We start from the raw sequence: 144,179 nt of genomic DNA on the forward strand, positions 1-144,179 counted from the left end.
GTAAATAAGTTAACAGATTCTAGCAAAATAAACAACATCTCGTTCCTCTGTCATCCTATCCCCAATAAAACCAATTAAAGCAGTTGCAAAATCAAAATGAGTTTGATTGATAATTGCATACCCGATGTGCTGACTCATAATTGGAATAGCATCAAAATTCGAACATTTGTTCCCAAAAGCTTTGGTGATGCAATCAAAGAAGAAACTCCATTCTCTTCTGATATTAGCCCGTTTCAACTGTCCAAGTTTCGTCAGACTCTTTTCATATCCCAATTCAGCCATTAACTCCCGAAGGGCTGAGTCCTCTGGAATTGAGAAAGTACAATCTTCTGGAAGATGTAAAGCCCTGCGTACTGTACCAGAAGTGACTACAAAGGATGAATCACCCACTTGGAAGATAATACTGGGAGTTCCACGTTGACCACCATCATCAAAAAGTCCAGTCCTCCAAAACCTCAGAACTTGTTGGCTTGAAAAGAATTCAGGCTGTGTTAATGCATACCCAACCTCACTATGTGCAAGAATATCTTGCACAAAGTGCAATTCAGATGGAGCTTCAGTGTGATCAAGAACTGTAGCATAGTTGTTGGGGACAAACTTAGCTCCATCAATGATTAAATCCTTTGGTGCCATGTGAAAAAAAATGAGATTCAAGTATGCCTGTTAGGTGTTTGAGATAATGTCTGTATGAAAAACCAACGTGAGAAATAAAGAGAAAGAGAGTAAAAGTAAGGAGAGAGATAAAATATGAAGAAAATAAAAGATTAAAGAAATCTTATCTCTATTGTACTTATACTCTGAACAAAAATGTTACCGTTGGACACCTATCAGACATGCAGTAATAACGGACAGTTACTGGGCTCGAGAAAACAGGAATCATTACTTACCCATTTGCCTAGTTTCAAGGAAAAACCGTTCCATTTATCAAGAGAAACAGTTTTAATTCAAAATTTAAACCGTTAGCACTGATTGAATTATTTTTCACTGCATCATTAATATTCTGAAAATACATCACATGAAAATGACCAAGATAAATTAGATAGGTAAGTGCTGAAAATGAATCAGAACTTAATATAAAACAAAATTTATATGGTCATCAGAATATCAATCAGGATTTATCAACACAAGATAAAATAACTCAGAGACAAAATCTTGAAGTAAAAACAACTTTCATTAATATATCAAGACAATACATTTATGAAATGAAAATTACATCAATACTTATACAAGATTTTCCCTAAGCTTCTAAACCTAACATCAACAGCCTTAGTCCTAGCTAAGAAGCCTGACAAAGCTGATGATGAAGAAAAACAGGAAGAAGACGAGATTAAGTCATCTTCTTCTTCCTACTCTCGACAAACAGAATGGCGAGTCGGATGATTCGCTCTTGCTGGCGGAGACGATGAAGATGAAGTTCTCTTTGAACGGCCACCAGATCACGTTTGATAACCTCTGGAAATTGAATCCAGAGATTGTGAGGAATGTTGGTGATAGGGTATGGAGTTGGAATTCCATTCAAAAAGACATGAACAGTCTCATCACCATAATTGTAGAACCAGCCAAATTCAGCCATTTGTGATGATAAATGAAAAACGAGAGTGAGTTAGCGATAAAAGTGTGATGGGAAGGCTGATGTGAAGTGGTTGCTTATATAGGCAAGAGAATGCCAGGAGACGCAAAGAAATTGAATGCTGACAGGTAGAATTAATTCTACCTCGTCTCCCTAGACTTTGAAAAAGAATAACATTCATTGGAAAGAGGAATCATGGTTTAAAACGCACAAGAAACAAGAAACAAGAAACAGTGGACTGTTCAAGGACGAATACCATTAATTCTAATCATAGTGACTATTAATCTTCCACTTCAACATATTCTAGTTCGAACTGAGACTGTTATCAAATTTTATTCACAGATAAGCCAAGTAAAGGATTAGACTGAGAAATCAGAACTTAGACCTATACCAGAACTTAACAGTCATCAGAACATAATTTCTTAACTCGAAAAAGGAATGCCCATCTTAGTAAATCCTCATACAAGTTCTGAGTTATAGACTTCAGAACTTAATCATCAGAACGTGTAACTAGAACTTGTCCTCAGAATTTGTGCAATAATGACACAATGACTGTTTATCTAAAATAACATAGACCACCACAGGAATTTTCATCATTCAGATGGAGTGATTAGTGTGTGCATTAAGCTAAATAACAGACAAAGAGTAAAGTCTGATTCACTTCAGTACATCTTAGAAATAAGGCATAACTAAAATTTTGCTAAAGAGCTGTCATTGTCCTGAAACCTACTGATGAATGAGTTCATGCTTGAGTCCACCTCAACTGTTTTGTGCTAATTTTATGCATCTTTTGAAATTCTATTTTACAGTGGCTTCTCAGTGTAAGTGAGTCATGACTGTTTATCAGAATTTATGCTATTATCAGAGTATTTCTCCAGTAATCATAGAGTGTGAAAAGTCACCAAGAAAATATTTTGCTTTTCTAATGCATATCTACTTAATACCAGCAATGCACTTGGGTCGTCCCTTCCACATTTTTACTCTAGATCTCAAAGGAGTACCTGATTTTATTCTTTGATCTTTTTGCTTTTTCTTTTGATAAGTGAGGTTTATCAGCACTTAGTACATTCAGCAGTTTTACTAGTATCAGAACTTAACAGATGAGTAGCATTATTCTAATTTGTGACTTAGTAATAAGATATACAAAGTAAACTTAACTAAGCTCAATTATCAGAATTTGCTAGTGTCAATAAAAATTCAACTCCTGTCTAGAGGTTTGTCAGTCAATAAAAATGGATCTCTAGTAAGTACTTCAACTCCTGTCTTGATTTTGGCTTCTTCAGAACCTAATCCAGCTCTGTCTCTTGCTTCTCTGGCTTTCAATCCAACAGTCATGAAATCAGATAACAGTTGACTTTTCTTAGGATCTGATGGATTAACATTCTTCCATAGGAGTTTTCTCTTATTAGTAACTGTCAATTTGTTCAAATCAACTTGAGTACTGTCAGAGGTTGATGTCTTGATGACTTGATCAGAATTTGCTATTTCTTCTGTAGATTGTTGTTCTTCACTCTGAACAACTTGAGTTATGTCAGAGGTTGTCTTATATTCTTCTGTTATCTTCCTTCTTTTCATAGTTTCAACAGTTCCATCTTCAACAGTTGTATCTCAAAAACTTGAACCAGTTTGCATACAGGTTTCATCAAGATTTGAGGAATCTTCATCTCCTCTATCTTTATTGGTTCATCAATCTTTCCTTTCCCTTTTGCCTTGGGATCAATCTCAACTTGTGATCTTGTCTTGAGCTTTGAAGCCTCAGAGGTTGACCTTTCCTTGATTACAATGCCTTTTGCCTTAGGCCTTGGAGGTTTCTTTGCATTAGAAGCTTTAGACTTAAGATTTATCTTCTCAACTGCAAATATAGCTTCTTCCTCCTTGAGAGTCTCTAAATTCATTCCAGGATTATGCTTGAGAAATAATCTTCTAGCAATTTCTTCATCAAGTGTCTGAATCTTAGGATCTTTATAATAGACTGTAGTCTCTCTTCCCTTAAACTTCAGAGTTTGCAAAAACTTTTGAGAGTCTTTACTTCGTCCTTGAATGAGAATATCAGACTTTGATCATCAGAACTTGCTTTCAGAGTTTGAGCATCTACAGCTACAGAACTTATCTTCTTCTGTGTAGAAGATTTGCTAGAATCAGAAATTAGTTTCCTTGAAAAAACTTTGCTGCTTTGCCCTTGACCTTGACCTTTTCCCTTGCTAGAGTTTCCCTGGTCATCTTCTTTATCATCCTTCTTCTTCAGTACTTGACTAGTAGAGCATTTGGACTTCACTACCTTCTCCCCCTTTTTGGCATCATCTGGTAGTAGTAGAGAGAGAAGAAGTTCTACTGAAGATTGAATTTCATTCAGTTGAGTCTGTTGAGAGGCTTGATTCTGCAGGACCTCAGTCAGTTGAGCCTGTTGCTTTTCTTGAACTTTCTCAATAGCCTCTACTTTCTCATGAATAGGTCTGATAAACATGTTCTTGTCTAGCTTTAGCATCAGGTCCAGCTTATCAGCATTTTCTTGTAGCTTATCAACCTTAGCATGAGTAATTGAGTGTTGACCTTGAAGACTTTTAGTACTAAGAGCTGTGACTTTAACTTGAGCTTTAAAGTCAGAGTTTGTCAACAATTCATTAGCTTTTGTAATATGTTCTGACAGAACTTTGGAGCTGGGAATGAAATCGGATTCATTCCACTTCTTGGTCCACTCAACTCCTCTGTGAGTTTCTTCCCATGGAACATGAGCTTCTTGTTCAACAAACTTTTTAAGCAATGCCTCCTTTCCAAGAATTTGAGCTGGTGTATTTACTGGAGCCGACTCTCCAGAACTTGCAAGAAACTCATCATCTTCTAACAACACAAGTATGTGTGTGGCTGTTGGAGATTCTGGTACAACTTCATCTGTTTCCACATCCAGAATTGGAGTGTGAGGAACTTCAGCATTTAGTGGAGAAACAGGTGGAGTTGTCACTTGTCCTTGTGGTGCTTCCAGATACAGGACAGATGGAATGATCAGCCTATGAAGGTCAATTTCAGGATTTAATCCTGAATCTTCAACTTGAACATTTTCTTTGATAGGAGAGACAGAAGGTGTGATCACTGTGTCTGGAACAGTATCTTTAGCTTGAGGTGGAGGTGGCAAAGCTTCAATCACTATTAGTCCTGATGAGATCAGAGATTCCTGATACCCTTCCTCAGCTTCTTGAGCATCCTCAGAGTGAGGTTGTGCCATATGCCTTCCTGCTCTCATTTTCTTTGATCTCCTGGATGGTGGAGGAGTTGCTTGAGCAACATCAGAACTTGAAGTTCTTTTCCTCTTTAAAATACCAGAACCCTCAGTTTCAGTTTCTTTCTGAGAAGTTACTTTTTCAGCTGCTATCTCCTTCTGAAAAATTACATTTTTAGATTCTGCTGTCACAGGCATGGTTGTCACGTCGATGAGTCGAGGCGAGTCGACGGACCTCCCGCTAGTCGACTAGTCGACTAGTCGTTGACTAGTCGACAAAAAATTAATATATTATTATAAATTACAAATAAAATATACATATATATATACACAAAAATGTATATATATTATGTATTTTAGATTTCTAAGTTCTAGGTTTTAAGTTCCAACTCATTCCACAATGTTTTATTTCAGATTCTAAGAAATTAAGAATCTAACACTTGGAGAAAATGATGAAAAAGCTAGAAGATCTAACAAATGACAACAAAGAAAAGTACTTGCAATCATCTAACAATTTAGTACAACAAAGATAATACTTGCAATCATGTGAAATATGTAACAATTAATCAATAACAATTGTCTGATACAACTGTGATGTGATGTGGTAGTGCATCATGTAAAAAAAATTATGCAGAAAAAATATATACACTGAACAGCTCGACTAGTCGACCGCTTAGTCGACTAGTCGACCAGGCGACCGAAATGTCGACGGCGACTAGTCGACCGACATGACAACCATGGTCACAGGTTCTGATGCATGAACCTGGACTTGCTCCTCTTCATCTGATTCATCCCTAAGAATCATCCTTCTTCTCCTTGGTGGAGATTTAGGTACAGATTTTGCTCTTGAAGGTTTGGGTCTAGATGTTGTAGTAGATGGTTGTGGTTGAGAAGATTGAGCAGGTTGGAAATAAGTTCTGATGGTAGGCTGTGGTTGTGGTTGAGAGGATTAAGCTGGTTGAGTATTGGTAGGTTGTGTAGGTGGAGGTTGTGCTGGTGCTACATCAGGATATATGGTATTGTATGTGAGAGGTTCAGAATTTACTAAGAACTGTTTGACTGATTGAGGAATTTGGAGGGGTCTTAGTACAGTCTTCTTATTATCAGTAGATAATAAGTTAATGAAAGCCCTTTTGTGTAGCTTAAAGGGTTCAATCAACTCACTAAAGGTGTGTGGTGTATCAGGACAATATAAATTATAAATAAGTTGACAAAATATAGCAAAATAGACTATATTGCTATCTTCTTTCATTCTATCACCAATAAACCCTAAAACAACACTTGCATAATCAAAATGTGTTTGATTCAAAAGGGCATACCCAATTTGTTGACTCATTATGGGTATAGCATCAAAGTTTGAGCACTTGTTGGCAAAAGCTTTTGTAATATAGTCAAAGAAAAAACTCCACTCCCTCCTGATGTGGGGTCTCTTCAATTGTCCCAGCTTTGCCAAAGACTTTTCATAGCCTAGATTTGCCATCATTTGTTGACGAGCTGGCTCCTCAACTGGTGAATTGAAGGTGCAATCTTATGGAAAATGTAGTGCTTGTCGAACAGTTGACAAGGTCACCACATGCTCATCCTCCCCTTTTGTTAAGATAATACTTGGGGACCCAGCTTTTCCACCATCATCATAAACACCAGACCGCCAAAACTACAGAATCTGCTTGCCTGAGAGATCCTGGGGTTGGGTCAGTGCATAGCCTATTTCACTTCGAGCAAGAAAGTCTTGGATGAAATATAGTTCTGAAGGAGCCTCGTCCTTAGAAAAAATAACCATGTATTTATTGGGAACAAACTTGGCTCCATCATAGATTAGATCTTTGGGTGCCATTTTTGTAAAGAAATAAGTGAGAAAATGTGTGTTCACGAGGTGTTTGTTAAAATTCCTGTAAGAAAGTCCGTCAGAAAATAGAGAGTAAGAGAGAGAGAAAGAGAGAGTAAAAGAAATTAGAGAGAAAGTAAAAGATTTGTGTAATCTTTTGTCTCTAATATTGATACTCTTTCCACTTAACGGCTCTTTTTGGAAGTAAAACAGACCTTTTACACCTGTCAACATGGAAACAGTCAAAAAAATAATGAGTGGGCACGGTAAACGTGCAGTAATTATTGCTCACATGCTGTTACCAAAACAAACACGCAACCCATAAACCAAATGATTATCACTATTTTTATCTCACTTAATTATTTTCTGACAAAATATAACCGTTACGGTAAATACTAAAAATAAGCCAAGCAATTAAATAATGCCACGTAAGCATCAGAGTTTCTATCAGGATTTGCATCAGAACTTGACTATTATCATAATTTAACGGTCATCAGAACATGGCTTCTGTACCCAAAAAATGAATGTCTGTTTCTGTGATTCTTCACACAAATACTGACTAGTTTCTTCGAGGTTTAATCATCAGAACTTTCATCAGAACTTGTCCTCGGAATTTCTACAAATAAGGGTTAACTGTTTATCTGAAACAACTTAATCACCACAATAATTTTCATCATTCATATGGAGTGAGAGTGTGTGCATTTGCAAATTATCAGAGAAAGATTAAAGTCTGATAAACTTCAGATATATTAGAAATAAGGCATAACTAAGAAAAGTGCTTAAAATCTGTCTTTAATATTAAGTCTACTATAGAACAAATTTATGCAAGAGTCCACCTCAACTGTTTGTATTCATTTTATGCATCTTTTGATATTCTTTTTACAGTGGCTTCTCAGTGTAAATGAGTCACAACTGCTATCAGAATTTATGCTATTATCAGAGTATTTCTCCAGTAATCAGAGAATGTGAAAAATCACCAATAAAAATTTATTTGCTTTTCAATTCATATAACTTAATACCAGCAATGCACTTGGGTCTTCCCTTTCACATATTTACTCTAGATCTCAAAGGAGTACCTGACTTCTATTTTTCTTTTGTTTTGTTTTCTTCAGATAAGTGAGGCTTATCAAGCATGTGAAGTTCATCCTTAAGATTTACTGACATCAGAATTTGACAGATAAGAAGCAATAATCTAGTTTGTGACTTAGTAATAAGATACACAAAGTAAATTTGACTAAGATCAAAATCAGAGTTTGCTTGTGTTATGGATTTCTACATAAACAACTAATTCAAATATAGGATACACGGTTTGTTAAAGACTACTAAGTCAGCATCTAACAAATAATCCTCATTGGAGTGAATAGTCACAGAACATTCAAAACACTATCAGAGTATATAGAAACATATCAGATAACGATCAGTATTTAATATATTACAATTTAAACACATATTGCATGGAGATAAGACCATCTGTAAACACTGATCATAAAGTCTGATGCATGAGGATAAAAACTAAACAGATTTTGAGAAAGAACCTGAAACCATTCCAAGTTCATTTACCAGTCTTGTAAAAGTAGTTTCACATAGTGGTTTTGTGAAGATATTTGCTAGTTGTTGATCTGTTGGGACAAAATGCAATTCCAATGTACCTTCCATCACAAGTTCCCTTATGAAATGGTACCTAATGCTGATGTGCTTTGTCATTGAATGTTGAACTGGATTATTTGTCATAGCAATCGCACTTTGATTATCACAGTAAATGGGTATTTTAGAAAATTCTAACCCATAGTCCAGTAACTGATTCTTCATCCAAAGAATCTGTGCACAACAGCTTCCTGCAGTAATATATTATGCTTCTGCAGTTGATGTGGAAATTGATTTCTGTTTCTTGCTAAACCAAGAAACCAATTTGCCTCCAAGAAATTGGTAGCTTCCACTAGTGTTTTTCCTGTCTATTTTGCATCCTGCAAAATCTGCATATGAATAACCTATTAGATTAAAATCTGATTCCCTAGGATACCACAATCTTAGATCAGTTGTACCCTTAAGGTACTTGAAAATTCTTTTCACAGCTATTAGATGAGGTTCTCTTGGATCAGCCTGAAATCTTGCACAAAGACAGGTAGCATACATAATATCAGGTCTACTTGCAGTTAAATAGAGGAAAAAGCCAATCATACCTCTGTAGTTAGTAATATCTACTGATGCTCCACTATTCTTATCTAACTTGGTTGCAGTGGCCATGGGAGCGGATGCAGTTGAACAGTCTTGCATTTTAAATTTCTTAAGTAAATTTCTGGTGTACTTGGATTGATTTATAAAAGTACCTTCTTCATTTTGCTTGACTTGAAGTCCCAGAAAATAGCTAAATTCTCCCATCATACTCATTTGATATCTTGACTGCATTAGCTTTACAAACCTTTCACAAAGTTTGGCATTTGTAGAACCAAAGATGATATCATCAACATATATCCGTACCAAAAGTAAGTAATTTACATGGTTGAGGTAGAACAAAGTTTTATCAATTGTGCCTCTGGTAAACCCACTTTCCAAAAGAAATTGAGCTAAAGTCTCATACCATGCTATTGGAGCTTGCTTAAGGCCATAAAGTGTTTTGTCAAGCCTGGAGACATGATTTGGAAATTTTGGATCTACAAAGCCTGGAAGTTGTTCAACATATACCCCTTCTTCCAATTCTCCATTGAGAAAAGCACTTTTCACATCCATTTCAAAGACTTTAAACTTCTTGTGAGCAACATAAGCCAAAAATATTTTTATGGCTTCCAATCTAGCAACTGGAGCAAATGTTTCATCATAGTCAATACCCTCCTGTTGAGAGTAACCTTTAGCAACCAGCCTTGTTTTGTTTCTTGTAATTGCCATCACTTTCAGTTTTGTTTCTGAACACCCATTTTGTGCCAACAATGGATTTGTTATTTGGTCTTGGCACTAGGGTCCGGACTTTATTTCTTTCAAATTCATTTAACTCTTCCTGCATTGCTTGTACCCAATCAACATCTTGAAGAGCTTCTTCCACTTTCTTTGGTTCAGTCTGAGATAGAAATGAATGATAGAGACATTCATTTGATATTGTTGTTCTAGTTCTGACACCTGCTTCAGGATCTCCAATTATTAAGTCAGGTGTATGTGAATTAGTCCACTTCCTTACAGATGGAAGTTGATCTCTAAAACTGGATCCTCCTCCATGATCCATGCTGTCTCCATCAGCATTTTCTGATGCTCCCCCTGAAGTTATGCACTCTAAAATTTCAGAATTTGAGTTGGATCCTTCAGGAATTGAAGAATCAGAGTTTCCAGAATTATCGGAATTTGGCTCATCAGCACTTGATGAATCAGAACTTGAAGAGTCAGTGACATGTTCTGATGCTTCTTGAGAGTCTTGAGATGTGGTAGGATCATTAGCTTGCTCCCCCTGAACAGATACATTTTCCTTTGGAACAGTTACCACAGTTTCAATGACATCAGAATTTAACCTGTCAGAACTTACAGGATCAGAATTTAGGTCATCAGAATTTACAGAATCAGAATTTACATCTTCATTTTCAAATCTCAGCTGATCATGATCATTGAAATCTTCAAGTCCAGTAATCTTTTTATCATCAAAAGATACATTTATAGATTCCATTACAACCTTTGTTCTTAAATTATAGACTCTGAAGGCTTTTGTGGAAAGTGGATATCCAACAAAAAATCCTTCATTAGCTTTTAGATCAAATTTTGACAGCTGTTCAGGATGAGTCTTAAGAACAAAATACTTGCATCCAAATACATGAAAGTATTTCAAATTTGGCTTCTTTTTCTTCACCATCTCATATGGTATTTTTCCATGCTTGTTTATGAGTGTAGCATTCTGTGTAAAATAAGCAGTCTACACAGCTTCAGCCCAAAAATAGGTTGGTAGCTTTGCTTCATCAAGCATAGTTCGTGCAACTTCAATGAGAGTCATGTTCTTACTTTCTACAACTCCATTTTGTTGTGGAGTTCCAGGTGTAGAAAATTCCTGCTTTATTCCATGTTCTTTGCAGTACTCTTCCATGATTGAATTCTTGAAATCAGTGTCATTATCACTTCTTATTATTTTAACAGAATCTTTGACCAACTTATCCAGCTGTCTGACATGATCAGTTAGAGTAGATGCAGTTTCATTCTTCTTGTGCAAGAAATACACCCAAGTGTATCTTGTGAACTCATCCACTATAACCGTATCATATTTCTTCTTTGTAATAAACATGACATTGACTGGACCAAATAGATCAACATGTAGTAAGTGATAAGGCTCAAGAATTGAGGATTCGGTTTTTCTCTTGAATGAAGAATTTCTTTGTTTTGCCTTTTGACATGAGTCACATAGACCATCAGGAGCGAATACTGATTTTGACAGTCCACTCATAAGATCTTTCTTTACTAGCTCATTTATGTTGTTGAAATTTAAATGAGAGAGTCTCTTGTGCCAATTTCAGCTTTCTTCAATTGATGCTCTGCTTAACAGATAGATTGCAGAACCATCGGAGTTTGTTGAAAGTCTAGCTTCATATATGTTACCATGTCTGTAACCTTTCAGAACCACCTTGCCTGTAGAATGACTTACAACTTCACAGTGTTATTCAAAGAAATTCACATGATAACCTCTGTCACAGATTTGACTCACACTTAGCAGATTGTGTTTAAGTCCTGAGACAAGAGCTACTGATTCAATTATGACATTCCCAAGATTGATATTTTCATATCCCTGAGTCTTTTCCATGTTGCCATCTCCATAAGAAACTCCTGGGCTAACTTTCTCCACAAAGTCTGATAACTGGCTTTATTTCCAGTCATATGTCCTGAACATCCACTGTCCAGAACTATGATGTTTTTCCTGTTACCCTGCAATCACAAAGAACACTATTGATTAGTTTTAAGGACCCAGACTTGCTTGGATCCTTTAATCTTTTTAAGTTTGTTAGCATTTGCAGCGGATTTAGTTTCAGAGTTTATGCTAACATGCTTCTTATCAGACTTTATATCAGACTTTGCATCAGAATTTACACTAGAAGGAATTACATTAACTTTCTTCAAAGAAGGTTTTATTTGATAATAATCATAGTACAAACTATGATATTCCTTACAAGTATAAATAGAATACCATAAACTACCACAATGAAAATAAGGATTTTGTTGTTTAAACCTAATAGACTGACTGTTAACTCCTAATTTAGGAGATAAAGAGTTTATATCTTTATTTTTCCTGCAAAAATAAGCAAGATGGTTAGAGTTTCCACAGTTATATCATTTCCGTAATAACCCCAATTTTTGGAAAATTTTTGAAACCCTTATGAATAATGTTTTTTCTGAATGAGAAAATTTTTCATGCCACACTAGGTAGGGGTTCTTTTATGGATATTCTGAGATTTTATTGGCACTCTATATGGTATATAAGTGTATGTAAAGATCGTCAGAATCTAAATTCCGAACACTTTGATTTTCCCGAAAATCCACTAGATACGGAAAGATTTGAGTATAAGGTAACAGGATAAAAAAGATTTAAAGTAAAGGATTATAAGAGAGGATCATAAAAGGAATATGATATATTGAGAAAGGTTAAGGGAACCTAAGTAATAAGTTCCCGGGTATGATCCCTCAAACGATAAATGATAAACGAAAATGAAAGTTAAGCGAACCGTATAACATATCAGCGGTCATTAGGCAAACAATTAGGAAGTTAATCAAAGAGATTAGTGGGGATGAGGTCACCCAACCAATGAGAAGAGGACAAGGAGGGAAAGATGACATCATAGCATGACACAAGCATGACATGGGAATGAAGGAGGTCTGGTTGAATGAGAACCACACAAAATCAAGGTTAAATTGGTAATTAACCAAAACAAAAACAAAACTACAACCAACCAAGCCAAATAATTCATTCTTCATCAAAAAAAAAGAAACCAAGGCATTATTTCTTCATTTGCTCTCGGCTTTTTCACTTTTTAAAGGCAAGAATTTTCAAAATCCAAGATCCAAGCTTCCTAAATTGGTGAGTTAATTCCCTAATCATCCTTATGCATAGTTATGGCTATATCATGAGTTTAAGCCTTCAATTCTTTCTTAATCTTCTTCAATAAATCAATGAAGAAGACAATGAATAGTGTTTTCAAGGTTTTAACTTGAATTTTTTCTTGTTTTCCTTTAAGATCCAAGCATCCATAAGACTTCTCAAAGCTTCTTAAGGCTTCCTAGCTACTCCCACCACTTCAAGGAAGGTATACCATCTCCAAACCCTAGCTTTAATTTGTATATTAGGTTGATTATGGTTGTGAGGGTAAAGGGTAGCTTGAAACTTGTTTGTTTAAGAGTTTGGGTTGGAATGGTGGTGATTGATTTGTTGAAATCTTAAGATTTGGTTAAAGAATGTAGTATAGTTTAAATTCAAGTTTTAGGAGTAAGTAAATGGATTATAATGAGTTGGTTTGGGGCTGTTGTAATGTATTTTGGATGGAGGTTTGATTGGGTTGTGAATTGGGGTTGAATTGTGATGGAATTGAATGGTATAAAATTTGGGAAATCGCGTAAACATAGCCGTCGTAATGTCCAATTTACTTTAGACTGCTTTTGTTCATAACATTAGGACCCGAGAACCCCCTGCTAGATTATGACCATTGCCATGTTTAGATAGTTCATGTTACGAGCTTCGTTTTGATATGTAGTTCGTTTGATTCCGATGTACGGTTTAGGAGAAACGACCGTTTTAAGTAACGGCGTTTCGCGAACGAAACTTTTCCCCTCGCCTTACTTTGAAACATTGGTTAAGGACCCTAAAGGACTAATTGGAGTATGAATCATTTATGTAAGGTGTAATAGGCAGTTGGTAAGACACTTGCGAAAGAATCGCCTCAAAACTCGTAATGGTTAATTTATTAAAAATGGTGGAGCCGAGGGTACTCGAGTGACTTAAGAGAATCAGTAAGCGCAAAATGAGCGTTAGAGTCTGAGTTGGTTAGAGTATAGATTTACAAGTGACTTTGGTTTAATTCCAACTTACTTGTTGCTTATAGGTTACCAGACTCGTCCCGAGCCATTCGTAACCCCCAGTCGCTCAGGCAAGTTTTCTACCCGTTATACTGTTGTTGTGATGTATATGTGTATATGCATGATCTTGCGATAAATGCATATTTGTTATTAGCAAATTCTTGCTATATATTGTAGCATGTGATATGGTATATATGCATGCCTATTTCATATTCTTGGATTATATATCTGTTGGTTAAAATGCTTACAGTTGCATAATACCTATGCTAGAGATAAGCGGTATTGAGTTTACCCTTAGTATAGGGGATCAAAAGGTGAACATATTTCTAAACCGGGAGTCGATGTTCCCGAGTATAATATATATATTTTTATATATATATATGGTTATATTTTTCAAAACTATTAATCGAATAAGGTTTATTCGATAACTTTAACTTTATTTTATTATTGAATATTATTTCGAATATTCATCTGAGGACTTATGACTCCTTTATTTTATTATTGAATATTATTTCGAATATTCATTCGAGGGCTTATGACTCAGTTATATTATTAATGATTATTAATTGAATATTCATTTGAGGATGTATGACTCCTTTATTTATTTAATGAATATTATTTATAATATTCATTCGAGTTATTATGACTCCGCTTATTATTTAATAATATTCTTTATTTTATTAAAGAATAATGTTCGATAATCAAACTTACTTTTGATTATTCAAATAAAGATAGTACCTTCGTATAAGTATATCTTTGGTTATTTAATACTCATTTCAAGTATAAGTCTTACAACTTCTACTTCAATTATTTGTATAAAGATTATTCTTTATGGGAATATTATTTAAATAATAATATTCAGATATTTTCTAAATACATTGGGACTGATTTATCTTATTAAATCAGCATTACTCCAAACACTCTTTAAAGTGTTTTCGAGTCTTCAAAATGATTTTTAAAAGTTAGAGCGGATCCCAAAACTCATTTTTATATTTAAGATCTTCCTTTTAAAAAGGGGATTTAAATACTCGCTCAAAATCTGAGGGATCCGGCTCTACGGTGTATTTTATATTCGCAACAAGGTTGCAGTTTTGGTAAATGAATTGATTACTTACCCCACGTTCGGGAAGTAAGTCCATCTATCGAGTCGGCATAAGCAACATGGGCTCAATGGGCATCCATGATAGTGTAAGTGGCTCAGTGGGAGTCCATCAAATGCATAAGTGGCTGAGTGGCAGTCCAGCATAAGGTCCTATTGCGACCAGGGTGATGACCAGTGGGGAATTCGTCCATCTACTAGTAGAAAAGGTTACTTATTGGTATCTTTGCCTGATCAGCAAGATATCAGGTTTATGCCAAAATTCTTTCCTTTCCAAATTTATTGGATATTGCAATTCTGATCATACTTTACATGACAGAGGTTTTCAGGAAACGTATGTCTATATATAGGTGTATATATATATCGGGACTTAATGAAGTATATCATAACTTCATTTCCTTCAAAATATTTCAAAGATTGAATCTATTCAAGTCTTATCTTGTAGTCTCATCAGTGTGATGAACTTTTGAAACTAATTATAACTTGAACGGTGGTAGTTCAAGTAGTATTTGGAAAAGATATAAGTATATTGGAGTATCTTGTAACTTCATCTTTTAAACTTATATCTAGTAAATGATTATCTTATGCATGACAAAGATTTTCAGAAAAATGTTGAGACAAGGTTAGATATATGAGATCACCTTGCAACGATATTTTTATACAGTTATACACCGGAACTCTGTGTGTATTATGCATGGAAGAGGACTTCCCATATTTTGAAAAGTATATATGTATATATACTGAATATTTTGCGACTTCATCGCATTAAGATATTAAACTTGGTTCATTTCTTTTGACCAAGACTTTCATGAGTACTATGAGAAGGCTCATATATTGTTAATCATTATACATATTATTTTGGTGGGCTTGTTGCTCACCCTTGCTTTCTTCATTCATCACACAACAACAGATAGAAAAGATGAACAAGACCAAGCTCCTGCTTCGCAAGCGATTAGGAAACATTCCGCAGTTTCCTATAGGCGTTGATGTCGCTGTAGCTGAGGTAGGAACTACCAATAGGCTAGGCTTTCAACTTTTGATGTACTAGACTTATGTATCTTTATCAATTGTAATAATGGCAAAGAAAATGTAAATTTATTCAGAAACCTTTTAAGGTGTATTGACATATAATTGTGGAATAAAATGACTTGTGATTATTTTTGGATATTCATCTCTGAGACTATAACTTGTGGTGTGTGTGTTTATTGTGGGGTCACAGTACAGAGTAGTTGATTGTGTATTAAGATTGGGTGTTGTTAAGGGAAATGGAACTCGTGACAACCCGGATCCCCGACCCCGGATTTGGGGGTGTTACAGAAGTGGTATCAGAGCTAAGCGTTATAAACCTCAGAGATGATGTGGCGTTAAGATAATAACTAAGATAATAAGAACTCTTGCCAAGTTCATAGTCGGGCTACCTAACGTAGTACTGACAGTTAAAACCCTTATGGGAACCCTTATAAATATCGTGATAGAAAAGTAGTTCATTATCGTATATGGTAGCGGGACTCCGAACCCTGAGGTTGAGGAGCAACAACGCGATGATGTTTTATTACTAATTGGAGATCGGATTGTGGATCCGATAGAGCGTCCTAACGCAGGACCGGATGATGTTCATATTGAGGATGTAGCGGTTGAGGATGTTGTCCTAGAAGGGATTGTGGCTGAGGAGGATTCCGTGGAGGATCCTGACAAGAATGAATAAAGGACCACTGAGGAATTGATGACCATGGTTAGGGAAACTACCAGAGGTAGGATTGGTCGGTCACTACCGGAGGTTCGTTCAAGTTTGTAAAGATAGTAGCCCCTTTAACGCGGCTTACTCGTAACACTGAGAAGTTCGAATGGACAGAGAAATGCGAGAACAACTTTTAAGAACCGAAGCAAAGGTTGGTGACGTTCCCTATGTTGGCGTTGCCGGATGGAAAATGAGATTTTGTGAAGTGTAGTGACGCTTCGCATAAGGAATTAGGGTGCTTCTTATACAGCACAGCAAGGTAATCGCATATGCGTCAAGATAATTAAGGGAATATAAAATTCGATATCCCCACCTATGAGCTTGGGCTCATGGCAATAGTTTTGCCCTAAAGATTGGAGGCACTACTTGTATGGATAGAAGTGCGAGATTTACACAAACCATAGGAGCTCTAGTATATTTTTACGTGGAAAGAGCTCAACATACGCCAGAGGAGGCAGTTAGAGCTAATCAAGAATTATGATTGGGAGATTCTTTATCATTCGGGGAAAGCCAATGTGGTGGCTAATTCCCTTAGTAAAAAGGAGAGACTCAAGATGAAAATGTCTTTGGGAGAGTTTATAAGAGATTTTGGAGATAGAAGTGAAGGTAACCGGAGCCGGTACCGAAAAGCTGTTTGAGATTGCAATACAGACCGAATTATTGGAAAAGAGCATATTGTGCCAGAAAAAGGTGATGAATGAAGGCAAAGAGCCAACAAATAAATATGAGATTAATACTGAGAAAGATGATAAGGGAATAATGAGGTATTCCTATAGAATTTGGGTTCCGAATGTTCAAGAGCTTAAAGATGAGATCTTAGATGAAAGCTAGTTTGAGGAATAAGATTTAGAGCAAACCCTGAACGTGATAGTCAGGGAGGTCGCCATCAAGATAGAAGGAACCCATAACATAATGAAGTGGAAAATGAGGATTTTAACGTATAAGATAACCCCAAGTATGGGAGAAGGATGAAACATTTAATACTAAGGAAACAGAAAGTCGAGTAAGGAAAGGAGACCCGAGACGGTACTCCTATACGGCAATTCATGGACCTTTCTAAAAAGGACTTAGACTATTATCCCCAACCACCACCCTGAGGAAACAATGCGGTGAGAAATTCTTTCAGGACCTTTAAGTCGCTAAGCTCTCCGAGTTCTAAGGAACAAGCTGACCCAGTCGAGGTAAGAGCCTGGCTAAAGGAAATATAGGAATCATTTGAAATTCTAAATGATTGACGAATCACAAAAGACTGTTTTGTCACTTACCCTCCTAAGAGAAGGGCCACCACTGGTGAAAGACCAAGAAAGGCACGGAGCCAGAGGTTAGAATAAACTGATTAAAGTTCAGTCAATTGTTTCGGGAAAGTAATTCTCGAGGTTATGGAGATAGTGTAAAAGCTTTAGAGTCAGAACAAAGGTGGACGAGTATGATGAAATATGAAGCTAAGTTGTAAAATTTGTCAAGATTCGTTCTGATGACAAGAATCCCAGAACGATGTGATGCTTGAAGTCAATGATTAGTGGGTTCATGAAATAATGATTGTAAGAGAAAGGAAAATAAAGGGAGACTGAAGTGGAAAGAAATAAAAAGGCAATAGAGTTTGAGGTATGATAAGGGAGTTAGGTATGAGGAAGTCTTAAAGACTTGTAGCAATAGAAATAGAAAGCATGCATTCGTCAGGATGAGGATGATTCACCATGAGTTAAAATTGATGGTTGAGGGCATAAGAGATACATATATTTTATCCCCTGTAAGTTGGGAGGATTTGAGGAAACCTTGAGATAGTTCGAAGGATAAATATTGAGACGCGGATAGACTGAGGAGACAAGGAAGTAAGAAATTAGGAAAATTGGATGAAGGAAGTGACCTTCAAGAATGTGAAGTGTAAGACCGGTGGCTTGATACCCAGGAAGGGAGACGTCAGGTATAAAAGATATCCCAACATTGAGATGACTGTTGAGATAAACAACAAAAGTAAATAAGGATTTATTAAGAAGAAGTTCACGTTGAACACGACCAATATCTTCCAGATCATCCATGTGATCATTACCAAATCAGGAAAGAAAAGCGGATAACCATTTTTATCTTTTGGAGGCCATGTGGATTGACCTTAACTTGAATAAGGATGCTATTGTGAAATTCGGTATAGACTATCGAGGTGGAAATGATTGAATAAGATACCCTTATCAGGGATATATGACTTTATTTATCCATGGAAGGATGCTTGTACCTTTTTAAAGGTGGAATTAAGGATAGAATTTCGGTAACTTAAAACGAATCCTAGGGGAATGCATAAAGGTTGGCATTTCACCCTTAATAGGGATAGTATGAGTTTTGACAGTATGAATTGGAAAGGATTAAGGTAATAATAACCTTTAAGAATCAGTGGAGAAATTTTTTCAGAAGTATATAGGCAATGATTCTGGTATTAATAAATGGTATCTTGATATGCCCTGTATCTAGGGAATACAGGAGGAGCGATTCAAGGATAACCTTAGAGGTTTTACAAGGAGAAAAGTAATATTCAAAATTCTCAAGAATAGAAATGTTGATAAAGGAAATGTGACGTAATTATAATGATGCCAAGTGGGGCACGTGTTACACCACGAGAAAGTATGGATCGAACCAGTAATGGTCGAAATTGTTCAGGGCAATTAGGACTTAAGATAAAAGATGTTCTAAGTATGATTGAGAGTCATTCGTGACAGTGATTAACCTCTAAAGACTGAGGCAATAACTTATGGAAAAATGGTGATATTTTTTTTTCTCATCTGATTTTAAGGAAAACATCTTCACATAAGCAGTGATTGAAATAAGGTAGAAAATTTATTTGGAGGTGGTTAAAATAACATTGACTGTAAGAAAATTTTACTATCAGGAAAAGCCAAAGAGGTGGCCGATACTTTAAGGGTAAGAGGATAATTATAGGCTCTTGTGCCAAAGGAATACAGTGATGATGGTTAAAGCTGTGATGGTTGTATTATGGTTTGGAAGATTGACATTCCTTCTGATGACTGTGCAATACCCAACCGTAATAGTAGTTGGTAAAGGTTTAATTCGTGTAATCGCCATGAGCGGGCTATCTATCTTAGAAGGTCCTATCTTGAGAATAATCCAGGACCATATTTCAAAAAGGACTAAACGAACCTTGAGTTAAGTCTTCTATTTAAGGCATACGATTAAGAATGGTATTCACCTGCTATCGTTGCTTTGACTGAAACTCTTCTGCAATTTTATCTGCTTCATGTCATGTATGTATGTCAGGATCAGGAGTGTTCTTCATGAATCATGAATGGTGATTATGTTAACTCCTTAGAATAATTTGATACGACAGGTATGGACTCCGTATGGTTAGATATTAAGATTTCATAGAAAGTGAATGATGACAGTAGGTCAGTGGTGGACCATAGTAAGGCAGCAATGATTCTGCGAGTAACGAGCTGATTACAACCGTGAGAGTTGTATTGGAATGGATGTTGAGATTGAGTACCACTAATCGGGTCGTGGTAGTGTATAAGTTATCATTGATAGACTAATTAAGTAAAGTATCTACCTATTGAATATTTATTCCCTCTTATCAATAAAGAGTCGTATTACTATACGAGGAAGGTTGCGGTGCAAGCATAGAATTCTATTAACGATGATGTATAAAATGAGATTCCAGATTCGATTTTCGATGTCGAGGGAGTTTCAAAGGTGATTGAGTATAAGCTCGAGGAAGAGCATGGGTCCATAGAATGATGGACGGAATAGCAAAAATATTTAGGCACGTGAAATGCGATGCTATAATACTTGATGTTGATATAAATACATATATGTTTTGTTCTTCTATGACAAACCTCTATAGTTCAGAGGTAGGTTCCAAGCCAGATATTTTGTGGCAGTATATTTTTTTTCATATATACAATTCTCTTTAATTCGTTCTTTTCTCTTCTTTTCATTTTGTATAAGCTGAGAAGAACAACCCTTCCAGAAGGGGAGGTATTGCCGAATGACTATCTATCTGTGTGATAGAAGCCTAGTAGGATACCAGCTATTGTTTAATTGTTTGTCAAGTACTAAAGGCTGGCCACCTTCTGTGCTAACTATGCGATATAACAAGTGTTCATGATCATAGTGATCTCTTAATAAATTCTTTTACTTCTATATGAAGGATTAAGCTTTCGAAGATAGAAGCAGCTGAAAAAGGAGTAGTAAAGTTGTGGTGGTATTCGGAATGGAAACACATTCATGATACTAAGGTTGACGAGGTTATTAAAAGGTTATAGAACCCTAGCGAGCAAAAGTATAACCAGTATAATATTAGGAACGGAAGGTAGTAGCGATTACGAACTGGAAAAGAATGGGTATTGAGAAGCAAAAGCTCTAATGCTAAAAGCTATAATGAGAGTCTGTGCAATAGACTTGAAAGAAATTGGAATGATCACTTAACACGGATTGAGTTTTCTTACGACAATAGATCATATGTCAGTATTGAGATATCGCCTTATGAGATCCTTGAGGAAAGACAATATCGATCTCCCTTATGTTAGGATGGAGTTGTAGAGCGCAAGATGCTCGGACCAGCAGTGGTCCAAAGGACCAAGGATATGATAGATCTAATCAGAGGACGGCTGGTAGTAGCCCAAGATGGACATGATAAGTATGTTGATTTGACACGAAAGGATAAAGAGTATGAAATAGGGGACCTAGTAATGTTATAGGTATCCCTTGGAAAGAATTGATGAGGTTCGGAAAGAAAGGAAAGCTAAGTCTACAATTTGTTGGACCCTTGCATATATTAAGACGTTTGGGAAGTTAGCATATGAGCTAGCCCTACCCCCGAACAGGTAGCAAGTCATAACGTGTTTCACGTATCAATGTTAAGGAAGTGTAATTCGGATGCCAGATAAATAGGGGCATATGAGCGCATAGGCATGCGACCAGACATAACCTATAGGGAGCAACCAGAAAGGGTTATAGATCGAAAAGGAACAAGTGCTTAGGAGAAGGGTTATCAAACTATTCAGAGTTTGATGGAAGGACCACAATGTGGGAAAATTTACTCGAGAGTTAGAAAGTGCAATGCTAAGAGAGTATCCCTATTCATTTTCTATCTGATTCCGGGACGGAATCCTTTTAATGAGGGGAGACTGTAATAACCCCAATTTTTGGAAAATTTTTGAAACCCTTATGAATAGTGTTTTTGCTGAATGAGAAAACTTTTCATGCCACACTAGGTAGGGGTTCTTTTATGGATATTCTGAGATTTTATTGGCACTCTATATGGTATATAAGTGTATGTAAAGATCGTCAGAATCCAAATTCCGAACACTTTGATTTTCCCGGAAATCCACTAGATACGGAAAGATTTGAGTATAAGGTAACAGGATAAAAAGGATTTAAATTAAAGGATTATAAGAGAGGATCATAAAAGGAATATGATATATTGAGAAAGGTTAAGGGAACCTAAGTAATAAGTTCCCGGGTATGATCCCTCAAACGATAAACGATAAACGAAAACGAAAGTTAAGCGAACCGTATAACAGATCAGCTGTCATTAGGCAAACAATTAGGAAGTTAATCAAAGAGATTAGTGGGGATGAGGTCACCCAACCAATGAGAAGAGGACAAGGAGGGAAAGATGACATCATAGCATGACACAAGCATGACATGGGAATGAAGGAGGTGTGGTTGAATGAGAACCACACAAAATCAAGGTTAAATTGGTAATTAACAATAACAAAAACAAAACTACAACCAACCAAGCCAAATAATTCATTCTTCATCAAAACAAAAAGAAACCAAGGCATTATTTCTTCATTTGCTCTCGGCTTTTTCACTTTTTAAAGGCAAGAATTTTCAAAATCCAAGATCCAAGCTTCCTAAATTGGTGAGTTAATTCCCTAATCATCCTTATGCATAGTTATGGCTATATCATGAGTTTAAGCCTTCAATTCTTTCTCAATCTTCTTCAATAAATCAATGAAGAAGACAATGAATAGTGTTTTCAAGGTTTTAACTTGAATTTTTTCTTGTTTTCCTTTAAGATCCAAGCATCCATAAGACTTCTCAAAGCTTCTTAAGGCATCCTAGCTACTCCCACCACTTCAAGGAAGGTATACCATCTCCAAACCCTAGCTTTAATTTGTATATTAGGTTGATTATAGTTGTGAGGGTAAAGGGTAGCTTGAAACTTGTTTGTTTAAGAGTTTGGGTTGGAATGGCGGTGATTGATTTGTTGAAATCTTAAGATTTGGTTAAAGAATGTAGTATAGTTTAAATTCAAGTTTTAGGAGTAAGTAAATGGATTATAATGAGTTGGTTTGGGGCTGTTGTAATGTATTTTGGATGGAGGTTTGATTGGGTTGTGAATTGGGGTTGAATTGTGATGGAATTGAATGGTATAAAATTTGGGAAATCGCGTAAACATAGGCGTCGTAATGTCCAATTTACTTTAGACTGCTTTTGTTCATAACATTAGGACCCGAGAACCCCCTGCTAGATTATGACCATTGCCATGTTTAGATAGTTCATGTTACGAGCTTCGTTTTGATATGTAGTTCGTTTGATTCCGATGTACGGTTTAGGAGAAACGACCGTTTTAAGTAACGGCGTTTCGCGAACGAAACTTTTCCCCTCGCCTTACTTTGAAACATTGGTTAAGGACCCTAAAGGACTAATTGGAGTATGAATCATTTATGTAAGGTGTAATAGGCAGTTGGTAAGACACTTGCAAAAGAATCGCCTCAAAACTCGTAATGGTTAATTTATTAAAAATAGTGGAGCCGAGGGTACTCGAGTGACTTAAGAGAATCGGTAAGCGCAAAACGTTAGAGTTTGAGTTGGTTAGAGTATAGATTTACAAGTGACTTTGGTTTAATTCCAACTTACTTGTTGCTTATAGGTTACCAGACTCGTCCCGAGCCATTCGTAACCCCCAGTCGCTCAGGCAAGTTTTCTACCCGTTATACTGTTGTTGTGATGTATATGTGTATATGCATGATCTTACGATAAATGCATATTTGTTATTAGCAAATTCTTGCTATATATTGTAGCATGTGATATGGTATATATGCATGCATGTTTCATATTCTTGGATTATATATCTGTTGGTTAAAATGCTTACAGTTGCATAATACCTATGCTAGAGATAAGCGGTATTGAGTTTACCCTTAGTATAGGGGATCAAAAGGTGAACATATTTCTAAATCGGGAGTCGATGTTCCCGAGTATAATATATATATTTTTATATATATATGGTTATAGTTTTCAAAACTATTAATCGAATAAGGTTTATTCTATAACTTTAACTTTATTTTATTATTGAATATTATTTCGAATATTCATCCGAGGACTTATGACTCCTTTATTTTATTATTGAATATTATTTCGAATATTCATTCGAGGGCTTATGACTCAGTTATATTATTAATGATTATTAATTGAATATTCATTTGAGGATGTATGACTCCTTTATTTATTTAATGAATATTATTTATAATATTCATTCGAGTTATTATGACTCCACTTATTATTTAATAATATTCTTTATTTTATTAAAGAATAATGTTCGATAATCAAACTTACTTTTGATTATTCAAATAAAGATAGTACCTTCGTATAAGTATATCTTTGGTTATTTAATACTCATTTCAAGTATAAGTCTTACAACTTCTACTTCAATTATTTGTATAAAGATTATTCTTTATGGGAATATTATTTAAATAATAATATTCAGATATTTTCTAAATACATTGGGACTGATTTATCTTATTAAATCAGCATTACTCCAAACACTCTTTAAAGTGTTTTCGAGTCTTCAAAACGATTTTTAAAAGTTAGAGCGGATCCCAAAACTCATTTTTATATTTAAGATCTTCCTTTTAAAAAGGAGATTTAAATACTCGCTCAAAACCTGAGGGATCCGGCTCTATGGTGTATTTTATATTCGCAACAAGGTTGCAGTTTTGGTAAATGAATTGATTACTTACCCAACGTTCGGGAAGTAAGTCCATCTATCGAGTCGGTATAAGCAACATGGGCTCAGTGGGCGTCCATGATAGTGTAAGTGGCTCAGTGGGAGTCCATCAAATGCATAAGTGGCTGAGTGGCAGTCCAGCATAAGGTCCTATTGCGACCAGGGTGATGACCAGTGGGGAATTCGTCCATCTACTAGTAGAAAAGGTTACTTATTGGTATCTTTGCCTGATCAGCAAGATATCAGATTTATGCCAAAATTCTTTCCTTTCCAAATTTATTGGATATTGCAATTCTGTTCATACTTTACATGACAGAGGTTTTCAGGAAACGTATGTATATATATAGGTGTATATATATATCGGGACTTAATGAAGTATATCATAACTTCATTTCCTTCAAAATATTTTAAAGATTGAATCTATTCAAGTCTTATCTTGTAGTCTCATCAGTGTGATGAACTTTTGAAACTAATTATAACTTGAACGGTGGTAGTTCAAGTAGTATTTGAAAAAGATATAAGTATATTGGAGTATCTTGTAACTTCATCTTTTAAACTTATATCTAGTAAATGATTATCTTATGCATGACAAAGATTTTCAGAAAAACGTTGAGACAAGGTTAGATATATGAGATCACCTTGTAACGATATTTTTATACAGTTATACACCGGAACTATGTGTGTATTATGCATGGAAGAGGATTTCCATATTTTGAAAAGTATATATGTATATATACTGAATATTTTGCGACTTCATCACATTAAGATATCAAACTTGGTTAATTTCTTTTGACCAAGACTTTCATGAGTACTATGAGAAGGCTCATATATTGTTAATCATTATACATATTATTTTGGTGGGCTTGCTGTTCACCCTTGCTTTCTTCTTTCATCACACAACAACAGATAGAAAAGATGAACATGACCAAGCTCCCGATTCGCAAGCGATTAGGAAACGTTCCGCAGTTTCCTATAGGCGTTGATGTCGCTGTAGCTGAGGTAGGAACTACCAATAGGCTAGGCTTTCAACTTTTGATGTACCAGACTTATGTATCTTTATCAATTGTAATAATGGCAAAGAAAATGTAAATTTATTCAGAAACCTTTTAAGGTGTATTGACATATAATTGTGGAATAAAACGACTTGTGATTATTTTTGGATATTCATCTCTGAGACTATAACTTGTGGTGTGTGTGTTTATTGTGGGGTCACAGTACAGAGTAGTTGATTGTGTATTAAGATTGGGTGTTGTTAAGGGAAATGGAACTCGTGACAATCCGGATCCCCGACCCCGGATTTGGGGGTGTTACAATTTCTTTCTAGGAGCAGGAACAAGCATATAATTATTGCTTTTATTCACACCATCCTTTCCATTCCTCTTTTTCCTAACTTCCTCTACCTTGTTCACATTTCTAATCTCTTTCATCTTATGCTTAAGCTGCTTCTTTGTCATTAAACCTATATTTATTGAAGCATGTTTGTCCTGTTTTAATTTGTCAGAAGTTGACTTCTCTTTGACTTCTGTCTTAGAGTCTTTCATCTTTTCAGAATCAGATACAACAGTTTTTGCTACAAATTTAACAGGATTAACTTTAGGCTTTTCAGCTTTCTTGGTAAAGTTTGATTTAGATGACTCAGTTTCCTTTTCTTCTTTATCATCTAGGTAACCTAGACCTTCTTTCCAATTTCCATTTTCTAAGATTTTCTGAGTTGTTCTTCCAGAGTTAGTCCAAGTTTTGATTATCTCCTTTTCCTTTTCAAGTTCAAATTTAAGAGATTTATTCAATTTTAGCACTTCATCTCTAACATACAAAGCCTCATCTCTTTCTTTCTGAGTTTGATGAAGTATAACTAACTCCTTTCTTAAGTTGTCATTTCTATTTCTAAGAGCAAGACTTTCAGAAGTTAATCTTTCATTTGTTAAAGTCTGATCTCTAAAACTAATGAACATGGTCTTAATATATAATCTTAGCTCAGAAATATCATCAGTATGAAAAGCAAGAGTTGATTGAGGTATCTTCAATTCGGCAGCATCAGAACTTCTATCAGCATTTGTCACTAAGGCATAGTTGACCTCTTCTTCAGAATCTGAATTGTCTACCCAGTTTTTCTTCTTTGTGATAAGTGTCTGGCCTTTTATCACTTTTTCCTTTCTTGCAGTCAGGAGAGATGTGGCCTCTTTCACCACAATTGTAATATTTGACATTTGAGTTGTCTCCTCTGTCAGACTTTCCTCTTTTGCCTTCAGACTTTTTGAACCCTTTCTTTTCAGAACTTCCACCATTCCTGGAAAACTTCTTGCCCTTTCTGAATTTCTTGTAAGCTATCTTTGTGATACCCTTCACCATAAGAGCACACAGTTGCATCATCTCTGCATCAACATCCACTTCAGATAAATTTTCAGATTCTGAATCATCATCATCAGAATATGATGACTCTGAATTAGACTGTATGATGAGAGCTTTTCCTTTGCCCCTCTTTGAGACAACCACTTTAGGAGATTCCTCCTCAGCTTTAAGAGCAACTGTCTTTGACTTTCTTCCATGCCTTTTGCTCCTTTGATCCATCTCAAGTTCACGAGTCTTGAGCATACAATAAATTTCATCCAGAGTAGTTTCAGCAAGGTCATAGTTGTCTCTTATGGTAGTAGACTTCAAATCCCAATTTTCAGGAAGAGCTAAAAGGAATTTTAGATTTGAATCTTCAAGATCATACTCCTTATCCACCAGTGACAGATCATTGAAGAGTTTGGCAAACCTGTCATATAAATCAGTTAATGACTCAATAACTTTTGAGTCAAAGTGCTCATACTCTTGTGTGAGTATAGTCTTCCTGTTCTTTTTAATTGCATCAATTTCATGGCATCTTGTCTCCAAAGCATCCCCTTGCAGTCTTGCATCTTATTATCCTGTTTGACATGACATTGTCAATTGCACTATACAGTAGATGTCTTACCCTTGCATCCTTGGAAATAGATGAGATGTCTTTAGTTGTGTAATCACCTTTCTCCTTTGGTATCATCTTTGATGGTTGACCAGCAACTGCAACAGAAAGCTTGGTAGGCTTATATGGTCCATCATTAATTCTATCAAGATATTCTGGATTTGTGGCTTCCGGAAACATAGCCATATATACCTTCCATATAGGATACTCAGATGCTCTCAGTATGGGAACCCTAATTAATGGTTTCATATCGATTGTGGGTTTGATTGTTTTGAGTATCTTGAGTTTCGGTGGGCTTAGTTGGAGATTGTGTTTCTTCAGACATGATTGTAAACTGGATCTCACTGTTTGTATATCAACAGAGAAGTTCAGATACTACTTGTTAGGTCACAAAACACTATAGAAGGGGGTTGAATATAATATTTATACAATCAAATCGATTTCGAAGACAAGTATGCAACATTAATCAAGTTTATTCAATATAATAAGTTCTGTTACAAAGTAGGTTAAACTACTCTCTTAGTGATGAACAATATCACTAAGAGCTGCTAGGTTACAATGTATAATGTTCTCGTGAATGATAACACATATAGTGTAAACCCTAAGCTGTGTTTATATAGTACACAGTTACAAGATATCTTCTAATTGATATTGAATATAATTATGTCTCCTAAAATATATCAATCAAATATTATCTTCTACAAGTCTTCTAGCTATCCAACTCTTCATGCATATCTTCTATTATTTTAGTCACGATCATTTCCTATAAATCAGCTGCATTCCTTATCTGAAGTATTCGCACTTAAATCCTGATATAAATCATGACGACCTTAAGTTCTGATATAAGTTATGACTTCAGTAAGTTCTGATTTCTAGTAAGTCCTGATATTAAATTCTGAAACTAAACACAACAGATTAGACATGACATCACAAATATATCTAACATATCATATTATATATAATAGTATTGGATTGGAGTGAATTCCCTTTCCATTAGTTAAAAATTTACATAATCATTATTTTATTATTTTTTAGCTAACATATTTTGCGATCACCGTGAAAATCCATGAAGATGCTCTTCTATACTATACTATTATAAGCAGAACACCCTCTATTTGGTAGTTGCTCGGTACAGTTGTTTGGTAGTTGCTCGGTACAGTTGTTTGGTACGACAAATAACAACCGTCGGATCTAAAGTCAGAAAAATGAGAACCATTGGATACAATAATAAAATATTATTATATTGATATTTAAACTGCTTAAATAATATATTATATTATATTATTTATTTTCAGTCCAGTCTCAAATTATTATAAAACATATATTGTTATAATTTATTATATTCTTCAATTTATTTTTCAAATATTGAAAATTATATTATAAAATATATTATTAAAAACTATCAAATGTTAAAAACAATTCGTACATCGCACGTGTTATAAGCTAGTAATAGTAATGAGTATTACGGGCAGTCCTAACTCATTAGTGTGCTTTTCATGGTAATGAGTATTACATGCAGTCCCAACTCATTAGCGGGCTTTTCACCGTATTAACTATATGCTTTATTCACTCTATCAAATTTTTACTTTATAAAATTTTTGTTTCTATAGAATGTAGAATAACAATGTGGATGAGAATTAATTTCTAAATATTATATTATACTTTTTCTATTTGTCAGGTATATTGTATAACACATTTTTTTGGAAATAAATGTCATAAGACGTTTATAAGCAATATTATTAGAAATATAATTTAAAATATAAAATAAAATAAAATAAAATAATTTTAGAAATCATTATGTATTTCATTATAATTTAAATACATCCTATTTGAACATTCTCACATTTATATTAAATTACCAATTAAAATATTGTACAACATCACGTCATGAACATCAATATCCGAATTGGATACCTTGATACAAAGATAATCAATTTTTAAACATATATTTGGGAATGTGCATTACTCTTCTTTCCTATTTTCTAATTAAAAAAATATTTTAATTTAACGAGATCTAACAGCTCAGTTTGTTACCCGTTCAACTCACATTTGTAACAATTCCAAGAAATAGTGAAAAAGCATTTAAATTTACATTTTAAATGCAGTAGTGTAGTTGACGGAAACACCCCTACATCCTCATGACGACAAATCCACGTCGGCTGCCAGCTATAAAGCAGACCACTTGTAGTATATGCTCACTACATACATACACAGCTGTAAATCATACAATACACACACACAACCGTTACGTATATCTCAATTTCTGCAACTCCACATTAAAATTTAATTTAACATTTCTTCTACATCTCAAATGTATACCCCATTTTAATTTAAAATCTCTCTCTCTCTAATCATCTCTCTCGCTGTTAAATTTGATACTTAAATACAGTCACTTCTCTCTCTCTCTCTCTCTCTCACACACACACATACATTATGTCGGCGAATTACAGTCCTAATCGGAGCCCCGGAAGCGCGAGATTACAGTTAGGGAACATCTCTCGATTGAGATCGTCGTCGGTGAAGAAACCGCCGGAGCCTCTCCGCCGCGCCGTCGCTGATTCATTGTCGCTTTCTCATCCCGGCAATCCCTCCGCCGTTACTTCCGAAGCCTTTCGGATTCTTAGGGTCCGATTTCGCCCTCATTCTGTTTCTGTTTTTTCTGAGTCTTAAAATTGTTTTGTGAAGCTTAATTGTGTGTATATATGTGCCAGGTCACTTGATCATGCTATTGTTGCTTTTATCATTTTGACTGATTGATGTATTTGATAGTAGTGTATCAGAAAATGTGGTTAGTGTTGAAAGATTGCGACTTTGTACACGTATTACATTTCATTTAATTTTACGTAATTAGGTCATCGAAGAGGACAAATTGAACAACTACTATTGTAGATCGTATTTAGGTTGAGGAGGACAATTGTGAACTAATACTACAATTGACTGTAAATAGGTCATTGAAGAGGACAATTTTGTATGAAAACTATGGTACATGCTTTGTTATGTATAACGACACCTATTATGTGCTTTTTATATCTTGTGTTTGGAAATTATTTCGAATCTTTCCTTTATATGTTATGGTGTAACTAGGTACTTGCATTGGATGCTTGTTTCCGCGTATGGAAAATGTATTGAAATCATGTTTCGTCTGGTTTGCATTATCGGTCATGTATTCGGATTGCTTGTCGACTAGATTATGCTTCTCACTGGTGTTTAAAGCTTTCTTTATATATTTAAGATTCTTTTAATGGCAGGATTATTTGGCAGCACAAACAACAACTGACTTGGCTTATAGTGTAATCATAGAACATACACTTGCAGAGAGGGAGAGAAGGTATCTTTCAATGACTGTTTCTAGTGGTTTGTACTTGATAACCATTTGTGCTGTTCAACGGTGTATGCTATATATTATCTTGGTTTGTTTTATGAGATTCTCCTCTGAATGGAAATACAATATGAGTTATGTACTTTCTAGCCTTAAATATAAAATCTTTTCTGACAAGTTATGAGCAAGGGTTAATGACTGACAAGTTATGAGCAAGGGTTAATGACAAGCCATAGCATTAAAAGAAATGGTAATTTATTGTTTAAGATAGTGCTAAAAGAGGAAATAATCTATTTTAGTATCTTTTATTATCCTATACTACTCAAGTAGCTCTAAATGAGCCCGTGATGATTTATTTCAGATATAGAGAAGACTGAAATAAATTTTGGATTAAGAGTAGATATATAAAGAAAATTGCCACTTTCTTTTTAATGTCAAGTGCTGACCAAATTTTTGTTCAATTCAGATCACGGTGAACAAATGTCCTAATAGTTGTTGACCAACTAATAAAAGAAGCTACCTATCTATAATAAAGTATAATAACTGGAATGTGGTATAATTTGGTTCAACGGTTATCCCCCTATTTTGGTTATTAAAAATAAAATAAATAGTGTTATACACCTATTGAACTACTAAATTGCTAAACAATTAGGCACAATCTCCTTATTCTCCTAAAATGCGACCACAACTTGTCCTAAACTATAAACACAGCTTTTTCCTAATTATTTTATTATTTTTATTATAAATCTATAATTATTATATATTTATATAAATATATTAAAGTTAAAATCAATTACATGATTGGATAAATGTAATTTTAAAAGTATTAAATATTAACGGCAACCTGCGCATCGCACATGGTTTAAGCTAGTTTCTACTAATAAGAGTCGTGCTTGGGAGGGACAAGAAGATGCTTTGAAGCTCTACAGTTACAGTTATTTGGCTTCTAGGACATTGTCCTCGTTTTAGTTGGTTATTGTAATTTATAGTAGTTCTTATAACTTACAGTAATATGTTTCTTTGTGATCATAATTTTGACTTAATGAAACACCTCTTTTCATGATTAAATAAGTGTGGTGATATTATCACTACAAAAATACATGCCGTAAATTAGTCCTAAATTATAAGACATATCCTAACCACAAGAAATCATATCCTTCCTTGTATTTATAATAAAACTTTAAATGATGAAGTTGGTCATTATGAAAAATTATATTTTTTTTGTGTGCGCGCTTAGTAACCTTTGGGGCTGAGCTCTAAAGAACCATTGTGCGCCGAAAAATTACATGGATTTACATTCAAACATATTTCTAAATTACCAACTTGCTTAATATATTAGATACCTAGAGAATATTGAAAAACTTTTGTTTTTGTCTGACATAAGCAGCAGGTGTAGGATTTCACGTCATTTGCTATCTAAAAAATGATCTTTTGGAGCATCACTGATTGCAAATTTATTCATGAAATCTGTGCCTCTTGCCAAGTTATTACTTTTGATGCTTGTTTCTTTTCCTGTGGATATCTTAGTTGATTCATAATCCGCAGGGATTGAAGCATGGAAGCTGAGAAGCTTTGGGATTTATTTTATATTAGGTTCTATTATGTGGATATTTTTCTTCTCCTTTTCTTAAATGTGCTACATAAATATCAGATATATATTATGCAAATGTTTTTTTCTTGGCAGTAAAACATTGTTTATAATTTTTTGCGTTATTTCCTATTGGCCTTTTACTATGTAGTTGCTGTAGTGTCTGTGTAAATTTTCTAGCACTAAAACTGCTTTCTGTTGCATCAGCCCTGCTGTAGTAACAAGGTGTGTGGCACTTCTAAAACGGTATCTTCTACGGTAAGTTCGCATTTCAATCTATAGCTTTCTATCTTTGTTTATTTTAGAATATAGATATCCATTGCTTAAAAGCATGCCTAGAATTTGACGCTTTATGCATCTATATACTTTTCTTTAACTAATTAATTCGTCAATATAATGTTAATTGTGCTTTGTTATTTGAAATTTATCTTGTTCATGTAGTTTTCTATGAGCATGTTTGGACTTTGGATTAAAGAACATTTATTCCCTGTGATTTCGAATTTTTAAGACAAATTTGGATCTTAAATATCTTAAGATATTTATGCATCACTTGGCTTCGATGTTATTATGGTGCTGACATGCCCTCCTGAGGCTAAAAGGAGGTCATAGAGTCCTTCTGCCCATGTTCAACACCCCCCCCCCCCCCAAAGATCTATTCTACTTCGCTTAATTATGTTTGGACCCCTGTCCTATTTAAGATGGGCCAAGATAATAAAGCCTACTACTTCAGCATTTATACCGAACGGCATAGCTTTCTATGTTTCTTCTCTCCCAATTTAAGATGGGTCATGATAATAAACCCTACTTCAGTATTTATTATTTGCTTAAGTTTCTATTTTTGCTTTGCTTTTCTTTGCTTTTTTTTTTTTTATATTTACAACACACGCATACCCCGAGGTTCGAACTTGTGACCTCACTTAGGGAACCCATGAGCTCAAACCACTACACCAACACTTTTTTCCCCTCTTCTTTCTTCACATTTTATGGTAGTGATATGTAATATATTATTTTTTTTGTAATTGTAACATATAATAGCAAATATAAATAAATAATTTGGCATTTATATATTTTCCATTAGTCAACCAGCCATATATGTGTAATGATCGATAACAAGTAAAACTTTCTGAAATTTTTATTATTTTTTTAAGGGTGAACATATATTTGTATAGCTATTTTGAAAATGCGTGTAATCACCATGACTTCAGGCATACCGTACGGATGTCGCATAGCCTTATCAACAATGCTCATGTCATATGTTGAATTTCCATTTTGAGATTCAAACATGTTACTTTAGTAGTTTTACATAATAAATTAGTAATGCAACATTGCTCTTCTCCACCTTCAACTGGCTTCACTCCTAAATAGTATCAAGATCGTCATTCGCTTAGACCCTATATAAATTTTTTCGTCTCAGAGTTACCTAATAAGGGATGGTGATATAAACAAAGCCATGTATTTAAATATATAAAAATAAAGTTATGTACGCTGGCATGCATTTGAACGTTCATTTGTTTGTTACAGATATAAACCAAGTGAGGAGACATTACTACAGATCGACCGGTTTTGTGTAAGCATAATTTGCGAGTGTAATATTAGTCCAAATAGGAAGTTGTCAGCATGGTCGAGATCTTCAAGTAAAGCTGGAGCTTCAGCAACGTCTTCAAATACATCTCCGTTACCCGTGTCAAGTTTTGCATCAGGAGCACTTGTTAAATCTCTAAATTATGTTCGTTCTTTAGTGGCTCAACATGTCCCAAAACGATCATTTGAACCTGCAGCTTTTACTGGCGTACCTTCAACATCAAGACAATCACTTCCATCGTTGTCATCTATGTTGAGCAAGTCTTTTAATTCCCACCTGAACCCTGCAAATGCTAAAGAATCTTCAGATCTCAAAGAAGGATCTGCTACTTCTGTTTCGAACTCACAAATCACCGAGACATTTGATGGAATAGAAGATCTTGAGTTCATAGCCTTTGATATTTTTAAATGGCGCTGGCATGGAGATCAGCGATTATCATTGCTTTCTTCTGATAGGTAGATTTTAAGTGCAACTGCATTAACAAAATTTGTTAATTGTCTTTTTATTCAAGTTTTTCTTATTACAATGTGTTCGCTAACTTTTCTTTGCAGTGATCATGTTATGAATTCCCAAGAAGTAAGCAAACACAGTTTTCTTGAAATAGGAGCGGCTGCACTCCTTGTCGGAGACGTGGAAGCCAAAATGAAGGGTGAACTTTGGAGAAGTTTTGGGGCAGTTGATATGCCTTTCTTTGATAAATTGCTCCAAACTTCACTGCTTTCAACTGTCACGAACACTGCCTCTGCCCGTTCCCATATGAGAGCAATAACAGCATCTAAACGCTCCAAGACTGGCTCTCTACAAATATGGTATGTATGTTATACTCAACCTGCTACTCTGATAATTTACTATTTAGTACTGTCATTCTTAAATATAATAGTTGCCTCTTTATCCTATTTTTTGTATACGTTCAGCTTTACAACCAACAAATAATCATCTTACAAGTCACTAACATGGGTAAGATGACGTAAATTCAGTCAAGATAATTCAGGGTAAGCAAAAATTTGGTAAATCTTCTTGTTGGAAGATTTATATATTTTGAATTCTGAGCATGCCTAATAGTAAGTATAATAGTAAGTAGAGATTAAAGGAAATCTAGAATCGATTTGTTTATGAGAGAGAACGGGAGAGAGGAGAGTAATAATATTAGGAAGAAATCCGGTAGGGGGGGGGGTAAAGAAACATCCTGTGGGGGCACTACTCCCAGGTCATCAAAATTTTGGAAAACTTTCCACATTATTTACCTGTGTTTTTATAGGATCTTTAATGGCTTTAAGAACTCTTAGCCGAAAACAAATCGTCGTACTTGCACTACTGCAACTGTTGCCTTGTTAACAATACATTCACCACAGTGAGTTAAAAGCAACTGCACATAAAATTACTACCTATTTGCACTTTTCTATATTAAGAAAATCGTCTCTTATGATTATAATCTTAAATGAATTCGAAAGAAATTAGACTGTACAACCTTTAGCAAATGGTGCCTTCTTTATATGTTAAACATAATACTATTAGTCCTTGTTTTTATACAACATGTTTCCGCAGTTTAATTATGGCACCTTACTGATTATTAAGGCAGAATTAGACATCTACTCCTTCCACTATATTATGAAGTATGAAAGATGAAAGAATGTATCTCTGGACATGGTAATAAATTTTTTTAAAAGAACTAGCGAAGCAATATATCCTGAAGTAGTCGCGTGTTCTCATTAAACCCGCGCGAATCTTCAAAACCCTACTTCAGCATTAATACTGGCATTACTACTGAGTATTAATGCCGAAGTAGGGATTTTGGAGTTGCTAGACTTTTCTGACTATTATGCATTAACATAATTTCAAAACCAAAAATTATCACCACACGCGGAAGTGTGGCAATTGTTTAATACATTGTTAAAAATACCGAAACTTGAAAATTATATGTACTACTCTCAACAATTTATATCCAATTAAGGATGTCTCAAAAGGCCAGAAGTTAATATACTTCATACAAAAGCTCCTCGAACTGCAATCTACTCAACTCGCATTAACACAATCTGAAAAAGTAAGTAATGAGCGCATAGCCCAGCAAAAAATTTACGCACTAGTCGGATTTAGTAAGTTTGAATAACAATTTTTGAAATAACTGTAAGAATTGGTTAGAAACTTACATGCTTACGGTATGGACTTGAAAATTAATCCGAAAGCATAACGATTGCTTCCTCTGCTTCAAAATTCCTTACTGACCTTTATATCTAAACTATAGATTCTATTTCTATCCCTCCTACTCTAAAGGCACTCGGCATATTCCTCTTCGACAGTTTTATATTAGAGCTTTTCAAATTGTTGTTTAAACAGTCTTTGAATCATGTTATCTGTTTACAGGGAAGATTCAAATGTGAGCACCTATAGACCGCGGCCTCGACCACTTTTCCAATACCGTCATTACAGGTATACTAAACTTCAATCATCTATTATCCCCCATTGTTAATTTTTTTTTTCTGTCATATTTAAGGAAGTTCTGCCAGTCTTTGCATTTTTGTCAGTTTTCACTGCTGTTTTGATGCCTAATTGTATGTTCCTGCCGAAATTAGTTGGGCAGCTTTATTTAAAAGAAATATTTCCAGGGGAATGTACTGCATCTGACTATATCTATTTACTTTTTATTTTTTTGTATGTTTATTTCAGTGAACAGCAACCATTGAAACTGAATTCTGTGGAGGTATGTGAAGTCATTGCCGCTGTATGCTCGGAAACACCTTCTCCAAACACAAACCTGATGACCGTGTCTTCTAAATTAAGTAGCAGCAGTGGAAAGCCGTCAATGGATGTTGCTGTTAGCGTCCTTATAAAACTTGTTATTGACATGTATGTTTTCTATTCCATTCGTTTACTTGTAGTGCTTCATTCATTTTTCCGTTAACAAATCTTATCATGTGTTTCCGGATTTCCGCACTATCCTCTGTACAATATACATTCCAACATCTTAAGCAAAAATCTTAGAAAGCAAGAGTTACAGAAGCCAATTTTGTGATTTTCAAATTAATTGGCTGTCACCTTAACAATCATGTCCAGACACTAGATGGCAAGCTCCTGCCATCATTTAAAAGGGTATATGTCGAAATTCCCGTCTGCTCGTCTGCTATGTACTATGGCATGTACCAATATTAATAGTAGAAATGTAGTTAGCTGACATTCCCTGGTTGAAAAGTTGGGGCATAGAAGCTTACTAATGCGTCTAGTTTATGACGATGTTAGACTTTGTCTCCGTTTGGCATTGCTGTTGTAGACTGTAAAAGCAACTTATTTTTTTTTGGAAAAACAGGTAAAATACTGTTTGGTAAATTTGAAAAGCAGCTTTTTTGAAAAGAGCTTTAACCATAAAGCTGCTTTAACAAAAAGTAGGTCCCCGTGTTTTTTTTGAAAATTTGCTTTTTAGTGTATGCGGGAAGCAGCTACCGATTTCAACATCAAACCTCATCAAAACCCTTATTTTTCTATGTTAGACCCCAAAACATGCACATATAAAAAATATAACCAAACAGTTATCTGACTTTTGTAACACTTCTTTTACCGACACTTTTTTTAACAGCAGAACAATCCCAAAGAGAGCCATCCTAAAAAATGACATTTTTCAATTTCCTGAGCTACTTCAATCTTTTAGCAGAAGCTAAGAATTGTTCATCCTTTAAAATATTATGGACATCTTTGAAAATAAACAATCTATCAAATATAACACTAATTTGTCCAAAATTGTCACAGTAAACTATGGGTTTATCAGATTATTATAATGAATTTTGAAGTCATATTGCACATCTGTTTCCTTATTCTTTGTACTTTCCACTCCAATATTCACTTCATAGTTATTGTGCAAAACACTGGTTCTGTAGGTACGTTATGGATTCTGCAACAGCTGCTCCTCTCACTCTATCAATGCTAGAGGTCTTGAAACTTTCTCAACTTCATATCTTTATTATAAATGAAAATAGTACTGCTTATATAGCGTTTATATGTTATTAACAGTTATCTGACTATGTTAATATAATGAATTTGATCTTCAGGAAATGCTTAATGCTCCTCGTCTAGCCTCAAAGTCTCGTGCTTTTGATTTGATTTTAAATCTTGGAGTTCACGCTCAGTTGTTGGAGCCTTTGGTAGCAGATGATGTTTCCACTATTGAAGAAGAATATTCCCAGGAACCATATCTTGACAGTGAAACACAACTTGCAAATCAAGGAACAGTAAAGCCAGACTATCATAAGACAGGAAATTCCTCTGCCATTGATAAGTTTGAGTCTTGGATTTTGGGTATATTATATGAGATTCTACTTCATCTTGTTCAGGTACCTGATTCAAAATCTCTATTACAGTTCATCATATAGCATGGATCTGGAGCACTGTGGCAGAACCTATCTATTTAATTATCTTAACTAGCGAATCATATATCAGAAAGGCAGACATCCATGCACATGTATCGTGTAAAACCAGAAAGAGAACTAAAATGACAACGTAATCCAATCAAGAAGAATCACTCCTTTACAATCTCCTCTTGTTTTTCAATGATTGTCTTCAGTGCTGGTTACCCGTTAAATGAAATAACGACATACTTCATGTGGATAACTTATCTACTTTTAAGAGGGAAAATATAGCGTACCTTCGAGATATTAATATTTTAGGGAATTATACGTACTGTGATATATAATCTGATCCTTGTACACAGAAAACTTTATATCCTTTTAGAAGTGCTAGACTGCCCTTTGTTTGGTTTAATATCATCTTCTATAGAAGAGGTCATAGTTGTCTCTTGAAGACAATTTATTATTAATCTATTTTTTTCGCTTGTGTTGTTATGTTACAAGTAGTCTGGATTATGGCAGTTTTTTCCCTTGTAATCCAAATCACTGAAGAAGATGATATTCTTCTGGACACGTTCGAGAAGAGAACACAGTAGATCACGTCATGGTTCAGTCATGAACTATTAAATAGTATGTGCATATAAAAGGCTGTTAAATATCTTCTAAAGACCACTCTAACATGACATGCAATTTGGTCCATTTTAAGCATATAATTTATAACAGGTGTCTATATCTATGTAACATAGTATCTATGGTTTCTGCTGTAATATTTGATAATTGAATTCTATGCTTCCTGATCTTAAAAAATCCATTTGTCCTTATCAGTTGTTTTTATCGAAAAACTTATCTAATGAGGTATTTATATGATGTGTGAATTGTGTAAAGGTAATTAGTCTTTAATCAAGGGGGCAAAGAACTTTTCAAAATTATAGATACCTTAATATATAATGGACTTCTCTTCTTAAGAGTGCTTATAAAGTTATTGAATGACTTGTCATTTTATTTGTTTATCTTGAACTTACAGAGGTGCTAGATAAAGGTAGTTATCTTTAATCATTTTGTCCAAATAGGCATTGTTCACAAATTATTGTCTGAAAGGAATGTACCTACTTATCTCAGATAGAAGAGAAGGAAGAATCTATTTGGGCTTCTGCTCTTAGCTGCTTACTTTATTTCATCTGTCATAGGGGAAAAATCCGCAGGAGCAGATTAGAGGGTCTTGACGTAAGAGTAAGTCAATTTTTTTTATTGTTTTATCATTTATACAAGTTTTTTCCTTTTAATTGATGTAGTAACCTTATTTTCTTGGTGGTCACATAATAAAAAGTCCTCTGATAGATGTTTGGTTTATGGTGATTAACTATATTGAAGATGTTGGTCACATAATAAAAAGTCCTCTGATAGATGTTTGGTTTATGGTGTTTAATTATATTGAAGATGTTGTGTTCACTTGCTATCAAATTCGTGGTTCTGAAAAGGTCTTTCAGAAAGCAGTATCAGCTTCCGAATATAAGGGTTAAATAAGAAGAAGAGATACTGTGATTGGGTATTTTGAATCTGGAGTAAAGGCAACTAAAATGGGAGCTCAAAAATTATATTGATTGGAAAGAGGGATAGATATATCGATAGCTTAGTTGGAGAACTATTGTCATTGTTTCTTTTCACTTCATTTTCCTGCAGAAGAGTCTTTGTGTACTTGTTACAGGTTTAAAGTACATCTGTTCTTTTAGCAATTTTTTAAGCGAAAATATGATTTTATTTTTCGGTTAAATCATTGCAAATTTCCAAATTCAATCTAAGATGGGAAGTATGTAGGGTAATTTGTGCCCTTGTACCTTATGCATATGCATTGCATGTTGTGTAGTGATGGTTGTGCATTGAAGACTCATTTCTGTTAAATGATGAGCATAATCATGGCCTAATGGTCACAAACCGGACAAGCCTGAAACTATTTATATAGTCAATAAATATTATGAATTGTCTACTTGCAGGTAGTTAAGGTTCTTATACAAGTTAGCCGAAGGAACTCCTGGGCAGAAATTGTGCATTGCAAGCTTATATGCATGTTGACAAATATGTTTTATGAAGTTCCTGATGGATCTCCGATGTCCAGTTTGACTACTCCTAGATTTCTTGTCGAGCAGATTGATCTGATTGGAGGAATTGAGTTTGTTTACATTGAGGTATGGTGCTAGTCTCTCTTTTTGTAGGATGATGATTATATACAAATTCCCTGTGATCCTAGAATATAATCTTAGCTGAATATCTTTTTGACCCTTTTGACTTTTAAAGGTCAATTCAACTTGTTCAAAGTTTACAGTTAGTCAGTTACTATTATTGAAAATAATTTTCATGTGGTAAGTCACTCGTACAGGCGTTCTAGTTTTATAACATATATGTATATACCCGGGTTTCTTTTAACTTTTAATATCTGTCTTTTAACATTTGATATTTCTAATTTATACTTTTTACTATTTTTTCGTAAATATTTTCAGTGTTATATAATATCATATAAATACTATTATTATATTACTAATCATATTTGATTAGTTGTATTTCCCTAATTATATTGCTAATCGTATACGATTATTTGCTAATATCGTTATTTCCATACGACACCAAAAACGCCAAAAACGGGATCGAACGTCCGCCCGCCTCCATATAACAATATCGTGGCAACGTAGACCTAAGTTGTCATATTGAACAATCACAAGGGTCGACCTTCATTTATTTGAAGGAGGATGCCGTGTCATCCAACGGAGCCTAGAAGGTGACTCGCGGAGACAACTAACTTCTTCTCAATATAAAAGAAAAGCCAAACCAACCCTGCTGGATGATCAATCTCTGAAATATTCTCGGATTACGAGGCATGGAAGCTTTTTGCTATGCTATTAAATGAGAGTTACTGTAAACACACAACTTCCGCTCCACCCCATTGGCTGTAGTTTTGGTTTAGCTCGCACAGTGTGAGAATTGTAGTTTTGCTTTAGCTCTCATAATGTGAGAAATTAACAAGAATAAAAAGAATTCGGCACGAAACAAGAAAAGAAAATGAACTAAAGCGAAGCATATTTCTTTAAAGCAAGTTTTTTTACATAAGAGTACATCCAATAGGAAGCTTATACCCACATGGACTAGCCACACAACTAAATACAACATAAGCATCGGAGTAGATCTCTACTAAAAAAAGTCAAAGCATACCATACATTAAAACACACTACTTTGCGTATACTGACACTTATTTAAAGTTTCTAATTCTAAAAACTAATAATAAAAGAGTCAACGGACTCCTCTAATCTCCCCCACAATTGGCCCAATCAATAGCAGTTTGCACAATTAGTGCTTGCTGCTAGACTAGGTCGTTGTTCTGGGCCTCTAGATTGTGAATCCGGTCCCAAGCTTCCAGCATTGCTCGTGCTATTATCGTAGGATCGAGAGGAAGCAGATGCTCCCAAAAAAGCACTAGCCTTCACTCCTAGCGGAGCTTCGCTTCCTCGACATGCATTATTTCATTGTAAATTTCAGACAATTCAAGGTTGGGGGTTCATGGCTACTCACTTTCTTTACGACTTATACTAAGTGTCCTTTGTGCCAAATAGAAACTGAAATAAGTTTTTATTTATAAGTGTTGGAGGCAATTAACCCTTTTTTCTTCTTATTATTAACCACCTTCTTTATTATATTCGTATTATTAATGTAATTGGGCGTCTTGGTTTCGTAACATGGATCATTTCATAACATAATGGTTTTTCATGAATATTTAACCCCATACACACTATCTTTGAGTGCGCTGAAAATGTTTCCTTTCCCTGTACGGATTTGAGTACGAAGGGCCCCAACTAAAATTATCTCGAAGTTCCTATGTTTTGCTTTTTGCGATAGCGCCACGCGTTTTAACCCCGACCCCGGCCCTAAATCGTGGTATCGCCACGAGTCTGAACCCCGTCCTCAGTCCTAAAAAATGTAAAGAAAAGGGTTCAATAATTGAGCGTAATTGGACATTAATCAACGGAATAGGATAATAATCGAGCGAAGTGTCAAATAGTACTCCACTTTCTTTAATAATAAGACACCATGACCCCTTTCACAAGAGATAGAACAATCCCTCACTCGACTCCTCATATAGTACAAAAATATTGTGATCCATCCTCATTTACGTATTCCCAATTGCTTCTAGTTATCTTTTACTGTCTTATTTTCAGCTATATGATGGGATAAAAGAAGGAACCGATAGAGAAGTGGGTAAAAAGAGTAGTGAGATGCAAGATAAGGATGTTTTGAGATCTTCACCTTAGTTGATAAAGATAATATGGCTATTACATATAATCTAGGTCAAACAATACCATCAACTCCACTAGATGGTAGCTCGTTCTTTCCTCACGTGCGAAATTATTGAAGATCCCCTTTGAGATTAAACAATTCCATCGAATTGAGTATGATTATATGTGTGACAACATCTACTACACCAGGAATACCTCATTGAACCCAAATTGCAATTGCTTAGGATACCTTTTTAAGCTTCTAGGGTCTATTTCTTAGTTCAACCTATCTCTTACTAACTGGATTCAAAGAATTAGTAGATCTGTTCGGCCTAAAATGGGAATGGATTGGGAGTTGTAGAAATGCTATTGAGAAGTTGAAATTAATTGTGGAGACTGAACTGATTCTTGTCCTTCTGGATTTTGATAAGCCATTGGAAGTCCATAAAAATGCCGCAATCAAAGCTTTTGGGGGTGTATTGGTACAAGAGGGTCATCCAGTTGCATATGAAATTGGGAGGTTAAAAGATGTTGAACAAAGGTATAGTACTCATGAGAAAGAAAGAAATGCAGTGGTGCATAAAGAAATGCAGTGGTGCATTGATTGGAAGTATGGATACATTATTTGCTGTTTGGTTTCTTTATCATAAAGCTGCTTTAAAATTGGCTTGGTTTCAAGATGTAGAATCTATGTTGAATCACCATTGGGGGGGTACTAGGATTGGTGTCTCTCTCTTGGGCGAGGCATCAAGTACATGTATCTTTATTAGATTAACCAATTTCTAAAAACTAGAGTATATCCTAAAGAGATACCACTTTCTTGTGAACTTATCTTGAATCGGGATCTTTTGGCTCAACTTTATCCCAGTTTTACTGACGGGGCAATTCCCTTTTGCACCTTAAATTGGTCAAAATATTCGGACTTTCTTACTTTCATGGAGGATAGATCCAGTAACTGGGGGTCTATCGCTGACCGATATCGCACACCTATCAGGTCATATGTATAAGACCATGGGGGCATTGGTCATGGCCCAGAAGATATTTTAGAAGCTCATAAAGGTCCATTTATGGGTCAAGACCATAAAGGCCTACATGAGATCCTAACAACATCATGGCATGCTCAACTATCTTTTAACCTAATTATGTTAGGCTCTTTAACCATTATTGTAGCTCATCATATGTATTCTATGTCCCTTTATCCGCATCTAGCTACTTACTATGATACACAATTGTCATTGTTCATACATCACATTCACATGTGGATTGGTGGATTTCTCATAGTTGGCGATGCTGTGCAACCATTTTTATGGTAGGAGATTATGATCGTACTACTCGATACAATGATCTATTAGATTGTGTCCTTAGGCATCGCAATGCAATTATATCATATCTCAATTGGGCATGTATATTTCTAGACTTTCACAGTTTTGGTTTGTATGTTCATAATGATACTATGAGCGCTTTGGGGCGTACTCGAGATATGTTTTCAGATACCGCTATCCAATTACAACCTATTTTTGTTTAGGGGATACATACCACCCATAATTTAGTACTCAGTGCAAAGGATTGCTATCCAATTACAACTTATCTTTGTTCAATGGATACAAAACACCCATGCTTTAGCCCCCACTGCAACGACCCTGGGTGCAATAACAAACACCGGTTAGTGGGTGGTAAAGTGGCTTTGTTACCTATTCCATTAGGAACTGCAGATTTTTTGGTACATCGCATTTACGATTTATGTGACGGTATTAATACTTTTGAAGGGTGTTCTATTTGCTCGTAGCTCTCGTTTGATACCGGATAAAGCAAAACTTGCTTTTCGTTTTCATTGTGATGGGTCTAAAATGGTTTGAAAATTATCCAACACATTTAGAATACTTAAAACCTTATCAGTTAGACCCATTTTCTTCTGCCTTAATAATTTTTCGTTGTAATCTTACTTATTAAGTATCTAGCCATTGCTGGATCAATTTCAAAAGCCTTAGCCTCTTTTACTTCAAACTTTTTTGTTAACTTTCGATTTGAATATGCAATTCATATAAATTGAATCTTTATCAGTTTAACAATCATAATAACCATCTTTTTGTTGTAATATACTAGTAATAATGGTAACTATAAGAGAGCTACTAAATTAGAGAGCAAGAGTGGAGGGAAATATGAGCATAGAAAGAATTGCTCGGTGCAAAATTTTCATTCACAGATGCAATCTATTTATAGTAAAACAAAGGGAGCAGGTATTAAATGCAAGGTAACAATTTCTACAATTCTATGCATAGCCTAACTATTGCAATATTGACTAACTATATGACAATCAATTTACAACACTCCCCTTTGATTGTTATGATAGTATGGATCATAGATTGCCTCGTTAAAACCTTGTCAAAGAAAAACCCAGTGGGATAAAAACTTTGGCGAAGGAAAAAGAGTACAATCTATCTTTTGAAAACTAATCATTCTCTGAATTTTGTTGCAACAAATCCTTGAGTCGACACATTCCAATGTTATGTCGTAATTTACCAAATGTTGAATTCGGTAATGATTTCGTGAATAAATCTGCAAGGTTGTCACATGATCGGATTTGTTGTATATCTACTTCTCCATTCTTTTGAAGCTCGTGAGTGTAAAAGAATTTTGGTGAAATGTGCTTCGTCCTGTCTCCTTTGATATATCCTTCCTTAAGTTGATCAATGCATGCAGTGTTGTCCTCAAACAAGACAGTAGGATTTCTTGTGATGTCCGGTAATCCACATGATTCTTGAATATTCTTGATGATAGACCGCAACCAAACACATTCTCTACTAGCTTCATGAATTGCAATGAGTTCCGAGTGATTTGTTGAGGTTGCCACTGTAGTTTGCTTCGTGGATTTCCAGGAAATGGCTGCACCGTAATATGTAAATACATATCCAGTTTGTGATTTTCCAAAGTGAGGATCTGACAAATATCCAGCGTCTGCATATCCAATCAGCTGAGATGTTGAGTTTTTCGGGAAGAATAACCCAAAATCAATTGTTCCACGAAGATAACGAAACATATGCTTGATCCCATTCCAATGCCTGTCCATCGGAGCAGAGCTAAATCTAGCCAATAAATTCACAGCAAATGCAATATCTGGCCTTGTATTATTTGCAAGATACATAAGTGCACCAATTGCTCCAAGATATGGGATTTCAGGGCCGAGAATTTCTTCATCATCTTCTCGTGGTCGAAATATATCTTTATCAGGCTCTAAAGATCTAAACACCATTGGAGTAGTCAATGGATGAGATTTATCCATGTAAAATCTGTTCAAAACCTTTTCTGTATATGTAGATTGGTGGAGGAAAATTCCCGATGACAAGTGCTCGACTTGTATACCAAGGCAATATTTTGTCCTTCCAAGATCTTTCATTTCAAATTCTGTCTTTAGGTATATGACAGCTTCATCAACCTCTGTAGCTGTTCCTACAAGGTTTAAATCATCCACATATACAGCAATAATCACAAAATCAGATTGTGATTTTTTGATAAAAACACATGGAGAAATTTGATTACTAATATACCCATTCTTTTGTAAATAACGACTAAGTCTGTTATACCACATACGACCAGACTATTTCAGTCCATACAATGATCGTTGAAGTTTAATGGAGTATATATGACGAGGTTTCTTGAACTCGTCCATTTTTAACCCTTCTGGGATTTTCATAAAAATTTCACTATCAAGTGAACCGTACAGGTATGCAGTAACGACGTCCATAAGTCGTGTTTCCAATTTTTCTTTAGATGTCATACCTAATATAAAACGAAAAGTAATTCCATCCATCACTGGCGAGTATGTCTCTTGATAATCAATGCCCGGCCTTTGAGAAAACCCCTGTGCTACAAGTCGGGCTTTATATCTCATAATTTCATTTTTTTCATTTCGTTTTCTTATGAATATACCCATTTATTTCCAACAGGGTTCACACCGATTGGTGTTTGGACAACAGGTCCAAATACTTCTCTTTTACGCAGTGAATTTAATTCTGTTTGGATTGCGTCTTTCCATTTTGGCCAGTCTTTTCTTCGACGGCATTCATCCACACTTTGTGGTTCAGGATCAGAATTTATGTCTACATCCAATGTTGCGGAATACCCAAATACATCATCGATTATGGCTTTACTTCGATCCCATAATTTCATATCATGCACATAATTTATTGAAATTTCATGATTGTTTAATCCCGTATCTTCAGGGACTGGAATCTCTTCAGGAGATAATAGCAATTCAGGGTTATTTACTTCTTCTGGAGCATGTGCCACTTCAGGGGCAATTTTCTTTATTTTTCTTTTTCGTGGTGCAACATCTTTTGCACCGACCGGTTTACCACGCTTCAGGCGTGGCTTTGATTCTATGACCAATTCTTTTGTATCTGATTTTTGAATTGGTATATCTATTCTAGCTGGAGTATTTACTGCAGGTATATGAGATTTAGTTATATTTCTAGAATCGTTAAATGCGTCAGGCATTTGGTTTGCGATATTTTGCATATGAATAATTCTTTTAACTTCAAGTTCGCATTGACCGGTACGTGGATTTAGAAAATATAATCCTGATGCATTCCATGTTATGTCAGGATTAACTTTATTTGAATGTTTATCTCCCCCTAAGGGAGGAAACATAGACTCGTCAAAATGACAATCTGCATATCTTGCGGTAAATAAGTCTCCTCTCCGGTTAGAGGCTCCAGATATCTAATTATAAATGTGGAATCAAAACCAACGTAGATACCTATTCTTCTTTGAGCTCCCATCTTCGATCTTTGTGGTGGAGCAATCGGTACATATACAGCACATCCAAAAATTTTGAAGTGAGAAATATTAGGAACTTGACCAAGTACCAGTTGTAGCGGAGAATGTTGGTTGTAGGAAGTTGGTCTAATCCTAATAATATTAGCAGCATGAAGTATTGCGTGACCCCAAATAGACGTAGGTAATTTTGCTTTTAACAACAGCGGTCTTGCAATAAGTTGGAGTCTTTTGATAAAGGACTCGGCTAACCCATTTTGTGTATATACATGAGGAACTGGGTGTTCAACTGAGATTCCTACAGACATGCAATAATCGACAAAAGTTGCAGATGTGAATTCGCCGACATTATCTAAACGAATTGACTTAATGCAATGATCTGGGAATTGAGCTCGTAATTTGATTATTTGGGCAAGTAATTTTGCAAAAGCATCATTACGAGTTGAGAGAAGACAAACATGAGACCATCTAGTTGAGGCATCGATTAATACCATGAAGTACCTAAATGGGCCAGATGATGGGTGTATAGGTCCACATATGTCCCCTTAGATCCTTTCTAAAAAAATTGGGCTTTCAAGCTGAACTTTAGTAGGGGATGGTCGAGTAATCAATTTTCCTAAAGAACATGCTGAACATGGAAGGTCATTGTTGGAAAGAACTTTAAAATCTTTAAGAGGATGACTAGTAGAATTCTCTATAATACGACGCATCATAGAGACGCCAGGATGACCTAATATTTCATGCCAAAGTGTAAAAGATTTTGGATCTATGAGTTTGGAAGCAACGACATTGTGTGACTCAATAGTTGTAATTTTCATTATATATAATCCTGAAGAAAGTGAGTGAAACTTTTCTAAGATTTTCTTGTTGCTAGGATTAGCGGAAGTAATAAGAAGATATTCTCTATCAGCCTCAGAGGTAGTTTCGATGTGAAAATTATTGAGTCGGATATCTTTAAAACTAAGAAGATTTCTAGTAGACTTACTAGAATATAATGCATTTGAAATGTGTATGTGGGTACCGTTAGGTAGGACGAAACTAGCTTTTCCAAAACCTTCGATTATATTAGATACGCCGGAAATCGTTCCGACTTGAGCTTTGGTTTTGGTTATTTGGGTAAAATACTTTTGGTTCTGTAGAATCGTATGAGTTGTACCACAATCAGCAATGCATATATCTTCAGAATCCATTCTGTATATAATTAAGAAACATAATTTATTTGATAAGAACATAACACACTACATAGTTCAAACAAAATAAAGCACACAATACACACTACTATAATAATTATATGAAACTAATGTTCAGCCTCCCATATGGGAGTTTCGTTAGGTTCATTCGGACCATTAATGCTTATTCCTTCAGTTGTGATTCTCGGAAAATCATCTATGTTATTGTTGGCGAAATTTTTTTCTACCATTTTCTCTTTTGATTTTTGAGAAGATTGGTATAACTTAACAAGATGATCTGGGGTATGACAATTACGTGTCCAGTGCCCATTCATGCCGCACCTATAGCAAACATTTTCAGTTTTTCCTCCTCGTGATGCCTTTCTTTTACTCTGTGATTCAGATTGCCACTTCCGGTGACCAGAGTTGTTATATGGACGAAAATGCCCGTGGCTCCGACCTCATCCACGGCACCGCCCTTGGCCCCGTCCACCTCTATACCCTTTTCCACGTACATTCGGCTGGAATTACATGTTATTTACTTCAGGTAATGGGGCAGATCCTGTTGGACGGGATTGATGATTCTTAATCACCAATTCATGATTCTGTTCAACAACGAGGAGAGTTGATAGAAGATCCCCGAACTTGGTAAATTTGCGCTCCCTGTACATCTCTGCTAAATTGATATTGTTGGGGTGAAAAGTTGATAGTGTTTTATCGATTTTTCTTTTCTCCGTAACTTTCTCACCACACATAATAAGCCTAGAACTTATTTTGAACGAAGCAGAGCTATATGCTCGGACACTCTTAAAATCCTGAAGTCTTAAATTAGCCCAATCATTTTCAGCTGCAGGTAGATAAACTAGTTTCTGGTGATCGAACCTATCCTTTAGATTTTTCCATAATATAAAAGGATCCTCGACTTCTAAGTACTTAGATTTTAAATCTTCATGCATGTGGTGTCGGAGAAAAATTATGGAGGTAAAGTTTTCTTCAGCCGTGGATTTATTTTCTGCCTTTATTGTATCGCTTAATTTTTTTGAACCCAAGTGCAACTTTACATCTTGTACCCATGATAAATAATTATCGCCAGAAATGTCCAAGGAAACGAACGACAAGCTTGTAATATTTGTCATACTAAATCTGAATTAACACGAAAATTATTAAATTTTAATCATCAATGTAAATATTACATAAAATCCTACTTAATCGGGTGCGTTAACAAGTATGCAATAATCAATGTATATATCATTATTATCATTGATATTATAAACAGATCTATATATAAAATAACAAATGGATTTTCACCCGCCATACGGACGTCTGCGTATGCAGATTATCTCCGACCAATAATAAATTAAAGTGGACAATCCCTCTCAGTTTCGGCAGGGCTTCGTGCTGATAACGTGTTGTAATATACTAGTAATAATGGTAACCATAAAAGAGCTACTAAATTAGAGAGCAAGAGTGGAGGGAAATACGAGCATAGAAAGAATTGCTCGGTGCAAAATTTTCATTCACAGATGCAATCTATTTATAGTAAAACAAAGGGAGCAAGTATTAAATGCAAGGTAACAATTTCTACAAATCTATGCATAGCCTAACTATTGCAATATTGACTAACTATATGACAATCAATTTACAACACTTTTAACATTTTAAAAAAAATCTTATTATGAGCCTTAGTTTTCCATTTTTTAGATTTCATATTCATCTCAGGAATATATTCATGAACTTGTCATACATTAAACGTCTTACAACATCCTTCTTGTTACCCACTTCTATGTCGATCCCTTCTTTTATCCCATCATGTAACTGGAAATAAGCCAGTAAAAGACAATTAGAAGCAAGTGGTGCTACATAAACGAAGACGGATCTTAGTGTTTTTGTACTTGTCAACTTTGAGGTGTCGAGTGAGGGATTGTTCCATCTTTTATGAAAGGGTGCCCTAATACCTTACTATTAGAGAAAAGGGAGTACTATCTGATGCTTCGCTCGATTATTGTCCTATTCCGCTCGATTATTATCCTATTACGCTCGATTATTATCCTATTACGCTTGATTATTGCGACATTTTCTTTACTATTCTTTAGGGCCAGGGACGGGGTTAAAACGCGTGACGATACCATGATTTAGGGTCGGGGTTAAAACGCGTAGAGATATCCGCGAAAAGCAAAACATAGAATCGTAACTATTGATATAATTTTAGTTGGGGCCGTTTCGTACTCAAATCCGAACCGGGGAGAGGAATTTTTTCAGTGCACAAAAAGATAGTGTGTATGGGGTTAAATATTTATGAAAAATTATTATGTTATGAAATGATCCATGTTACGAAATCAAGACCCCCAAGTCCATGCAAGAAGGCCCACTAATCTATCCAAATTAAAAGCCCATCAAAGGTAGCTCCTCACATGAAATCATGCAAAGGATCCGAGCCCTTCACATCAAAATGATGTTCCAGCGGTCTCTACCCAAGTAGCTTTTTGGTCCATGATAAAATGCGTCAGGGTTCAACAGTTGTGGGGTCTTATTTTACATCCCACCCCCGATGCATGGTATCTTCGTATTGTAAGGATATGAGATTAGAATCATACTTCCGGAGTCACAACAAGAGCGATTGGCATTATTGGTATAACATATACTGGAGGGCTAAACTAGGGATTATTGGTATAACATACACTGGAGGGCTAAACGCTATGTAGAGGAGACCAATCAAAGATCATTTCATTGCATATTGGCTTCTAATGATGTTCTTCTTTCTTGAATACCTGGCTAAAGGAGATATGTTCTTCGTAGGTTGCTAGAGAATCGATAGTGCATAGTGCACGAATGAATGCATAGTGAAAGTAAGTCTGGGGTAATATCCTCTTTCCTGCCCTAGGTCATAAGTGTTAAGTTACGCTACATCAAGGCTAAATTACAAATGTCAGCTAAAAAAAGCAGTCATTGGTAGTTAAAGAAAGCAAGTGATTATACGAAGGATAAAAGAAATAGCATATAGAATGCAATGTTGTTAGGTAGTTTCCTATTTAGTTTCGGTTTATTTACCTCTGGAACTAAAGTCGTAGGATGCTAACTAAATTAATTGGTAGATTAGAGGTCTTCCGCCGAGCATCTTGCTTTGGCACTGTTTTAATCAAGAATTGAGAAGCAGCAGGGTGTATTTAGTTGATGGAACACTTCACAGATTCCTATTTTAACATAGGCCAAGACTTGACAACAACAATAAGATTTGGGCATCAGATCCCTAAAGTTGGAAGTACCTACCTATGATTTCAGAATTGAGTTAATAGGACGTGAGTTGCTTAACCTGGATCTAGCTGCGACTGCATTTACTAGAATTCTAATATGAGTTGCTAGCGCTTCATCGGCTTCCCTTGTATCGTAACCGTCATTATCATTCCTCGGATCATTGTAGCTTAAAGGCCCATGATACCTTATAGCTTCACAGTTACAAGTCATTTTCTCATTACTTTGGCCTCTCATTTTCACTTTTATTGGCATTACTCTCGTGGGATTTCAAAGAAATGGGCTTCAGGTGGAAAAACCCTTTATCTCCCATGTTCGCTGTATAAGGGAGAAAAGATATAAAAGCCGCATCCGGCTCCGGCTCAGTGTGCGGCTGGACTCCATATTATATATAGAAATACAACTAATCAAATATGATTAGCAATATAATAATAGTATATAGCTCTCTTGAAACGAGAGAACTCTCTTGAAAACAAGTGTAAATGTGTTTTTATTTTCATAGGGCTTTCATAAAGTTAATTGAAATCAACAATTTGTTGAAAATTTTAAAAAAATCATGAAAAAATGTTTAGACTATTTTTGAATCTCATTAATTTAAAGAATATGTGTTTGAATCTCATAAATGTTGATTCAAATCTTGATTTTAAAAATTAAGTGATGACTATTATAATGTTAATTGAATTATTATTTCTTAAAATATGCTAAAATATATTTAGAATCTCGTTTTAAATATTAGGTTCTCTCGTTCCCTTTTATGTGTATGTATACACACACATATATATATATATTCACACACACATATATATAGAGAGTATGGTTCTAGAGAGAACCCTCTTAAAAAGAGAACGAGAGAACCTTTTATCTAAAACAAGATTCTAATTTATTTATTTTAGCTTGTTTAAGACATAATTGTTCATTAATATTATAATAGTCATTACATAAATTTTAAAGTCAAATTTGAATCAAAATTCATGAGATTCAAAAACACTTTCTTATAATTTATGAGATTCAAAAGTAGATTCTAAATTTTTTTTTCAGGACTTTTTGAATTTTTTAAACAATTGTAGGTTGTAATTAACTTCATGGAAACACTACGAAAATGAAAAAAACATTTACACCGTTTTTGAATTATAAAATTAATTTTAAAAAGGTTCTCTAGTTCCCTTTTTAAGGGGGTTCTCTTTTGAGCGCTGACCTATATATATATACACACATATATATAATACATATATATATAATGCAATATTACTTTTAAATGTTTTTTTGCGTCGTAGTTGTATAAAAATAATATAATTTCTATATATTGTATTTATATGTAGTACTGTATATGTATCATGTACGTATACATGATTATTAATATTGATATCATTGCCATTTTTAATAGTTGTACATTTACTAACTATATATTAACCTTTGTTAAGTATTTTAAGTAGATACTACGCTGTTGGGAAGAGCTTATCAAACAACTAGGCCAACATAACGACCGTAGCAGACGGATACGTCTTTGCAATACATGTATAAAGTCACAATGAAGGAACGAATACGCCTCCCTTGTAGTAGCATTAACCACATGCGTTACACAATGAAACATATCTGGGTACTTACATTTCGATTACAGTGTATCAAGCTGTTACACTTTAACAACAGCTTATAGACGAACCACTACCAGATTTATGTAATACGGACATACTCATCTATCAAATTTCCTCGTTTCTGCTTCTGAAACACACACGCGCACACACATACATACAATCATACATACATATATATATACATACATATATATATATATATGTATGACACCTTCAGTTGGAATCAGCAAATTAAGATGCATACTCTTACACAAACATGATATACACTTGGGTATATATAAGCATCGAATGTTTTAGATGCAACTAATGTCACATATAAGATTGAAGATTTTTTTGACAAAGGTATGGATATGCTCATATGCTTAAGTGTCAGATTGGGGGGGGGGGTGATAGATTTAAAATACGCCCTATGCAGTGATGTTTCTGGTGGGTAAAATTGTCAAGTTCACTGTTGGGTAAATTCGGTATGTTGCCACGTTAAATCGGGTATTTTGGGTCATGTTTCATTTTAAGTATCTCCGAAGATAAATAATATAATAATATATATTTAATATGTTCTTAATGGTACTTGAACCATAAAACTCTGGTAGCTAGTATGTGTAGAGCTAATAGTATAAATATTAATTTTATAGTGTAATTGTTGGGATTCGAACTCTAAATATTTGTGTCTATCATTTAGAGCTCTATAGATAATAAATTGTAATATGTTATTAATACTACCGACACACTAAGAATTATACCCATGTTCGATTATATAATTTAGTATAGATATAATGAGTTACTAAAATAGGGGAATGGACATAGTTAAAGTAAAATGAAATACAGAAAAGGGCTATGAGATTTTGGGTCATTGCAAGAATTGTATGCGATTTTATAATTACAGCACCATACATTTCTATGGCTGGACCTATATTATATGCTATATTGTAGATACTCATCGAATTACCTTCTCTATGCAGTTCGTGCTTGCAAATCTGAGGGATGACAGGAGAAATCTTTACATGATTCTGTTTGACTATGTTTTGCATCAAATAAATGAGGCATGTTTGGCTTCTGGAGTTTCTGAGTATAGCGATGATGAGAGTCAAGTTATTGCAACATTGCTCACTCTCGCAGACGCGCCCGAAGCTTTACATATTTCTGTCAGGCTTGGGGTGGATGGCGTTGGGGACCTCTTAAAAAGATCAGTAGCTGCTGCTTTGTCCAGATATGCCAACTGTGACAGACTGAATATGGTAATCTGGTTATGCATTAGTTTAATTTCAAGACCTTGAGAAATGTAGCAATTTATAAACTACCGCACATGTGAATTGTTTAACATAAGAAAATTTAGCATTTGTTTTCGAGAAAATACAAGGGAACAGAGTTATTGTTTACTTAATATGTCATAGCCTTTGTCGTATAAAGTTAGGATACTTTGTTTTCTAGGCTGTTCTATTTGTCTAAGTATTTGTATATAATAAACCTTGTGGTGCTGGGTCTTATTGGTTTCATTGAAGTTTTGATTGGTAGATGTTATAGATGCAATACCTACTGATGATTTGTTTGTACGTCCTGGGTCACTTGATTTTGTTTTCTTATATTTCTATCTGAACTTCTCTTTGCAGCTCCAAGAAAAGATTATTGAGAGATTTGATACAATCGTTCGTTCATTTTCTAATTTAGACACAGAGTTTTCCCACTTGAGACATATATCTAAATCGCATACCTATCTGGAAAGTATAGAGGACGGAGTTCTTAGGAATGATGTCTGCATGAAAGCAAAACTTGCATGGGCCACTTTACATTCTCTCCTTCATTCAGAAAGAATCCCTTATCGTCAAAATGGGTATCTGTGGTTGGGTGATTTGCTCATGGCAGAAATTAATGATAAAAAAGACACAATATGGTCAAATGTTAAGTACTTGCAGCAAAAGATCGCTCTTGCCGGAGTCAATGATTATTCAGAGGATTTAGATGTTCCCTTATCAATTTGGCTTTTATGTGGTCTTCTGAAGTCAAAAAATAGCCTTATCAGATGGGGCTTTCTGTTTGTTCTCGATAGACTTCTTGTACGATGCAAATTTTTGTTGGATGAGAAAAAAATCCATCATTTGAACAATGACGCGCCTGAACATTTACAGGAAAAGAGTCGTCTTGAAAAAGCAAGTGCAGTAATAGATGTTATGAGTACTGCGTTGTCCTTGGTGGCTCAGATAAACGAAACAGACCGCCTAAATATATTGAAGGTAAATTTTGAAAGACGGTAGACTTGTGTTGTTAAATTTGATTGGGAGTAAATATTGATGTATGCCATCTTATTCAAAGAAGATTTGTAGCTTACAAATTGAGCAGGACATTATAACTACTAAAGTAATATAATAGCATGGAATATAGATAAATATAATTGGTTTTGTTGCACCACTTCTTCCTACTTCTTGCAGAGAAATTAAAACATGGTATACTCTTCAGTTTGATCCAGTGTTTATCAACTGTTAATTGTTATATTAGATTTCATTGGACAAGTATATATATTGGGTAGTCCTTGAGAAACAATTCATGATAAGAATACTTGACATATGCAAGTAGTAAATTTATTGGAAATACTTTAGAGAATTATTGCAATACAATTCAAGATATCTTATTCTATAATCTTTGTTTGCCATTTGTTAACAGATGTGCTATATTCTATTTTCCCAACTGTGCCTGAAAGTACTCCCATCAAATTCAGTTTCAAGTGGAGATGCACTTCATGATGATGCTAAATCAGGAACTTCATGTGGGGAGGATCTCATGGAGGACACGAAGAGCAAATTTAGTAGCAAGAATGATACTTTAACAAGTGAGACGGCATCAATGGCTGCGCTACTACTCCGAGGACAAGCCGTTGTACCCATGCAATTGGTTGCACGAGTCCCTGCTGCTTTGTTTTACTGGCCTTTGATTCAACTTGCTAGTGCAGCTACAGACAACATTGCATTAGGTGTTTCGGTTGGTAGTAAAGGTAGAGGAAACATTCCTGGTGCCACATCAGATATAAGAGCCACGCTTCTTTTACTTTTAGTTGGCAAGTGCACTTCTGAACCTGCTGCTTTCCTAGAAGTTGGCGGTGACGATTTCTTTAGGTATCTTTGCAGTTGGATGCTTTAGACAAAGGGTCTAATGTGTATAATGACCTAATATAAACTCTCTGTTTTTGGTAGGGAGCTCTTGGATGATACAGACTCTAGGGTGGCATATTACTCGTCAACTTTCCTTCTGAAGGCAAGATTATTATAAATTTTTCACAGCCTTCTATTAGTTTCACATTCTGTTTCCTGGTTAGTGTGAACTAACACATGAGATTAATTTTACAGAGAATGATGACAGAGGAACCGGAAAGTTACCAACATATGCTTTCAAGCCTTGTTTATAGAGCTCAGCAGGTTGGAACTATTTCTAGTTTGATGTCATTTTAAACTTCTGACAATATTGGAACATGTGCTTAATATTCCGTTCTCTTATGATGCATATGCTTTATGATGTGACTTCTTGACTGCTGCTCTTTTTACAACCTTTTCAAGTTGTTGAATTTCCTGTTTAGGAAAAACCTTTTGTCATACACTAAATGTTAGGACCATGGAATAAGGTTCCCCAAATGTCACTCTAAAGCCTTATCAATTTAAGAGATGGATGCTTGATTTAGCAATTAATTTCTGTATTTGTCTTGTGATTTCTGATATAGTTAAAAACTTAAAATGCATACTTAATATTATTACGGAGGTACGCCCACTATCTGGTAGCTTGGCAGTAGTGTAGTATGTAGTAGAGATGCACAAAAGGCTACCGGGCCGGGTTTTGACCGGGCCTTAAAAAGCCCGGGTTTTGACCGGGCCTTAAAAAGCCCGGGCTTTTCAGGCTTAGACCTGGCAACGTTCCGTGTCGTGTACAAATATTCTGTGTACTTTCGTGTACCAAATCTTAAACCCGGACCCGACCCGGATTTGCATTCGTGTACCAATTTGGTGACACTAACCTGGAACTAATATATTCGTGTTTACCCGCTTTAGTACACTAAAATACACGGATTATATACGAAAATTATTAATTGTTAAAAAATTCAATAGATAATTAAATGGTGAAGTGTTCATTCACGTAGTCAAGGAATAATAAAATATATTTTAATATTTACAATTATATATATTATTTAGAATAGGTAAAATTCATATTTGGTATTTAGTATATATATATATATTATATTTTTTTAATTAATTATTTATTTATTCCGTGTACTTTCGTTCCGTGTCGTGTACGTGTATTGGAAACCCAAACCCGACACTAATTACATTTTTGTTTTTGTCATGTTCGTGTACTTTTGTGTTCGTGTACCAAATTTTCGAACCCAAACACTAATTATTCGTGTCTTTTCGTACCGTGTTCACGTGTCGTATACCAGTATTGTCAGGTCTAGTAGTATGGTAACAATGCCTTCTTTACTTGCCATATGCTTTGTTTTGCTTGTCCTGCTACTAGATAGTTTTTTTTCCCTATAAGCAGCACTCTATAGGTCTGACTTCTGAGTATCTGACGTGCCTGTAATTTCTTTCTATTCCTTTGCAGAGTAACAATGAAAAGCTGTTAGAGAATCCGTATCTTCAGATGCGAGGGATACTTCAGTTACTGAATGAATGAATTTTCGATTTGGATTATAGTGATATTTTACTCATCTTGGAGATTGCTTCTTTGACTGTACAACCAATACTGCTGACACTTGTTGTGGTGGTTCTAATACGGAGTCATGAAGTTGAGCAGGCACAAGTTGAGATCTTGTCTATATATAGATGCATGTGCAGCTAATTTGAGCCAGGGATGTTGATGATAAAAAGACAATCTATTACTGAACCTCGAAGGAAATCACATAGATACTTCTTTATGTTTGGATGGAACATCACTTTACTGGAGAAATGGTAAAAAAAAACCTAAAAGTGATCTGTAAACATATTTGGACGGGTAGAATATTATTCCAGAGGCATGTACAGATTTCCCAATTTTTCTACTGGAAGCATCAGACTTTTGGACCATCATCAGGTACTAATATAAAGTTTTGGCCACTTGGTTTTTAAATTCTTTTTGTTTCTTCTGTATCCTTTGCCCTTGTCATTGAAGTGTCAGTTAAGGATAACAAGGGTTAAGAATAAATTCTTTTCATTACAAAATATTAAAAAAAAATGTGTTTTTACTGCTTGTTCTGCCAGCTTTTGAATAGAATACATGTTTTCATGTTGTTGGGCGAACTCCTGCAGGCAGTGTGGATATAAACAAGGTTGTTGTCACTTGAAGGGAACTGAAGGCTGATGCAGCAGTTAAATTGTTAGACATGGGTAAAATGACGTGGCATGTGAATCGGTAGTTGAGGGTGTAGAACTGTATAGTTCTTATTTATTTATTCTAGTTTTTGGTCTCAGCCATTTATTGTAATTCGATCTATTTATTTTTTTCCCGATGTTGTAGAATAGTTGATAGGAAATATGTTTGTGAAGATGGAGATGCAATATAATTAACTTTTTTTTGCTAATATTTCTCCCTCGGTCCTTTCCCATCTCCCTTCAACTAGGGGTGTACGCCGTTCGGATCAGATCGATTTTAGTGTAAAAGTCGAACCAACCCGCGAAGAGCGGTTTTAAAAAATTGTCATCCGCAACCGCAATACGGTTGCGGTTAACCGCGTCATTTGCGGTTATTGCGGATCGGTTTGCGGTTCAACCACTTATTTTAAAATAATTAATAATTTGCAAAAAAATAAATTCGGAATATCAATAAATTGAAGTTTAGGTTACGTGATAAATTACATTCAAAAATAAAATATAAACAAATGATCCGTGTGGAATAAGGATATTAAAAACATATAAAAATGTGGAGGTGAGAGAAAAGAAAAAAGAAAAGGATAAAAAAATTTACGTTGATAAATGTGTATATTTATTAATGTATATGATATCAACTACATTTTGAAAATATATTTTATTATAAATATATATTGCAAGTTGCGGTAGCGATTTTGCGATTTACAAAAATTTAAAACCGCGTCCAAACCGCGAATGAGCGGTTTTTAAAATTTAAATCCACAACCAACCCGCGTTTCGCGATTATCCTCAAATACGGTTCGGATGAGCGGCGGGATGCGGTTGAGTACACCCCTGCCTTCAACTATGTTTCATTGGTTGCTTTACTGTTTGTACTTGTGTAGTTTACTCTGTGAACGAAAACAAATAGTAATTGCCAGAAGTATGTAAAACACATGATACGCCAATTATCAGGGCCGCACTAGTTGCCTGCCGCCTTGCCCGTGTATAAAGTGATGCATCAGTATAAAGAAGAATTAAAAGTACGTTCATACATTTTAGAACCAAACACTATTTAACTACACATAATGTCTTGTTTGATTCTTTTATATTCAATCCCTTTTTTTAAAAAAAAAAATTGTAATTAAAATTTTACATATTTGTTTTATTACAAATGATTGCTACTTGTAACAAATGTTAAATATCCTTGTGTTTGTAGCTTCTCTGTTATTTAAGAAAAAATTATTAGATAATAATCCATCACAATTTATCTTATAAGCTACTGTAATTTACGTTTTAAAATTTGACGATTAATCGGATTGAATGTTTTTCTTGAGAACGATCCGATTAATTGTTAGAAGTATTTGCAGGTGCCTGCTTTAAAATTCATTTCCCCATCTAAAATTAGGGAGGAACCTTAGCGAAAAAACTGATGTAATTTATCGATTGTAAATGTAAAAATCAGGTTTAAACTTCTTTTTACAAAAATCATCTAGTCGATTAAATCGGTTTGATTGGTAACAATTAGTAAAATATTAAAAAAAATTAATAAAAAATTAGAAAAAAGTAGAAACTTGAATAAAAACTTAGAAAAAGATATTATTATCCTATATGTAATTCGTATTTTAGACGGCAAAATCATAATTGTTTAAATTTTTCCCCTTAAGCTGACTAGAATTCAAAAGTTATATCTTAACTTTTTATTCCACCTCGTCGAATATTTTTAAATATATTTGTACAAATATTCGATATAGGTGCATAATTAAATAATAAAACAATTACATTTGATATATAATTAAGGAGCTAATAATAATAGGTGGACACCCCTTCATTTTCATTTATAGGTACACACTCTTCTCCTTCTATATATTATTGAGTACATGCCACTACCATTATCTGTATATCTCATTGAGTTTTATGTGAAAATCTTATTACATAAACCACATCGACTCTTTCTATCATAATAATTTTCTATTATTTTAACTTTTGAGTAATTTTGCATTATATTATTTATCTAACTCTCTTTTTTAGTTTTCATAGTTTAATTTATAATTATATCTCCTTCTATATATTAAAATAGAATATGTGGCAAATTGAACCATTTTAATGGCTGTAAAATTACAATTTTGCACTTTTATAATGAAAAATTATAAAAATGCGATTTCTCGCACAATTTTTGTTTTGCTAAAATTAGGTATATTGTTGTATCCACTAAGAATCAAACTCCAAATCTCCTAATCAAATATTCACATCATGTGCTACATAACATCCTTACTTATTTTAAAATTCTTATTAAAAAAACCACATCCTCTCTTTTTATCAAATTCTTCTTTTATTACTTTAATTTTTGAGTAAATAAAATATTGGTTTATATTATTTATGTGTCTCCTTTTTATTTAGTTTTTGTAGTTTCATTATAAAATTTTAAGAATGCAACCACCTCATATTTGTTTCACCCGATTCATATACATTTCCAATTTGTTTCACTCGGTTCACATTTATAAATTCTCTTAGTCTATATATATAATTATATATTTTAATATATTTTATTAAATAATTTTTTATAAAAGCAGTAATTAAAAAATTATAATAATTTTAAAATAATCTATAATTTTTTGATCAATTTTTTACATCATAATATAATATATACTTTTAATTTGTCATTCATTTACATTATAAATCAATTTTAATATGATTTGATATTAAAAATATGAGATATTATCAATGCTTTTATATATTACGAATTATTAGACAATTTTTTATTTAAAAAATATACTAAAAATATAAAATTAATGTTTTTATTTCTTCCCCGCATCCCCGTGGAAATCTTCATTCCGACGGGGATCAGTAATGAAAAGAATTCCCGTTTAAGATTCAAGGTGTGTTCGGAATCGAAGCTGGAGATTGTACTCCCCGACCCCGAAATGACACAATACATATCCCTACAAACAAACTTCAAATATTTTTGTTATATTGATATAGTTTTTAATTTTTTTTATTAACATATAACTTACAATAAATATCCAATCTCAAAATTCTGGGGTAAGTTAAAATCGAACTCTACGATAAAAAATAAGCTTTAACCACTTAAGTTATCCAATACCACTTTTATAGTATGTATGGAAAGAAAAGAAGTAAAACAATCCCGTAAAAAGTTAAAATAATCATTTATCGTATTAAAAAATTATTTTTGTATAAATACAAATTCCTTCTAGATAATATTTCAATATATATGAAGGCCCGTTCCTCGCACGGGATTTTACGCTAGTTCTCATTTATAAGTGGACAACCTTATTGATATTGTGACTAAAACACCCATATATATATACAGGGTCTCTATCCACGGCCATAGTTGGATACAGACCCCTTACAACCAATAAATCAGGACCGTTGAAGAAGTAAACGGAAAGCTGGGATCCGCTACAGCCGCTATGTTTCATACTCCATACTCCATTTCCCTTTTTGCCCTTTTTCTATATTAATTCATTTATCAATGTATTTTTATCTACATAAATATTAACTTAATAAGATATTATTCTTAATATTTCTGATTAAAGATTGTATATTAAAAAAATACTATAAAATAATTTTATAATATTATTAAATATTATATTAAATATTTAATATTTAATATTTTAAAAGTATTGAAACATTAAAATGAAATTAAAATATTAAAATATTTAATAATAAATATTAAAATAATTAATGAGAATATTTTGATATTTAAATATTTTAATTATTCAATATTTTTAATAATAAATGAAAATATTAGAATATTTGAAAATATTAATAATGTTAAATATTATATCGAATATCAAATAAACATGAATCTACCACCGCAATGTTTCATTGCGGCAGCCGCAATGAAGCATTGCGGTAGTCGTTTTTCTTTACACGCAGAAACTAACCAAAAACTCAAAAACACACATAACAGAGACGTTTTTTTGGCGATTCTTGGCGATTGAACATTCTCATATATACATACACTCTGCTCCGTCCTATATATACACACGCTCCTGTTCTCTTTAATCTCAATTGCAAAACAGGTAATTTTACTTCTTCTTTTTTATATTTTAGTCTTCTCAATTGCTTATGAATTATCAAATGAAATTGCTCCTGTTCTTGTACATTACCTTAATGAAAATGTATGCCATGAACGAAATTTGGGCTTCTCGGTGTAAAAATTACTTTAATTTTTTATTGCAGTTATGAATGTGTATTAAAATATTTGGCAAAGAGGCGTTAAGATGATATGTATTAGCATAAATTGTGGTTTTGAGATGCAGTTTGTTGGTTGTTTCTTATTTGATCCCTCTGTTTTCAAGAATCTACAGCCATTGGGCAACATAAGACTACAATGCCATATAGGTGCATTTTTAACGTTACGGTATCACAGTGCCAATCTAGGCTTGATTAATGACTGGCCGTGGATGTTCATTTGAAAGGTGCCTTACCCCCGCAATGCTTCATTGCGGCCCCCGCAATGCTTCATTGCGGCTGCCGCAATGAAACACTGCGGGGGTAATTCCAGTTTTTCAGAATTTTGCAGATTGGTCACTGCACTTGCAAATGTTTTATTTGTTATATAATACTTTTTCTGTTTTACAGAAAACTTTCTGCCCAACTTTAAAAAAAAATCTTTAAAAATAACTTTTTTAAATTTTTTTTTTGGAGTTACTTCTTTTTTTGGGATTATTAATAATGCCAACAAATACTAACATTAACAATATTGAAAATATTTAATTAAAATTCATTAATATTTCAAAGTACATGATAAGAAATTAAAATCAAATTCCGTTGGTGACAATGACTTGTAGATACATGCATTAAAATCCGTCTTGAACTCCGAGTATTGAGTATACAAAGTAGATAGTTTCTCGGGAAACTTGCTACTAATATGCCACGTACAATATGTATGGTTGGTGTTAGGCATAACCTCGGCAATGACATTACTTAAAACGATGTCTTGATCCGTAATTATGGTAATATGTGGCTTGTTATCGACCGCTTCCAACCAAGTCTTCAAAACCCATCTATAAGAAGTCTCTTTCTCGTCCCTTACAAGTGCAAATTCAAACAAAATATTTTGGTAGTGGTGATTCACTCCCGTAATTGGAATAAAAGGCATGTCATACCTATTAGTCCGATATGTCGAGTCAAAATTTACCACATCTCCAAAATTCTTGTACGCGTTAAGCGAACGAGGATCAATCCACACCAAACCCCTAACCCGATTCTCCTCATCCACATCCACTCGGTAGAAAAAATTTCCATCACTTTGTTTTTGCAAGTCTCGTAACAAAACCAATCCACACTCTGCATCACCGGAATCAAAAACCCGTCTTCGAATGTCACGTATTACATTTCGTACGTCTTGAGCGGAAAAACCAACTTTTTCAATACCACCACATGTCTCACTAAGTAAATTCATCACTTTCAGGGTCTCGATACCCGATTTGTTGAATAACTCAATCAAACATCGGATAAACGGATCTATATTGCTTGATCTTTGCATGAATTGTACCTTATCCGATGTAACCATAGCATGATTGTGCTCTAGGTTAACCTTGGTTACTTCCCATTTGTTTGAGCTTACTTTGTGAGCAACAGACATACGAGCACCACAACAAGTTCGAGGAATGACATCTCGAGGTCGTTTCCATTTAACCCTATCTTCAACTTCCAAGGATTTTGGGCCCAATCTTCCACCCTTTCGACACATATACAAACGTGACGGTATACCACCATTTCTTGAATGCCTATAAGGCTATGACTACTTCGAATAATTATCTTGAACCCTATACTTCGACCATAACCTCGATAAAAACTTTCCGCTTCATCCAACGAATCAAATATCATACCAACACAAGGAACTACATCATTCATATTTCCAACAAAATTTTCATCATTAGTTTTATCATCATCATCGCCATTAAAAGAATCATTACTATCATCGGAATCACCGTGAACGTCGTGATTCTTCCAACCGAAACCAACATCATCATCACTGTCTATTAAAACATGTGTTTTTTCCCTTCCCCGGATCATTAACTTTATCTTCAATACTATCAACATCTATTACTTCATCATCATTAAAAAATTTACGATAAATCCTATTTTTTTGTGGGGGGGGGGGTAACATAATTAAAATCGTTATGATCACTAGATGAATTTGAATAACCAAATAAATAAGAAGCCGTGAATTTTGAATACTAACCTTGATTTTCAGAAGAACAAATTTGAGCAGAATATTAAGTAGCGGTAAAAATAGCAGTATAAGATCAAAAATATAAACAAATTAAGGTAGGTGTGTGCATTTACTGCACTACAGCATTGTTTCATTACGGGGGCCGCAATGAAACATTGCGCCCAAGTCAACAGATATAAGTATTTCCAGTTTTAAAAAAAATGTACAACACACCCTCGCAATGTTTCATTGCGGTGGATACTTCACCCCGCAATGACTCATTGCGGCGGGGTCTTTTTTGTTTATTTTTATTTTTTTCTTTAAAATTAGAAAATTAATCAAAAAATATTAAAAAATAGTTTCTAGACTTATTATATTTCATTTAATATGTTAAATTTTAATTTCAAAATATAAATATTTATAAGAGTAATTTAACTATAATATGCAACTATTTTACATAGTTTTGTGAATATTTGGCACAATAGTTGTGTCAGATGATATTTCTTGACATATAAGTTATAAAATATTAATTTCAAATATCCAATTATACGGATGTTAAAATTTAATTATTCTAATCATATCAAAAAAATACAATATTTTTTAAATTTCAACCTTTATATTAATAATGAAATACGTATTTGTTTTTTTCTTTAAAATTAGAAAATTTATCCAAAAAAATAGTTTCAAGACTTTTATATTTCATTTAATATGTGAAATTTTAATTTCAAAATTTAAATGTTCACAAGAATAACTTAATTAAAAAATGTAACTATTTTACATAAATTTGTGAATATTTGGCAAAATAGTTGAGTCAAATGATATTTCTTGACATGTAAGTTATAAACTACAATTTTTGACGATCCAACTATACGGATATTAAAATATAATGATTATAATCATATCAAAAAATTATGATAATAATACATATTAAAGACACCGCTCTTTCACACAACATTAAAATATGTAAATAATATTAAAATTTTATTAATATATGTTAGTATTAAATTATTAATAAAAATAACTATTTACTAATTTAAATTATTTTTTTTCTGTAGTTTTCAAATATTAAATATTAATAATAATATTAAATATGAATATCTTAAGGTATTAATATTAAATAGTAATTTAATATTAATTCATACTGACCATATAATAATTCAATATAATAATATAAAATATGAATATTTTAAAATATTAATATTAAATTCTAGTTTGGGATGTTCCAAATCCCAAACTATTATTTAATATTAATATTTTTAAATATTAATATTTTTAAATATTAATATTTTATATCATTATATTGAATTATTATCTGATGAGTATGATTTATTATTAAATTAGTATTTAATTTTAAAATATAAGATATTCATATTTAATATTATTAAAAATATTTAATATTTAAAAACTACAGAAAATGTAAAATAAAAAGAATAATTTAAAGTATTAAACACTTATTAATATTAATAAAGTAAATGAGCTATATTATAATATTTTAAAATATTACTTTTACTTATATTTTAATGTTAACATATTTTAATAAATTAATTACTGTTGAATATTAATATTATTTTTATACTTTTAATAAATAATATTAATATTTCCTATTAAAAATATTAATATTATTTTTGAATAAAGTAATTAAGCTATATATTAATATTGAATATTAATAATTATTGCATATTATTAAAAAAATTAAGTGGAATATTAATATTAGCTATTTATAATAGTAAGTTTTATTTAATTATAAAAAGAGTGGAATTTAAAGCTAAAAAGGGCATTAAAAGCTAAAGAAAGAGGCAGTTGGGGCATTAAAATCTGTGGGTCGGCCCAACAATGTAACATTGCGGAGGCCGCAATGTTCCCTGTGCATGGGGCAACTGCCGCAATGTTTCATTGCGGTGGTCCAGGCCCGCATTGGAACATTGTCTCCTGCCGCAATGAAACATTGCGGTGGGTTGGCTGCCCCCACCCAACCCACGTTGGCTCCTGATTGAACACCATATATATATATAGGAGGCTACTCCTAGAAACCAATTTAGAATAGAAACTAGAAACCAAATATTTTTTTTTAAAATTAATTTGAAATATAACACATATGGTATGCAAATCGATTGTTGAGAGATGTAGAAAAATACAGTGAAATCGGATTTTAAAAAAAAATTACGGTTTGACGGGAAATATCAAATTAAAAATAGAGGGAAAAAACTGAAATTGGGTGTGTGAGGGTGCAGGGTAGTTGGGTGGTGTGATTTAGGGGGGGGCCATTAGATTGGATAGATCTAATGGCTTTGATTAGTTCTAAGTTTCTATTTTAATTTTAGTTTGTATTTGATCATTCCCCTATATATATATATATATAATCACCTGCCGCATTGTTATATTGCGGGAGTATAACAACTTTGCTTCAATGCGGGCAGCGCAATGTTACATTGCGGGAATATAACAATTTTGACTCAATGCGGCCTAAGCAATGTTTCATTGCTGTAAATAATTTAGTTTTATTTTTAAATAATTGTAAAATAATAGATAATAAATATATAAATATTTTTAATTGATGTTTAAATTCCTAATTTATTTATTATTTGGTTGTTATATTTTTATTTTGTATTTATATATTTCTATTAATAAATTCTTTATTTTAACAAACTATTACTTCAAATTCGCGAAATTACAGAACAGCCCCCGCTGCCGCAATGACCCATTGCAACTCCCGGCGGCAGACGAGACCCGGGTTTAACCCGTTTCTTCCTGAAATCCCTAATTTCATAATAACATAAACCTAATTCTCCCACTCTAGGCGATTTCAGGAGATTTCAAAGGATTTCAACCCATTACTCAGGCGATTCAGCTACTCAGGTATGATACACGCATATACACACACGTATACACACACACAATTACATACTACCGCAATGGGTCATTATTACTTTCGCAATGAGCCCTAGATATAGTTTGTATTTTTTACATCAAGACTGCAGTCAACACAAACCCTAATCAAACACCACGAGCTTTGATTTTTCAGTTGAAAAAGGTATCAAATTTTGTGATAATATAATCAACTGACTATTGGGCGTGTGTTAGATTTGTGTATCTATTTCAGAGATTGTGTTATTGATTTGTGTATCTATTTTAAGGATCAGTTATTTTGTTCAAGAATCAAGAATGGTGATTTGTTGTTTCTAAGTTTTTGTGATTGTAAGTGTTGACTTTTGTTGACTTTGATCATTTGTGCTATATTAGATGTTTTTTTGTGGTTTATAATGTACTATTAATTATCCTTGTTTATATTAGATATGTTGTTGTGATTAGACATCTGCTTGTTGACTGATTGATTGGTTGTGGCTAGCTTATAAACGAATGAGTCATGCCGAATTTTCGGTAGGACTTAAAATAGAAAATAACGGTTCTATAAATGTTTCGTGTTTAAGTTGGGTATAAGTAACTTCCCGATTATATAACATTTTTTATTGTGCACTTTGCAGTTACTATGGAGAATGATTGTGGGCCTATTGTTAGATCACTCCTGACGATGCAGGATGATCATATTAGTACTGTCATATGGGCGGGAGGTGTGCAGGATAAGCTGGATGTACGGTAGTACACATCTAATCATCAGCAATGGATACTTTTTGATCCCCGGCGTGAGTTGCTGAGGCAATGGGGTTTCTCGGCTTTCACGAACAATCGTTCAGTTCCTCAGAACGATATTCGTTTGATAACAGCCTTAGTGGAAAGGTACTAATTTGTTTTCTCATTTATTTGAATCGTCATTGGAAATGTTTGTGATGTTTGTGTATGAATGCAATTGCAGGTGGAGGCCAGAGACTAACACCTTTCACTTTTCATTTGGTGAGTTGACCATCACCCTCGAGGATGTATACATGATTATGGGCCTCCCTGTTAAGGGTCGTCCAGTTACTCATAGGGAGCTTGACGCTCCGAAGGCTTATTGGATGAGGGAATGGCAGGATGCAAGATTGGATGAGGTGGGGCGTAAAGATATGTATAAGGACGAGGTCAAGCTTTACAAATTAAAGGAACGATATGCGGAGTTACCAGAGGGGGGGGGCTAGAACAGGATCTTGTGGTTTACACACGAGCTTATCTTTTATACATCATTGGGGGCATATTATTTCATTCATCGAGTCGATATACCGTGCATCCGAGGTATTTACTTGTATTTGTTGCATTTCAGTTTTTAAATTGTAGTTTATAGCATCTTAGTCCTTCACTTGTCCTTTTTTCTTGATTTTGCATATGAAGCCCTGTATTCTCATTTATTTCCAATTTGACACTATAATTCTTGTAATTGATGCATTTTAGTTCTTAAATTGTAGTTTATAGCATCTTAGTTCTAATTTGACATTAATGCCACATTGTTTTTGCATATCATGCCCTGTATTCTTACTTACTCTGTATTTCCTTTGTCGCAGGTACTTACAGCTCATCCAGGATTCACCTCGGATTAAATCGTATGCATGGGGAGCTGCTGTATTGAGCTATTTGTTTAGAGGTTTGACCAAGACTGCTCATAAGAGTGCAACAACACTTAATGGATGCACGATGCTACTGATGTTGTGGGCACACGAGAGGTTGTTACCTGGTGCTCCTAAGATTGCACCTGGGGTGGAGCTTGTTTGGTCGAGGGCTTTGGCATGGGCTGAGCCGAACCCTGATCGGAGGGAGAACCCTCACCATCATACATGTACTGTTCTTTTTTGCATATTTACTATTTGAACTCTCATTCGACCAAACATTTGCATGCTTTTGAACTATCCAGTTTCATATGTTCCCTTATTGTTTTGCTTATAGGTCAGTACCGGGGGGATTTTGACCGATTTGAGATGAGTTGGCTGACATGGGATCCTTATCGATTATTCTTTGATGCGGTGGACTATTCTGAGGAGCAGTATGATGTCGAGCTGATGGATGCTTCGTATATGAGTCTCGACCGTATTCCACTTATATGCTTCGAGATTGTCGAGTATGTCATGCCGGACGGAGTCTTGAGACAGTTCGGTATGCTGCAGCATATTCCAGATGTTCCTATTGACATGTCTGCTCTGCGGAGGGACAGGTTATCTCGTTGGCAGAGGGACCAGCATATGACTACTCTGAGACAGTATCGGGATGAGTGGTATACTTATCTTGATGGCCAGATAGAGCCCGTTGGAGAGGGGCAGTACGTGAGCATTGACCGGTATATGTACTGGTATAGGACCCATAGTAAACTGAGGATTGCTCGTTTTGTGGGTGGGGATCCACGTAAGATAGTGCCGCGTGACTGACATTCTCAGCAGGACATGGTTGATGCGGTATGCTTTAGAGTTTAGTTTAATATTTGAATCCTTTATTCATTTATTTCATTATTGCATTTTTATAGGGTGTTTAGGTAGATGATTAATAGTTAATGATTTGTGCAGCTTGACTGTGGGATGAGGACATTGCATGCTATTCACATCCATGATCCCCCAGACTGGATCTATGAGTGCATTCCTGAGTTTCTGATTCGTTATGATCGAGTCAACACTGAGTGAAGGGGTCCTGCATTCAGTAGACCCAGTTTTGATAGACCCTCACGTGCACAGGATATGCATATTGATCCAAGTGCTCCTCATTCACCTCAGAAACGTACACGTGAGGTGCGTTTCATTTATGTCATTCCAAAATCCAGTCTACTATATTGAATGTGAATGTGTGTATGATCGTTATCTTATCGTGTTATTGCAGGAGTTTGCTTCTGATTCTCATGATTCACCTACACAGGCAGCCAGTAAACGTCCTCGTCGGGTACTTACTCGAGTAAGTTATTCGAGTAGTCTACTACACCGAATTATATGTAGTTTGATCGAGTTATTGACATCTAATGTAGGATGAGACTGTAGTCCCTACACAGGCAGCCAGTAAACGTCTTCGAAAGACGACACCTTTCGATAAATAAACAAACATAACAATACTTCATTCATACATTTCAGTTATCATCTGCGGTTTTTTATGTTTTTCATTAAAACTAATATTTAATTATTTTTCCGATTATATATCTAATTTAATTTTAAATTTTTAACTCATTATATAATTGATAATAAATGAGAAGTAGTAATAAAATTAGAAAATATAGAACAAGTGGTTGTTAAAATTTATTATATACTTTTTAACTCTGTTATTATCGGAAACAAATTAATTCATTAAAATATAATTTTTTGTTATTTAAGAAATTAAATCACTTCTACATTGTTTCATTGCTGCAGGGACTACCCGCAATGTCTCATTGTGCATGGTCCTCCGCAATGTTTTAATGCTCCTGTTGCGGTGGGTGCGATGAAACAATGTTGTAGGTACTATCGCAATATCTCAATGTGGAAGGTGGTTACTACAACCACCCGGAGTTGTGGACCAAAACCATATATATATATATATATTCAATTTCAAACTATTTTGACAAGCATTTGGATAATTTGGTCTATTAATTTCAAAAATCGATGTACATCTATAAATTAAGGTATGAGCATATCAACTATAATTTTAGAGTAATCATTTTAATAATTTTTTTGACTATTCGATTAATCTTGGACAGTACATCCACCTACTAAATTTAATTCCCTTTTGTTACAACACTCTGTAGTAAGCCCATTGCTATCCGGAAGTAATGCTCCTAATCTATTTCTACCAAAAATCTGGAACAAGCATCTAGTTGGGAGTTAAACGATCTCCAGCAATCCGATGCTTGTAAGTAGAGCCGGCCAAATGTGCGGATTTGAACCGCACATTCGGGACCGGTTCGTACGGAAACCGTAAAAAATTCGGACCAAACCGGGTCGGTTTAAACCCGCCCAACTCGCTAAATTATCAAGTCAACTTCAACCAAAAACAGTTCTACATAAACATGCTACTTGTGTATTTACTGGTTAGGCATTTAGTTGGGGTTCACCTTCTCCGTGCAATTTCCAGTGTTTCGTGGACACTTGGTACTACCCAACCCTGAAAATTGCTGTAGAATTGAGAAAGCAAGACTACATATTGCACAGATTTTATCTTTACTGCTTTCACTCGTTTCAGCTAAAAACCTTTTACAACAATGAAAAGTGAAAACATGGCAGAAAACTTGTGCCCAAGGACCTGATACATGAATCTATAATTCTAACCACGGAACCAATATACAAAGCTCTTTAAAATAAGAGTACAAACATACATCACCCTGGGTGAAATCAACAATTTCAAAGTATCTTGCGGTAAATAAGTCTCCGGTTAGAGGCTCCAGATATCTAATTATAGATGTGGAATCAAAACCAACGTAGATACCTATTCTTCTTTGAGCTCCCATCTTCGATCTTTGTGGTGGAGCAATCGGTACATATACAGCACATCCAAAAATTTTGAAGTGAGAAATATTAGGAACTTGACCAAGTACCAGTTGTAGCGGAGAATGTTGGTTGTAGGAAGTTGGTCTAATCCTAATAATATTAGCAGCATGAAGTATTGCGTGACCCCAAATAGACGTAGGTAATTTTGCTTTCAACAACAGCGGTCTTGCAATAAGTTGGAGTCTTTTGATAAAGGACTCGGCTAACCCATTTTGTGTATATACATGAGGAACTGGGTGTTCAACTGAGATTCCTACAGACATGCAATAATCGACAAAAGTTGCAGATGTGAATTCGCCGGCATTATCTAAACGAATTGACTTAATGCAATGATCTGGGAATTGAGCTCGTAATTTGATTATTTGGGCAAGTAATTTTGCAAAAGCATCATTACGAGTTGAGAGAAGACAAACATGAGACCATCTAGTTGAGGCATCGATTAATACCATGAAGTACCTAAATGGGTCAGATGATGGGTGTATAGGTCCACATATGTCCCCTTGGATCCTTTCTAAAAAAATTGGGCTTTCAAGCTGAACTTTAGTAGGGGATGGTCGAGTAATCAATTTTCCTAAAGAACATGCTGAACATGGAAGGTCATTGTTGGAAAGAACTTTAAAATCTTTAAGAGGATGACCAGTAGAATTCTCTATAATACGACGCATCATATAGACGCCAGGATGACCTAATCTTTCATGCCAAAGTGTAAAAGATTTTGGATCTATGAGTTTGGAAGCAACGACATTGTGTGACTCAATAGTTGTAATTTTCATTATATATAATCCTGAAGAAAGTGAGTGAAACTTTTCTAAGATTTTCTTGTTGCTAGGATTAGCGGAAGTAATAAGAAGATATTCTCTATCAGCCTCAAAGGTAGTTTCGATGTGAAAATTATTGAGTCGGATATCTTTAAAACTAAGAAGATTTGTAGTAGACTTACTAGAATATAATGCATTTGAAATGTGTATGTGGGTACCGTTAGGTAGGACGAAACTAGCTTTTCCAAAACCTTCGATTATATTAGATACGCCGGAAATCGTTCCGACTTGAGCTTTGGTTTTGGTTATTTGGGTAAAATACTTTTGGTTCTGTAGAATCGTATGAGTTGTACCACAATCAGCAATGCATATATCTTCAGAATCCATTCTGTATATGTTATTCCTAGAGGACTAACAATGAGATTTACAGAAGGGGGGTTGAATGTAAATCTCAAAACTTTTTCAGGTTTTGAGAAGTTTATTAAAGCAGTGTGTTCTAGATGAACAAGTGTATGAATTGCTTTGAGCTAATGCAGACAGATATATATTCAAACACAAAATGTAAAGAACACAACAAACTTTAAAAACTTTTCTGGTGGATTTGTTGTTCCACCAGAGATGGTATATTAGAAAATCTGTGTTCAACAATGTTGATCACAGCTGCATCCTAGTACAAACTAGATGAATTTTCTCTCAAGATATTTCTTAACAGCTCTGGAAAATCTCACACTAATTACTAGCTTCTTCTTGGTTTATATATTACCAAGTGTACAAGTGAAAAACAATATAAAATTACAATAGTAAAATAAGTTCTTCACTTGCTTCTTTTCCTGTTCCCTCAAGTACTTTGTTGACTATTGCATCTTTGTACTAAAGAAGAACGGCTGCTTTTTCTGTTGATCCTGAAATTCGGCTACCACATCTCACTTTTCTCTGTCAACCCATGTGCCTCTGTTTGTAGGTACAACTACCACTTATCAACGGCTAATTAGCAGAACATCCGTTGAAGCTTTCATCCGTTGATGACTTCATCCGTTGAAGGATGTTATCCGTTGAAGCTTTCATCCGTTGATGCTCTCATCCGTTGAAGGATGTTATCCGTTGAAGCTTTAGAGACATCCGTTGAAGCTTAGCTTCTCATCCGTTGAAGGTCTTTAAGTCATCCGTTGATACCACTTCATTTATACAAAATTACAAGGCATGAAATATTTACAATTGGCCTTCCTATCTGCATATCATCTAGTAGTCAACATGACTTATAGTTTCTCTCAACTTCTAAGAATTACATTTTAAATACAGAGACTGAAATATGCTACAATACTAGACTTATTTCTAAGTAAAGCTACACCATCAACGGATAGCCAAAGTGGTCTTATCCGTTGAGGCTACAGACACTAAATTTCTACTTAAGTGTTTTGTTAAACATATCATCAAACTAATGCACATATATTCCTAACAATCTCCCCCTATTTATGTCTATAAGAATTGTAGGCATAAATTCAGGGTTAACTTGATGATAACAAAACACTTAACAAATATTTGAATTGAAACTAAGTAGAAATATAAAAAGTGCTGCAAAAGTGTATGTACTAGGAGGTAATTGAAGATTTACAGTATTTCCAAGGGTGCTCCTCTAGCCTGAGCAAATCATCATTTTCTTCTTTGTTCCCTGGTTTTCTTTCCTAGCCCTTTGTCATTTTCCTCAATTTGGAGTTGGAGTTTTCTGAAGAATTCAGCTTCATCTTCATCACTGATATCCAACTTAGATTGCATTTCCTTGAGAGTTTCATTGCTGGCAATCTTGAGTTGGTCTTCAAGTCTGAAAAATCTTCTGACTCCTTTGTCATCTCTAAATTCCATCAACCAATGAGGTGATTTGTGAATTTTAGTTCCCCTTTCTTGTATGAGTAAGGTTCTGGGCAAAGCATTTGGTTCCCTCCAAGTCTTCCTTATGTTGGCAATCTTGTTGAGAATTTCAGTCTTGGCTGTTCTGGTAAAGCCAGAATCCTTTTTGATGGCTGAAAAGACTCTGATCAAGGTAGAGTAGCCTTCATTTAGAATCCTGTAGAGAGGCCATGTTCTTTCCCCAGCTCCCTTATATCTGAAAACCAATCTCTCTGGTAGCTGTCTGTAGGCAGCTATTCCCCTTACTTCCTCCAGCTCATCCAGATAGAGATTAATGTCTGAAGCTTCTTTTATGTCACAGATGTGAACATAATCATCTTTAGAAATGGGTGGCTTAGGGTTAGGTTTTTGTTTTTGAGTGAATTTCTTAGAGGTTAGGGGAGGTGTAGATTTAGATTTTCTTTTCTGTTTCTTTGGTAGTGGTAGAGTGGTTAAAAAGGTAGGCAATGTGATGTTGTCCCAATCAATAGGTTCCTCTTTTGGAATGATTGGTTCACCATGGATATTTATAGAGGGATCAGCAACAAAAGGTTCAGGTATGGAAGGTAGTGGTTTAGATATAGATTTGGTATCTTCAGGGTTATCTTCACTCCTTCTGTATGCCTTGGCTTTTCTTCTGTTTCCCTTCTGCCATTCCTCTATTTCTTCCACACTCTCACCAAATATACTCCCTAAAACCTCATCTAGGTTTGTAGTCTTGTCTTCACCCCTGACTTCAATCCCTTCTTCTTTTTCAACTAGACTTGACTTTAGCTGTTGTTCAAGCTTTGCTTGTGCTCTTTTGTCAGCCTTTAATTGCTTGTCTTCTTCCTTCTTGGCTATTGAGAATTTGGGATGTCCTTGCATCACACATATGCTCTTTCCCTCTCTAATGATAATAGCTCTATTTCTCCTTACAGCCTCATCCATGGTCTTTTTGAGATAAGCAATACTCCTGCCTAAAATCTTGTTCTCATCAGCTTTTGGAGGAGGAAAGTCCACTTCTTTTAAAGGATTCTTTGTTGAGTCCTTATTGGATCTTTCATTGGGCTTGAGAATTATAGCTTGTAGTTCTTTGGAAGAAGCTTCTCCATCCTTATGACTCCCTACTGGCATGAGCTCCATGTTGATTGGTTCAATTTTTGTGCTGTATTTCACAGATGTTGATTTGTCTTGTGTAGAACCAAACAACAGTTGCAACCTTTCATCAATTCTCCTCCTTTGTTCTTTCACTTGAATTTCAGCTGCTGCTAGCTGAATCAAATCAATTCCATCAGGCTTGCCCTTGATTTGAATGATTGGAGAAGTATTGATGGCAGGAACTAGCACTTTAGATATGTTAACTTTTGTAGAGGGCTCTCCTTCCCCTTCCCTTTTACTCTCCCCCTTTTTGTTATCATCAAGGAGAGGGGTCAAGCCTTGTGCTTTTGCCAGCTGCATTAGGAGATTGGTTTGAGATTGTTGGTTGAGAAGAAGGGTGGCCACAGAGTCTTCAATTCCTTGAACTCTGTCTTCCAACTTGGCCAGCCTTTGTTCAGTAACTGATTCCTTTTTCAATCTCGAAACCAAGTCCTGCAAAGTACCATAGGGCATGACTGAATCCAATTTTTCTGAAGTGAAGGATTTCAAGTCAGCAATATCTTTCCTGAGATCATCTAGACTCATATTTTGCTTTACTTTCTGCAACTTCATGAGATGCAGTGAGTCCAGGTGAGCTTGGAGGATAGCCTTGATATTTGCATTTGAAGTGTTCTGAATGGCCTGTTGAATAGTGATGATTTGTTTGACCAAGTGGACATTGAATTCACCTGTTCTATGCTCCTTAGTCAGGGCCCATTCAGGTAGATTAGGAATGGAACTAGGGTCTTCATCTCCCCCTATGTTCATGCTTCCATCAGAAGAAATAGAGTCATCATCATCAGAATTTACTCCAAATTCCTCAGATGGCTCACCAGCTGTAGAAGGCATCCTGTTAATAGCAGCTTTATCCCTTTGAAGAGATTTTGTTGAGTGCACCAGATGTAGTGTCCTTTCTGCCTTCTCATTGCCCTGAGCAGCCAACAGTTGATAGGCTGTCACAGGATGAGTAAAAGTGTCAGCATCCAAGGAAATGTTATCAATTACAGCTTTGTAATGTTGCTGAAATTGTCTTTCCTTTTCAGCATCATCCACAATCATTGACTCATGAGCAATGGCTGGTTCCACCCTTGTATCAACTGTACCTGCTTTTCTCTCTTTTTCTCTATGTTCTTGCATCAGGGGCTCCCCCTGGCTCACACATCTCACTCTCTCACCTTCACCTTCTAAGGTGGTACTCCACTCACTGACTTTTGCCATGCTGGAAGAAATAGCATGCATTTTTGTGCTCTAAATCTCTCCTTCTGCCTGGGAGCAACCCAGCCTCTCACTCAAATTTTCACTCCCTGCCCTCAATCCTAAAAGTGATTGCACAGTATTCATGTCTTCTACACTTGGAATCATTTCAGTTATTTGTGTAGAGACTATCAACGGATGTGGAATATCCGTTGAAGTTGAAACTGTTGTTATCAACGGATAACTGCTGTTAAGCTTATCCGTTGAAGAGCAACCACTTGTCAACGGATGAGTGATATCCGTTGAAGAAGGAAAAGAAGATGAAATTGAAAGTGATATAACTGTTGAATCTGTATAGATTGATTTGATATGTGTTGATACAGATCCTTCAATTATATCTGAAAGAATTTGCGGGTGATCCAACAAATCATCTAAAAGATGATGATCACCTGTATTTGAGTGGGGCTCCTCCCTGAGTTGTAAAGAGGGAGAATCAGGAATTGATGGGAATAACATATCCACATCCAGAGATGGTGATGAAGTGTTTGGTGATTGATGTGTGATTATTGTGAGAGAATGGGGCTGTGACTCCACATTTATTGGAGTCACATCAAACTGAGTTTGAGAAGGCACAGAGACAGATGGATGTATATGTGCAGTGTGTGCACCCTGTGTAGAAGATTGGGTTCTAGCCTTCTTTCTTCTAATAAAAGCTTTTGTAGGTGAGTGTTTGGCTTTAGTGTCCCTCCCTCTTTTGTTCTGTGTTCCTGGTTGGGAACTCTTTTCAATAGTAACATCCTTTTGGGAGGATGCTACTAGGGATGTGCTAGAAACCTTTTCAACCACCACAGCTTTTTGAGAAACTGGGGCTTGGCTAGCTTGGGAAGCACTCAACTCTCCTTCCTTATCCTGGGGGTTTCTTTGATGTTCACCCCTCCCCTCACCACTCACACCCTGTTCACTTCCCTCAGGGTTAATGGTTGTTGTTACAACTGTTGTCTTTTGAGAAACAACAGAGGTGGTTTTCTTTGTCTTGGATTTTGAAAGTTTAGATTTGGTGACCTTGGTAGAAATCTGTTGGGGCATTGACACAGATTTCATGGCCACACTAGAAGATAAAGAAATAGAGGGGTTGGAAGAAGTAGGAGTTGTAGAAGCAATTACCTCACCTACCTGGGGTGCATTCATGATTGGTAAATATACCAATTGCACACTGCTGTTAAGATCCATTCTCTTCAAGTCTGCAAGAACTCTTTTCTCTTGTGCCCAGCACTTGAGTTTATTATTCTCATTGATTATGACTAAACCTTCAGCAACATGGTTAGCCAATAACATAAAGAATCTAGCATAATAGATGTTATTAGGTCTATTAGCTTTGTTACCCAATCTAGTACCTAATTCTAGCATCACATAGTTGCTAAAGTTAAAGTACCTATCAGAAACAAGCATATAGAACATATTAACAAGAGATGAAGTTATGGCATCAAAATTACTAATTTTCCCAGAGAAAACCTTTATGAAGGCATCCCCAAGAAAACTCCATTCTTTCCTAAGGCCTTTTCGTCTAATACCCCCTAAATTAGCAGAGTTAAGAGAGTAACCTATGGAATCTAACATGCTGGATACATCACTATCAGTGTGTGGTGTCATGGCATTGTTCTCAGGTAATTTAAAACATGCTTGTAAGTCATCACAGTTAATACAGTGATTTTTACCTTTGAGAGTGAAGGAGATAGTCATATCCATGGAGTTGAACTCAGCAGTTGTCCAAATCTCCTCAACTACTTCACAGAAAATCGTTGGGGCTTCCAGCATTGCATAGCTAAGTTTACAGTTTTTGATGAAGTCCATCATTTTGTGATAATCTGAGTGGGCTTCATTCTTTTCTACCAGAGCTATGAAATTGTTCTTCTCGTAGATGAACCCAGATTGAGACATAATCTTCACGACTGGTGCCATTGTTGTGAGTAGAAATTGCAGAGAATAACTTGAAGGTTTTGCAGAGAGAAAATGGTAAATGCTTGAAATTCTAAGAAAGCGTAAAGTAATAATGAACAATCAGAAGGGCTTATATGCTTTCAAAGAAAAAGAAATAAATAAAGGATTAATCAATAAATAGGTGTTAGTGAATTTCAGCCGTTTAAGAATAAACTGTAAGTATTCTAATAACTACCTTTAAAACCAATACATACAGATGTATGTATGGTATCAACGGTTAAGAAAATAGAATCAACGGCTGTGAAACACCTCAAACGTCTGATGTGACATTTCAACGGATAATGTAAATTGTCATCCGTTGAAAGGTACTTCAGCTTTATCCGTTGACGGATAAAAGTTCCAGAGATATAATTGTCTTTCAACGGATAATGAATATCCGTTGATAGAGCAATTTTGACTTTCAACGGATAGGGAACATCCGTTGATGGAATAAACTTTGTTAAAAGTCAAATTTGTTCTAGCAACTAATATATTTCAGGCTTCTCATCAAATTGCAAAGAAGACATGAATTTTAAGAGTAATTAAGCATACCTAGCTCACTTACCAATCTTGTGAATGTTGATTCATCAAGTGGCTTGGTAAATATGTCAGCAATTTGTTGTTCACTTGGAACAAAATGTAGTTCCACTGTACCATTCATGACATGCTCCCTGATGAAGTGGTACTTAATATCAATGTGCTTGGTCCTTGAGTGCTGCACAGGATTCTCTGTTATGGCTATGGCACTTGTGTTGTCACAAAAGATAGGTATTCTATCAACATGAAGTCCATAATCAAGGAGTTGATTCCTCATCCATAACATTTGAGAACAGCAACTTCCAGCAGCAATGTATTCAGCCTCAGCTGTAGAAGTAGAGACTGAATTTTGCTTTTTGCTAAACCATGATACAAGCTTGTTTCCCAGGAATTGGCAGGAGCCTGTTGTACTTTTCCTGTCTATTTTGCAACCTGCATAGTCTGCATCTGAATAACCAATTAGATCAAAGCCAGATTCTCTAGGATACCAAATTCCTAAATTTGGTGTACCCTTGAGATATCTGAAAATTCTCTTGATAGCAATTAAGTGAGACTCCCTAGGATCAGCTTGAAATCTAGCACACAGACATGTAGCAAACATTATATCTGGTCTGCTAGCAGTTAAATATAAAAGAGAACCAACCATGCCTCTATAACTTGTAATGTCCACAGACCTTTCAGTCTTATTTAATTCAAGTTTGGTGGCAGTGGCCATGGGAGTTTTTGCAGATGAGCATTCCATTAAGTCAAACTTCTTTAAAAGATCATAAATATATTTAGTTTGACTAATGAAAATTCCATCACTAACTTGTTTAACTTGTAAACCAAGAAAATAGGTTAGTTCTCCCATTAGGCTCATTTCATATTTACTTTGCATTAGCTTAGCAAACTTTTTGCAAAGTTTATCATCTATAGAGCCAAATATTATGTCATCTACATAAATTTGAACAAGTATACTAGAGCCATTAACATCCCTAAAGAAGAGAGTTTTATCAACAGTACCTCTAGTGAAGTGATTCTCCAAAAGAAATTTTGATAAGGTTTCATACCAGGCTCTAGGTGCTTGCTTCAGTCCATAGAGTGCTTTCAACAGATAATACACATAGTCTGGAAAATTTGGATCTTCAAATCCTGGAGGTTGACTTACATAGACTTCTTCCTCTAATTTCCCATTTAGAAATGCACTCTTGACATCCATTTGATAGACTTTGAAATTGGCATGGGCTAGAAATATTCTGATGGCTTCAAGTCTTGCAACAGGAGCATATGTTTCATCAAAATCTATTCCCTCTTGCTGAGAATAGCCTTTAGCAACCAGTCTGGCTTTATTCTTTATGATAATGCCATTTTCATCCATCTTGTTTCTGAATACCCACTTTGTGTCAATAGGACTCTTGTTCTTTGGTTTGGGTACCAGCTTCCAAACTTGGTTTCTCTCAAATTGGTTTAGCTCTTCCTGCATAGCTAATATCCAATCTGGATCCAATAGAGCTTCTTCCACTTTCTTAGGTTCCTCCTGAGATAGAAAACTACTGTACAGACATTCATCTTGAGTAGCTCTTCTTGTTTGCACTTTAGATGATGCATCACCAATGATCAGTTCAAAGGGATGATTCTTGGTCCATTTCCTTTGTGGTGGAAGATGTGCTCTAGATGAGGTGGCCTCAGTATTGTCATGATGTGAGACAGAGTGTTGACTAGTTGAAACTCCCCCTGAGTTGTTGGTCCTTTGCAGGGAACTTGGAGTTCTATCAACTGATGATGTAAATCGATTATCCGTTGATGAACTATGATCAACGGATGCTTCATTTTGTACTTCAACGGATGATGCACTATGTCTTTCAACGGATACTGCATTGCTTCTATCAATGGATGCAGTATTTTGTGCATTATCCAGGGGCATGTTTTGAATCCCTTTTGAAGTGTCATCTCCATCAGTCTCCTCTTCACTATCATCACAATATATCTCAATGTTGTCAAATTTGAGTCTCTCATTATGTCCCTCATCTGTTAGTCCATCAATCTTTTTATCATCAAACACAACATGCACAGATTCCATAACAATGTTGGTTCTTAGATTGTAGACCCTATAAGATTTTCCAGCTGAATAACCAACAAATATTCCTTCATCAGCCTTTGCATCAAACTTCCCTTTATGGTCAGATTGATTCCTCAGTATAAAGCATTTACATCCAAAGACATGAAGAAAGTTTAGAGTTGGTTTTCTTCTCTTGAACAACTGATAAGGAGTCATGCCTTTAGCTTGATTGATCAAAGAAATATTCTGAGTGAAGCAGGCACAATTAACAGCTTCAGCCCAGAAATATGTTGGTAACTTTGATTCTTCAAGCATTGTTCTGGCAGCTTCAATTAAAGATCTGTTCTTTCTTTCAACAACCCCATTTTGCTGAGGTGTTCTTGGAGCTGAGAACTCATGCATGATTCCATTTTCTTCACAGAACAGCCTTAATGTCAAATTCTTGAACTCAGTTCCATTGTCACTCCTGATATTTCTAACCTTCAAGTCAGGATGATTGTTGACTTGCCTGATGTGATTGATAATGATTACACTTGCTTCATCCTTTGATCCAAGAAAACAGACCCATGAGAACTTTGAGAAATCATCTACAATCACTAAGCAATATCTTTTTCTTGCTATTGACAATACATTGACTGGTCCAAACAAATCCATATGTAGCAGCTGTAATGGTTCATCAATTGTTGTTTCAAGCTTCTTCTGAAATGATGCTTTCCTTTGTTTGCCTTTCTGACAAGCATCACACAGACCATCCCTTGAGAATTCAACAAGAGGAATTCCTCTTACTAAGTCCTTTTTGACTAGATCATTCATTGTTTTGAAATTCAAATGGGATAGCTTCTTGTGCCATAGCCAACTCTCAACTGAACTTGCTTTGCTGAAGAGACAAGTAATAGATTCTGCATCTGTAGAGTTGAAGTCAGCTAAGTACACATTTCCTTTTCTAACTCCAGTTAGAACCACTTTGTTGTCTTCCTTACTAGTGACAACACAGGCTTCAGAATTGAAGGAAACTGTATTCCCTCTATCACATAGTTGACTGATACTCAGTAAGTTGTGCTTGAGACCATCAACTAATGCAACTTCTTCAATGATGACATTCCTTGTTGAAATCAAGCCATATCCCATAGTAAACCCTTTGCTGTCATCTCCAAAGGTTATGCTGGGGCCAGCTCTCTCTTTAAACTCTGTGAGCAGGGAGAAATCTCCAGTCATGTGTCTTGAACAGCCACTGTCCAAGTACCATAGATTTCTTCTATTTTCCTGCACACCACAAAATCAATCAATTTGATTTTGGTACCCAAGTTTCCTTGGGTCCATTCTTGTTAGCCTTTCTCCTAGACTTCATTCCTCCTGCATCTTTAGACTTAGGTGATTTTGAGTCAACCTTGGTCTTAGATGTGGTTGGTTGAGGTGTAGGGTTAGTCACAACATTATCCAGCACATTTATAGAATTATTAGGCATGGATTGTGCATACATGTTATTCCACATTGGCATATTGTATGGCATTTGAGGCATACTGAATGCAGCAAGATAAGGATTGTTAAAATATGGCATGTTTGCAAAATGTGCATAAGGATTTTGTTGAGACATAACAGGCATAGCATGTAGAGGTGATACAGACATGTTAGGCATGGAAGAGGGTACAGTTATGGGAGATTTCTTAATAGATTTACAATTAGCAGATAGATGATTAACACTACTACAATGCACACAGCTTTTTCTAGGAGCATACTTGTCAGGTGTGTAATTGTTATGTTTGTTAACTCCTACCTTCCCATTTCTGTTGGATTTCCTTTTGGATTCCTTTTTATCCTCAACCATCTTGAGCCTATTGTTTAACTGTTCTAAGGTCATGTGCCCTACATTCACCTTTCTGACATCTTTGGATGTGCTTGCTCCTTCTTTGACAAAGTTCTTTGAAGTTGAACCAAACTTTTTGTTGAGTTTCTTTAGATTTTCTCTTTTAGAAACATCTGCCTGTTTTAATTGAGGAACCTTCAACGGATGTTCCTTTTCTTCCTTCAACGGATAACTTTCATCATCCGTTGATTCCACATCCGTTGACAGTCCATCAATTAATTCCAGTTTCTTTTTATTTTTATCCCAGGCAGTTTCACAGAATGATTCAATTCCTTGGACTTTGGCAATTTGAGCACTTACATCCCTAGATGTTTTCCAGGCTTTAATCACCTCTTGCTCTTTCTCTAATTGATTGGAAAGTATTTCTACTTTCTTAACAGATTCAGCTAGTTCATTTTCAACAGATATACAATGCAATTTGGTTTTCTCTAGGTCAATCAACTTATTTTCTAACACAGTATTTCTATTACTTAAAAACAGATTGTTCTCTTTGATCCTACTATTTTCTTTAGCAAGAGATTTAAGAGACACACGCAAATGATACAATTCAGTAGACATGTCATTGAAAGCATCATTGCACTCTTCTTTAGTAAGCTGTGTTAAATCAGTAGTGATTACCTGATTGCTTGATGAACTAACTTCGTTTTCTTCAGAATCAGCCATGAGAGCAAGGTTGACATAATCCACATCTTCATCCTCTTCATCTCCATCAGCTGCCCAGTCCTTTTCTTGAGTAATGAAAGCCCTTTCCTTCTGTTTGAGTAGATCAAAATATTTCTTTTTGTAATCTACTTGTTCAAATTTCTTCTTTTCAGAGGTTGGCTTTCTGCACTCACTTGCAAAGTGTCCACTTATACCACAATTAAAACACTTGAACTTGGATTTGTCCACCATGTTCTTATAGGGTTTAGTGGCTCTAGTGTTTTTCCTGAACTTCATCTTTGCAAATCTCCTGGACAGAAATGCAAGATGCTCATCAATACCATCAGAGTCATCTTGACTGGAGTTGTCTTCATTTTCAGCAACTTGCTCTTTACCCTTGTCTGATTCTGGATTTCTTACACCATCTTTGGAGCTTGATGTAGATCTCACAGTTTCTTTTCTGCATTCTTTCTCATTTTCAGCTACCAATGCAACTGAACCTCCTTTCTTTCTCCCCCTCTCCAATACCTCATCCTGTTCCAACTCTAGTTCATAAGTCTTCAAGATTCCATATAATCTTTCAAGAGTAAAGTCCTTATAATCCTGAGAGTTTCTTAAGGAAACAGTCATGGGTTTCCATTCCTTTGGTAAGGATCTCAAAAATTTAAGATTTGAATCCTTCACCTGGTACACTCTACCATACAGCTTCAGTCCATTCAACAGCTTTTGGAATCTATTAAATGTGTCATTTAAAGATTCATTCTCTTCAAAATGAAAGTACTCATACTGTTGAATGAGAAGCTGCATTTTGTTCTCTTTTACTTGTTCTGTACCTTCACACAGCAACTGAACTGTGTCCCAAACCTCTTTGGCAGTTGAACAATTTATCACATTATCAAACATATCCTTGTCAAGACCATTAAACAAAATGTTCATAGCCTTCTTATCCTTGTGGACTTCTTCTGTGTCTTCCATTGTCCATTCTGCTCTAGGTTTTGGAATGGATTGACCAACAGCAATTGTGGCCGTAGCAACTGTGGCTACTTTGTGGGGAATGTGAGGACCATTCTCAATGCAGTTTACATAACCTTCATCTTGGGAGAGTAGATGAAGGTGCATTTTCACCTTCCAGTGGTGATAACTGTCTTTGTCAAGAACTGGGATCTTTACTCCAATATCCTTCTTACTCATCTTTGTTAGATTCCAAGATCTTTAAACTCTTTGTATGTCAAGAGCCTGCTCTGATACCAATTGTTATTCCTAGAGGACTAACAATGAGATTTACAGAAGGGGGGTTGAATGTAAATCTCAAAACTTTTTCAGGTTTTGAGAAGTTTATTAAAGCAGTGTGTTCTAGATGAACAAGTGTATGAATTGCTTTGAGCTAATGCAGACAGATATATATTCAAACACAAAATGTAAAGAACACAACAAACTTTAAAAACTTTTCTGGTGGATTTGTTGTTCCACCAGAGATGGTATATTAGAAAATCTGTGTTCAACAATGTTGATCACAGCTGCATCCTAGTACAAACTAGATGAATTTTCTCTCAAGATATTTCTTAACAGCTCTGGAAAATCTCACACTAATTACTAGCTTCTTCTTGGTTTATATATTACCAAGTGTACAAGTGAAAAACAATATAAAATTACAATAGTAAAATAAGTTCTTCACTTGCTTCTTTTCCTGTTCCCTCAAGTACTTTGTTGACTATTGCATCTTTGTACTAAAGAAGAACGGCTGCTTTTTCTGTTGATCCTGAAATTCGGCTACCACATCTCACTTTTCTCTGTCAACCCATGTGCCTCTGTTTGTAGGTACAACTACCACTTATCAACGGCTAATTAGCAGAACATCCGTTGAAGCTTTCATCCGTTGATGACTTCATCCGTTGAAGGATGTTATCCGTTGAAGCTTTCATCCGTTGATGCTCTCATCCGTTGAAGGATGTTATCCGTTGAAGCTTTAGAGACATCCGTTGAAGCTTAGCTTCTCATCCGTTGAAGGTCTTTAAGTCATCCGTTGATACCACTTCATTTATACAAAATTACAAGGCATGAAATATTTACAATTGGCCTTCCTATCTGCATATCATCTAGTAGTCAACATGACTTATAGTTTCTCTCAACTTCTAAGAATTACATTTTAAATACAGAGACTGAAATATGCTACAATACTAGACTTATTTCTAAGTAAAGCTACACCATCAACGGATAGCCAAAGTGGTCTTATCCGTTGAGGCTACAGACACTAAATTTCTACTTAAGTGTTTTGTTAAACATATCATCAAACTAATGCACATATATTCCTAACAGTATATAATTAAGAAACATAATTTATTTGATAAGAACATAACACACTACATAGTTCAAACAAAATAAAGCACACAATACACACTACTATAATAATTATATGAAACTAATCTTCAGCCTCCCATATGGGAGTTTCGTTAGGTTCATTCGGACCATTAATGCTTATTCCTTCAGTTGTGATTCTCGGAAAATCATCTATGTTATTGTTGGCGAAATTTTTTTCTACCATTTTCTCTTTTGATTTTTGAGAAGATTGGTATAACTTAACAAGATGATCTGGGGTATGACAATTACGTGTCCAGTGCCCATTCATGCCACACCTATAGCAAACATTTTCAGTTTTTCCTCCTTGTGATGCCTTTCTTTTACTCTGTGATTCAGATTGCCACTTCCGGTGACCAGAGTTGTTATATGGACGAAAATGCCCGTGGCTCCGACCTCATCCACGGCACCGCCCTTGGCCCCGTCCACCTCTATACCCTTTTCCACGTACATTCGGCTGGAATTACATGTTATTTACTTCAGGTAATGGGGCAGATCCTGTTGGACGGGATTGATGATTCTTAATCACCAATTCATGATTCTGTTCAGCAACGAGGAGAGTTGATAGAAGATCCCCGAACTTGGTAAATTTGCGCTCCCTGTACATCTCTGCTAAATTGATATTGTTGGGGTGAAAAGTTGATAGTGTTTTATCGATTTTTCTTTTCTCCGTAACTTTCTCACCACACATAATAAGCCTAGAACTTATTTTGAACGAAGCAGAGCTATATGCTCGGACACTCTTAAAATCCTGAAGTCTTAAATTAGCCCAATCATTTTCAGCTGCAGGTAGATAAACTAGTTTCTGGTGATCGAACCTATCCTTTAGATTTTTCCATAATATAAAAGGATCCTCGACTTCTAAGTACTTAGATTTTAAATCTTCATGCATGTGGTGTAGGAGAAAAATTATGGAGGTAAAGTTTTCTTCAGCCGTGGATTTATTTTCTGCCTTTATTGTATCGCTTAATTTCTTTGAACCCAAGTGCAACTTTACATCTTGTACCCATGATAAATAATTATCGCCATAAATGTCCAAGGAAACGAACGACAAGCTTGTAATATTTGTCATACTAAATCTGAATTAACACGAAAATTATTAAATTTTAATTCATCAATGTAAATATTACATAAAATCCTACTTAATCGGGTGCGTTAACAAGTATGCAATAATCAATGTATATATCATTATTATCATTGATATTATAAACAGATCTATATATAAAATGACAAATGGATTTTCACCCGCCATACGGACGTCTGCGTATGCAGATTATCTCCGACCAATAATAAATTAAAGTGGACAATCCTTCTCAGTTTCGGCAGGGCTTCGTGCTGATAACGTGTTGTAATATACTAGTAATAATGGTAACCATAAAAGAGCTACTAAATTAGAGAGCAAGAGTGGAGGGAAATATGAGCATAGAAAGAATTGCTCGGTGCAAAATTTTCATTCACAGATGCAATCTATTTATAGTAAAACAAAGGGAGCAAGTATTAAATGCAAGGTAACAATTTCTACAAATCTATGCATAGCCTAACTATTGCAATATTGACTAACTATATGACAATCAATTTACAACACTTTTAACATTTTAAAAAAAATCTTATTATGAGCCTTAGTTTTCCATTTTTTAGATTTCATATTCATCTCAGGAATATATTCATGAACTTGTCATACATTAAACGTCTTACAACATCCTTCTTGTTACCCACTTCTATGTCGATCCCTTCTTTTATCCCATCATGTAACTGGAAATAAGCCAGTAAAAGACAATTAGAAGCAAGTGGTGCTACGTAAACAAAGACGGATCTTAGTGTTTTTGTACTTGTCAACTTTGAGGTGTCGAGTGAGGGATTGTTCCATCTTTTATGAAAGGGTGCCCTAATACCTTACTATTAGAGAAAAGGGAGTACTATCTGATGCTTCGCTCGATTATTGTCCTATTCCGCTCGATTATTATCCTATTACGCTCGATTATTATCCTATTACGCTTGATTATTGCGCCATTTTCTTTACTATTCTTTAGGGCCAGGGACGGGGTTAAAACGCGTGATGATACCATGATTTAGGGTCGGGGTTAAAACGCGTAGAGATACCCGCGAAAAGCAAAACATAGAATCGTAACTATTGATATAATTTTAGTTGGGGCCGTTTCGTACTCAAATCCGAACCGGGGAGAGGAATTTTTTCAGTGCACAAAAAGATAGTGTGTATGGGGTTAAATATTTATGAAAAATTATTATGTTATGAAATGATCCATGTTACGAAATCAAGACCCCCAAGTCCATGCAAGAAGGCCCACTAATCTATCCAAATTAAAAGCCCATCAAAGGTAGCTCCTCACATGAAATCATGCAAAGGATCCGAGCCCTTCACATCAAAATGATGTTCCAGCGGTCTCTACCCAAGTAGCTTTGGTCCATGATAAAATGCGTCAGGGTTCAACAGTTGTGGGGTCTTATTTTACATCCCACCCCCGATGCATGGTATCTTCGTATTGTAAGGATATGAGATTAGAATCATACTTCCGGAGTCACAACAAGAGCTATTGGCATTATTGGTATAACATATACTGGAGGGCTAAACTAGGGATTATTGGTATAACATACACTGGAGGGCTAAACGCTATGTAAAGGAGACCAATCAAAGATCATTTCATTGCATATTGGCTTCTAATGATGTTCTTCTTTCTTGAATACCTGGCTAAAGGAGATATGTTCTTCGTAGGTTGCTAGAGAATCGATAGTGCATAGTGCACGAATGAATGCATAGTGAAAGTAAGTCTGGGGTAATATCCTCTTTCCTGCCCTAGGTCATAAGTGTTAAGTTACGCTACATCAAGGCTAAATTACAAATGTCAGCTAAAAAAAGCAGTCATTGGTAGTTAAAGAAAGCAAGTGAGTATACGAAGGATAAAAGAAATAGCATATAGAATGCAATGTTGTTAGGTAGTTTCCTATTTAGTTTCGATTTATTTACCTCTGGAACTAAAGTCGTAGGATGCTAACTAAATTAATTGGTAGATTAGAGGTCTTTCGCCGAACATCTTGCTTTGGCACTGTTTTAATCAAGAATTGAGAAGCAGCAGGGTGTATTTAGTTGATGGAACACTTCACAGATTCCTATTTTAACATAGGCCAAGACTTGACAACAACAATAAGATTTGGGCATCAGATCCCTAAAGTTGGAAGTACCTACCTATGATTTCAGAATTGAGTTAATAGGACGTGAGTTGCTTAACCTGGATCTAGCTGCGACTGCATTTACTAGAATTCTAATATGAGTTGCTAGCGCTTCATCGGCTTCCCTTGTATCGTAACCGTCATTATCATTCCTCGGATCATTGTAGCTTAAAGGCCCATGATACCTTATAGCTTCACAGTTACAAGTCATTTTCTCATTACTTTGGCCTCTCATTTTCACTTTTATTGGCATTACTCTCGTGGGATTTCAAAGAAATGGGCTTCAGGTGGAAAAACCCTTTATCTCCCCTGTTCGCTGTATAAGGGAGAAAAGATATAAAAGCCGCATCCGGCTCCGGCTCAGTGTGCGGCTGGACTCCATATTATATATAGAAATACAACTAATCAAATATGATTAGCAATATAATAATAGTATATAGCTCCCTTGAAACGAGAGAACTCTCTTGAAAACAAGTGTAAATGTGTTTTTATTTTCATAGGGCTTTCATAAAGTTAATTGAAATCAACAATTTGTTGAAAATTTTAAAAAAATCATGAAAAAATGTTTAGACTATTTTTGAATTTCATTAATTTAAAGAATATGTGTTTGAATCTCATAAATGTTGATTCAAATCTTGATTTTAAAAATTAAGTGATGACTATTATAATGTTAATAAATTATTATTTCTTAAAATATGCTAAAATATATTTAGAATCTCGTTTTAAATATTAGGTTCTCTCGTTCCCTTTTATGTGTATATATACACACACACATATATATATATTCACACACACATATATATGAAGCACACACGCGCACACACATACATACAATCATACATACATATATATATACATACATATATATATATATGTATGACACCTTCAGTTGGAATCAGCAAATTAAGATGCATACTCTTACACAAACATGATATACACTTGGGTATATATAAGCATCGAATGTTTTAGATGCAACTAATGTCACATATAAGATTGAAGATTTTTTTGACAAAGGTATGGATATGCTCATATGCTTAAGTGTCAGATTGGGTGGGGGTGATAGATTTAAAATACGCCCTATGCAGTGATGTTTCTGGTGGGTAAAATTGTCAAGTTCACTGTTGTTGGGTAAATTCGGTACTTTGCCACGTTAAATCGGGTATTTTGGGTCATGTTTTATTTTAAGTATCTCCGAAGATAAATAATATAATAATATATATTTAAAATGTTCTTAATGGTACTTGAACCATAAAACTCTGGTAGCTAGTATGTGTAGAGCTAATAGTATAAATATTAATTTTATAGTGTAATTGTTGGGATTCGAACTCTAAATATTTGTGTCTATCATTTAGAGCTCTATAGATAATAAATTGTAATATGTTATTAATACTACCGACACACTAAGAATTATACCCATGTTCGATTATATAATTTAGTATAGATATAATGAGTTACTAAAATAGGGGAATGGACATAGTTAAAGTAAAATGAAATACAGAAAAGGGCTATGAGATTTTGGGTCATTGCAAGAATTGTATGCGATTTTATAATTACAGCACCATACATTTCTATGGCTGGACCTATATTATATGCTATATTGTAGATACTCATCGAATTACCTTCTCTATGCAGTTCGTGCTTGCAAATCTGAGGGATGACAGGAGAAATCTTTACATGATTCTGTTTGACTATGTTTTGCATCAAATAAATGAGGCATGTTTGGCTTCTGGAGTTTCTGAGTATAGCGATGATGAGAGTCAAGTTATTGCAACATTGCTCACTCTCGCAGACGCGCCCGAAGCTTTACATATTTCTGTCAGGCTTGGGGTGGATGGCGTTGGGGACCTCTTAAAAAGATCAGTAGCTGCTGCTTTGTCCAGATATGCCAACTGTGACAGACTGAATATGGTAATCTGGTTATGCATTAGTTTAATTTCAAGACCTTGAGAAATGTAGCAATTTATAAACTACCGCACATGTGAATTGTTTAACATAAGAAAATTTAGCATTTGTTTTCGAGAAAATACAAGGGAACAGAGTTATTGTTTACTTAATATGTCATAGCCTTTGTCGTATAAAGTTAGGATACTTTGTTTTCTAGGCTGTTCTATTTGTCTAAGTATTTGTATATAATAAACCTTGTGGTGCTGGGTCTTATTGGTTTCATTGAAGTTTTGATTGGTAGATGTTATAGATGCAATACCTACTGATGATTTGTTTGTACGTCCTGGGTCACTTGATTTTGTTTTCTTATATTTCTATCTGAACTTCTCTTTGCAGCTCCAAGAAAAGATTATTGAGAGATTTGATACAATCGTTCGTTCATTTTCTAATTTAGACACAGAGTTTTCCCACTTGAGACATATATCTAAATCGCATACCTATCTGGAAAGTATAGAGGACGGAGTTCTTAGGAATGATGTCTGCATGAAAGCAAAACTTGCATGGGCCACTTTACATTCTCTCCTTCATTCAGAAAGAATCCCTTATCGTCAAAATGGGTATCTGTGGTTGGGTGATTTGCTCATGGCAGAAATTAATGATAAAAAAGACACAATATGGTCAAATGTTAAGTACTTGCAGCAAAAGATCGCTCTTGCCGGAGTCAATGATTATTCAGAGGATTTAGATGTTCCCTTATCAATTTGGCTTTTATGTGGTCTTCTGAAGTCAAAAAATAGCCTTATCAGATGGGGCTTTCTGTTTGTTCTCGATAGACTTCTTGTACGATGCAAATTTTTGTTGGATGAGAAAAAAATCCATCATTTGAACAATGACGCGCCTGAACATTTACAGGAAAAGAGTCGTCTTGAAAAAGCAAGTGCAGTAATAGATGTTATGAGTACTGCGTTGTCCTTGGTGGCTCAGATAAACGAAACAGACCGCCTAAATATATTGAAGGTAAATTTTGAAAGACGGTAGACTTGTGTTGTTAAATTTGATTGGGAGTAAATATTGATGTATGCCATCTTATTCAAAGAAGATTTGTAGCTTACAAATTGAGCAGGACATTATAACTACTAAAGTAATATAATAGCATGGAATATAGATAAATATAATTGGTTTTGTTGCACCACTTCTTCCTACTTCTTGCAGAGAAATTAAAACATGGTATACTCTTCAGTTTGATCCAGTGTTTATCAACTGTTAATTGTTATATTAGATTTCATTGGACAAGTATATATATTGGGTAGTCCTTGAGAAACAATTCATGATAAGAATACTTGACATATGCAAGTAGTAAATTTATTGGAAATACTTTAGAGAATTATTGCAATACAATTCAAGATATCTTATTCTATAATCTTTGTTTGCCATTTGTTAACAGATGTGCTATATTCTATTTTCCCAACTGTGCCTGAAAGTACTCCCATCAAATTCAGTTTCAAGTGGAGATGCACTTCATGATGATGCTAAATCAGGAACTTCATGTGGGGAGGATCTCATGGAGGACACGAAGAGCAAATTTAGTAGCAAGAATGATACTTTAACAAGTGAGACGGCATCAATGGCTGCGCTACTACTCCGAGGACAAGCCGTTGTACCCATGCAATTGGTTGCACGAGTCCCTGCTGCTTTGTTTTACTGGCCTTTGATTCAACTTGCTAGTGCAGCTACAGACAACATTGCATTAGGTGTTTCGGTTGGTAGTAAAGGTAGAGGAAACATTCCTGGTGCCACATCAGATATAAGAGCCACGCTTCTTTTACTTTTAGTTGGCAAGTGCACTTCTGAACCTGCTGCTTTCCTAGAAGTTGGCGGTGACGATTTCTTTAGGTATCTTTGCAGTTGGATGCTTTAGACAAAGGGTCTAATGTGTATAATGACCTAATATAAACTCTCTGTTTTTGGTAGGGAGCTCTTGGATGATACAGACTCTAGGGTGGCATATTACTCGTCAACTTTCCTTCTGAAGGCAAGATTATTATAAATTTTTCACAGCCTTCTATTAGTTTCACATTCTGTTTCCTGGTTAGTGTGAACTAACACATGAGATTAATTTTACAGAGAATGATGACAGAGGAACCGGAAAGTTACCAACGTATGCTTTCAAGCCTTGTTTATAGAGCTCAGCAGGTTGGAACTATTTCTAGTTTGATGTCATTTTAAACTTCTGACAATATTGGAACATGTGCTTAATATTCCGTTCTCTTATGATGCATATGCTTTATGATGTGACTTCTTGACTGCTGCTCTTTTTACAACCTTTTCAAGTTGTTGAATTTCCTGTTTAGGAAAAACCTTTTGTCATACACTAAATGTTAGGACCATGGAATAAGGTTCCCCAAATGTCACTCTAAAGCCTTATCAATTTAAGAGATGGATGCTTGATTTAGCAATTAATTTCTGTATTTGTCTTGTGATTTCTGATATAGTTAAAAACTTAAAATGCATACTTAATATTATTACGGAGGTACGCCCACTATCTGGTAGCTTGGCAGTAGTGTAGTATGTAGTAGAGATGCACAAAAGGCTACCGGGCCGGGTTTTGACCGGGCCTTAAAAAGCCCGGGTTTTGACCGGGCCTTAAAAAGCCCGGGCTTTTCAGGCTTAGACCTGGCAACGTTCCGTGTCGTGTACAAATATTCTGTGTACTTTCGTGTACCAAATCTTAAACCCGGACCCGACCCGGATTTGCATTCGTGTACCAATTTGGTGACACTAACCTGGAACTAATATATTCGTGTTTACCCGCTTTAGTACACTAAAATACACGGATTATATACGAAAATTATTAATTGTTAAAAAATTCAATAGATAATTAAATGGTGAAGTGTTCATTCACGTAGTCAAGGAATAATAAAATATATTTTAATATTTACAATTATATATATTATTTAGAATAGGTAAAATTCATATTTGGTATTTAGTATATATATATATATTATATTTTTTTAATTAATTATTTATTTATTCCGTGTACTTTCGTTCCGTGTCGTGTACGTGTATTGGAAACCCAAACCCGACACTAATTACATTTTTGTTTTTGTCATGTTCGTGTACTTTTGTGTTCGTGTACCAAATTTTCGAACCCAAACACTAATTATTCGTGTCTTTTCGTACCGTGTTCACGTGTCGTATACCAGTATTGTCAGGTCTAGTAGTATGGTAACAATGCCTTCTTTACTTGCCATATGCTTTGTTTTGCTTGTCCTGCTACTAGATAGTTTTTTTTCCCTATAAGCAGCACTCTATAGGTCTGACTTCTGAGTATCTGACGTGCCTGTAATTTCTTTCTATTCCTTTGCAGAGTAACAATGAAAAGCTGTTAGAGAATCCGTATCTTCAGATGCGAGGGATACTTCAGTTACTGAATGAATGAATTTTCGATTTGGATTATAGTGATATTTTACTCATCTTGGAGATTGCTTCTTTGACTGTACAACCAATACTGCTGACACTTGTTGTGGTGGTTCTAATACGGAGTCATGAAGTTGAGCAGGCACAAGTTGAGATCTTGTCTATATATAGATGCATGTGCAGCTAATTTGAGCCAGGGATGTTGATGATAAAAAGACAATCTATTACTGAACCTCGAAGGAAATCACATAGATACTTCTTTATGTTTGGATGGAACATCACTTTACTGGAGAAATGGTAAAAAAAAACCTAAAAGTGATCTGTAAACATATTTGGACGGGTAGAATATTATTCCAGAGGCATGTACAGATTTCCCAATTTTTCTACTGGAAGCATCAGACTTTTGGACCATCATCAGGTACTAATATAAAGTTTTGGCCACTTGGTTTTTAAATTCTTTTTGTTTCTTCTGTATCCTTTGCCCTTGTCATTGAAGTGTCAGTTAAGGATAACAAGGGTTAAGAATAAATTCTTTTCATTACAAAATATTAAAAAAAAATGTGTTTTTACTGCTTGTTCTGCCAGCTTTTGAATAGAATACATGTTTTCATGTTGTTGGGCGAACTCCTGCAGGCAGTGTGGATATAAACAAGGTTGTTGTCACTTGAAGGGAACTGAAGGCTGATGCAGCAGTTAAATTGTTAGACATGGGTAAAATGACGTGGCATGTGAATCGGTAGTTGAGGGTGTAGAACTGTATAGTTCTTATTTATTTATTCTAGTTTTTGGTCTCAGCCATTTATTGTAATTCGATCTATTTATTTTTTTCCCGATGTTGTAGAATAGTTGATAGGAAATATGTTTGTGAAGATGGAGATGCAATATAATTAACTTTTTTTTGCTAATATTTCTCCCTCGGTCCTTTCCCATCTCCCTTCAACTAGGGGTGTACGCCGTTCGGATCAGATCGATTTTAGTGTAAAAGTCGAACCAACCCGCGAAGAGCGGTTTTAAAAAATTGTCATCCGCAACCGCAATACGGTTGCGGTTAACCGCGTCATTTGCGGTTATTGCGGATCGGTTTGCGGTTCAACCACTTATTTTAAAATAATTAATAATTTGCAAAAAAATAAATTCGGAATATCAATAAATTGAAGTTTAGGTTACGTGATAAATTACATTCAAAAATAAAATATAAACAAATGATCCGTGTGGAATAAGGATATTAAAAACATATAAAAATGTGGAGGTGAGAGAAAAGAAAAAAGAAAAGGATAAAAAAATTTACGTTGATAAATGTGTATATTTATTAATGTATATGATATCAACTACATTTTGAAAATATATTTTATTATAAATATATATTGCAAGTTGCGGTAGCGATTTTGCGATTTACAAAAATTTAAAACCGCGTCCAAACCGCGAATGAGCGGTTTTTAAAATTTAAATCCACAACCAACCCGCGTTTCGCGATTATCCTCAAATACGGTTCGGATGAGCGGCGGGATGCGGTTGAGTACACCCCTGCCTTCAACTATGTTTCATTGGTTGCTTTACTGTTTGTACTTGTGTAGTTTACTCTGTGAACGAAAACAAATAGTAATTGCCAGAAGTATGTAAAACACATGATACGCCAATTATCAGGGCCGCACTAGTTGCCTGCCGCCTTGCCCGTGTATAAAGTGATGCATCAGTATAAAGAAGAATTAAAAGTACGTTCATACATTTTAGAACCAAACACTATTTAACTACACATAATGTCTTGTTTGATTCTTTTATATTCAATCCCTTTTTTTAAAAAAAAAATTGTAATTAAAATTTTACATATTTGTTTTATTACAAATGATTGCTACTTGTAACAAATGTTAAATATCCTTGTGTTTGTAGCTTCTCTGTTATTTAAGAAAAAATTATTAGATAATAATCCATCACAATTTATCTTATAAGCTACTGTAATTTACGTTTTAAAATTTGACGATTAATCGGATTGAATGTTTTTCTTGAGAACGATCCGATTAATTGTTAGAAGTATTTGCAGGTGCCTGCTTTAAAATTCATTTCCCCATCTAAAATTAGGGAGGAACCTTAGCGAAAAAACTGATGTAATTTATCGATTGTAAATGTAAAAATCAGGTTTAAACTTCTTTTTACAAAAATCATCTAGTCGATTAAATCGGTTTGATTGGTAACAATTAGTAAAATATTAAAAAAAATTAATAAAAAATTAGAAAAAAGTAGAAACTTGAATAAAAACTTAGAAAAAGATATTATTATCCTATATGTAATTCGTATTTTAGACGGCAAAATCATAATTGTTTAAATTTTTCCCCTTAAGCTGACTAGAATTCAAAAGTTATATCTTAACTTTTTATTCCACCTCGTCGAATATTTTTAAATATATTTGTACAAATATTCGATATAGGTGCATAATTAAATAATAAAACAATTACATTTGATATATAATTAAGGAGCTAATAATAATAGGTGGACACCCCTTCATTTTCATTTATAGGTACACACTCTTCTCCTTCTATATATTATTGAGTACATGCCACTACCATTATCTGTATATCTCATTGAGTTTTATGTGAAAATCTTATTACATAAACCACATCGACTCTTTCTATCATAATAATTTTCTATTATTTTAACTTTTGAGTAATTTTGCATTATATTATTTATCTAACTCTCTTTTTTAGTTTTCATAGTTTAATTTATAATTATATCTCCTTCTATATATTAAAATAGAATATGTGGCAAATTGAACCATTTTAATGGCTGTAAAATTACAATTTTGCACTTTTATAATGAAAAATTATAAAAATGCGATTTCTCGCACAATTTTTGTTTTGCTAAAATTAGGTATATTGTTGTATCCACTAAGAATCAAACTCCAAATCTCCTAATCAAATATTCACATCATGTGCTACATAACATCCTTACTTATTTTAAAATTCTTATTAAAAAAACCACATCCTCTCTTTTTATCAAATTCTTCTTTTATTACTTTAATTTTTGAGTAAATAAAATATTGGTTTATATTATTTATGTGTCTCCTTTTTATTTAGTTTTTGTAGTTTCATTATAAAATTTTAAGAATGCAACCACCTCATATTTGTTTCACCCGATTCATATACATTTCCAATTTGTTTCACTCGGTTCACATTTATAAATTCTCTTAGTCTATATATATAATTATATATTTTAATATATTTTATTAAATAATTTTTTATAAAAGCAATAATTAAAAAATTATAATAATTTTAAAATAATCTATAATTTTTTGATCAATTTTTTACATCATAATATAATATATACTTTTAATTTGTCATTCATTTACATTATAAATCAATTTTAATATGATTTGATATTAAAAATATGAGATATTATCAATACTTTTATATATTACGAATTATTAGACAATTTTTTATTTAAAAAATATACTAAAAATATAAAATTAATGTTTTTATTTCTTCCCCGCATCCCCGTGGAAATCTTCATTCCGACGGGGATCAGTAATGAAAAGAATTCCCGTTTAAGATTCAAGGTGTGTTCGGAATCGAAGCTGGAGATTGTACTCCCCGACCCCGAAATGACACAATACATATCCCTACAAACAAACTTCAAATATTTTTGTTATATTGATATAGTTTTTAATTTTTTTATTAACATATAACTTACAATAAATATCCAATCTCAAAATTCTGGGGTAAGTTAAAATCGAACTCTACGATAAAAAATAAGTTTTAACCACTTAAGTTATCCAATACCACTTTTATAGTATGTATGGAAAGAAAAGAAGTAAAACAATCCCGTAAAAAGTTGAAATAATCATTTATCGTATTAAAAAATTATTTTTGTATAAATACAAATTCCTTCTAGATAATATTTCAATATATATGAAGGCCCGTTCCTCGCACGGGATTTTACGCTAGTTCTCATTTATAAGTGGACAACCTTATTGATATTGTGACTAAAACACCCATATATATATACAGGGTCTCTATCCACAGCCATAGTTGGATACAGACCCCATACAACCAATAAATCAGGACCGTTGAAGAAGTAAACGGAAAGCTGGGATCCGCTACAGCCGCTATGTTTCATACTCCATACTCTATTTCCCTTTTTGCCCTTTTTCTATATTAATTCATTTATCAATGTATTTTTATCTACATAAATATTAACTTAATAAGATATTATTCTTAATATTTCTGATTAAAGATTGTATATTAAAAAAATACTATAAAATAATTTTATAATATTATTAAATATTATATTAAATATTTAATATTTAATATTTTAAAAGTATTGAAACATTAAAATGAAATTAAAATATTAAAATATTTAATAATAAATATTAAAATAATTAATGAAAATATTTTGATATTTAAATATTTTAATTATTCAATATTTTTAATAATAAATGAAAATATTTGAATATTTGAAAATATTAATAATGTTAAATATTATATCGAATATCAAATAAACATGAATCTACCACCGCAATGTTTCATTGCGGCAGCCGCAATGAAGCATTGCGGTAGTCATTTTTCTTTACACGCGGAAACTAACCTAAAACTCAAAAACACACATAACAGAGACGTTTTTTGGCGATTCTTGGCGATTGAACATTCTCTTATATACATACACTCTGCTCCGTCCTATATATACACACGCTCCTGTTCTCTTTAATCTCAATTGCAAAACAGGTAATTTTACTTCTTCTTTTTTATATTTTAGTCTTCTCAATTGCTTATGAATTATCAAATGAAATTGCTCCTGTTCTTGTACATTACCTTAATGAAAATGTATGCCATGAACGAAATTTGGGCTTCTCGGTGTAAAAATTACTTTAATTTTTTATTGCAGTTATAAATGTGTATTAAAATATTTGGCAAAGAGGCGTTAAGATGATATGTATTAGCATAAATTGTGGTTTTGAGATGCAGTTTGTTGGTTGTTTCTTATTTGATCCCTCTGTTTTCAAGAATCTACAGCCATTGGGCAACATAAGACTACAATGCCATATAGGTGCATTTTTAACGTTACGGTATCACAGTGCCAATCTAGGCTTGATTAATGACTGGCCGTGGATGTTCATTTGAAAGGTGCCTTACCCCCGCAATGCTTCATTGCGGCCCCCACAATGCTTCATTGCGGCTGCCGCAATGAAACACTGCGGGGGTAATTCCAGTTTTTCAGAATTTTGCAGATTGGTCACTGCACTTGCAAATGTTTTATTTGTTATATAATACTTTTTCTGTTTTACAGAAAACTTTCTGCCCAACTTTAGAAAAAAAAACTTTAAAAATAATTTTTTTTCAATTTTTTTTTTGGAGTCACTTCTTTTTTTGGGATTATTAATAATGCCAACAAATACTAACATTAACAATATTGAAAATATTTAATTAAAATTCATTAATATTTCAAAGTACATGATAAGAAATTAAAATCAAATTCCGTTGGTGACAATGATTTGTAGATACATGCATTAAAATCCGTCTTGAACTCCGAGTATTGAGTATACAAAGTAGATAGTTTCTCGGGAAACTTGCTACTAATGTGCCACGTACAATATTTATGGTTGGTGTTAGGCATAACCTCGGCAATGACATTACTTAAAACGATGTCTTGATCCGTAATTATGGTAATATGTGGCTTGTTATCGACCGCTTCCAACCAAGTCTTCAAAACCCATCTATAAGAAGTCTCTTTCTCGTCCCTTACAAGTGCAAATTCAAACAAAATATTTTGGTAGTGGTGATTCACTCCCGTAATTGGAATAAAAGGCATGTCATACCTATTAGTCCGATATGTCGAGTCAAAATTTACCACATCTCCAAAATTCTTGTACGCGTTAAGCGAACGAGGATCAACCCACACCAAACCCCTAACCCGATTCTCCTCATCCACATCCACTCGGTACAAAAAATTTCCATCACTTTGTTTTTGCAAGTCTCGTAACAAAACCAATCCACACTCCGCATCACCGGAATCAAAAACCCGTCTTCGAATGTCACGTATTACATTTCGTACGTCTTGAGCGGAAAAACCAACTTTTTCAATACCACCACATGTCTCACTAAGTAAATTCATCACTTTCAGGGTCTCGATACCCGATTTGTTGAATAACTCAATCAAACATCGGATAAACGGATCTATATTGCGTGATCTTTGCATGAATTGTACCTTATCCGATGTAACCATAACATGATTGTGCTCTAGGTTAACCTTGGTTACTTCCCATTTGTTTGAGCTTACTTTGTGAGCAATAGACATACGAGCACGACAACAAGTTCGAGGAATGACATCTCGAGATCGTTTCCCTTTAACCCTATCTTCAACTTCCAAGGATTTTGGGCCCAATCTTCCACCCTTTCGACACATATACAAACGTGACGGTATACCACCATTTCTTGAATGCCTATAAGGCTATGACTACTTCGAATAATTATCTTGAACCCTATACTTCGACCATAACCTCGATAAAAACTTTCCGCTTCATCCAACGAATCAAATATCATACCAACACAAGGAACTACATCATTCATATTTCCAACAAAATTTTCATCATTAATTTTATCATCATCATCGCCATTAAAAGAATCATTACTATCATCGGAATCACCGTGAACGTCGTGATTCTTCCAACCGAAACCAACATCATCATCACTATCTATTAAAACATGTGTTTTTCCCTTCCCCGGATCATTAACTTTATCTTCAATACTATCAACATCTATTACTTCATCATCATTAAAAAATTTACGATAAATCCTATTTTTTGTGGGGGGGGTAACATAATTAAAATCGTTATGATCACTAGATGAATTTGAATAATCAAATAAATAAGAAGCCGTGAATTTTGAATACTAACCTTGATTTTCAGAAGAACAAATTTGAGCAGAATATTAAGTAGCAGTAAAAATAGCAGTATAAGATCAAAAATATAAACAAATTAAGGTAGGTGTGTGCATTTACTGCACTACATCATTATTTCATTACGGGGGCCGCAATGAAAATTGCGCCCAAGTCAACAGATATAAGTATTTACAGTTTTAAAAAAAATGTACAACACACCCTCGCAATGTTTCATTGCGGTGGATACTTCACCCCGCAATGACTCATTGCGGCGGGGTCTTTTTTGTTTATTTTTATTTTTTTCTTTAAAATTAGAAAATTAATCAAAAAATATTAAAAAATAGTTTCTAGACTTATTATATTTCATTTAATATGTTAAATTATAATTTCAAAATATAAATGTTTATAAGAGTAACTTAACTATAATATGCAACTATTTTACATAGTTTTGTGAATATTTGGCACAATAGTTGTGTCAGATGATATTTCTTGACATATAAGTTATAAAATATTAATTTCAAATATCCAATTATACGGATGTTAACATTTAATTATTCTAATGATATCAAAAAAATACAATATTTTTAAAATTTCAACCTTTATATTAATAATGAAAAACGTATTTGTTTTTTTCTTTAAAATTAGAAAATTTATCCAAAAAAATAGTTTCAAGACTTTTATATTTCATTTAATATGTGACATTTTAATTTCAAAATTTAAATGTTCACAAGAATAACTTAATTAAAAAATGTAACTATTTTACATAAATTTGTGAATATTTGGCAAAATAATTGAGTCAGATGATATTTCTTGACATGTAAGTTATAAACTACAATTTTTGACGATCCAATTATACGGATATTAAAATATAATGATTATAATCATATCAAAAAATTATGATAATAATACATATTAAAGACACCGCTCTTTCACACAACATTAAAATATGTAAATAATATTAAAATTTTATTAATATATGTTAGTATTAAATTATTAATAATAATAACTATTTACTAATTTAAATTAATTTTTTTCTGTAGTTTTCAAATATTAAATATTAATAATAATATTAAATATGAATATCTTAAGGTGTTAATATTAAATAGTAATTTAATATTAATTCATACTGACCATATAATAATTCAATATAATAATATAAAATATGAATATTTTAAAATATTAATATTAAATTCTAGTTTGGGATGTTCCAAATCCCAAACTATTATTTAATATTAATATTTTTAATTATTAATATTTTTAAATATTAATATTTTATATCATTATATTGAATTATTATCTGATGAGTATGATTTATTATTAAATTAGTATTTAATTTTAAAATATAAGATATTCATATTTAATATTATTAAAAATATTTAATATTTAAAAACTACAGAAAATGTAAAATAAAAAGAATAATTTAAAGTATTAAACACTTATTAATATTAATAAAGTAAATGAGCTATATTATAATATTTTAAAATATTACTTTTACTTATATTTTAATGTTAACATATTTTAATAAATTAATTACTGTTGAATATTAATATTATTTTTATACTTTTAATAAATAATATTAATATTTCCTATTAAAAATATTAATATTATTTTTGAATAAAGTAATTAAGCTATATATTAATATTGAATATTAATAATTATTATATATTATTAAAAAAATTAAGTGGAATATTAATATTAGCTATTTATAATAGTAAGTTTTATTTAATTATAAAAAGAGTGGAATTTAAAGCTAAAAAGGGCATTAAAAGCTAAAGAAAGAGGCAGTTGGGGCATTAAAATCTGTGGGTCGGCCCAACAATGTAACATTGCGGAGGCCGCAATGTTCCCTGTGCATGGGGCAACTGCCGCAATGTTTCATTGCGGTGGTCCAGGCCCGCATTGGAATATTGTCTCCTGCCGCAATGAAACATTGCGGTGGGTTGGCTGCCCCCGCCCAACCCACGTTGGCTCCTGATTGAACACCATATATATATATATATATATATATATATATATATATATATATATATATATAGGAGGCTACTCCTAGAAACCAATTTAGAATAGAAACTAGAAACCAAATATTTTTTTTTAAAATTAATTCGAAATATAACACATATGGTATGCAAATCGATTGTTGAGAGATGTAAAAAAATACAGTGAAATCGGATTTTAAAAAAAAATTACGGTTTGACGGGAAATATCAAATTAAAAACAGAGGGAAAAAACTGAAATTGGGTGTGGGAGGGTGCAGGGTAGTTGGGTGGTGTGATTTAGGGGGGACCATTAGATTGGATAGATCTAATGGCTTTGATTAGTTCTAAGTTTCTATTTTAATTTTAGTTTGTATTTGATCATTCCTCTATATATATATATATATATAATCGCCTGCCGCATTGTTATATTGCGGGAGTATAACAACTTTGCTTCAATGCGGGCAGCGCAATGTTACATTGCGGGAATATAACAATTTTGACTCAATGCGGCCTAAGCAATGTTTCATTGCTGTAAATAATTTAGTTTTATTTTTAAATAATTGTAAAATAATAGATAATAAATATATAAATATTTTTAATTGATGTTTAAATTCCTAATTTATTTATTATTTGGTTGTTATATTTTTATTTTGTATTTATATATTTCTATTAATAAATTCTTTATTTTAACAAACTATTACTTCAAATTCGCGAAATTACAGAACAGCCCCCGCTGCCGTAATGACCCATTGCAACTCCCGGCGGCAGACGAGACCCGGGTTTAACCCGTTTCTTCCTGAAATCCCTAATTTCATAATAACATAAACATAATTCTCCCACTCTAGGCGATTTCAGGAGATTTCAAAGGATTTCAACCCATTACTCAGGCGATTCAGCTACTCAGGTATGATACACGCATATACACACACGTATACACACACACAATTACATACTACCGCAATGGGTCATTATTACTTTCGCAATGAGCCCTAGATATAGTTTGTATTTTTTTACATCAAGACTGCAGTCAACACAAACCCTAATCAAACACCACGAGCTTTGATTTTTCAGTTGAAAAAGGTATCAAATTTTGTGATAATATAATCAACTGACTATTGGGCGTGTGTTAGATTTGTGTATCTATTTCAGAGATTGTGTTATTGATTTGTGTATCTATTTTAAGGATCAGTTATTTTGTTCAAGAATCAAGAATGGTGATTTGTTGTTTCTAAGTTTTTGTGATTGTAAGTGTTGACTTTTGTTGACTTTGATCATTTGTGCTATATTAGATGTTTTTTTGTGGTTTATAATGTACTATTAATTATCCTTGTTTATATTAGATATGTTGTTGTGATTAGACATCTGCTTGTTGACTGATTGATTGGTTGTGGCTAGCTTATAAACGAATGAGTCATGCCGAATTTTCGGTAGGACTTAAAATAGAAAATAACGGTTCTATAAATGTTTCGTGTTTAAGTTGGGTATAAGTAACTTCCCGATTATATAACATTTTTTATTGTGCACTTTACAGTTACTATGGAGAATGATTGTGGGCCTATTGTTAGATCACTCCTGACGATGCAGGATGATCATATTAGTACTGTCATATGGGCGGGAGGTGTGCAGGATAAGCTGGATGTACGGTAGTACACATCTAATCATCAGCAATGGATACTTTCTGATCCCCGACGTGAGTTGCTGAGGCAATGGGGTTTCTCGGCTTTCACGAACAATCGTTCAGTTCCTCAGAACGATATTCGTTTGATAACAGCCTTAGTGGAAAGGTACTAATTTGTTTTCTCATTTATTTGAATCGTCATTGGAAATGTTTGTGATGTTTGTGTATGAATGCAATTGTAGGTGGAGGCCAGAGACTAACACCTTTCACTTTTCATTTGGTGAGTTGACCATCACCCTCGAGGATGTATACATGATTATGAGCCTCCCTGTTAAGGGTCGTCCAGTTATTCATAGGGAGCTTGACGCTCCGAAGGCTTATTGGATGAGGGAATGGCAGGATGCAAGATTGGATGAGGTGGGGCGTAAAGATATGTATAGGGACGAGGTCAAGCTTTACAAATTAAAGGAACGATATGCAGAGTTACCAGAGGGGGGGGGGCTAGAACAGGATCTTGTGGTTTACACACGAGCTTATCTTTTATACATCATTGGGGGCATATTGTTTCATTCATCGAGTCGATATACCGTGCATCCGAGGTATTTACTTGTATTTGTTGCATTTCAGTTTTTAAATTGTAGTTTATAGCATCTTAGTCCTTCACTTGTCCTTTTTTCTTGATTTTCCATATGAAGCCCTGTATTCTCATTTATTTCCAATTTGACACTATAATTCTTGTAATTGATGCATTTTAGTTCTTAAATTGTATTTTATAGCATCTTAGTTCTAATTTGACATTAATGCCACATTGTTTTTGCATATTATGCCCTGTATTCTTACTTACTCTGTATTTCCTTTGTCGCAGGTACTTACAGCTCATCCAGGATTCACCTCGGATTAAATCGTATGCATGGGGAGCTGCTGTATTGAGCTATTTGTTTAGAGGTTTGACCAAGGCTGCTCATAAGAGTGCAACAACACTTAATGGATGCACGATGCTACTGATGTTGTGGGCACACGAGAGGTTTGTACCTGGTGCTCCTAAGATTGCACCTGGGGTGGAGCTTGTTTGGTCGAGGGCTTTGGCATGGGCTGAGCCGAACCCTGATCGGAGGGAGAACCCTCACCATCATACATGTACTGTTCTTTTTTGCATATTTACTATTTGAACTCTCATTCGACCAAACATTTGCATGCTTTTGAACTATCCAGTTTCATATGTTCCCTTATTGTTTTGCTTATAGGTCAGTACCGGGGGGATTTTGACCGATTTGAGATGAGTTGGCTGACATGGGATCCTTATCGATTATTCTTTGATGCGGTGGACTATTCTGAGGAGCAGTATGATGTCGAGCTGATGGATGCTTCGTATATGAGTCTCGACCGTATTCCACTTATTTGCTTCGAGATTGTCGAGTATGTCATGCCGGACAGAGTCTTGAGACAGTTCGGTATGCTGCAGCATATTCCAGATGATCCTATTGACATGTCTGCTCTACGGAGGGACAGGTTATCTCGTTGGCAGAGGGACCAGCATATGACTACTCTGAGACAGTATCGGGATGAGTGGTATGCTTATCTTGATGGCCAGATAGAGCCCGTTGGAGAGGGGCAGTACGTGAGCATTGACCGGTATATGTACTGGTATAGGACCCATAGTAAACTGAGGATTGCTCGTTTTGTGGGTGGGGATCCACGTAAGATAGTGCCGCGTGACTGACATTCTCAGCAGGACATGGTTGATGCGGTATGCTTTAGAGTTTAGTTTAATATTTGAATCCTTTATTCATTTATTTCATTGTTGCATTTTTATAGGGTGTTTAGGTAAATGATTAATAGTTAATGATTTGTGCAGCTTGACTGTGGGATGAGGACATTGCATGCTATTCACAGCCATGATCCCCCAGACTGGATCTATGAGTGCATTCCTGAGTTTCTGATTCGTTATGATCGAGTCAACACTGAGTGAAGGGGTCCTGCATTCAGTAGACCCAGTTTTGATAGACCCTCACGTGCACAAGATATGCATATTGATCCAAGTGCTCCTCCTTCACCTCAGAAACGTACACGTGAGGTGCGTTTCATTTATGTCATTCCAAAATCCAGTCTACTATATTGAATGTGAATGTGTGTATGATCGTTATCTTATCGTGTTATTGCAGGAGTTTGCTTCTGATTCTCATGATTCACCTACACAGGCAGCCAGTAAACGTCCTCGTCGGGTACTTACTCGAGTAAGTTATTCGAGTAGTCTACTACACCGAATTATATGTAGTTTGATCGAGTTATTGACATCTAATGTAGGATGAGACTGTAGTCCCTACACAGGCAGCCAGTAAACGTTTTCGAAAGACGACACCTTTCGATAAATAAACAAACATAACAATACTTCATTCATACATTTCAGTTATCATCTGCGGTTTTTTATGTTTTTCATTAAAACTAATATTTAATTATTTTTCCGATTATATATCTAATTTAATTTTAAATTTTTAACTCATTATATAATTGATAATAAATGAGAAGTAGTAATAAAATTAGAAAATATAGAACAAATGGTTGTTAAAATTTATTATATACTTTTTAACTCTGTTATTATCGGAAACAAATTAATTCATTAAAATGTAATTTTTTGTTATTTAAGAAATTAAATCACTTCTACATTGTTTCATTGCTGCAGGGACTACCCGCAATGTCTCATTGTGCATGGTCCTCCGCAATGTTTTAATGCTCCTGTTGCGATGGGTGCAATGAAACAATGTTGTAGGTACTATCGCAATGTCTCAATGTGGAAGGTGGTTACTACAACCACCCGGAGTTGTGGACCAAAACTATATATATATATATATATATATATATATATATTCAATTTCAAACTATTTTGACAAGCATTTGGATAATTTGGTCTATTAATTTCAAAAATCGATGTACATCTATAAATTAAGGTATGAGCATATCAACTATAATTTTAGAGTAATCATTTTAATAATTTTTTTGACTATTCGATTAATCTTGGACAGTACCTCCACCTACTAAATTTAATTCCCTTTTGTTACAACACTCTGTAGTAAGCCCATTGCTATCCGGAAGTAATGCTCCTAATCTATTTCTACCAAAAATCTGGAACAAGCATCTAGTTGGGAGTTAAACGATCTCCAGCAATCCGATGCTTGTAAGTAGAGCCGGCCAAATGTGCGGATTTGAACCGCACATTCGGGACCGGTTCGTACGGAAACCGTAAAAAATTCGGACCGAACCGGGCCGGTTCAAACCCGCCCAACTCGCTAAATTATCAAGTCAACTTCAACCAAAAACAGTTCTACATAAACATGCTACTTGTGTATTTACTGGTTAGGCATTTAGTTGGGGTTCACCTTCTCCGTGCAATTTCCAGTGTTTCGTGGACACTTGGTACTACCCAACCCTGAAAATTGCTGTAGAATTGAGAAAGCAAGACTACATATTGCACAGATTTTATCTTTACTGCTTTCACTCGTTTCAGCTAAAAACCTTTTACAACAATGAAAAGTGAAAACATGGCAGAAAACTTGTGCCCAAGGACCTGATACATGAATCTATAATTCTAACCCCGGAACCAATATAACAAAGCTCTTTAAAATAAGAGTACAAACATACATCACCCTGGGTGAAATCAACAATTTCAAAGTATCTATAGTCACAACAGACACTTTAATAAGTGAGCAACTCCGCAGAACTGCAATCATCTTCCTTGCGGAACTGTGCCTGATTATGGCAACTATGACTATCAAGGCAGAATGCCACATCCTCAAGACTTCATAAATAAACTATACCAGCCACTGAAGTTCCCACATTACTCTTTTTCTGCAAGAGAATACATCTAAAATAAAATCTTCCGTTTTCTTTTTTAAACATGGACATCAGATTCTGCCCATCAATAGTTCTCATTCTCATAACAAATATGGAGCATCTGGTGGTGTGCAGGAATACCATCATCTACCAAGCACATTAATCATAATTTTCCTGAACATACTTTTTGTGATCCTTTTCTGAAAGCTTCAGCAACCCACCTCTATCTTCTTGAAAGTTGTCAAGATTATGTTGATTTGATGCAGATGTCATGTGGTCATGGCGCTTTCCCACAGGTCTGTCAAGCGGGCTCCCAGCCTTCCTTTTCCGATTGTTTGACTTTGGTGACTGATATACCCTGCCTGTATCACCGAAAGTAGGCACTTCTCCTTCTTCCACGTTGTCAAATTCATTTTTTGCTGGTAACTGCCATTTCGTTTCATGTTCACCATCTCCATCCTCATCCTGATTCCTTAAATGATTCCCATATTCACTAGTGGACCAGTTTTGCTCTCTTTTAGGCCTGCTCTTCTCACTCTCAACAGCTAGCTCAATACCATCTTCTAATTCCCTCTCAATAAGGTCATCCTCATCTGTGAAGTCTGTTTTTCGAGTTGTAGAACCACGGGCCTTTTTTCGTTTCTCGAGAGCTGCTTTTACCTTGTTTTTATCAATATTTATCACTGCATCCCGTGGTGAGTGACCAATTTTTCCAGATTTATGATCCTTATATCGGCCATTCCATTTGTCCTTGACGTCCTTAAATTCCCTTGTGCTGCTTCTCCCATCATTCCTTTCTTGATCTATCCCATCATGTCCGTCAGAATCATACCTTGAACTACCCTGAATTTCTTCTGTGTTACCCTGGTGAGAAAATGACTCAGAGACAAGATACTGACCATTATCTTCCTTGTGGTCCGGTTTGCCATTTATATGTATGTTTGCGTAGTCATTGCTTCCACTTGGTGTTGTCCTTGGAGGAGCAGCACTTATGTCAAGATATGACTCAGCACGAGATGATCCTGACTTCACGAGTCCAGCTTTTGTAGTAGCACCCCTACCTTGAGAATTACTGTTACCTGTAAGATGCTCTTCAGTGGTGGGCGGAGCTTTTATTGGCGCTCTTGGTGTTGGTCCACTAACAGCACTACCTTCAACTTCACTAGTCTGAGAATTTGGTAGTCTATTTTGTTCATAAAGTTCCAACATTTGATTACTAACCTCTGCCAGGAACAAAGAAGTCCAGTTAAAATTCACAAAAACCTAAAATCACATCAATACTGTTAGACTACTGCATAACATGATCCCAAGTCCCGCCAGCCAGATCCAGAAAAATGCACAACATTTAACTTAAAAGCACCAAAATCAAGAAATGTCCGCATTGTTCCATGTGCATGAAGATATGTATTAAAGCGACCATGTTGTGATCAAATCTCAAACCCTATATATCAATCAATAACAGTCATCATTACAAGGAATAAGAAAGGGCAAGGTACCAACCCTCCAACTGGGCTGGATGGACATCAAACTCTCGCCACCAACTTGTCTCCGGATCATTTGGAAGCTTTACTTTAAGAAATTTGGCAGCAAGGAATATGGCACCTGCTGCAATGTGGTGAGGCTTAAATTGCAAGCACAGAGATGTCCGAAGCCTGCATCCCGCTTTCCCAGGTCAAAATATGCAATAAAATTGACCAAGGCCGGGCAAAAATTAAAGTATATAAGCAACATATTACCCATCATTCACAAAATTCCATGCAACTTGAGCCAGCGCATTTTGAGCTACTCCAAATTTTTTGATAGCCTCTACGAGGGGCTTATATGGATGATGCACGTTAAGATCAAATCCAAGAGTAGCCAGGACAACCCTTTCTCCCATTAAAATCAGCTCTTTTTGTTGTTCATACACCTCCTGCATAATAAACGTGGGAACAAATAATAATTAATGTTCATGTTGACCATCCATCATTTTCATCACTATAATCATTAATGCATCCTTTAACCAACTAGACAACCAGGTTACAAACTTCTTACTTTATTCATGTGTTCAAAGCTCTTTTTACCATACAAGTAAAAAAAGTCAACTTATCCACGAACTACTTATGCAAACAAGAAAGAAAGAGGCCTTCAACTTCACACAACACACCACATAACACTTCATAAACTAGGCATATCATCTCAGCATCAGTTGGTACAAAATAGCACAAGTAACTCACAACCAACAAACCTTTTGCTTTATCCTCTGTGCAGCAGCAGGATCCTTTCTATGTATAATTTCGTAAGAAACAAGAATGACATCTTTTAACGGGCGAGGTGTTTCTTCAACCTTTCCGGCCAGGAACATGCATACAGTTGCGATGGTCTGCAAGACAACATAGGAAAACAAGAAATACTAATATTAGTTCCGCACTGAAGATTGTAAAATTTCTTTTAGTTCCAGAGGTTTTAGGAAGTACAACTTAACAAAGCATGATTTAGAAGTTTGTGAAATTTTCAGTAATTTTAATTGTTAAACAAGCTTTGGTGTCATCATCACTTGAGCTAGTTGACATGTTCTAATACCCAGACACCGACGACATTGCATCGCCTAATATTTGTAAATTCTGAACTGTGATTTACCGCTACTAGCCTTGTTACATTATTAGGTGACAGAAAGTTTTTTTAGTGGAACTTGTGAACAGATTGAAGCTTTGAAGAAGATTAGCTGACTGATGCCTGTTATTCACACCAACTTTCAGTACATAAGATTTTTCTTAATTTGAATACTTTAGAGAATGTTTTTCTCTTAAATAAAGGAAGACTGTACCATTAACTTCGAAAAAGCAAATTCCCGGCCATTAATCATTACTGAAACTAGTTTACCTCTAGTTAGACTAGGCTAGTAATCTAGTATCTACTATTTTATTAGTTGTTGCTAGCTAAGCTCTTAACCAGCTAAATATATCTTTAGTAGTAAAATCATCAGTGTGATTCTGTGTGTGTAGTAATAATAAGTATTTTTTGTAGTCTTTTAGTTAACCATCAGGTAACATGTGCGATGACTATCATTTTCTCAAATCCTACAATAAATCCACAATCTGACAACCATGATGCATGTTAATGAACCTGCCTGCCAATGCTAACACTTGACAAAACTTGTTCTTCTCCAAATTAATCCCTCCCATGCCCTTTTCTTAAGAAAGAGCTATCATGACCACACACAAGAAATGTATTGCACACTCTTATCAATAAAGAAAACCAGTGTTATTGTCCACTTTGCACTTTAACTTCTACTTGATCAGCATTATTGTTTCAGTGATATATTTAATAACATAACACATAATTTTTTTTTCTAAATCCATTTTAATACGCTATGATTAAAATATTTTGTAAGAAATAAAAGTTTTTAAGATTCATATAGAACAATTGCAGTGGGCTCACCCTCCTATCGTTCCTTGCATGAGATTGACGAAGGAAGAATCGATGACAAAAAATTATCGCCGTAGCAATAGTAACCTGAGGCCTGCATTCTTAATGTTAACCATAGATCAGTGACGAGACGATCATTTTATTATTTAGGAACAACAAATCAGAAGGTCAGACGCAAAAAAGAGAGGTTCAAAACATTGATTATATCAATGCCAGAGGTTTGCAAATTCGCATTCTAAAATTCATTTGTAATTAGAAATTAAATATGAAAGAAAGGCAACAACCTTGCACGATAAGATGTCGTTTTTATATAATTAAACGAAGCACCATATTTAATGTAACCGACTCCAACCCAAATTAAATGTTCCATGATTCACCTATCCTAAATTGACTTTCGCGAGTAAAGTTGATCAAATTTGCAATTTAAATTAGCATTTTCGGATATAATATAATCACAACAACTTTTAGGAATAAAATTTTAAAGTCACTTCTTTTAGGTGCAATTCATAATTACATCACTCGGATATACTCTTAATTTAGATTAATAATTTTCTCTATTTAAGAATTCCGAGTGAAGACAGTAATTTAGAACATTAATAATCTACTGCATATAACAACAATAAAAAATTGTAAACTAAAACGTGCAGAGCAAAACAAAATCCAAACTCAGAAACAAATAATTGACTTTATATTTAATAAAAGAGACATACACTTTAAGCCTCATGCCCAAATCTTGCAAGAAAGTGCAATAAGACTTGCGCATATAAGTCTCTTTCTTGAGATCAATCCCGTCTCTTCTAGAACTCGAATTCTCTTCAATTTCCTTTCGAGAATAATACCACTGGCCACCACCACCAGTACCATCTTCTGACTGATTATTGTACGAACCTCCTCCTTCATACATTCCATGTTGTAATGGATCGCCCGACAATAATCCAGCCATCTACTCAATAAATTACAACTTCATCCTGTACATATGATACCAATATTAAAACACAAATAGAACCCAACAAAAAGTACACACTAAACCACAATCTCAAAAAAGAACTGTAAACTTCAATTTCAAATAAACAAGATAAGGGCGTAGTAAGCGACAAAATGCTTCGGGGAGCTGAAAACAAGCAAAGATCTGGAGATTCCCAAATAGGTACATATACAATCACGAATGTAATGAAACAAAAAGTACACACTAACCATAACCTGAAAAAACGTCAACTTTAATTTCAAAAAATCAAGATTCCATAATTACAACATTCTCCTACATATACATGAATATAATCAAACAAAAAGTATACACTAACCACAATCTCCAAAAAAAGTAAACTTTAATTTCAAAGAATCAAGATAATATTTCAGTTTTTTATTCGACAAATTATAACATCATCCTATACATACATACATATACAATCATGAATACAATTAAACAAAAGGTACACACTAACCGTAACCTATAAAAATTTCAACTTTAATTTCGAAAATCGAGATTCGATAAATTGCAACATCATCCTACATAGACATGAATATAATCAAACAAAAAGTACATTTTAATCGTAAACCTAAAACAAGAGTTGAATTTAGGCATTAAAGATCAAATTTTTAATTTATAAATTGAACTATAAACTTAAATTGAATTGAAATGATATACAATCTAAACATGAAAGATTGAAAAAGTAACAGAATTTACAGTAATTAACCCAAAAAAACAAAATTAAATTGAAGTAAAAGCTTCTTACAAAGAAAAGTTAAAGACTTGATGAAGAAATCAGCGAGATATGCATATATAAGTGTGTATATATAATTTAAAGATAAGAGAGATGAAGAATGTACGTATTGTAATTGGGGGATAAGTAAGACCAAGGAGAGAGTAGGGCGTTTTTTGCCCTAACTTCAAGTTTTGGATGATCAATCCTTTTTTCTTTTTCTTTTTTTATATTTGAGGATTATACTCAAAAAAAATTTATTGTGAAAAAAAATGTTTAGATTGGAGGTTGATTTTTTTTGACAAATATGACTTATAAGTATCTGTTCTCATAAATTTCGGGGTGAGCGAGAATCGAACCCAAATCTCGGGATAAGTGAGGATCGAACCCAGTACCCGGGACGATAGAGGATAATTTCGGGGTGAAAAAAAATGTTTAGATTGGAGGTTGATTGATTGAAGTACATTAATTGATAGAAATTTTCTAGAGAATATTATAATAAAAACTAGAATTTTATCAGTGTTACGTATCGAAAGTATATTTCAAATAAACTGAAATAGATTTAATTTCAGAATATAATTTATAATGAAAGCATTTTTATGTATCAAAATGCATTACATACATTTTATTTTCCTAAATTTTCAGAAAGTGTGCTATTTTTATCCAAGAAAACGTAAAAGACAATAAATGAAGCATGATAAATTTTGATTTTGGTTGCCGATAAAATAGATATTTGTATGCATAAATTATAGTTTTGAAAATGTTAATTATTGCATGAATAACAATGATATTAAATACCAACAAAAAAACAATGATATTAAATAGGTCTCCCGGTCATTATTTTGATAATATTATTTTAAGAGCTTTAAATAAAATTTCAACCAAACAGGTGAAATAGACTCATTATTAAACTAATTTTAATTTATTTTAGTTATTAAATTTATTATTAGCCACACGAACGTATTTGGTATTGTGCGTTGTTGACTGCATAGTACCCATCAACAACATTATCCAAACGGGTTAGTTATTCAAAACAACCACAAAATTTAGTTTATGTAAAAAAGATAATATTGTTGACACATAATATTATTTATAGGTATATTTTGAACTTTATTCCTAATTCGACATAACCAAAACTGTGTTTGAAATTCTTGAATTTTGTGAGGTTAAGGAGCATTCTGGAGTTTTAAAATGTTGAAAATTCTGGAATTTCGTGAGGGTAATGAGCTGAATTTGAATACCTTCGACCACATCTGAAGCAATATAAAGTGTGTATTCCCAATTCGTAATTCAAAGAGACAGTGACTGTCAGGTTTTTTCTTAGTGATTTTTTTTCAATATTTAGGTAATTGGTCTGGACAATTGAATATGCAATATCTAGAAGACTGAAAAGAAATTTAGAAATTTAAAATACAAAATACAAAATGAAACTCAATAAAATATTTAGAAGACATAAAAGAAACCGGTTAAATTAAAATATAAAGGTATACATAATAAAGTTATCTATCTAGGAGGACCCATAACAAAGTGTATAAACTACTAAAATTTAACTTCAGTTTCTAAATCTTATAGGACGGGTAATACATAACTATATGTGATATGGATAGAAAATACGCCCAAAAGACACATTAAATGTCGCATTAATTACTCTTGTAACTCTTATCCAAAACCCAATACAAATCAGGTTGATCAAAACCTGTCACAAATTAAAGATGGCCCAAGTCGTCAAGGCCCACGAGCCGAGGTCGTTAAGACCCACGAGTAGAAGTCGTCAAATTCCACGAAAACAAGTTGTTCATGGATTAGGTCCAATACGACTGAAAGACCAAAGGCATGACGTCCAACATGGACACTAACACCTACAAACAAGGATTTTGAATCCCTTTCCTTACAGGAGTCCTAATTACCATCTAAGTTGGAGACTTGTCCACCGAATCTCTCAACACAAATCTAACCCTAGACTCATCTCTATATAAAGGGTTCTACCCCTCAACCTAGAACTACGTTTTTGACTTGATTCTCTATAACATAGAGATACATAGGCATCTTGCGAGGATAGCCAGTCCACGACCGCGAGAACAATCATTAAAACTCGAAGCTCACCAACCCTAGTTTTTATTTCATAATATTTGGTGTCGTTTGTGGGAAGACAATAACAACCATGGTATACACACGGAGCAGAACTACCAGTAGAACCACTAGCACAACCTCCACGAGGACACTCTCGTTATCCATTGAGATTCCAGCACACTCGACCTATGCCACTCAAGGTGGAGTAATTCCAGTCGCGACTGCTAAAGCCCAAACTCAAGGGACGAATCCTCATACTCTTCAAGGGACAAATCCCCCTGCTCATCAAGGGATGAATCCCCCTCTTCAACAAGTGCATGCGCCATTAGGCTCCCAACCTGTCGGGTATGAGTACTTAACTATCATGACCCCAGGGACTACCAACCCGCCTTACAGGATGCCTCTATACCCAGAGGTTGGAGGAAGTGGTCTATCTAATAGAAGAGAAGGACAAGGATGGACCCCCCAATACATTCATGGCCTAACTCCAACCCCTGAAGATCGGAATTTCTCTGGGCCTTACTCTACTAGAGACTCGGATTCGTTAAATTAGGAGACAACCCCAAGAAAGAGGCGTGCTGGTAAGGAGCCCCAACATGAAGGGTCCTGACAAAACCGTAGCACCCAAGGGACGATTCCGCAAAATATACAAGAGAGGATCAGGGCTCATGAAACCGAAATCCAGAGATTGAAGCGTGATCTAGAGATGCACCAGACACCAAAACCCCTACTTGCAGCAAGACCATGGGACTTTCCTCCTGTTATAGACCTGGAAGGTCCGACACCAAGGTAGAGAGTGATGATCCCAAGGGCTTACCCGAATGACTTGATGCCCTTAGGTGATCACGATGGTCCAAATCCTCCATTCACCATGGAGATTATGAATGATAACATCTCGAGGAATTTCAAGATACCCACCATCAAGGCACATGATGGTACTTGCGACCCAGCTAATCATGTCAGAACTTTTTCCAACGCCCTATTGCTATAACTCGTGAATAACGCTATCAAGTATCGGGCCTTTCCTAAAACCCTGGCGGGTATGGCTCAAAGATGGTATAGTCGTCTACCCCCCAATTCAATTGGGTCATTTAGAGAACTGAGTCAGGCCTTCATCAAGCAATTCATTGGTGGCAGATTTCACGAGAAGAGTTCGGCTTCTTTCATGAGTCTTGTCCAAGAAGCGAATGATTCCCTTAGAGACTACCTGAACTGATTCACGAAGGAGGACCTGAAGGTCCCAGATCTTGAAGAAAAGGTATCTATGATAGCCCTTCAGCAAGAGACTAGGGATGAGTTCTTCAAGATGTCCCTATCTATACACCCTCCTGAAAGCATGTTGCAGCTCCAGGATGGGGCCGAAAAATATATCAAGGTGGAGGAAAGTATGAAGAAGACAGTGGTGAATAATGAACCCGTGAGCAATAAGAAATGGAAGACGGATCAAGAGTATGATGCCAATGACAAGTATCCTCGAACTGGAAAAAACTATTACTTCACTTCTAAGAAGAATCAACCATCAAGGTTCACTGAATATGCAAGATTGAACGCTCCAATGAGCCAAATCCTTATGGAAATTGAGAAGGACAAAGAGTTCAGATGGCCGAAGCCATCAAGGGGAGACCACGAGAAAAGAGACAAGGGCCAATATTGTAGGTTCCATAGAGATATTGGTCATGATACTAATGATTGTAGGCAATTCAATGATGAGATTGAGTATTTGATATGAAGAGGAAAATTCGAACATTTCACCAAGGGTGAAAAGTATGGAGGCAAAAAAAAGATAATGATCGAAGAGACGATGATCGAAGGGGTAACGACAGAGATTGTAACCAACAACCCCGAGGGCCGGTAATCAACATGATCTTGGGAGGCCCAACAGCTGATGGGACTAAAAGGAACTCTCAAAAATCATATGTAAGAGAAGTGATGAATATTTTTGGAGAGGCGCCTAAGCGTGCTAAGACTGAGATGACGCTTGAGTTCGGAGACCTCGACCTTGAAGGTTTAAATTTTCTCCAATATGATCATCTAGTTATCACCCCAATAATTGTAAATTATCCTGTCAAAAGGGTCCTGGTCGACAATAGAGCTTCAGTAGACATTCTCTTCCATGAAACGTTTTTAAGGATGAGGTACACTGACTCCCAACTTGTATTTATCATGAAGCTGCAAGTCATTTATCGACTTGTTGAATCTTTCAAACACATCAGTAATGCTTTCCTTAGGCTTAGTCATGAAACCCTCATATTGTGAAATCAGTATCCTTCTTTGATTTGATCTAACTTCCTCAGTTTCTTCACAGAGTATTTCAATGTTCTCCCGTATTGCTTAGCAGTATCACAGTTAACAATGTTATTGTACATCACATTGTCAAGTGACTCAATCAATATCAATTGTAAACTTCTATCCAGGGAAACCTTCTCCTTTTCAGGATCAGTATACTCAGCAGGATCTTTTGGAGCATAATGAGCTGGTATGACAATGTCTCCATCTATAGATTCCTCAACCCTTATCACAGGAATGAAAGGTCCATTCTTGAGGATCTGAGTGTAGAGTGGATTAGCCATCTTGATAAACAACATCATTTTCTTTTTCTAAAGAGTGTAGTTAGCTTTGTCAAAGGTGGGAATTTTGTACCTACTGATTTTCTGTGTTTTCATTCTTCCAAGATCTTGAATCTGTTTTCTTTCAGATTTTGCTCTGATACCACTTGTTATTTAATGAATCATATACAGAGGGGGTGAATGTGTTTTTATGATTTTAGGCTTTTCTTGAAAGATAATGGTTGAACAAAGTAAATTAAATCTTGTATAGAAAGGTGTTCATGCAGAAATTAAACTTGCATAAAATAAAGAACACAGATCTTCAAAACTCACTTAATTTAAGGTCGCCCTCATTGGGAGGATCATGATTCATGCGTTTAAGGCTGTGCCCTCGACCTACCACGTGGTACTTAAGCCAGCGGAGGACTTGATCCCAATCCATGTGGATCTTTTAGACCCGGACAAGGTCACGTACGTTGGAGCATCTTTGAAGAAGCTCTTGAAGGGCCAACTAACTACGTTCTTGCAAGATAACAATGATGTATTTGCGATGATAATAGCTGACATGCCTGGAATTGACCCTGATCTTATAAATCACAAGTTGAATATCGATCCAAATCGAAAAGATGTTAAGCAGAAGAAGGGAACTATGCCCCTGATAGGCTAGAGGCCATCAAGCATGAGGTTGAGAAGCTCCTAGAAGCTGGATTTATCGAGAAAATGCAATTTCTCGAGCGGTTGGCTAACCCCGTGATGGTGAAGAAAGTTAATGGAAAGTGGAGGATGTGTGTTGAGATCAATGATCTAAACGATGCATTCTCGAAGGACTGTTATCCCCTACTTAGGATTGATATCCGAATAGATGCCATTGTTGGGCATGAGATGCTGAGCTTCATTGATGGCTTCAGTGGTTACAATCAGATTAAAATGCACAAAGACAACATCCGCAAGGTATCTTTCATAACCGATTTTGGTGTCTTTGCCTATCTTATTATGGCTTTTGGACTTAAAAATGCAAGAGATACTTATCAGAGATTGGTGAATAAGATATTCGCCCATCTAATTGGAAAGACAATGAAGGTCTATGTTGATGACATGTTAGTCAAAATCCTAGACAATGTCGATCATATTAATCACCTCAGGAAGGCATTCGAAGTGCTGAGGCACCACAAGATGATGTTAAACCCCGCAAAGTGCGCTTTTGGTGTTGGGTATGGAAATTTTTTGGGTCACATAGTCTCGAAGAGAGGAATTGAGGCCAACCCCGATAAGATCAAATCCATCCTAGATATGGAGCCACCACACTCCATCAAGGATGTTCAGAGCCTAACTGGAAGAATTGCAGCTCTAGGGAGGTTTATCTCCAAGTCAGGAGACAAATGCCTGCCCTTTTTCAAAACCCTGAAGAAGGTAAAGAACTTCAAGTGGACAACAGAGATCTAAAAAGGCCTTTGAGCAGCTAAAGAAGTACATGACCGAGGCCCTGTTGTTGGTCAAACCAAGTCCGGAGGACATCCTTTACTTATACCTTGCAGTTTCTGAACAAACCGTGAGTGTTATTCTGGTAAAGGAAGAACACAAACTCCAGAAACATGTCTACTATGTGAGCAAGGTACTCCACGGAGCGGAGTTGAACTATTCCACTACTGAGAAGTTTGAACTTGCCCTAGTAACAGCCTAGAGGATGTTGATACCATACTTTCAGGCCCACAAGATCGAAGTCCTGACGGACCAACCTTTGAGGAGCATTTTTCAAAGTCCGAAAGCAAGTGGAATGCTCATCAAGTAGGCAATTGAGTTGGGTGAATTTGATATCAAATACAAGCCTCGAACAGCCATCAAGGCTCAGGCCTTAGCAGACTTCATGGTCGAATACACCATTAATGACCAAAAACGAGAAGAGAAAGAGAAAGATGAAGGTGTGACTTTGAAAGCGTATTCGGTTCTCCATTTTGACGGAACATTCAAAATAAAAACTAGCGGTGTAGCTATAGTCTTGCAAAGCCCCCAAAGGATTTTATGATTGAGTATGCTTTGAATTTGGACTTCCCAACTACCAACAACAAAGCAAAATACAAAATTTTGATAGCAAGCTTAGGCTTGGATAGAGCCGTGAGGGCCAAAAACCTTAAAGTTTGTGGAGATTCAAGGCTTGTGGTTGCTCTAATAAATGGAGAGTTTGAGGCCAAGTATGATAAAATGCCAATTACCTGAGAGACGTGAAGAGAATACTGACTTAGTTTGACGAATGGTGCGCTGAACATGTTCCGAGAGAGGAGAACACTACGGCCGATACCGTATCTAAGTTCGCCTAGTCTAAAATCAAGAACTACCCGAGAAGTATTTACTTTCAAGTCCTGAAGACCCATACTATACATGTCATAAATTTGATAGCACCAATCAGGGTGGCGAGTTATTGGATCGATCCAATCAAGACTCACCTTGAGACTGGATGGTTCCCCGACGATGCCCATGAGGCAGCAAGTTGTCGGTGAGAGCATTGAGATATTCGTTAATTGAAGGCATCATGTGTCAAAGGTCTTTCGTCATTCCATACTTAAAGTGCTTGAGACCTCTTGAAACAGAGGAGGCGCTTAAGAAAGCTCGTGAGGGGATTTGTGGACAACATTTGGAATAGGGCCCTCGCTCACAAGATAACTCGATTGGGGTTCTACTGACCAATAATGCTAGTCGGTACAAAAGCTTATGTGAAGAAATGCGACGGATTCCAGAGGCACACTCCCATAGTACGACAACCCCCATAGAGGTTTACATCCATCAGCACACCCATTTCTCTTACAATGTGGGGAATGGACATACTTGATTCTGTTAGGTAATGAATCACACACAGAGGGGGGGGGGGGGTGAATGTGTTTTTCTGATTTTAGGCTTTTCTTGAAAGATAATGGTTGAACAAAGTAAATTAAATCTTGTATAGAAAGGTGTTCATGCAGAAATTAAACTTGCATAAAATAAAGAACACAGATCTTCAAAATTCACTTAATTTTTGTATTAAAAATTAAGATGCTTTGCTACAAAATTTCTAAGCTCTTTGAAGTTAAAGAGCTCAGCTTCTTCTCGAGAGTGTTACAAGAATTTTTTATCTAAATTGTTACTTCTAACTAGAGGACCAGTGTTAACTTTATAGATCAGTTAACTGCTGGTTTACACAGTGGATAATAAACATGCTATTAGCTTTTCTAAACTGTCACTTGTCATTTCTATTTATTGAGAAAGCAAATCTTCCATTTCTGGCTTACATATCTTTAGCATCCCGTGTTTACTTTAATCTTCCTCTGTCAGTTAATCTTTGCCATTGATCTTGCACACTCTTCAAGCTGCTTTTTGTAGACTTGTCAATCCAGCTGTTGGATTGTTTATTGATTGTTTATCTTGGATATTAAACTGATCTGCAATTCTGTACTTTGAGACTGTACTTCGAGATCTCCAGTTTGATTCATTTGAACACTTGATATCTCGATAAGTATAAAGGCTTATTGAGATCTCTAGTACTCCATAAATTGTTGGACCCTTGGATATATTAAGACGTTTTGGGAAGTTAGCATATGAGCTAGCCCTACCCCCGAGCTTGTAGCAAGTCATAACGTGTTCCACGTATCAATGTTAAGGAAGTATAATTCGGATTCCAGACAAATAGGGGCATATGAGCGCATAAATATGCAACCAGACGTAACCTATATGGAGCAACCAGAAAAGGTTATAGATCGAAAAGGAACAAGTGCTTAGGAGAAGGGTTATCAAACTAGGCAGAGTTTGGTGGTAGGACCACAATGTGGGAAAATTTACTCGAGAGTTAGAAAGTGCAATGCTAAGAGAGTATCCCTATTTATTTTATATCTGATTCCGGGACGGAATCCTTTTAAGGAGGGGAGACTGTAATAACCCCAATTTTTGGAAATTTTTGAAACCCTTATGAATAGTGATTTTGCAGATTATGCTGAATAAGAAAACTTTTCATGCCACACTATGTAGGGGTTCTGTTATTGATATTCTGAGATATTATTAGTACTCTATATGATAAATAAGTGTATGTAAAGATCGTCAGAATCCAAATTCGAACACTTTGATTTTTCCCGAAAATCTACCAGATACAGAAAGAATTGAGTATAAGGTAACAGAATAAAAAGGATTTAAATTCAAGGATTAAAAGAGAGGATCATGAAAGTAACATAATGTATTGAGAAAGGTTAAAGAAACCTAAGTAATAAGATCCCGGGTATGATCCCTCAAACGATAAACGAAAACGAAAGTTAAGCGAACCGTATAACAGATCAGCGGTCATTAGGCAAGCAATTAAGAGTTAATCAAGGAGGTTAGGGATGATGATGTCATCAAACCAACAAGAAGAGGACAAGTGTGGAGGGTGACATCACATGATGACCAAAGAATGACATAAGGGAAAGAAGTGTGGTTGATTTATAACCACACAATTTTTCATGGTTAAAAATGATTAAAACAAAACAAAGTCAACCAACCAAGGCAAATCAAAACAAATCTCAAAAAACACAAAAGCTCTTCCCTTTTCTTCATCAAGCTCTCGGCCAAAATAAACACAGCAACTTCAAACTACCATATCTCCTTCAATACTCACTCAAATGTTGTGTTCTATAGCTCGTTGGAAAGGTATTGAGATGGCCTACAACTCTTGTTCACAAGTCTCGTCCCAATAAGCATGGTAAGACCTTCATTTTTACAGTTTTTTCGATCGGACTTTTAGTAACTTTAAAGCCTAACTTTGTGTTCCTGATTTCTTTGGAAAGATCAAGCTTGTAGGAGGCTCCATAAGGCTTCCTAGTAACTTTCCACCCTCCAATAAAGATATAAATCTTCACACCCTTTAGTAATAAGTTTGAATGTTGAAGTTTGGAGATGGTTTGGATGAATGAGTAGTAATTTGAATGATAAGCATAATTCGAGCTTAATTGTTAAGTAGTTTAGTTGAATTTGGAGATGTTATAATATATGATTGGATTGAGATACTTGAACTTATTATGACTGAAATCAGTAGCATTGATGTGTATCTTGAGTTGTTGTTGATTGGTAGTTGGATTGATATGATTTGGAATGGTAAAAATTTGGGAAATCGCGTAAACATAGCCGTCGTAATGTCCGATTTACTTTAGACTGTTTTTGCTCTTAACATCAGGACCCAAGAACTCCCTGTTAGATTTTGACCATTGCCATGATTAGATAGTTCATGTTATGAGCTTCGTTTTGATATGTGGTTCGTTTGAATCCGGTGTACGGTTTAGGAGAAACGACCGTTTTAAGTAACGGCGTTTCGCGACCGAACCATTACCCCTCGCCTTACTTTGAAACCTTGGTTAAGGACCTTAAATGACTAATTGGGGTAAGAAACAATTATGTAAAGTGGATTAGGCAGTTGGTAAGGTACTAGCGAAAGAATTGCCTTAAAACCCGTAATGGTTAATTTATTAAAAATGGTGGAGCCGAGGGTACTCGAGCGACTTAAGTAAATCGTTAAGCGCGAAAGCGAACGTTAGGACTCTAAATGGTTAAAGTCTAGTTTCTTAAGCGACCGGGGTTTAATTCCGACTTATGTTGTTGTTCATAGGTTATCGGACCCACTCTAAGCTTAAGTCTATCCGGGAGCACTCAGGCAAGTTTTCTACCCGTTATACTGTTGTTGTGATGTATATGTGTATATGCATGATCTTGTGATAAATGCATATTTGTTATTAGCAAATTCTTGCGATATATTGTAGCATGTGATATGGTATATATGCATGCCTGTTTCGTACTTGATTTATATATCTGTTGGTTCAAATGCTTATTCGTTGTATAATACCAATGCTAGAGATAAGCGGTATTTGCGTATATCCTTAGTATAAGGGATCAAAAGGTGAACTTTTTCTAAAACCGGGAGGCGAGGCTCCCGAGTATAATATATATTTATATATATATATATATATATATTAATATAGTTTTTAAAACTATTAATCGAATAAGGTTTATTCGATAACTTTATTTTATTTAATGAATATTATTACGAATATTCATTCGAGGGCTTATGACTCCTTTATTTTATTTAATGAATATTATTACGAATATTCATTCGAGGGCTTATGACTTCTTTATTTTATAAAATGAATATTATTTCGAATATTCATTCGAGGGCTTATGACTTCTTTATTTTATTAAATGAATATTATTTTGAATATTCATTCGAGGGCTTATGACTTCTTTATTTTATTAAATGAATATTATTTTGAATATTCATTCGAGGGCTTATGACTTCTTTATTTTATTAAATGAATATTATTTTGAATATTCATTCGAGGACTTATGATTCCTTTTATTTTATTATTTGAATATTCATTCGAGGGCTTATGACTCTTTTATATTATTTATTGAATATTATTTGAATATTCATTCGAGGGCTTATGACTCAGTTTATATTATTTAATGAATATTATTTGAATATTAATTTGAGGATCTATGACTCCGATTATTTGCTGAGATATGTTCTTTATTTTATTAAAGAATAAGGTGTCGATGATCAAACTTATCTTTGATTATTCAAATAAAGATAGTACTTTCGTATAAGTATAAAGAACATAAGCAACATGGGCTCAGTGGGCGTCCATGAAAGTGTAAGTGGCTCAGTGGGAGTCCATCAAATGCGTAAGTGGCTGAGTGGCAGTCCAACATAAGGTCCTATTGCGGCCAGGGTGATGACCAGTGGGGAATTCGTCCATCTACTAGTAGAAAAGGTTACTTATTGGTATCTTTGCCTGATCAGCAAGATATCAGGTTTATGCCAAGGTTTTCTCCTTTCCAAATTCATTGGATATTGCAACTCTGTTTATAATTTTCATAATAGAGGTTTTCAAGGAGTGTATGAAATGTATATATATATAAGTGTATATATATATCGGGACTTAATGAAGTATCTCATAACTTCATTTCTTTCAAATGATATTTCAAAGATTGAATCTATTCAAGTCTTATCTTGTAGTCTCATCAGTGTGATGAACTTTTGAAACTGATTATAACTTGAACGGTGGTAGTTCAAGTAGTATTTGGAAAAGATATAAGTATACTACAGTGTCTTGTAAATTCATCTTTTCAACTTATATCTGGTTAATGATTATCTTATGCATGACAAAGATTTTCACAAAAACGTTGAGACAAGGTAAGATATATGAGATCACCTTGCAACGATATTTTTATACAGTTATAAACTGGAACTTTGTGTATATTAGGCATGGAAGAGGACTTCCAAGATTTTGAAAAGTATATATGTATATATACTGAATATTTTGAGACTTCATCGCATTAAGATATCAAACTTGGTTCATTTCTTTTGACCAAGACTTTCATGAGTACTATGAGAAGGCTCACATATTGTAAATCATTATACATATTATTTTGGTGGGCTTGCTGCTCACCCTTGCTTTCTTCTTTCATCACACAACAACAGATAGAAAAGATGAACAGGACCAAGCTTCCAATTCGCAAGCGGTTAGAAAATATTCCGCAGTTTTCTGGAAGCGTTGATGCCGCCGTAGCTGAGGTAGGAGCTACCAATAGGCTAGGTTTTCAACTATTGATAAACCAGACTTATGTATAATATGAATTGTAATAATGGCAAAGAAATGTAAATTTATTCAGAAACCCTTTTGAGGTGTAATGACTTATAATTGTGGAATAACATGACTTATGTTATTTTTGGTATTCATCTCTGAGACTATAACTTGTGGTGTGTGTATATTGTGGGGTCACAGTACAGAGTAGTTGATTGTTTATTAAGATTGGGTGTTATTAAGGGAAATGGAACTCGTGACAACCCGGATCCCCGACCCCAGATTTGGGGGTGTTACAGAAGTGGTATCAGAGCTAAGCGTTATAAACCTCAGAGATGATATGACGTTAAAATAATAAGTTCACTAAGATAATAAGAACTCTTGCCAAGTTCATAGTCGGGCTACCTAACGTAGTACTGACAGTTAAAACCCTTATGGGAACCCTTATAAATATCGTGATAGAAGCGTAGTTCATTATCGTATATGGTAGCGGGACTCCGAACCCTGAGGTTGAGGAGCAACAATGCGATGATGTTTTATTACTAATTGGGGATCGGATTGTGGATCCGATAGAGCATCCTAACGCAGGACCGGATGATGTTCATATTGAGGATGTAGCGGTTGAGGATGTTGTCCTAGAAGGGATTGTTGCTGAGGAGGATCCCGTGGAGGATCCTGACAAGAATGAATAAAGGACCACTGAGGAATTGATGACCATGGTTAGGGAAACTACCAGAGGTAGGATTGGCCGGTCACTACCGGAGGTTCGTTCAAGTTTGTAAAGATAGTAGCCCCTTTAACGCGGCTTACTCGTAAGACTGAGAAGTTCGAATGGACAGAGAAATGCGAGAACAACTTTTAAGAACCGAAGCAAAGGTTGGTGACGTTCCCTATGTTGGCGTTGCCGGATGGAAAATGAGATTTTGTGAAGTGTAGTGACGCTTCGCATAAGGAATTAGGGTGCTTCATATACAGCACAGCAAGGTAATCGCGTACACGTCAAGACAATTAAGGGAATATAAAATTCGATATCCCCACCCATGAGCTTGGGCTCGTGGCAATAGTTTTGCCCTAAAGATTGGAGGAACTACTTGTATGGAGAAAAGTGCGAGATTTACACAAGCCATAAGTGCTCTAGTACATTTTCACGCAGAAAGAGCTCAACATGCGCCAAATGAGGTGGTTAGAGCTAATCAAGAATTATGATTGGGAGATTCTTTATCATTCAGGGAAAGCCAATGTGGTGGCTGATGCCCTTAGTAAAAAGGAGAGACTCAAGATAACAATGTCTTGGGGAAAGTTTATAAGAAATTTTGAGAAAATGGAAATAGAAGTGAAGGTAACCGGAGCCGGTACCGAAAAGCTGTTTGAGATTGCAATACAGACCGAATTTTTGGAAAAGAACATATTGTGCCAGAAAAAGTGATGAATGAAGGCAGAGAGTCAATGACTGGAGAAGAGATCCACACCGAGAAAGATGATAAGGGGATAGTGAGGTGTTCCTACAGAAATTGGGTTCCAAAAGTTCAAGAGCTTAAGGATGAGAACTTAGATGAGAGCCATAGTTTGAGGAATAAGATTTAGGGCAAACCCTGAATGTGATAGTCAGGGAGGTTGCCATCAAGAAAGAAAGAACCCATAACATAATAGAGTGGAAAATAAGGTTTTTAATGTATAAGATAACCCCGATTATGGGAGAAGGTTGAAACATTTCATACTAAGGAAACAGAAAGTCGAGTAAGGAAAGGAGACCCGAGATGGTACTCCTATACGACAATTTATGGACATGTCTAGACAGAACTTAGACTATTATCCCCAACCACCACCCTGAGGAAACAATGAAGTGAGAAATTCTTTCAGGACCTTTAAGTCGCTAAGCTCTCAGAGTTCCAAGGAACAAGCTGACCCAGTCGAGGCAAGAGCCTGGCTAAAGGAAATATAGGAATCATTTGAGATTCTAAGTGATGGACGAATCACAAAAGACTGTTTTTGTCACTTACCCTCCTAAGAGAAGGGCCACCACTGGTGAAAGACCAAGAAAGGCACGGAGCCAGAGGTTAGAATAAACTTATTAAAGTTCAGTCAATTGTTTCGGGAAAGTAATTCCCAAGGTTATGGAGATAGTGTAAAAGCTTTAGAGTCAGAACAAAGGCGGACGAGTATGATGAAATATGAAGCTAAGTTGTAAAAGTTGTCAAGATTCGTTCTGATGACAAGAATCCCAGAACGATGTGATGCTTGAAGTCAATGATTAGTGGGTTCATGAAATAATGATAAGAGAAAGGAAAATAAAAAGAAACTGAAGTGGAAAGGAATATAAAGGCAATAGAGTTTGAGGAATGATAAGGGAGTTAGGTATGAGGAAACCCTAAAGACTCGTAGCAATAGAAATAGAAAAGTATGTAATTGTCAGGATGAGGGTGATTCACCATGAGTTAAAGTTGATGATTGAAGGAATAAGAGATACATATATTTTATCCCCTGTAAGTTGGGAGGATTTGAGGAAACCTTGAGATAGTTCGAAGGATAAATATTAAGACGCGGATAGACTGAAGAGACAAGGAAGTAAGAAATTAGGAAAATTGGATGAAGGAAGTGACCTTCAAGAATGTGAAGTATATGTAAGACCGGTGGCATGATACCCAGGAAGGGAGACGCCAGGTATGAGAGATATCCCAACATTGAGGTGACTGTTGAGATAAATAAAAAAAGAAAATGAGGATTTATTAAGAAGATGTTCACGTGAACACGACCAATATCTTCCAGAACATCCATGTTATCATTACCAAATCAGGAAAGAAAAGTGGATGACCATTGTTATCTTTTGGAGGCCATGTGGATTGACCTTAACTTGAATAAGGATGCTATTGTGAAATTCGGTATAGACTATCGAGGTGGAAATGATTGAATAAGATACCCTTATCAGGGATATATGAATTTATTTATCCATGGAAGGATGCTTGTACCTTTTTAAAGGTGGAATTAAGGATAGAACATCGGTAACTTAAAACGAATCCTAGGGGAATGCATAAAGGTTGGCATTTCACCCTTAATAGGGATAGTATGAGTTTTGACAGTATGAATTGGAAAGGATTAAGGTAATAACAACCTTTAAGGATCAGTGGAGAAATTTTTCAGAAGTATATAGACAATGATTCTGGTATTAATAAATGGTATCTTGATATGCCCTGTATCTAGGGAATACATGAGGAACGATTCAAGGATAACCTTAGAGGTTTTACAAGGAGAAAGGTAATATTCAAAATTCTTAAGAGTAAAAATGTTGATAAGGGAAATATGACGTAATTATAATGATGCCAAGTGGGGCACATGTTAAATCACGAGAAAGTATGGATCGAACCAGTAAAGGCCAAAATTGTTCAGGGAAATTAGGACTTAAGATAAAAGATGTCCTAAGTATGATTGAGAGTCAGTCATGACAGTGATTAACCTCTAAAGACTGAGGCAATAACTTATGGAAAAATGGTGATATTTTTTTTACTCACCAGATTTTAAGGAAAACGTCTTCACATAAGCAGTGATTGAAATGAGGTAGAAAATTTATTTGGAGGTGGTTAAAATGACATTGACTGTAAGGAAATTTTACTATCAGGAAAGGCCAAAGAGGTGGCCGACACTTTAAAGGTAAGAGGATAATTATAGGCGCTTGTGCCAAAGGAATACAGTGATGATGGTTAAAGCTATGCAGATTGTATTATGGTTTGGAAGATTGACACTCCTTCTGATGACTGTGCAATACCCAACCGTAATAGTAGTTGGTAAAGGTTTAATTCGTGTAATCGCCATGAGTGGGCTATCTATCTCAGAAGGTACTATCTTGAGAATGAGCCTGGACCATGTTTCAAAAGGACTAAACGAACCTTTGAGTTAAGTCTTCTATCGAAGGTATATGATTAAGAATGGTATTAACCTGCTATCGTTGATTTGATTGAAACTCTTATGCAATTTTATCTGCTTCATGTCATGTATGTATGGCAGGATCAGGAGTGTTCTTCATGAGTCATGAATGGTGAATATGTTACCTCCTTAGAAGGATTTGATACGACATGTATGGACTCTGTATGGTTAGATATTAAGATTTCATGGAAAGTGAATGACGATAGTAGGTCAGTGGTGGACCATAGTAATGTAGCAATGATTCTGCGAGTAATGAGCTGATTACAACCGTGAGAGTTGTATTGGAATGGGTGTTGAGATTGAGTACCACTAATCGGGTCGTGGTAGTGTATAAGTTATCATTGATAGACTATTTAAGTAGAGTATCTACCTATTGAATATCTATTCTTTCTTATCAATAGAGAGTCGTATTATTATACGAGGAAGGTTGCGGTGCAAGCATAGAATTCTAGTAACGATGATGTCTAGAATGAGATCCCAGGTTCGATTTTCGATATCGAGGGAGCTTCAAAGGTGATTGTGTATAAGCTCGAGGAAGAGCAAGGGTCTATAGAATGATGGACGGAATAGCAAAAATATTTAGGCATGTGAAATACGATGCTATAATACTTGATGTTGATATAAATACATATATGTTTTGTTCTCCTATGACAAACCTCTATAGTTCAGAGGTAGGTTCCAAGCCAGATATTTTGTGGCAGTATATTTTTTTCATATATACAATTCTCTTCAATTCGTTCTTTTCTCTTCTTTTCATTTCATATAAACTGAGAAGAACAACCCTTCCAGAAGGGGAGGTATTTCCGAATGACTATCTATCTGTGTGATAGAAGCCGAGTAGGATACCAGCTATTGTTTAATTGCTTGTCAAGTACTAAAGGCTGGCCACCTTCTGTACTAACTATGCAATGTAACAAGTGTTCATGATCATAGTGATCTCTCAATGAATTCTTTTACTTCTATATGATTGATCAAGCTTCCAAAGATAGAAGCAGCTAGGAAGGAGTAGTATCAGTGTGGTGGTATTCCGAATCTAATGCGTTCGTGATACTAAGGTTGACACAATTATTAAAAGGTTATAGAACGCTAACGAGCAAAAGTATAACCAGTATAATATTAGGAACGGAAGGTAGTAGCGATTACGAACTGGAAAAGAATGGGTATTAAGAAGCAAAAGCTCTAATGCTAAAAGCTATAATAAGAGTCTGTGCAATAGACTTGAAAGAAATTGGAATGATCACTTAACACGGATTGAGTTTTTTTACGACAATAGATCATATGTCAGTATTGAGATATCGCCTTATGAGATCCTTGAGGGAAGACAATGTCGATCTCCATTATGTTAGGATGAAGTTGTAGAGCGCAAGATGCTCGGACCAGCAGTGGTCCAAATGACCAAGGATATGATAGATCTAATCAGAGGACGGCTGGTAGTAACCCAAGATGGACATCAGAGGTATGCTGATTTGACTCGAAAGGACAAAGAGTATGAAATAGGGGACCTAGTAATGTTATAGGTATCCCTTGGAAAGGATTGATGAGGTTCGGAAAGAAAGGAAAGCTAAGTCCACAAATTGTTGGACCCTTGGATATATTAACACGTTTTGGGAAGTTAGCATATGAGCTAGCCCTACCCCCGAGCTTGTAGCAAGTCATAACGTGTTCCACGTATCAATGTTAAGGAAGTATAATTCGGATGCCAGACAAATAGGGGCATATGAGCGCATAAACCAGACGTAACCTATATGGAGCAACCAGAAAGGGTTATAGATCGAAAAGGAACAAGTGCTTAGGAGAAGGGTTATCAAACTAGGCAGAGTTTGGTGGTAGGACCACAATGTGGGAAAATTTACTCGAGAGTTAGAAAGTGCAATGCTAAGAGAGTATCCCTATTTATTTTCTATCTGATTCCGGGACGGAATCCTTTTAAGGAGGGGAGACTGTAATAACCCCAATTTTTGGAAATTTTTGAAACCCTTATGAATAGTGATTTTGCAGATTATGCTGAATAAGAAAACTTTTCATACCACACTATGTAGGGGTTCTGTTATTGATATTCTGAGATATTATTAGTACTCTATATGATAAATAAGTGTATATAAAGATCGTCAGAATCCAAATTCGAACACTTTGATTTTTCCCGAAAATCTACCAGATACAGAAAGAATTGAGTATAAGGTAACAAAATAAAAAGGATTTAAATTCAAAGATTAAAAGAGAGGATCATGAAAGTAACATAATGTATTGAGAAAGGTTAAAGAAACCTAAGTAATAAGATCCCGGGTATGATCCCTTAAACGATAAACGAAAACGAAAGTTAAGCGAACCGTATAACAGATCAGCGGTCATTAGGCAAGCAATTAAGAGTTAATCAAGGAGGTTAGGGATGATGATGTCATCAAACCAACAAGAAGAGGACAAGTGTGGAGGGTGACATCACATGATGACCAAAGCATGACATAAGGGAAAGAAGTGTGGTTGATTTATAACCACACAATTTTTCATGGTTAAAAATGATTAAAACAAAACAAAGTCAACCAACCAAGGCAAATCAAAACAAATCTCAAAAAACACAAAAGCTCTTCCCTTTTCTTCATCAAGCTCTCGGCCAAAATAAACACAGCAACTTCAAACTGCCATATCTCCTTCAATACTCACTCAAATGTTGTGTTCTATAGCTCGTTGGAAAGGTATTGAGATGGCCTACAACTCTTGTTCACAAGTCTCATCCAAATAAGCATGGTAAGACCTTAATTTTTACAGTTATTTCAATCGGACTTTTAGTAACTTTAAAGCCTAACTTTGTGTTCTTGATTTCTTTGGAAAGATCAAGCTTGTAGGAGGCTCCATAAGGCTTCCTAGTAACTTTCCACCCTCTAATAAAGATATAAATCTTCACACCCTTTAGTAATAAGTTTGAATGTTGAAGTTTGGAGATGGTTTGGATGGATGAGTAGTAATTTGAATGATAAGCATGATTCGAGCTTAATTGTTAAGTAGTTTAGTTGAATTTGGAGATGTTATAATATATAATTGGATTGAGATCCTTGAGCTTATTATGACTGAAATCAGTAGCATTGATGTGTATCTTGAGTTGTTGTTGATTGGTAGTTGGATTGATATGATTTGGAATGGTAAAAATTTGGGAAATCGCGTAAACATAGCCGTCGTAATGTCCGATTTACTTTAGACTGTTTTTGCTCTTAACATCAGGACCCGAGAACTCCCTGTTAGATTTTGACCATTGCCATGATTAGATAGTTCATGTTATGAGCTTCGTTTTGATATGTGGTTCGTTTGAATCCGGTGTACGGTTTAGGAGAAACGACCATTTTAAGTAACGGCGTTTCGCGACCGAACCATTACCCCTCGCCTTACTTTGAAACCTTGGTTAAGGACCTTAAATGACTAATTGGGGTAAGAAACAATTATGTAAAGTGGATTAGGCAGTTGGTAAGGTACTAGCGAAAGAATTGCCTTAAAACCCTTAATGGTTAATTTATTAAAAATGGTGGAGCCGAGGGTACTCGAGCGACTTAAGTAAATCGTTAAGCGCGAAAGCGAACGTTAGGACTCTAAATGGTTAAAGTCTAGTTTCTTAAGCGACCGGGGTTTAATTCCGACTTATGTTGTTGTTCATAGGTTATCGGACCCACTCTAAGCTTAAGTCTATCCGGGAGCACTCAGGCAAGTTTTCTACCCGTTATACTGTTGTTGTGATGTATATGTGTATATGCATGATCTTGTGATAAATGCATATTTGTTATTAGCAAATTCTTGCGATATATTGTAGCATGTGATATGGTATATATGCATGCCTGTTTCGTACTTGATTTATATATCTGTTGGTTCAAATACTTATTCGTTGCATAATACCAATGCTAGAGATAAGCGGTATTTGCGTATACCCTTAGTATAGGGGATCAAAAGGTGAACTTTTTCTAAAACCGGGAGGCGAGGCTCCCGAGTATAATATATATTTATATATATATATATATATATATTGATATAGTTTTTAAAACTATTAATCGAATAAGGTTTATTCGATAACTTTATTTTATTTAATGAATATTATTACGAATATTCATTCGAGGGCTTATGACTCCTTTATTTTATTTAATGAATATTATTACGAATATTCATTCGAGGGCTTATGACTTCTTTATTTTATTAAATGAATATTATTTCGAATATTCATTCGAGGGCTTATGACTTCATTATTTTATTAAATGAATATTATTTTGAATATTCATTCGAGGGCTTATGACTTCTTTATTTTATTAAATGAATATTATTTTGAATATTCATTCGAGGACTTATGACTCCTTTTATTTTATTATTTGAATATTATTTGAATATTAATTCGAGGGCTTATGACTCTTTTATATTATTTATTGAATATTATTTGAATATTCATTCGAGGGCTTATGACTCAGTTTATATTATTTAATGAATATTATTTGAATATTCATTTGAGGATCTATGACTCCGATTATTTGCTGAGATATGTTCTTTATTTTATTAAAGAATAAGGTGTCGATGATCAAACTTATCTTTGATTATTCAAATAAAGATAGTACTTTCGTATAAGTATATCTTTGGTTATTTAATACTCATTTCAAGTATAAGTTTTAAAACTTCTACTTCAATTATTTTTATAAAGATTATTCTTTATGGGAATATTATTTAAATAATAATATTCAGATATTTTCTAATATATTGGGACTGATTTATTTCATTAAATCAGCATTACTCCAAACACTCTTTAAAGTATTTTCGAGTCTTCAAAATGATTTTTAAAAGTTAGAGCGGATCCCAAAACTCATTTTTATATTTAAGATCTTCCTTTTAAAGGGGATTTAAATACTCGTTCAAAACTTGAGGGATCCGGCTCAGTGGTGTATTTTACATTCGCAACGAGGTTGCTGTTTTGAGAAAACATCTTGATTACTTGCCCATCATTCGGGAAGTAAGTTCATCTATTTGAGTCGGCATAAGCAACATGGGCTCAGTGGGCGTCCATAAAAGTGTAAGTGGCTCAGTGGGAGTCCATCAAATGCGTAAGTGGCTGAGTGACAGTCCAGCATAAGGTCCTATTGCGGCCAGGGTGATGACCAGTGGGGAATTCGTCCATCTACTAGTAGAAAAGGTTACTTATTGGTATCTTTGCCTGATCAGCAAGATATCAGGTTTATGCCAAGGTTTTCTCCTTTCCAAATTCATTGGATATTGCAACTCTGTTTATAATTTTCATAACAGAGGTTTTCAAGGAGTGTATGAAATATATATATATATATATAAGTGTATATATATATCGGGACTTAATAAAGTATCTCATAACTTCATTTCTTTCAAATGATATTTCAAAGATTGAATCTATTCAAGTCTTATCTTGTAGTCTCATCAGTGTGATGAACTTTTGAAACTGATTATAACTTGAACGGTGGCAGTTCAAGTAGTATTTGGAAAAGATATAAGTATACTAGAGTGTCTTGTAAATTCATCTTTTCAACTTATATCTGGTTAATGATTATCTTATGCATGACAAAGATTTTCACAAAAATGTTGAGACAAGGTAAGATATATGAGATCACCTTGCAACGATATTTTTATACAATTATAAACTGGAACTTTGTGTATATTAGGCATGGAAGAGGACTTCCAAGATTTTGAAAAGTATATATGTATATATACTGAATATTTTGAGACTTCATCGCATTAAGATATCAAACTTGGTTCATTTCTTTTGACCAAGACTTTCATGAGTACTATGAGAAGGCTCGCATATTGTAAATCATTATACATATTATTTTGGTGGGCTTGATGCTCACCCTTGCTTTCTTTTTTCATCACACAACAATAAATAGAATAGATGAACAGGACCAAGCTTCCAATTCGCAAGCGGTTAGAAAATATTCCGCAGTTTTCTGGAAGCGTTGATGCCGCCGTAGCTGAGGTAGGAGCTACCAATAGGCTAGGTTTTCAACTATTGATAAACCAGACTTATGTATAATATGAATTGTAATAATGGCAAAGAAATGTAAATTTATTCAGAAACCCTTTTGAGGTGTAATGACTTATAATTGTGGAATAACATGACTTATGTTATTTTTGGTATTCATCTCTGAGACTATAACTTGTGGTGTGTGTATATTGTGGGGTCACAGTACATAGTAGTTGATTGTTTATTAAGATTGGGTGTTATTAAGGGAAATGGAACTCGTGACGACCCGGATCCCCGACCCCAGATTTGGGGGTGTTACACTAACACTCCTTAGTTCTTCAATCTTCTTCAATACTAGTCTTCTTGCAGTGACATTGAATCTAAAGTTCTTTTTGAAGGATGAATAAACTTTAATCAGTACAGCTTGGCTCTCTTGAAGAATCCTGTGAAGTGGCCACTGAATCTCCCTTCCTCCTTTGTACTTGAACACTAACCTTTCAGGTAGGTTTCTGTATGCATCAATTCCCCTCACTTCATCCAGTTCATCCAGATAGAGGTTTAGATCAGAAAATTCTTTGATGTCACACAAGTACAAGTAGTCACCCTTGTTGACTTTGGGTTGAGTTTTAACTACAGATTTGGATTTGAGAGGTGACAACTTCACTTTCTTGACTGCCCTTGACTTTGTCCTTTTTGGCTTGCTAAGGATTGGTAGACTGAAGTCAGGAATTGGTATGTTATCCCATTGTATTGGCTCATCCTTGGGCACAATAGGTTCACCATGAATATTCCTGTAGGGATCCACCACCCTTATATCTTCAAATGCCACAGAGGCTTTGATGCTTGAGTTGTAGCTGGTGTGGGTTCCTTAGGAAATTGATCTTCCAATTCCTTGTCAACAATATCCAGTTTCCTTTTTGTTCTTTTAGCCAATATTTTCTTTCTTGGAGATTTCTTCTGTTCTTCAACTTGCTTCCTTGATTCAGTAGCTTCAGATGGTTGAGAGGGAATTTATTGAGATGAATTCACAGCCTGTAGCTTGGCCAAGATAACAATCTGCTCTTTCTTTTATTTAGTCTTCTTTGCATCTAGAGCAGCTTGCTTCTTTTCTTGCTTCAATCTGGCTTTTTCTTCTCTCTTTGCTTGAGCAAATTGTGGATGTCCAGCTACCACACAAATTTCCTTTCCATTTCTGAATATCTTAGCAATTCTTCTTTTTAAAGCTGAATCAGCTGGATCTTTATAGAAGGCAATTGATCTTGACAGAAGCTTCTTCTCATCAGGCTTGGGTGTCTCATACACAGTATCCAAGGGGTTCTTCAAGGATGATTTTAAATAGTTTGCCCTTGGTTTAAGAATCATTTCAGCCTTTGGAGACTTGATGTATGAAGATTGTCCTCTTTCCAGATAGTTCATGCTCATCTCATTCACACTGATTTGCTTGACTTGTGATGGATGGCTGACTTAATTGGCTCCTTGACAAGTTGGAACTTCTTCTGTATCTCCTCATCAATCTTCTCCCAGTTGACTAAACTCAACTTTTCTTTCTCAGCAGCTTTCAGGTTGGCTGCTGCTGCTTGAATTAGATCTATACCATCTGCAACTGGTGGCTTTGAGACTGTAATTGAAGGCACAATTACCTTAGTGATTTGTATCTGAAGCTTCTCCCCCTCACTTGGTCCTTTCTCCCCCTTTTTGTTATCATCAAGTTGAGGAGTCAAGCCTTGTGCTTTAGCCAGTTGCATTAGAAGATTGGTCTGAGACTGTTGATTTTGAAGAATGGTGGCCACAGAGTTTTCAATAACTTGAACTCTGTTCGCCAATTTGGCCAGCTTCTTTTCAGCATCTGATTCTCTTCTCAGTCTCAGTAATAGATCCTGCATGGTACCATAGGGCATGATTGAATCCAGCTTCTCAGAATTGTAGGTCTTCAAATCAGCTATATCCTTTTTAAGCTCATCCACACTTAGATTCTGTCTTAATTATTGCAGCTTCATGAGATGTAGAGAATTGAGGTGGGCTTGAAGAATAGCCTTGGTACCAGCATTTGAGGTGTTCTGAATGGCCTTTTGGATAGACATGATTTGTTTGACTAAGGATACATTGAATTTTCCTGGTGTAGACTCCTTTGTCAATGCCCATTCAGGTAGATCTGAAATAGAACTTGGGCCTTTATCTCCCCCTAAGTTCATGCTTCCATCAAATGAAACAGAGTCATCATCATTAGAATTTACTCCAAATTCTTCAGATGGCTCACCAGCTGTAGAAGGCATTAAATTGACAGCAGCTTTATCCCTTTGTAGAGATTCTGAAGTATGTACTAGATTTAAAGTCTTATCTGCCTCCTCATTGCCCTGAGCAGCCAACAGTTGATAGGCTGACACAGGATGAGTAAAAGTGTCAGCATCCAAGGAAATGTTATCAATTACAGCTTTGTAATATTGCTGAAATTGTCTTTCCTTTTCAGCATCATCCACAATCATTGACTCATGAGCAATGGCTGGCTCCACCTTTATACCCTCTGTACCTGCTTTTCTCTCATGTTCTCTCTCTTGTTGCATCAGGGTCTCACCCTGGCTCCCCACCATGGCTCCCTCACCTTCACCTACTAAGGTGGGACTCCTCTCACTCCCTTTTGTCAATCCTGAAGAAATAGATTGCAGATTTTCACTCATTTCCTCTCCTTTTGCCTGGGAGCAACCCAGCCTGTCACTCAAAACACTCTCCTCTCTCAATCCTAAGAGTGACTGTACAACCACTAAATCTTCTGCACTTGAAATAATTGAAATTTGAAGTTGTGCAGAGATACTCGACGGATGAGTGATATCCATCGAGTGGGTGGTAATGCTATCCGACAGATAACTGTTGTTAGGCTTATCCGTCGGGATACAATAACTACTCGACGGATGAGCAATATCCGTCGAGAGAGTAGAAATGAATGAGTTGGGAAGAGAAACTATTGTTGACTCTGTGCTGATTGAAGATATTTTGGGCACAGATATCACAATAGTTTCTGAAAGAATTGGCAAGTGAGCCAACAAATCAACTAAAAGATGATGCTCACTTGTACTAGATTTTGGCTTCCCCAACAGAGTTAAAGAAGGAGAATCAGGAATTGATGTGTTTATCATATCCACATCCAGAGAGTTTGTTGGTGAGTATGGTGTATGAGGTGCTTCTATAACTAGAGATTTTGGCTGTGACTACACATTTATTGAAGCCACATCAAACTGAACTTGAGAAGGTGCAGTGACTATGTCTTTAGCACCAGTTTGCACAGTGTGTGTACCCTGTGCATCCCCAGAGGTTTTAGATTTCTTCTTTCTTGTATAAGTTTGGGGTGAGCTTGTGTCCCTAACCCTCTTGGCATGTGCTCTTGGTTGAGAGTTTTGTTCAATAACTACATCATTTTGGGAGGATGCAGCTAGAAGTGAGCTTTTATCCTTTTTAAGCACTACAGTTTGTTGGGAAACTGCAGTGTGGCTAGGCTGGGATTCACTCAACTCTCCAACCTTATTCTTGGGGTTTCTTTGATGTTCACCCATTCCCTCACCTGACTTTCCCTCCTTCACACTCCCCTCTTTTGCTTTTGTGGATTTTTCAACTGGCATCTTTTGAGAGATACCATAGGGGGTTTTCTTTGATTTAGATTTGGAAATAGTAGTAGGTTTGGAAGCTTTGGTAGTCAACTGTTTGGTCATTAGTACAGTTGCCATAGCTACTCCTGAATTCAAAGAAATTGTGGAGGTTGGAATAGTTGTAGGGATGGATGAACTTGCCTCACTTACCTGAGGTGCCTGCATTACAGGAAAGTAGAACATTGGCACATCCTTGTGATGATTGGCCCTGTTCAAATCTGCAATGAGTCTTTTCTCTTGAACCCAACAATCCAATTTGTTGTTAGGGTTCTCAAGCACAATCTCTTCACTGAGGTGGTTAGCCAATAACATGAAAAATCTAGCATAATACATATTTTTGCCTCTTTTAGCTAACTCACCCAATTTAAAACCTAACTCAAACATGACAAGGTCACTAAAATTGTAAAATTTATCTGTAACTAGCATGTATAGCATGTTAAGCATGGACATATTCACTGAATCAAAATTACTGGTTTTTCCAGAGAAAATCTTATTAACTACATCACACAAGAAACTCCACTCCTTCTTAAGACCCATTCTTCTAATATCACTCAGTTTAGAAGTAGGAAGTGCATAGTGCATGGAATTAAGCATATTTATGATATCAGTGTCATTGTGTGGTGAAGTTACATTGTTATCAGGAATTTTGAAACATGCTTTTATCACATCACTATTGATACATAATTCTTTACCTTTGATGGTTAGAGTGATGGTCTTATCAGTAGAGTTGTAGGTAGCAGTGGTCCACATCTCTTCAACAACTTCACAGAAGATTGTGGGTAATTCCAGCATGGCGTAATTGAGCTTGCAATTCTTCACAAAGTCCATCATCTTGTGGTAGTCCTCTGATTGCTGAATACCCTTATTGACTAATGCAGTGAAATTGTTCTTCTCATAAATGAACTCAGTTTGAGACATAATCTTTACTACAAGTGCCATTGTTAGAGAATGAAAGCTTGAAGAGAAGGAGAGTAAGTGCTTGAGAGAGAATGAAATTAGAGCAGTTGAATTTGAGAATGATAAAAGAAAATAATTGCAATGAAATAAGCTTTTATACTATCTCAAAAATAACTGATAAAAATAATAAAGTAAAGTAAATTAACCAATAGAAATTGCCTAAAATAGCCGTTTAAAAATAAACTGTAAAAATTCCACCCATTGTCCGTCGTGTAATGCTTACAAACTGTAAGTATACTCGATGGATAATGTACAGGGAATTAACAGCTGAGATTAAGACAATTCAACGGATGAGGATAAACTGTTATCCGTCGAGACATAAAATATTCCAGAAAAGAAATTGATTTTTATTAGCAAATTGTATATCGACGGATGACCAAACTCGATGGATAAGGGTCATCTGTCGAGGTGTAAATTTTGACTTAGCCAAAATTTCATCCAAGACTGAAAAATCAATTAAATTTCTGGCTGCTTATCAACTTGCAAAATAACTCAGATAGATTTAAGAGTAATTAAGCATACCTAACTCACTTACCAACCTTGAAAAGGTGGATTCATCCAATGGCTTAGTAAAGATATCTGTAAGTTGCTTCTCACTTGGAACAAAATAAAGCTCCACAGTACCATTCATTACATGTTCCCTTATGAAATGGTACTTGATGTCTATGTGCTTTGTCCTTGAATGTTGCACTAGATTTTCAGTGATGGCAATTGCACTTGTGTTATCACAGAAAATAGGAATCCTCTCAACTTGCAAGCCATAGTCCAGCAATTGATTTCTCATCCATAAAATCTGTGCACAACAACTGGCAGCAGCAATATATTCAGCTTCAGCTGTAGAAGTAGAAACTGAATTTTACTTTTTACTGAACCATGACACAAGCTTGTTTCCTAGGAATTGACAGGTTCCTGTTGTACTCTTTCTATCAATTCTACAACCTGCATAATCTGCATCTGAATAACCAGTTAGATCAAAACCAGAATCTCTAGGATACCAAATGCCAAGGTTTGGTGTTCCCTTGAGATATCTGAAAATTCTCTTAATAGCTATTAAGTGAGATTCTCTAAGATCAGCCTGAAATCTAGCACATAAACAAGTAGCAAACATTATATCTGGCCTGCTAGTTGTTAAGTACAGAAGTGAGCCAATCATTCCCCTATAACTTGAAATATCCACAGACTTTTCAGTAGTGTTTAATTCAAGCTTAGTTGATGTGGCCATGGGATTTTTTGCAGATGTGCAATCCATTAGATCAAACTTCTTTAAAAGATAAAAAATATATTTAGTTTGACTAATAAATATTCCATCACTAACTTGCTTAACTTGTAAACCAAGAAAGTAAGTTAGTTCTCCCATCATACTCATTTCATACTTATTTTGCATCAATTTGGCAAACTTTTTGCAAAGTTTCTCATCTGTAGAGCCAAAAATAATATCATCTACATAAATTTGAATAAGTATACTAGAGCCATTAACATTCCTGAAAAATAAAGTTTTATCTAACAGTACCTCTTGTGAAGTGATTTTCCAAAAGGAACTTTGATAAAGTGTCATACCAGGCTCTAGGTGCTTGCTTCAGTCCATAAAGTGCTTTCAAAAGATAATAGACATATTCTGGAAAATTTGGATCTTCAAAACCAAGAGGTTGACTAACATACACTTCTTCCTCCAAATCTCCATTCAGAAAGGCACTTTTGACATCCATTTGATAGACTTTGAAATTGGCATGGGCTGCATAGGCTAAGAAGATTCTGATGGCTTCAAGTCTTGCAACAGGAGCAAATTTTTCATCAAAATCTACTCCTTCTTGCTGAAAATAGCCCTTAGCAACCAATCTAGCTTTGTTCCTGACTACTATGCCATTTTCATTCATCTTGTTTCTGAATACCCACTTAGTGTCTATTAAATTCTTTCCTTTAGGCTTGGGTGCCGGCTTCCATACATTATTCCTTTCAAATTGGTTTAGCTCCTCCTGCATAGCTAAAATTCAATCAGGATCCAACAAAGCTTCTTCTACCTTCTTTGGTTCTTCCTTGGAAAGAAAGCTGCTGTATAGACATTCTTCCTGAGTTGCTCTTCTTGTTTGAACTCTAGAAGAAACATCACCAATGATAAGCTCAAAGGGGTGATCTTTTGTCCATTTCCTTTGTTGAGGTAGATTAGCTCTAGATGAAGAAACCTCATTGTTGTCTTGATGTGTGATTGAGTTTTGATTATCAGAAACTCCCCCTGAGTTTGCGGATCTTTGATTTGAGAAAGGGGAACTTTCTATAGGTGATCTATCTTGACTTCCTGCTCCTTTTGATAACCCGACGGATGGTGAATTTTGAGTACCGACGGATGAGGCAGGTTGTCTCCCGACGGATAACACAGATTGCCTCCCGACGGATGAAGCATTATGCAACTCGACAGATGTTGAGTTTTGTGCTTCATTGGTAGTAGATTTATCTGCATTATCCTTAGACACTGTTTCTTGATCACTTCATCATCACTGTCATCACTAACCATCTCCATATTGTCGAATTTGAGGCTCTCATGGTAATCTCCATCTTTCAGTCCTTCAATCTTTTTATCATCAAACACAACATGTATTGATTCCACAACAATGTTGGTTCTTAGATTGTAGACTCTATATGCTTTATCAACAGCATATCCAACAAAAAATCCTTCATCTGCTTTAGCATCAAACTTTCCATTTTGATCAGTTTGATTTCTCAGAATATAGCATTTGCAGCCAAAGATATGAAGAAAGTTTAGAGTTGGTTTCTTGTTCTTGAATAATTGATAGGGAGTCATGCATCTTGCTTGATTATTCAGAGAAATGTTCTGAGTGTAGCATGCAGTATTTACAGCTTCAGCCCAGAAATATGTTGGTAGTTTAGATTCTTCAAGCATTGTCCTTGCAGCTTCAATAAGTGATCTGTTCTTCCTTTCCACTACTCCATTCGGTTGTGGAGTCCCTGCTGCTGAAAACTCATGCAAAATCCCATTTTCCTCACAAAATGCTCTCATGACAGAATTCTTGAACTCAGTTCCATTGTCACTCCTGATTCTTCTAACTTTGAAATCAGGATGATTGTTGACTTGCCTTATATGATTGATGATGATTTCACTAGCCTCATCTTTAGACTTTAGGAAATATGTCCAAGAGAACTTTGAGAAATCATCTACAATTACTAGGCAAAATCTTTTCCTTGAGATGGAC

The 144,179-nt window shown here is 35.2% G+C and overlaps 5 protein-coding genes across 7 annotated transcripts; 2 read left to right on the forward strand and 3 right to left on the reverse strand.

The window, feature by feature from the left end:
* Nucleotides 1–29,636: 29,636 nt before the first annotated feature.
* LOC141707081 (uncharacterized) lies at nucleotides 29,637–58,593 on the forward strand. Of its 2 annotated transcripts, none has more exons than XM_074510064.1 (18): nucleotides 29,637–30,001; nucleotides 30,625–30,704; nucleotides 32,491–32,541; nucleotides 33,805–34,320; nucleotides 34,417–34,674; nucleotides 36,227–36,292; nucleotides 36,530–36,709; nucleotides 37,732–37,783; nucleotides 37,903–38,184; nucleotides 39,316–39,426; nucleotides 40,188–40,379; nucleotides 54,198–54,473; nucleotides 54,846–55,466; nucleotides 55,894–56,342; nucleotides 56,421–56,481; nucleotides 56,574–56,642; nucleotides 57,817–58,284; nucleotides 58,452–58,593. In XM_074510064.1, the coding sequence occupies exons 1-17, from the start codon at nucleotides 29,810–29,812 to the stop codon at nucleotides 57,886–57,888; spliced, it is 3,528 nt and encodes a 1,175-aa protein (XP_074366165.1). In that variant the 5' UTR covers nucleotides 29,637–29,809; the 3' UTR covers nucleotides 57,889–58,284; nucleotides 58,452–58,593. The 2 variants fall into 2 exon arrangements, with proteins under 2 accessions (XP_074366165.1, XP_074366164.1); XM_074510063.1 differs by having other exon boundaries at nucleotides 58,500–58,593.
* Nucleotides 58,594–62,985: 4,392 nt separating this feature from the next.
* Nucleotides 62,986–64,583, reverse strand: LOC141686296 (protein FAR1-RELATED SEQUENCE 5-like). Its single transcript, XM_074491340.1, has 3 exons — nucleotides 64,401–64,583; nucleotides 63,357–64,245; nucleotides 62,986–63,092 (listed from the first exon to the last, which is right to left on the reverse strand). The coding sequence occupies exons 1-3, from the start codon at nucleotides 64,581–64,583 to the stop codon at nucleotides 62,986–62,988; spliced, it is 1,179 nt and encodes a 392-aa protein (XP_074347441.1).
* Nucleotides 64,584–86,914: 22,331 nt separating this feature from the next.
* Nucleotides 86,915–89,872, reverse strand: LOC141686305 (uncharacterized). The gene is made up of 2 exons (XM_074491349.1): nucleotides 89,697–89,872; nucleotides 86,915–87,530 (listed from the first exon to the last, which is right to left on the reverse strand). Exons 1-2 carry the CDS (start codon nucleotides 89,870–89,872, stop codon nucleotides 86,915–86,917), a joined length of 792 nt encoding a protein of 263 aa, XP_074347450.1.
* A 1,376-nt stretch (nucleotides 89,873–91,248) lies between these two features.
* Nucleotides 91,249–95,665, forward strand: LOC141707083 (uncharacterized). The gene is made up of 7 exons (XM_074510065.1): nucleotides 91,249–91,545; nucleotides 91,918–92,538; nucleotides 92,966–93,414; nucleotides 93,493–93,553; nucleotides 93,646–93,714; nucleotides 94,889–95,356; nucleotides 95,572–95,665. Exons 1-6 carry the CDS (start codon nucleotides 91,264–91,266, stop codon nucleotides 94,958–94,960), a joined length of 1,554 nt encoding a protein of 517 aa, XP_074366166.1. The 5' UTR covers nucleotides 91,249–91,263; the 3' UTR covers nucleotides 94,961–95,356; nucleotides 95,572–95,665.
* Nucleotides 95,666–108,977: 13,312 nt separating this feature from the next.
* On the reverse strand, nucleotides 108,978–114,570 carry LOC141707084 (cyclin-T1-3-like). Of its 2 annotated transcripts, none has more exons than XM_074510067.1 (7): nucleotides 114,460–114,570; nucleotides 113,343–113,600; nucleotides 112,645–112,726; nucleotides 111,452–111,586; nucleotides 110,961–111,136; nucleotides 110,725–110,876; nucleotides 108,978–110,447 (listed from the first exon to the last, which is right to left on the reverse strand). In XM_074510067.1, exons 2-7 carry the CDS (start codon nucleotides 113,573–113,575, stop codon nucleotides 109,384–109,386), a joined length of 1,842 nt encoding a protein of 613 aa, XP_074366168.1. In that variant the 5' UTR covers nucleotides 113,576–113,600; nucleotides 114,460–114,570; the 3' UTR covers nucleotides 108,978–109,383. The 2 variants fall into 2 exon arrangements, with proteins under 2 accessions (XP_074366168.1, XP_074366167.1); XM_074510066.1 differs by having other exon boundaries at nucleotides 114,366–114,520.
* Between the last annotated feature and the right edge of the window lie 29,609 nt (nucleotides 114,571–144,179).

Source organism: Apium graveolens, chromosome 2 (assembly GCF_009905375.1).
Source record: "Apium graveolens cultivar Ventura chromosome 2, ASM990537v1, whole genome shotgun sequence".
In the NCBI taxonomy this organism is placed as follows: Eukaryota; Viridiplantae; Streptophyta; class Magnoliopsida; order Apiales; family Apiaceae; genus Apium; species Apium graveolens.

Excerpts from the sequence above, each read along its gene's own strand:
- LOC141686305 (XM_074491349.1), bottom strand. The coding sequence starts at position 89,872 with ATGAGAGGCCAAAGTAATGAGAAAATGACTTGTAACTGTGAAGCTATA. Across the intron at positions 87,531-89,696 it reads GCAGTCGCAGCTAGATCCAG|ATTTAGTATGACAAATATTA; the intron begins GTTAAGCAACTC and ends GTGTTAATTCAG.
- LOC141686296 (XM_074491340.1), bottom strand. The coding sequence starts at position 64,583 with ATGATCCGGGGAAGGGAAAAAACACATGTTTTAATAGACAGTGATGAT. Across the intron at positions 64,246-64,400 it reads TGAATGATGTAGTTCCTTGT|GGTGGAAGATTGGGCCCAAA; the intron begins GTTGGTATGATA and ends ATGTGTCGAAAG. Across the intron at positions 63,093-63,356 it reads CAAGACGGATTTTAATGCAT|TGACCAATCTGCAAAATTCT; the intron begins GTATCTACAAGT and ends TTGCAAGTGCAG.
- LOC141707083 (XM_074510065.1), top strand. The coding sequence starts at position 91,264 with ATGCAGTTCGTGCTTGCAAATCTGAGGGATGACAGGAGAAATCTTTAC. Across the intron at positions 93,415-93,492 it reads GGCGGTGACGATTTCTTTAG|GGAGCTCTTGGATGATACAG; the intron begins GTATCTTTGCAG and ends TGTTTTTGGTAG. Across the intron at positions 93,715-94,888 it reads TTGTTTATAGAGCTCAGCAG|AGTAACAATGAAAAGCTGTT; the intron begins GTTGGAACTATT and ends ATTCCTTTGCAG.
- LOC141707081 (XM_074510064.1), top strand. The coding sequence starts at position 29,810 with ATGTCGGCGAATTACAGTCCTAATCGGAGCCCCGGAAGCGCGAGATTA. Across the intron at positions 34,321-34,416 it reads TCATTGCTTTCTTCTGATAG|TGATCATGTTATGAATTCCC; the intron begins GTAGATTTTAAG and ends TTTTCTTTGCAG. Across the intron at positions 56,482-56,573 it reads CGTCAACTTTCCTTCTGAAG|AGAATGATGACAGAGGAACC; the intron begins GCAAGATTATTA and ends TTAATTTTACAG.
- LOC141707084 (XM_074510067.1), bottom strand. The coding sequence starts at position 113,575 with ATGGCTGGATTATTGTCGGGCGATCCATTACAACATGGAATGTATGAA. Across the intron at positions 111,587-112,644 it reads ATGCAAGGAACGATAGGAGG|ACCATCGCAACTGTATGCAT; the intron begins GTGAGCCCACTG and ends GTTGTCTTGCAG. Across the intron at positions 110,877-110,960 it reads TGGAATTTTGTGAATGATGG|GCTTCGGACATCTCTGTGCT; the intron begins GTAATATGTTGC and ends AGCGGGATGCAG.